The sequence below is a fragment of the Gadus macrocephalus genome, chromosome 6 (genome assembly GCF_031168955.1).
Source record: "Gadus macrocephalus chromosome 6, ASM3116895v1".
Taxonomy (NCBI): domain Eukaryota; kingdom Metazoa; phylum Chordata; class Actinopteri; order Gadiformes; family Gadidae; genus Gadus; species Gadus macrocephalus.
Genome location: NC_082387.1, coordinates 22,220,915 through 22,338,750, shown reverse-complemented (window position 1 = coordinate 22,338,750; position 117,836 = coordinate 22,220,915). Strand labels below are relative to the sequence as shown.

The 117,836-nt window shown below is 45.3% G+C and overlaps 13 protein-coding genes and 1 long non-coding RNA gene across 19 annotated transcripts in view; 9 read left to right on the top strand and 5 right to left on the bottom strand.

Annotated features, from left to right (window-relative positions):
• The window catches only part of LOC132460072 (uncharacterized), a 63,185-nt gene extending 58,323 nt beyond the window's left edge, over positions 1–4,862 (bottom strand). The window contains exon 1 of the long non-coding RNA XR_009526335.1: positions 4,821–4,862. This is a non-coding gene — a long non-coding RNA (uncharacterized LOC132460072). The remainder of the gene's footprint in view (positions 1–4,820) is intronic.
• An 11,352-nt stretch (positions 4,863–16,214) lies between these two features.
• ppp1cc (protein phosphatase 1, catalytic subunit, gamma isozyme) lies at positions 16,215–25,215 on the top strand. Its single transcript, XM_060055080.1, has 7 exons — positions 16,215–16,619; positions 16,885–17,016; positions 17,328–17,558; positions 17,858–17,962; positions 18,123–18,346; positions 18,847–18,981; positions 24,609–25,215. Exons 1-7 carry the CDS (start codon positions 16,565–16,567, stop codon positions 24,696–24,698), a joined length of 972 nt encoding a protein of 323 aa, XP_059911063.1. The 5' UTR covers positions 16,215–16,564; the 3' UTR covers positions 24,699–25,215.
• Positions 25,216–28,927: 3,712 nt separating this feature from the next.
• prkab1b (protein kinase, AMP-activated, beta 1 non-catalytic subunit, b) lies at positions 28,928–31,856 on the top strand. Its single transcript, XM_060055079.1, has 8 exons — positions 28,928–29,272; positions 29,545–29,704; positions 30,029–30,198; positions 30,287–30,380; positions 30,563–30,677; positions 31,167–31,300; positions 31,398–31,466; positions 31,563–31,856. Exons 2-8 carry the CDS (start codon positions 29,573–29,575, stop codon positions 31,638–31,640), a joined length of 792 nt encoding a protein of 263 aa, XP_059911062.1. The 5' UTR covers positions 28,928–29,272; positions 29,545–29,572; the 3' UTR covers positions 31,641–31,856.
• A 705-nt stretch (positions 31,857–32,561) lies between these two features.
• On the bottom strand, positions 32,562–33,529 carry LOC132460065 (phospholipase A2-like). Its single transcript, XM_060055078.1, has 4 exons — positions 33,432–33,529; positions 33,104–33,257; positions 32,883–33,010; positions 32,562–32,769 (listed from the first exon to the last, which is right to left on the bottom strand). Exons 1-4 carry the CDS (start codon positions 33,466–33,468, stop codon positions 32,645–32,647), a joined length of 444 nt encoding a protein of 147 aa, XP_059911061.1. The 5' UTR covers positions 33,469–33,529; the 3' UTR covers positions 32,562–32,644.
• A 3,477-nt stretch (positions 33,530–37,006) lies between these two features.
• LOC132460064 (phospholipase A2-like) lies at positions 37,007–40,301 on the top strand. The gene is made up of 4 exons (XM_060055077.1): positions 37,007–37,128; positions 37,596–37,746; positions 38,065–38,198; positions 38,676–40,301. Exons 1-4 carry the CDS (start codon positions 37,080–37,082, stop codon positions 38,795–38,797), a joined length of 456 nt encoding a protein of 151 aa, XP_059911060.1. The 5' UTR covers positions 37,007–37,079; the 3' UTR covers positions 38,798–40,301.
• A 7,824-nt stretch (positions 40,302–48,125) lies between these two features.
• Positions 48,126–50,204, top strand: LOC132460062 (phospholipase A2-like). The gene is made up of 4 exons (XM_060055075.1): positions 48,126–48,220; positions 48,418–48,568; positions 48,805–48,938; positions 49,387–50,204. The coding sequence occupies exons 1-4, from the start codon at positions 48,172–48,174 to the stop codon at positions 49,506–49,508; spliced, it is 456 nt and encodes a 151-aa protein (XP_059911058.1). The 5' UTR covers positions 48,126–48,171; the 3' UTR covers positions 49,509–50,204.
• Positions 50,205–54,559: 4,355 nt separating this feature from the next.
• Positions 54,560–55,823, top strand: LOC132460063 (phospholipase A2-like). The gene is made up of 4 exons (XM_060055076.1): positions 54,560–54,668; positions 54,859–55,009; positions 55,247–55,380; positions 55,545–55,823. Exons 1-4 carry the CDS (start codon positions 54,620–54,622, stop codon positions 55,664–55,666), a joined length of 456 nt encoding a protein of 151 aa, XP_059911059.1. The 5' UTR covers positions 54,560–54,619; the 3' UTR covers positions 55,667–55,823.
• Positions 55,824–66,297: 10,474 nt separating this feature from the next.
• On the top strand, positions 66,298–67,905 carry LOC132460061 (cytochrome c oxidase subunit 6A, mitochondrial). The gene is made up of 3 exons (XM_060055074.1): positions 66,298–66,525; positions 67,108–67,250; positions 67,598–67,905. The coding sequence occupies exons 1-3, from the start codon at positions 66,420–66,422 to the stop codon at positions 67,685–67,687; spliced, it is 339 nt and encodes a 112-aa protein (XP_059911057.1). The 5' UTR covers positions 66,298–66,419; the 3' UTR covers positions 67,688–67,905.
• Positions 67,906–68,170: 265 nt separating this feature from the next.
• On the top strand, positions 68,171–74,637 carry hps4 (HPS4 biogenesis of lysosomal organelles complex 3 subunit 2). The gene is made up of 12 exons (XM_060055072.1): positions 68,171–68,529; positions 68,711–68,801; positions 68,965–69,108; positions 69,200–69,307; positions 69,483–69,599; positions 69,955–70,049; positions 70,135–70,207; positions 70,537–70,661; positions 71,199–71,829; positions 72,656–72,782; positions 73,215–73,326; positions 73,840–74,637. The coding sequence occupies exons 1-12, from the start codon at positions 68,501–68,503 to the stop codon at positions 74,009–74,011; spliced, it is 1,824 nt and encodes a 607-aa protein (XP_059911055.1). The 5' UTR covers positions 68,171–68,500; the 3' UTR covers positions 74,012–74,637.
• A 161-nt stretch (positions 74,638–74,798) lies between these two features.
• Positions 74,799–76,981, top strand: si:ch211-170d8.2 (uncharacterized protein LOC571755 homolog). The gene is made up of 3 exons (XM_060055073.1): positions 74,799–75,686; positions 75,838–75,982; positions 76,237–76,981. The coding sequence occupies exons 1-3, from the start codon at positions 75,272–75,274 to the stop codon at positions 76,592–76,594; spliced, it is 918 nt and encodes a 305-aa protein (XP_059911056.1). The 5' UTR covers positions 74,799–75,271; the 3' UTR covers positions 76,595–76,981.
• Positions 76,982–78,049: 1,068 nt separating this feature from the next.
• Positions 78,050–84,633, bottom strand: mlec (malectin). Of its 2 annotated transcripts, none has more exons than XM_060055070.1 (6): positions 84,407–84,633; positions 83,745–83,965; positions 82,971–83,149; positions 82,428–82,604; positions 81,520–81,577; positions 78,050–81,393 (listed from the first exon to the last, which is right to left on the bottom strand). In XM_060055070.1, exons 2-6 carry the CDS (start codon positions 83,950–83,952, stop codon positions 81,140–81,142), a joined length of 876 nt encoding a protein of 291 aa, XP_059911053.1. In that variant the 5' UTR covers positions 83,953–83,965; positions 84,407–84,633; the 3' UTR covers positions 78,050–81,139. The 2 variants fall into 2 exon arrangements, with proteins under 2 accessions (XP_059911053.1, XP_059911052.1); XM_060055069.1 differs by having other exon boundaries at positions 84,401–84,632.
• A 572-nt stretch (positions 84,634–85,205) lies between these two features.
• On the bottom strand, positions 85,206–92,680 carry cabp1a (calcium binding protein 1a). 4 transcript variants are annotated; one of them, XM_060055064.1, is made up of 7 exons: positions 91,577–92,680; positions 88,435–88,465; positions 87,950–88,093; positions 87,715–87,824; positions 87,519–87,593; positions 87,232–87,304; positions 85,206–86,945 (listed from the first exon to the last, which is right to left on the bottom strand). In XM_060055064.1, exons 1-7 carry the CDS (start codon positions 92,291–92,293, stop codon positions 86,857–86,859), a joined length of 1,239 nt encoding a protein of 412 aa, XP_059911047.1. In that variant the 5' UTR covers positions 92,294–92,680; the 3' UTR covers positions 85,206–86,856. The 4 variants fall into 4 exon arrangements, with proteins under 4 accessions (XP_059911047.1, XP_059911046.1, XP_059911049.1 ...); XM_060055063.1 differs by having other exon boundaries at positions 87,232–87,307; positions 91,577–92,679; XM_060055066.1 differs by having other exon boundaries at positions 85,206–87,138; positions 91,577–92,678.
• A 289-nt stretch (positions 92,681–92,969) lies between these two features.
• On the bottom strand, positions 92,970–101,046 carry asphd2 (aspartate beta-hydroxylase domain containing 2). Its single transcript, XM_060055068.1, has 4 exons — positions 100,778–101,046; positions 98,238–99,454; positions 97,355–97,468; positions 92,970–94,948 (listed from the first exon to the last, which is right to left on the bottom strand). Exons 2-4 carry the CDS (start codon positions 99,091–99,093, stop codon positions 94,839–94,841), a joined length of 1,080 nt encoding a protein of 359 aa, XP_059911051.1. The 5' UTR covers positions 99,094–99,454; positions 100,778–101,046; the 3' UTR covers positions 92,970–94,838.
• A 6,714-nt stretch (positions 101,047–107,760) lies between these two features.
• On the top strand, positions 107,761–117,426 carry ggt5a (gamma-glutamyltransferase 5a). 2 transcript variants are annotated; one of them, XM_060055061.1, is made up of 13 exons: positions 107,763–107,996; positions 108,764–109,448; positions 109,613–109,740; positions 109,875–109,970; positions 112,143–112,326; positions 112,447–112,607; positions 113,318–113,464; positions 115,363–115,493; positions 115,747–115,931; positions 116,033–116,124; positions 116,689–116,795; positions 116,927–117,037; positions 117,242–117,426. In XM_060055061.1, exons 2-13 carry the CDS (start codon positions 109,282–109,284, stop codon positions 117,386–117,388), a joined length of 1,656 nt encoding a protein of 551 aa, XP_059911044.1. In that variant the 5' UTR covers positions 107,763–107,996; positions 108,764–109,281; the 3' UTR covers positions 117,389–117,426. The 2 variants fall into 2 exon arrangements, with proteins under 2 accessions (XP_059911045.1, XP_059911044.1); XM_060055062.1 differs by lacking the exons at positions 116,927–117,037; positions 117,242–117,426 and having other exon boundaries at positions 107,761–107,996; positions 116,647–116,786.
• The last annotated feature ends 410 nt before the right edge of the window (positions 117,427–117,836 follow it).

Genomic DNA, 117,836 nt, shown 5'->3' with positions numbered 1-117,836 from the left:
GCCTCAATGACGGACACTTCCTCTACAGTTCCCCCTCACCCCCCCTTCGCTTATCATTGTTGCCGATTCGTTACACTGGTCCAAAATGACTCCCCGAATGACAGCCCTTGCATATTAAGCAGACAACTAGACAAGAGGGAAACACCAGTTGAGGAAAGAGAGAGCGAGAGAGCGAGAGAGAGAGAGAGAGAGAGACCCGTGCAACAACACAGTCCAGGGCAACGCGGAGCTCATAATGTGTACAAATGGGAATGCCGGCTGATTGATAGCATATTAAAGCCAACAGCGTGCCGCTGTTCACCCCGCTCCACATTCAGACAAGGTGGATGGAGACAGAGACAGAAAAGTATCTCCGACATAAGACTACATCAGCAGCCTATTCAGCATAACTGCATATAAAGTGTGTGGCATCGCTTTCCTTCGACGGGTGTCGCTGGGAAGCAATGTCGTCAAGTGGGAGGGAGGGATGGAAGGACGGAGACGGAGAGCAGGGAGAGATACCGCATGGCTACGGGCGTGCAATCAGCTGAGGATTCAGACGCCTCACCCAGTTTGTACAGTTCCCTAATCAGAAAGCGCAGGGAAGGAAAAACAACGCCACTGGCACATCAGGCAGAAAAGATTCAAAACATTTTCATTAGCGAGCGGGAAAAGTTCCTCGCTTTAATGGGGAAATATTGCTTCTCTTTGCACAAAAGGTGCTGCTAAACAGGGAGGGAGAGCGATGTCTCCATCGCCTGTTTCAACGTCGCTCCGTATTACGTTATTTATTTTTAATTTTTTTTCTAGGTTGTACTTCTCACCATTTCCTCTATCAGTGGACATGAAGGAAAATAAATCTGCTATACTGTGCAGTTTTACTTTCTTTTTGATACGTTTTTGTTCTGTCCTGTGATAGTCGCTCAGCTATTTGTTGACCTAAAAAATGTACAACTTAAAAGACACAGGGCTAACACAATTTGCAAGAGAACGTAATAGTTCCCATCATTAAAGTATTGTATTTGGTGTATATAAGTCAATATATGGTAAATCAAATATTACTGTCCTATATACTTATGACACTTGAAGTCAAATTGCAAAAATGTAAGTGTTAATAACTCCGGAATGGTGATAAATTGTGTGGATATGCAGTATATGGACAATATCTTATTGATTAAGGGGAATCTGTTAAGGTAGATCAGTCTGTTAAACATTGTGCTTATGCTTATGGGCATTTCACACAAAGTTATGAATCCAATCCACATAACTGACCCCAAATCCCTTTTATTTCAATCAGAGGGTTTTTATGGTGAATGGAAGTTTTCTCAGAGGAATTGTTTATCGCTTGAAATATTAACTACGACAGTCTGAGATTTTTCTCACTATTACGCTTTCCTCACATTTGAACGTTCAATATTAACTGAAATAATAGTTATCCATTCAATGCGTCCCGCTGAATGCTGAAGTGTTCTTGAGAAGCTTCCTAGTTTGTTAATTCACCGTTTATTTGCACTTTTTAAAACCCTGGGAGATTTACATATTCTGGAACATTGCACAAAAGAGCATATGGGTATTAAACACCTTGCTGAGGAAGAATTAGGATCATTTTTGGAAGGAGGATTACAGTCTGCTCTGAGGTGAGTCCCCTGCTCATCATCACATAGGGGCTGTAAACGGGAGGTTTGCGCGGTCTACTCATTTTGATTTAACTCTCCTGTGTACATTATTGTTTTTGGCTAGTACCAAGCATTGCATACTCCGCATTACACTCCAGCCTCTGACGTAAGGTCTGCAGAATACAGTGAACGCCAGAGGTGGATTATCCACCTTTCTGTCAATGTTGACAATAAATCAGGCACAAAGCACAACAGATAGTCACAATTTACTCATTCACAATTTGGCCGGCGCTTTTATTTCAAATGAACAGAATGATGCACGATTTCAATAATAATGAGCAGGTAAGGTCAGGCCTCTTGCTCAGGGATGCCCACATGAAGCAGCTGCTTTGATGTGAGCCTATACAGTCTGATACCCTAACCACGACCAGACCTATCCTTCAGTGGCAGCCATGCATGATGAGGCAGCGGCTGACTGTAGGCGTGCAGTCGGCCATATGCATACATAAAAACACGCACATTCCTGTAAATACAGATGGCTGTTCAGAAACTGTCTTCCTGGCGATGGTGGTATTGACTGTAGTCAGATGCTCCGCTGATTAAAAATTGATCCATTTGAAAAAATCTAATCAACGGAACAGGATTCTATTCATGCGTAGGGGAGGGGCTGGAAGGGTCCGGGACAGGGAGGCGTGTGTGTGGTGTGTGTGCGTGTTTGTTTGTTTGAGTGATGACGGTGATAGTGTGGTACTTGTGTGTTTGTGTGTGTGTTTGAGTGATGATGGTAATAGTGTGTGCATGTATGTATGTGTATGTGTGTGTGTGTGTGTCTGTGTTTCTGTGTCTCTGTGTGTGTGTGTGTGTGTGTGTGTGTGTTTTGCGGGGGCATGACACAGAGAGGTACATACCTGTTATTAACCCCAGCACCTCTATGCAGTTCCCCGCCCTCCCCAAAAACCCCTCCGACCCCCCTCACACACACTTGCACATACTCACACATCCACGCAGTGCCCTGGGACCAGACAGGGACCAGACGGCCCTGAATTATTCAGCAGTCTGCAAGAGGCCCTGGCCACTTGCCCTATTTATGCCTGCCGGTGGAGGCCAATGGCTCTAATGGCCACTCCAGAGGCGGTCCCAGCGGGCCGGAGGGGGGCTCCTAACGCCTGGCTATGGGGGGGGCGTAGCCATCAGTCCTTGGGGTCAGGCAGGGTAATGAGGCTGCACGGTCTAGCCGTCTCCCACCCTGCTCCGACGGGCCGAGGGGGCAGGGGCCTATATATTGGTATCAAAACAAATATATAATTATTTTCTTTAATTGTTTGTCTTTAAAAAAAATGCATAGCACTGTCGTTTTAAACTCCGGTCCAATTTGACCATCACCTGTGACACATGTATAGGATAGGAGACCATATCCAGGCCCCGCCTGCTCACTGAGGTCTGTACAGGCCTGAGTGGGAGGGGTCTTCACAGAGCGAGAGGTGGCAGAGCGTTAGCCCCGACAAGCACGACAGGAAATGTTCAAAAGAAAGTGCACCGAAGCCACCTCTGATTATGAGCACAGCCCCACGCTCATCATCATCATCATCATCATCCTCCTCCTCCTCATCACGCCCAAAAGATCCAAACAGCTTGAGGTAGCCCTCGAGTCAGCGCCACGGCAACCCACCACCACACACGCACTCAGTAATCAGGCCATCTCTCCCGGCGAGGCGGAGGGCCGGCCTAGCCATGGGGGAAGTGGGAGGGATCTCTCTCTCTCTCTCTCTCTCTCTCCTCTCTCTCTCTCTCTCTCTCTCTCTCTCTCTCTCCTCTCTCTCTCTCTCTCTCTCTCTCCTCTCTCTCTCTCTCTCTCTCTCTCTCTCTCTCTCTCTCTCTCTCTCCTCCCTCCCTCTCTCTCTCTCTCTCTCTCTCTCTCTCCCTCTCTCCCTCACTCTCTCTCTCCCCCTTTGTGATGGTTTTCATCCCCCCCGTCTCCCCAATGGATAGGGGAGGTAAAGGGAATGTTTTAGTGAAAGACTCAAAGAGAGAGAGAGAGATACAGCGAGAGCACGAGACAGAGAGAAGGAGAGAGAGGGAGGTAATCACGGAGAGACACCCACTCATCATTCACTAGGGGGGCCAACGCATGCTGGAGTCCAGGCCGACGGGTCGGAGGAGGTACTCCTATTAGGGTTGCGGCGGAGATTTATGCACTTCAAGGTTGATCTCCGTGGAGGGAGGATGTGTGCTCAATAAGTCTGATGAGGCCCGATGAGTTTAGCCTTCAGTGGGCACGATCTGCTCCGGCAGGCCGCCGCGGCCCGCACCCTCTCTCTGTCTCTCTCTCTCCATCTGTCATCTCCCCCCTCCCCTCATCCCTCTCTCTAGCTCCGCCCCCAGGCCTCCTCTCGTAGCCTGGAACCCACGCGTGTTACTGTTCAGGTCATCCTCCCTGCCGGGTTTGGCCCAATGGGAATTGACCAACACAAACGCAACACAAAACTAGAGGTACATTATTTGACTAAAAGGGACTTGAAAGAACTCTCTATGCACTCACTATCTCGGTGTAAACGTTGAGAATACACTAATGGTGTGGACCACATCGCCTCCATCATGAAGCACTCACCGGGCTTCTCTCTGGAAGCGTTTGTGGAGGAGGTCCAGGGAGCCTCACAGAGCCCACAGGACTGTCCACTTCACCCCACCCAGTAGCAGGGCCCCGGGGCCCCGGGGCTGATGGGCTCCACTTACCCTGGCTCGAGCACTGCAGCGCCTCCCGCAGAAGCCTGCACGGTAGCGAGGCCCCGAAGCAATGTTTAGCTAAACCTGCTGGCCTACGTAGGCAAGGGAGGCTCCCCAGAGGGCTGAACAATCAGACAATTTCAAGATCATGAGGCATTAAACCAATCCCGGCAGGGTACACTAATTAAACAGCCGAGCCCGGCCCAGCCAGCCAATCCCCACAGAGCAATTAAATCCATCCCCTCTAAAACACTGTGGAACCTGTCTGGGGAAAAGCAGCGCAGAGAGAGACACACACCAGGAAGGGGAAGAGATGTAGCGAGGGAGGGAGGGAGGGAGGGAGGGAGGGAGGGAGGGAGGGAGGGAGGGAAAGAAGGAGGGAGAAAAATAAAATGTATCTGGAGCGAAAAAGGGAAAGATCTCTTGTTTTTTTCCTTCTAGTTAGTTATTAGGATTAGGATTCACAACACCCCCCCACCACACACCCACACACACACACACACACACACACACACACACACATACACACACACACACACACACACACACACACACACACACACTCACACACACACACACTCCCCACCATGAGCAAGATGCGAGTCAGGGACATACATCGAGATGCACGTGTAACGTAAAAACACATACATAAAGAGCATTATTGTGAAACGCTTGCGTGTTTAATTGAGATCAGAGGGGTTCCTGAGAGCACCCTGAGAGGCGAGGATAGAGAATAAAAGCAAACACAGGTTGAGGCCGCTGAAGGTGCCTCCAAGAGAGAAAAAAACATCACAATCAATACTCCAAACGCCCTCGTCCAGGGAAACAAATGAACAGGTGACAACACAGCGGCGTGAGCAGAGGTGACATCACAGCGAGCATTCAGGGGGGCGCAACGGAAACCAAACCGACAGGCAGAGAGAGAGAGAGAGAGAGAGAGAGAGAGAGAGAGAGAGAGAGAGAGAGAGAGAGAGAGAGAGAGAGAGAGAGAGAGAGAGAGAGAGAGAGAGAGAGAGAGAGCAGAGAGAGAGAGAGAGAGAGAGGTAAGGTGATCTATGTGATGATACGATCCTCACGCCAGCAGTAGCCAATTAGAGTGTGCGTGTAAACATATAGGAAGAAGGGGGAGGAGAAAGGACAAAACAAGGGATAACGGATGAGGCTGAAGCGACTTGTTTTCCTGGACCATCGCAACGAATGAAATGCTGCCCCAAAGGAGTCTAGGGGCGGACAGACACTGACATTGGACATCCAACCCGTCCAAGAAAATAGGGGGATTTCGGACTGATGTTCGCCGAGGTATTGGTGGCCCTGAGGTGTGGACAGACAGACTGCCTCCTTCTGTCTCTCTCTCTCCCCCCCTCCCTCCACCAGGCAGGGCCGAGATGTAATAAATCAAGCAAGCCCCGGCTCCACGTCGGCGCGTTCCTGCTCCTCTCCATTAAAAATGATAAACTGTACCTCTTGAAGCCACTCGCTCGCTTTAGGGTCCCAAGTTTCCTGCAGAAGAAATGTGGCACAACGTGCAGCTCAGATTTATACCACAGCCCCCCCCCCTCCCCTCTTCCTCCTCCTCGTCCTCCTCCTCCATTCCATTGTTGGCCTTGAATAAGGGAGTAATTAACTGTATGGAGAGAGGCAGCTGCGTAGACAAGACCAGCTCCCAGAAACACATTCAAACACACACACACAGGCCGGATCGCTCCACACATCCTTTGGGCCATTCCTGACAAATAAGAGCACACCTTGGTAAAAAGCAAATGTCACATCTCGGTGCACGGATCAGACACCACGGGGCTCCAACTGCATTTATTTATTATATTTCTCATATGCCGGGCCGCTCGTGTCTCTCTCAGTTAAATGAGGACAAATGTCCATTACACATAGCTCGCCCAATCAGCCCCCGCTCCCGCGGCTGAGTAAACACACACATACACACACAGTAGTACTTAATAAGAGTGGCGAGGATCCCCCATGGAGCACCTGCAGAAGGGCAGCCAGAGATTGATCTGGGGAGCATGCACGGTTCCCGCTCGCTATGCACACACACCGCCCCTCCGTGACCACCATTAGACAGCCAGACATTGTTGTGACACAGACACAGCCACAGACACAAGGTGCCCCGGAGCCCTCACACACACACACACACACACACACACACACACACACACACACACACACACACACACACACACACACACACACACACACACACACACACACACACACACACACACACACACACACAAAAACACAAACATGCATGCACACGGACACACGCAGACTTGATCAAACAGAAGACAAGTACCTTCTTTGCTGTTTGATTCCATGAAGGAACAAATTGAAAATAGTGGGATGAGTTAAAGCCGGGAAGCAATGCCAAACCAAACAGAGAACCTGGGAAGAGACAGCCGTGAACACAGAGAGGGGGGGGGGGGGGGAGGGCGAGGAATTCATTGTAATCTCTGTATAATGAACGAGAAAGTCTGATGCTCAATATGTCTGCAGTGCTGTCAGACAGTCAAAACAAATAAAGCCAGGCTGCATCCAATATGTACTTGCTAGGCACACTGCCTTTCAGTGGGGAGAGAGGACATAGCTGTGAACCCCCGCCCTACAATAAACACACACGCATTTAAAAATGCTCAGATTCACATGAACATACGTACACACACAAACACACACAACCTTAAGATTCAGTAACTCCTTCCTCATGCCTGGGTGCAGAGGAAGAGGAGGCCAGCCACTCCCCTGCCGTGCAGCTTTCCTGCAGACCACTAATGCGTCCCTGAAGTTTTGTTAAAGCTGGTTATTTACTCCTGCAAAGCAATTGTTCCAGCCCAGGGGCAGCAGCATCAGACCTAAGCACACACGCACACACACATGCACATGCACACACACACAAGCCTAATGCCTTTCAATGTGAGGCACGGTTGCTGTCAAATACCAAATACCAAAGAAGGAGAGGTGGGGGGGGGGGCATTCCCTCTGAAACCTAAAAGAGGAATGTTTGTTTGTTGTTTTGTACATAATAGGCATGGAGGTTGTGCTTGCGTGTCTCTGTGTGTGTGTTTCTCTACTTCCAACATGATGAGTTTGACCCTCGATGATGATAACTTTAGTACATTGAGGAAATTCTGTGGGATAATAGTTACAGGATAAGGACCACATAATGTCGGAGCTTGGAAGTTTGACTCCAGCCAAAAGGTAGTGGATAGGATCCCCAACATCCTTGAGCAAGATGTCCTAAACCTTCCGCAGCACTTCTGACAAGACATGTTCCTGAATCCATAGTCCTTGCTTCGGTCGCTTTGAATAAAACGACTGAATCTTAAACAAATAATCCTAAATCATGCGTGCAGCGTGTAATGCCAATCATGTGACAGCTTAGCAAAAAGGTAAGAAAAAACAAGAATAAGAGCACAGATAGTGACAAGGTAACAGCGTCGGGTAATCAAACGACAGTGCGTACTCTGCAGACGGGGAGCAGGGACCGAGGCAAAACGACTGTTTGGATAGGTATGGAAATCTACTTGAAGGAAGGTCGAATTGATTAAGCCGACAATAATGACAGGCCCTCATTTCCCTTCTCCTCCTCTTCTCCTCTCTCTCCCTGAAAATGTTCACCATGGTTATCTTTAAACTCATTTGACATTCCACTTCCAACATCGGAGCATCTGCTTTGAAGTCGCTACGAGCAATGCTACACAGAGAGGTTAAACAGCTTAATGCTCGAGTCTTTCTGACTGGTCTCCTTCTCTCTTGAGCAGACCTAACTGCGTTTGCACATGTTGTGGCTCCTTTCGGATCATATTTCCAGCTGGCTTCTACGGGTGTTTTATTCAGTCTTTGTTGCTTGCCGCTGTCAAAAGGAACAGAGTGAGCTTAATTTAAAGTAACTGGGGGGAGGGGGGGGGACGGGACCATAGCAGATATGCCCCAGCCATCAACTCACAGTTGCAATCACAATGACATACAAGCGTGTTAAGAGGTACATTATACGGCGTGGGCACCTCTGGTGATAGTCAGGCGGCAGCTCTGTAGATCTTCAAAGCTCTGCTTTATCTACTGAGGAGCACCTGACCACATAACGAGAAGACAGGAACATGTTAGTCAAGGGGAACGCAGCAAGTGCCTCTGATGGTGAATGTAAGGGCAGGTACAATGCTCTGAAGCTACTGGCACCGTGCGGCCTATCTCTCCCACTGGGTTGCATGAGTGGCATGACACGTCCTCTTGAGCAGTGGCGAGACTGCGTTTGTGCAGGAAAACACTAAAGATCTCCAAATCTGGGTCTCACTCCCTTATCCTCCACTACAATGAGAGGAGAACAGCATCTGTCCGTGTTAACAAGTATTAGCGAAGAGACATACCAAAGCATGAATGAGAGGGAAACACGGCAGATTTTCACAGCCAATTTGTAATTGCAGGGTTTGAGTTATTCAGAGGAAGTGCGAGAGTAGGGGGGAAGAGGGTGGGGGGGGGAATGCTGGCAGCAGCCACACAGAGCATGTTGGCAGAGGAGGCTGCCAGGCTTGCAAGCTGCAAAGCTATTTCACTGTTTGGCAATACTGTTCCCGTATGTGGATTTGCACTGACACCAGATCAGTCACATCAACTGAGTCATGCTAAATGAAGCACAATAACGGGCTTTTGTTCCTGAGCTTAAAAAGAAAAGACGAAAATAAATAAAACCAAAAGAGAACTTGCATGCCTTTTAGGGCGCACAGAGGAGAGCGGGAACGCTGGAACGGGGCCACGAGAAACAAATAAGATGAACTTTATTACGCCGTATGAGCGCAGCGTTGCAACATCACAGAAAACCACAACAGTGAGATTATTGTACCAAGTCGGTACAGATATCATGCTCTGAACTCGTCCGTAACAATTACAGAGAGAGTAAAAGTGTTCAGACAGGCTTTGATGGTGCAGGCTTATAATTCATGAATGATACAGGCTTCAACTGAAATAATTACAACGACAGGGTGTGACAATAATTAAACCTATTAACACCTAGTGGGACATAGAAACATGTCTAGATCAATTAATTATTTAATATTAACCCACGATATGACATATGATGCTGTATTGGAGTTATTATAATATTATAAATTATTAATATTAATATACTACATTATCGACTGTTTTCACTTCCTCATACCTATAGTAATTTCCTTTATTAACCTTCTTTGGCAGAGACTCTACAAATAATAATAAATCAGTAGCAAATATGCAATTATTTAAAATGAAGGGCTTTGATATTGACCATTTTTTTGGTCTAAAGGTGTTGACTAAATTTAAAACACCTCCCTGTGAAGTTCCCTACCTTCATAGGGATGAGGCTGCTCCTGGAGCCACCTTCTACCTGACCAACAACCTTCTACCTGCGCTCCCACCTCCTCCTGGCCCAGGGCCGGCGCTCGGCCGGGGGACCTGGCTGCACAGCCCCTGACCCGTCCTTTTCACCGTCGCCCACGGAAACGCCATCTGGCCAGTGTGAATTATCGCCGTGGCAGCGGCGGTGTGACCTGGAGCCAGCTGGGAACCAAGGTCACCCCACCTTGGAGGTGGTGCTTCTCTGCTCGCTCTATCTCGCTGGTGGTCTCTCCATCAACCGGAGCACAGGTGAAGTGTTCCGCTCCCCCCCCCCCCCCACCAGCTCTACCTCACAGTATTCAGTACCATAAAGAATAACACGCATGCAAATGAAAGAGGACTCCCCAATTTAGTATCTCAGACATCATAAATAATTATCATGCGTGATAATAAGGGAAAGTTGATTTTACTTTGCTCCCTCTGTATTCCTGTTATTCACAAAAGGACCACTTAGCTATCAGGAGTACCAGCATTTATATAGTAAATCTGGGGAATGACGATTTGAACACCTATATATTAGAATACGCACCATTTAAACCACACTCACCTAGTCATAGCTGTGGTTTACCATTAGCCAAGTGTAAAAATCACATAATTTATAATATTGAATAAAAAAATAAATACTGGCACTTTTTGAGTAGTGTTGATAGGTAATGCCAGGACTACTTATTTAGTCGTAGTCCTTACTAATTCTTTTTTTTTTTATTCACTACAGCCTAACCCCCCTTTTTTGTGCAGGATGCTCCAGTCCAATCTATCCTCATCGTTCTGACCAACGTGAAACAACAGTTTGGCCATTCAAAACACACACAACGTGTCCTCACGTTCATGTTTATACAATACAATTGAACTCACTATGCAGACGCATGTGTTGCTTGGACTTCATTTCGAATTATCACCAGTTATCGGCCAATGCTACTGAATACATAGATCCAGGCTCCTGGCTGCAGCTCGCCCTTTGGATCCCACAGACTGAAGGAGCGACTGGGGGGTAGAATAACATTCGGCCAAACAAGACAACCGAGAACAGCTCTGATTTCTTCTCGGCATGCTTTTCCGCGGGACTTGGATTGCACCGCTCCTGTCATTCCTCATGTTACAGAACATCAATCATACAGCAGAGACGGTGCCATGGCTCTGGCCGAGTCTGATTTACAAACATTAGCGGGGAATACAATTACACAGTCACTGGCCGAGCAACCCAATGCGGCTCCAGGAGGGGGGATGGACGGACAGCGGCAAAGAAAAAAAGCCTTTGGTGTTTCCAACCATGTTTAATTTGCACTCAAACGATGCCTTCGCCGACATTTCGAATAGACTGTGAGATTGGCTTTTTTTAGGACTACAACTTCAAATAGATAAGGTTATAAGATGCTATAGGCAGACTGAGTGTTTAATAAGGATACACTACGAGCGTACGCTGAGGCGAACAGTCAACCTGCAGGATATTTACGCAATGAAAACCGCAAACATGGATGGAAACAAATGATCTCGTTTGAGAGCAGAACGCACAACACGAGGGTTGAAAGTCACAGGATGCTATAAACGATCGCTTACTCGTGTTAAGGGCTTAATGTTGAAATGTCAGCTGTGTCTTTCTGCAATGTCCAGTATATTCGGGCTTTTTTTTTCAGTCACAAACCTATTACACCTCGCAAACGCAGAATATGACGACAGCGAAAAGTTCAGAATCATTAGCACTTATTAAAGTTTCCTACACGCGAATACTTTACATTTACACAATCTATACGGTTCAGTCGGATTCGGTGGCGAAAGAGGCTGCAGAAACAGTGTACGCAACACTGGACGACATAAAATTGGGTAAAACATTTAACCGGCATTAAAAAAAAAGTTGTCGTACGTCCAAACATCAAGATTCACCAGCGCATTCAAAGTTCCCACGTTTTGCTTTGGCCCATTCTGCTTAGGAGAAGCCAAATAGTGTGTAAAGGCTGTGCTGTCCGCGGTGCTGATCCCAGCGGTGAGCAGGCTGCAGAGTGCTCCTCCATGGTCGCTCCGCCGCTGATCAATGATTGAACCGAACAAAGGCAGAAGAGGATCAATTTCTAATAACTATCCATGCATCGCCCTCCGCTTTCCCTAATAAACCGTCCAAACGAGGATCAGGCACGTCGGCGCTCGGTGCATCACATTATACTTAAATACACAAAGAGAAAAGGTAAAGGATAACACTAACCTGGAGCCGCCGTAGATCAAATTTCTTCCAATATTGAAACATCGATCCTACATCGGCGGCCATCTTGGGGGATATTGAGGAGATTTTTTTCAGCGGCTGCAATAAATACGTGGGCTGGATTCCCCTCGTTAAACAACGTTTACGATCACGGGGCGCACTTTAAAAAGAAAGTAACTGCACGGAGTTACAACACGAGGGTCCGACGACATGTTTAGGAAGTCTCACGACATGTTTGGTGATGGGGGAGTGACCTTTAAGCGGAGCCCCCTGTTTAGGAAACTAACAAACTAACTATGCGTCCGTCCGCACGTTAACCGGAGGATTGCACTTGATTTTGCTTTAGCAACGTTATCGATACTGACGCAAGGGGGAGATCAATAGCGTCTGGGAGCAGAGAGGGAATGATGTGTGTACATTAGTGGAGATCATAATCCCCCTACTTTGGAGGCATTATGTATACAAACCGTACACAATAAAAAGGGAAACTAAATGTTAAATAGGAATATGCCTATAGGCTGTTAATTGTTAGGCTATATTCCATTTGCCTAGTCTGCCTACCATCATGTAGGTCTAGTCAATATACCTTAGTATGTTTGCCATAGGAGTTAATTCAAACTTTATGAATAGTTTCCATGGAAGGCTGAAGGGAAGTTGGTTGTACTTGAAATATCACAATTCAAACCACAGTTTAGGCTATATTGTATGCTGTTAAAGCGACGTTTGAAATTTAATAAAACGTTATTTGAAATAGGTAATGGTCCATAATAAATATTAGGATATGACTAGCCTTTTCTTAATTATTATTTCGTTCTTAACTTGATTTTTTTAAGTTATTTCTTACATGTGACATTTAAGAACAATATTTCACAATTGTTATTTTATTTTGTAGTGTTTTATTCTACTATAGGCCTATACAATTTTAAGTTTTCCACTGATATAGATAGGTCCATAAGATGACCGCTATTGTTCAAGTACATTTAATAAGTCGATGAGGATAATCGTTTATGTTTCTTTCCATTGAGGCTAGGCTATATGATTGTAGCTTAGCCTACATTATGAAATATAAGTCATGACCTCATATATGAGGTTAATTTTGTTCATTACAAGTGCAACAGTGAACACAAGTATTTAGAGAATGGGGTATAGACATATTTTGTTATTTTTATTTTGTTAGAAGTGAACAGTATAGATTAGGGAAGATTAAACTGAAGAAGAATATTATAGACATCTTCGGAACATAAAAGCGAATCCTTGATCGCAGAAGAGTGTTGTAGCATGCAATCTAAATTAACCAGCCCTCTTTGACATGGTGTCAGGAATGTGCGTCCCTATTTAAAATAACACATTCCACTGCTCCGGTTAGGTCATAGCACACATTGAAAAACCCTACTGTTGTGTGCGCCGGCGCCCTCTGCTGGATATAGAATGGTTCTGCACTTTAGTGCCGTAAGCAACGAATGGTACATTACAGGTATATTGTGTTTCCCAAATGTGTATCCAGGGCTTAATGTTATGTTATATAAAATGTGTTAATGTGATAAAGTAAATCAAACAATAAATAATGATTCATAGCTCTTCCCCAAATTAATTCGTACAAATGTGTTCCCAGGGAAGATGTTGAAGATCAATTTGTGTATTCACACTCAGTTGTCAGTTATACATATGCGCTGTACATTAGGCATATATGTGTATTGACAGAAGCAAACCCATTAAAGTGAGTAGGCCTATTCGACAGTTGGGGAAGAGAGCAGGGAGAGTTGGTGATGAAATCGTCAAAGTAAATGGAACATGAATGAATAAACAACTGTTAACTTCTGTCTCTGGTTAACCTTTCTTCAGTATAGAAAATACTACTTATTTTAAACTTCTTATAAAGGCTTACTGGGACTTTAACAATATGGTAATCCATCTCTGTAAACAACATGAACTCAGTCTATATGTAGACACAATATGAACGTTTTTTTCGATCTGTGGGCCACAAGTGGGCTTCAGAGGGGGCTTCAATGACGCGGGTAGACTTTTACAGAAAGACTGAAAAGGGGATACTGTATTGATGAATGATAAACAATGTTGTGCATCTCCCTTTGTTGACATGAGTAGGCCTATTGGTCTTTACCATGTTAAATATATTGCCTTGCTTATTTTACCTCCCAAAGTGTGTACTGCTGGGAAGAAACATCTAAGGACTAAAATCATTGGTTATCACTCATAACTTATAATTGGTTATCACTCATTCCTAAATTTCTCTGCAGAGATGAATAAAGTATATCGTATCTCATCTTATAAAGAATTACGTTAGGCTCTTTCATGTAAAATGGTCGGAAGGGTCTATGATAGAGATGCAGTCACAAAAATGTCCTGAATCACATCATTTAATTAAGTAGCAAGCAACAGGACATATGCTCTATAAAGAAAAAAAGATGTTTTATAACTATCCAAACATAATTTGAACGCCTTGAACATGGTTTCATGTTGTTGCCATGAACTTGTTGATAACTTGTTAAAGAACATGTTAATTTGTTTATCCAAGATAATGGAGTTTCCATTTTGGACTTGGGGAAAGGGTAAAGACCTCATATGTCCTGTTTGTGTCTACCTTTAGTGACTGTGTTTATGACGGGAGTGGTCTGGTAATGTTCCTGTTGGCCTTTATTCCACTGCAGTTAAAGAACTTTTGAAGTGCAAATTCATTGCATTCAGGACAACTCTATAATCCTTAGCTTTGAATCAATGATATAAAAAATGCTATGACAGTTCTGTGAACAAAGTCAAATGTGTGTTATCTTCACGAGGCTACCTGTGCCCTGGTGTGTGTTAGCAGCAGACCCATAGTGTTGGATATTTGAGGACCTTTCTTTGTTCAGAGAGGACACCTTTAAGAAAAGTTTCTATAGGTTTTCTAATGGGTTTTTGATGGGGGAACATTTAGCATTAGAACAAAGCATTGAATAATTAATATTGTTGTGGATATATCAGAAATTGGGGTTACATTTTAAAGCCTATTTGAAACTACATGGGGTTGTTTCAGATACAACCCTATAGTCAGAATTCAATCTTTATAACAAATAATCAATAAATTAAGGTCAAAATAAATTAAAACAATATTGCACTCTGAAGAAGAAGATTGATCAGTCATGAATGTATCATGAAAGTATCCTCAACCATAAATATTGTAATTTCGTAAATGTATTGATTCTGCATATATATCATATCAGGTTTATGCTAATAGGTTTAGTAGGTGGGTGAAGTAATTGGTTAATCTTTAATAAACAGGATTACCATTTAGAGACGTACCTAGGGGAAACTCCAGTCCTATATAGGCTGTCGACGACCACAATATATCAGAAAAATAAGAATATGTCCTATATTTTTTGATAGATGGAACACCAAGATAGATTTTTCATTCAACGGAATTGACGTGTTTTCACTTCCAATTCTTCCTCCATCAATGTGTTATTGTATTGATTGATGCCAGATTATGAAACAGCTGGCCTAGCATGATAAACCAGTCTACGTCCGTCGAGCAGTGCAAGAGATAATCCATGGTGTGGGTAACGACGGCAACAGTCAGTTTGGGGTGGGTAGAAGGATCTCTGAATCCAAACCGTACCATGTCACCATGCCATATTTCCCAGGCACGTTCTTTCACAGCTTCTTGGCAGAAGTGTAAATAGCTCAGCTTAATCCGTGCCACAGCAGGGTTTCCAGTGCTGTCAGCAGCACCCTGTACGTAATCTCGTCAAACGATGATTTGGTAAAGAGACACACTTTGGCCAGGCTTTTTTCACCTGCTTTGGGAAAAAAAAATATGTGAGATATTTGATAATCTTTACATTCAAACCTACTCCTCACTTTTGAATCTTATCTGCTGCCATGCTGTCTGTGTGTAATTGGGAGTATGATTTTCTGATTATGGGTAGTCGTAGACAGCCAATATCTCACAGTAAACTGCTAGCATAATGAGTAAGGCCCAAACATGCAGCTAGGTGCTAATTATTCCATCAAAACAGTTTCTAATTAAAGTGTCATGTCAAACCCTGCTGTCAACCACACGAACAAAGCATGGAGCAGAGCAAAGTCAGCTCCCAGTATCTGTCTAGTAAGTTACCAGTTGCCTGATTGTGTGTGTGTGTGTGTGTGTGTGTGTGTGTGTGTGTGTGTGTGTGTGTGTGTGTGTGTGTGTGTGTGTGTGTGTGTGTGTGTGTGTGTGTGTGTGTGTGTGTGTGTGTGTGTGTGTGTGTGTGTGTGTCACCGTTTTTGATGCATCAAAGACATTCGATGCCACTCCACAGTGTCGATTCCAGAGCGCTAGGGGGCAGACTCGGTACATTTGTATTCAATCACACTCTTGAAGAAGCCAGCTTTTCTAGGTGCGGCATAAAAAACGAGGGCATCGTTTTTTATGAAAATCCCCGTTTATCTGTCCCGTTTATAACATACAGATGTAGTATTGAACAGTATTGAGATGTCAGGGTAGAATTAGAGACCGGCAAAAGTCTGCTTGATCAAATAAATGTTCAGTTTCTGATCAGCACCCCTCGTTTTATATATAAATTATTCGTAGCTTACGTTGCGTCGCTAATGCTAGTACAGCTAGCTGGCTAGCTGAGGGAAAGGTGTCAACAGAAGATATTGCTTTCACAATTCCACTTATCAGTAAAATACGGTCGCCATGGCAGATGTTGACAAGCTCAACATAGACAGCATCATCCAACGCCTTCTAGAGGGTAAGGACGTCCAGGATCTCGCATCTAAATGTCTTTCCACCTGCAAGCAGGGTTGCGTTCAGTGCGCTACGCATGTTATTATAGACTGGGAGCTAACCGCATTGCCAGCCCGTCCATGTTGAGGTGCTGTTATTGTTGATTTGCAAGTTCAACACCACTTCACATGGTTTATCCGTGGCTGTCACCCTGCATCGTGATAAACACACAACACCGTTTAGTGTCTGGCGCCATGCTTCCCTCTTATGTTCGTGTTTCATGTTTACAGTCAGAGGTGCAAAACCCGGGAAGAATGTGCAGCTGCAGGAGATCGAAATCCGTGGTTTATGCCTGAAGTCAAGAGAGATATTCCTCAGCCAGCCGATCCTCCTGGAGCTCGAAGCCCCTCTGAAGATCTGTGGTAAGGGGTTTGTGTCTGAATGCGACATCATCACGACCCCTTGGTCGCAATTTCATCCTTGGAGCACATTATTTTCTGATCGTATTTACTCATCAATCGGGTAAACTCACAAATATTGAAACCCTACCTACAGTTAAGTTGTCTCTTGTATCGGCATGTGTTTGGTTTCACAAAATTCAATGTTTAGTCACTAATGACCTACTTTCTGACAATAAGTGTGATCGGTATATTTGTCCAAGCTTTCTGGAGTGATTGAACACTTAAATTCTACTATTGTATGTCATCACATCAATATTGCTCTTGTTTTCCAGGCGACATTCACGGGCAATACTATGACCTGCTCAGGCTCTTTGAGTACGGGGGCTTTCCTCCGGAGAGCAACTATCTATTTCTTGGAGACTATGTGGACCGAGGGAAGCAGTCCCTGGAGACCATCTGTCTTCTGCTGGCCTACAAGATCAAATACCCAGAGAACTTCTTCCTGCTCAGGGGCAACCACGAGTGTGCCTCCATCAACAGAATATATGGTTTCTACGACGAGTGTGAGTCTTATTTACCTGAGCTGAGAAATCACCTTGCAACATCTTGCTTATTTTTGTACCTGTATATAATTTTAACCGGCAAAATGTATCAAGTTATTGTGTATTTTTCTAAAAAGAGGTAAATAACAAGAATCTGTGCCATGTTATGTGAAATATCATGGGAAGAAGCTAATTTGAATATAGGATCTCAGTCAATATCATGTGCAAATTGTAAACCAATCTTATTTTAAAAGGGTTCAATTTATGTTTTTTTTGGTGTAAGTTAGCAAAATTAATTGTGGTGACTTTTTATTTTGCAGGTAAAAGAAGGTACAACATCAAGCTTTGGAAAACCTTCACAGATTGTTTCAACTGCCTCCCAATCGCAGCTATAGTGGATGAGAAAATATTTTGCTGCCACGGAGGTAGGTTTCTGTTTCATGAAGCTAAGTAACGTGCACACAGTCCAAATCAGCATGTGTTATTTGTTCTGGAGTGACACAACCAGTGTAGTCTGATCGCACCTGGCTGATCGCCTCGATCAGCCAGGTGTTAATTATTAGATTCCACGTCATCGTCTTTCAGGGCTGTCACCGGACCTGCAGTCCATGGAGCAGATAAGGCGCGTGATGCGTCCCACCGATGTGCCCGACCAGGGCCTGCTCTGCGACCTGCTGTGGTCTGACCCAGACAAGGACGTCATGGGCTGGGGGGAAAACGACAGGGGGGTGTCCTTCACGTTTGGTTCAGAGGTCGTGGCCAAGTTCTTGCACAAGCACGATCTAGACTTGATTTGTCGTGCCCATCAGGTAAAGATATATGGTTGATGTTTTAATTGGGCAAGCGATTACAGTGTGCAGATAGCCATACGATCTTTGAACTCTCTGAACTTTACGATTTACTGGAAAGACAGTCCTTGCACACAAAGCTTGTTAAAACACAGGACATTGGATTTGCAATGATTGATTTTCAAGGCAGAGTTTAATTCAATAAGATACTTTAGTTAAAAGCATCTTCTAAATTACAGAATGATGAAACAGTGCAATTGGGGTTTAGGTTGTTCAAATGGGTCCCATTCTCCAGACCCATTAATTGATAGCATAGCAATTTTGCACATGCCTAATAAGGTCGGGCATCGAATGTAACCGTGAATGTTTAGTTAGAACACAAAAGATATTTGACCTTAGCTACAGCAAACGGAAAAGACGAGAAGGTTGGTGCATGACTCAATTAAAGGTTGTTACACATGGCAACCTTCAGGCATGGTTCAATTGATGTTTCCATTTACTGTCTTTTCTGCTTCCTTTAGGTCGTTGAAGATGGGTATGAGTTTTTCGCCAAGAGACAGCTTGTGACTCTGTTCTCTGCTCCCAACTACTGTGGGGAGTTTGACAACGCAGGTGCTATGATGAGTGTGGATGAGACCCTGATGTGTTCCTTTCAGGTGAGAACTTTGTTTGCATATAGCCTGACTGCCAAACGGCCCTTGCATCCAAAGCGTTAAAGTCTGTCCTTCTTCTCCCTCCCAAACTGCCATAATGGCATTTTGTGAAGTTGCGTGAAGGGTGCTAACGGCAGAATTGAGTGTGTTGAGCTAGTGTTTGCTCTGCATTTTGCTTCTACATAACCGCACCTCGTCCATGATGACAAGTTGAAACTAGCAAGAAAAAGCAGAGTAAAAATGCATAAGAGGAACACAGGGTTGTAGCTGTATGGGGGCTCTATAAACAGAACTAGTTATTTCCTTGGATGTGATATGGGGTGCATCATCATCATGATCGCCACGGTTGGACTTGGGTTCTGCAGACTACAATGCAATTGTATTCAGGAATGCCAAATATTTCTACGACTAGATATATATTCACAAATTTGACAAGAGGGAATTTTGTCCCCTGCAATATTCAACTACAACTACTAATCAATACATTGTCGAATTTATTGAGGTACAAACGTATGTGCTTTCTTTGAAAAGACAGGCTATTCATAGAGGGACGTGTCGATGCCCATGCGTGTAAAAATAGACTGGGAGTCTATTTTAGCATTTTGCTATCCATGTAGCCTGACTGGCTGTGAAGGGGGCTTAGCCAGGCAATACAATCTAAAAGTATTAACAGTGTTACCAGTGTGCTCTATTGGTACACAGAACACAGGCTTATATAGGTAGCCTAACAAGCAGCTAAGCTTGTTATCAAGCATATCTCTATAGCGAAGAAACAATGACGGGACCAGATTTACAGAAACGGTTACCAGAGTTGGTAGCAGTAGCACAAACCTACATAAATAATTTACTAAATTACTTTGTAATTAACACGCATCCTTCCTGAAACAGCAAAAAGTAACACAGCTCCAAAGTAAACAACCCCTGAAAGATTAATGGTTCTAATCAGAGACAGAAACTATTCCTCTTAAAGGGCCAGTAACCTAATGCAGGTAAACTCAATCAAATATATTCTCTGCTTCTCAGCAGAGAATATAGGCGAGATGGAGCATAAGGGATTTCTTGCCGATAATCCATGGCTATCTTTGTGATTGTACCCGATTAACTTTGATCTGTTTTTTTTGTTTTTGTTCCATCCCTGAAACGTCAATAATTGCACAAAGCATTGATTAAGATGAGTCAGCATAGCCATTAATGACACACAGGAATCATATAACTCGAATGTCATACATTTCCATCGACTCAATCAAACTCTTCAAACCATTTCTGTTGGCCCTTTCCGTGCAGTCTTGCCGAATAGCAGTATTAACTGGCACTGCATTTTCATACGTTGTTTTGCTGATCACAATCTGCTGTCAGTCATGTTGACAAAATCCATCCACTTTCTAAGAAATAGCTTTCAATTTGGAGTGGACCTTTGTACTTTTTGCAGTGTGTGTGTGTGTGTGTGTGTGTGTGTGTGTGTGTGTGTGTGTGTGTGTGTGTGTGTGTGTGTGTGTGTGTGTGTGTGTGTGTGTGTGTGTGTGTGTGTGTGTGTGTGTGTGTGTGTGTGTGTGTGTGTGTGTGTGTGTGTGTGTGTGTGTGTGTGTTGTATCGCAACTTTTGTTCTTTATCGTAATAAGTGTGATTGCACACTATTGCTATATTTTCTAGACCCCTTGGTTAAAGTTACCTGTTATTTGATCACTGGGTTTGGTTGTGCTGCTCAAATAAGTCCCCCTACACTTGAGAGAACATTGCAGTGCTAACTTGTATCAGGAACCTGTCTTCTTCATAGTTCCCTCACATGAGTTCAATTATTTTATAGCAGACTTTGAACAGCTCTTACATTTTATAGAATTTTTTTATTCAAACCGAAACTTTTATCTCAGTCAAGTCAACTTTGTTTAGAACATTCCATACACAAGGCAGACTTGTGTATGAAAGACTCAGTGCTCTTTATTAAAACATGTCACACAGTAAAATAAGAGGATTTCAACGAGTGCATAAAAGACAACTTAAAATAATCATAAAAAGACATGTGATAAAAGGATCTAAGTCTAGAACTTCTGGCTTTGTTCTTGGTTCTCGTTTTTAAGGAGAGGTACTCAAGGGACAGGCTAACATCTTTGGCACCAGAAGTTTTGTCCTTATTTTAGTTGTAGGGAATTCTGGCCCATCCAGTCCTTGACCTGCTCAATGCACAGGCACAGCAGATCTATAGGATGGCACTCCGTTTGTGATAGGGCTGCATCGATTTGTGTGTCGTCAGCATAACAACGGTTGGCAATGTTGTTATTTTGTATAATTAGGCCTAGTGGGAGCATGTGGAGGTTAAATAAAGATGGACCTAGGTTTATTTTAGTTAGTTCAGATACATAGTTACCAATAGCAACAAAGTACTTCCTGTCTTGTAGATATGACCTGGACCAGTTGAAGACTGTGCCGGAAAGCCTAACCCAATTTCCCAATCTGTCTATGTAAACAAATGGCAGACATTTTTTTTTTCTTCTATGTTTCTTTTCGCTACAGAATTGTATTATTAAACGATCACAAGAGACGGTGAGATATTTACTTTGATCATCAAGGGACATCCATTCCTCATGTATATTCTGTTGGAAAAGGTTGCGGTTCTTTCATTACACAAACCTATCGGCTCGCCTGTAGATGTTTCTAGACTCCAATGCAACCCACTATTTTTTATTGTTCTGTTTTGTGTCCGGTTGATGCATGTCGAAACCCATTCATATTATTGAGCAATATTCATTGGTGGCAGTTGTACGACTTTTAGGGGTGGGTATTGCCAAAGAAGTCACGATTCGATTCGTATCACGATTCACATGCCACGATGCGATTCTATCACGATGCATCGCGATACTTGAATTATTGCGATGCATTGCGAATTTTCACTGAACACTGTTAAAAAAAAATTAAGCCATTACCAGTGGCTGACTGGCTGTGTATGATCTGGATAGTGTGTTCAATTGATAACTCAAAGCAACTCAATTCATACATAGCTGTATTTATCGAAACGACTATTACTGGATACACTGACAAGAAGTGCTAAGGATCTATAAAACTTAAAATAACAAAATAAGGATAATCAGTGCCGTTTACATGGCCTCAGTGGTCCTTTAAACCAATGAAATGAAAACATTCAAACATTTCCCCTTTTGGAAGTAGCTGCCATTATAACAACAATATAATTTCATAAACATAAGAGGACAAACTGATGCCACAAAAAGTGAATAGGCTTTATAAAACTATATTAAAAAAAATTATTATTATTTTTTTTTTATTCATTTTTTTAAATTAATAATCGATTCTTGGCGTCAACAATCGATGCAGTAGATCGTGAAAATTAGAATCGCGATGCATCGTCATGACGATTATTTGGCACACCCCTATGCACAATACAGTCTCCCATTTAGTAGACTTGACTGGCAGGGCACAGAGCGATGAAGCGGGGGTTAGTTCATGTTGGTTGTGAATCCTTTTTTTGTCCTTATTTAGTTGTAGGTAATTCTTCCCCGTTAAGTCTTTGACCTGCTCAATGCTATGGCACAGCAGATCTATAGGACAGTAGTCTGTTGGTTATAGGGCTGTAACGATTTGTGTGTCGTAAGCACAACAACGGTAAGCAATGTTGTTGTGTTGCATAATGAGGCCTAGTTCCCATGCCGAGAGTTTGACTTTCTAGCTTCCTTGCTAACTAGATCAGTACAACTTCTACTAGATATCGGCTACGATGTTTGCGACAGTCTTTGGTCTTGCATCCTCCCTCGCACAAAATACATTTGTTACAGGTCTTGCACTGTGCTAACACGCCAATTGTATTAGCAAAATGAAGTCGCGCTTGATGACTTGCCATGATGGCTCTAGCAAGACTCGTCTGCTCGCTAGTCATTCATTAAAATACTTCAATAGTTCAAATCAGCTCTCAAAGGACGGAGACGGATAGCCAGGTTCTGGTGCCGAAACAATCGTCCTTGAAATTAGTTTAGGAACCGATAAGCAGAATCTAAACTAAAATGTAGATGTCCTCCCTAAATATCTTTACATTTGCATTTTGCAGAGTCTTTATTATATATTTTTTTAATCCAAGCCAAATTTAAGAATGCTTGCTACGTTAGGCCATGGTTCAGGTGGTACATTTAATTATGCAAAAGTTTGAGACTCTTGCAATTTGAATTGTTGATAATGTGGGATGATTTGAGAGATTTAGTTAATTAAAAGGGTTCCACAGTGTTGGTGGAGACCAGTGAGATATGAGCCAGAGAGTGTTTAACTTTGTAGGTGGTGGGGAGAATTTTGAGATGTGTGCTTTGCTTGATGGAAAGCCAGTGGAGGGTTTGGAGAACTGAGTGGCAGTTTCTTATGCAGAAATGAGTGAACAGACGGTCAGTGGACTTCTTGATGCTCCTTCTGTTGCATATTCCATAGAGGATGGTATTGCAGTAGTCTAGGGTGATGGGAGCTGCAAAGAAGGAGAGAAGACGTTTGCGTGATGCTCTTTTCATCGGGTTCGGAGCAGTCTCGGGTTGGGAGAATTCTCAATTGTTTTGTTGAGGGATTCTTAGCTGACGATCAGTATTTCAGATTGGTCCCCGTTGAATAAAAGGACTTCCCTTGCATCAATTGTTTTATTTGGATGCCTGTTTTTAAGAGACTGTTTGGGTGGGTGGGAGCAGTGATTGATTTGGTGGAAATGTTGAGTTGAGCAGTAAGAACGGACTGAGTGTTAAGTGGGAGATGCAGAGCAATGAACCCCTCTGAGACAACCAAGGAAATAACTAAAGCTGACTGACGTTTGGTCGTCCGTCCAGACGGAGCAGGCAAATCCGGTGCCCGAAACCGCACATTTCTGAAACCACCCTCGGAGGTGGTTTCAGATCTATCCAGACCTACGCGGTTAGGGTTAGGATTCGTGTGGACGCCTGAAACGCAAACGATGACGTCGTTAGCCCCCCCCCACCAGCTGGGGGACGTCAGTGTTGCGTTTTTTTAATTTATATATTTTTCAAATTCTTTTTGTAGCTTTAAATAAAGCCCCTCGATGAATTTAATTACTGACTGTACATAAAAAGTATTTCTGCTCAATTTAAAAGGTTGAATCTCCTCGTGACTGAATGTTTGCATACTGCGCGCAGGCATTGCGCGCAGTGCCTTGAATATTTACTACAGCGTTTCTACAGCTCGATGCGGTTTTGCAATGACTGTCTTTACGGAGATATTCCTGATCCGCATAAAACGAAACCGGATTGATTTTGCCCGTTTTGGCTCCGTGTGGACGGGGCCTGAAGGTCTATTCCTGCAGGTGTGCGGAGGCCATGACTAGGGAGCGTTGAAGAGGCAGGTAACGGCGTAATCAAGGTCCAGCACTGCTGACATGTTGACGTTTGGGTCCACAGCAACATAACGGCAAAACAACTAAGATTAGCCAGGGAGAGCAAGCCCATCATACGATGTGTGCAACAGGGGATAGCCTATGAGCGTTTCATCCGGCAGCAGAGAACGTGATTTACTGCCGGGCCGTTTCTGCCAACGCAGTACAATCACCAGTGGGGAAGACGCTTTCTCCTGTTCATTGCAGCACTCGCTCGGTTTGAAGGTCTCCACTCACACCATCCCCTCTCTGTTCGTCTCACCGGTAGATCCTAAAACCAGCAGAGAAGAAGAAGCCCAACGGCAGCCGGCCCGTCACCCCGCCTCGAAACATGGTCACCAAGCAAGCCAAGAAGTGAGGGGGGCCTTTGACCAGCCTCTGCTCTGCTTTCTCTGTTCTGCGTTGGAAGGGGTTGCTGATACTACTGAAGCAATATCCACCCGATGAAAAAGCTAAATGTTCTGTTGTTTTTTGTCCGCGAGGGGTAAATTGATATGTCACCATTGGAACCTCAGGTGTTTTTGCACTCCATCTGCCACATATCTTTGCCACATATGACTGTTCAATCAGGAAGCAAAATGTAACAATACGGCTAATAATGCACAGGAATGCCTTGTTTACTGCTGGTCACATTTTTTCCCCCGATTTCTGTTATGTTGCATTCATTTCATGCGTCACCTTTTACACATATAAGTTCCATTGAAACACTTGTGGGGAAATAGCATTTATTTTTTCTGTTCGATGTTTTTTAACATAGGTTTTGACTGCACTCTAAATCATCACATTTTTAAGGAAAGCTGTGTGCTAAATTAAACAAATAACTGTTCTTCTAATGTCTAAACTCTTTCTAATAAACTTTAAGCACATTTACTGGGGATATTTGTTTTCATATTTTGTTTTTGCATGATAGATCTTGCTCTTGCCAACCAATATGGAAACACTATTGATAGCAAAGTTTGTCTTTGCATCCACAAGAGGTCGCTAAATACCCACTATAAATTGATGGAGACGTTTTTGTTTTGGAGATATAGAAATATTTATTGATAGATATTGCATTTCTCATAAACACTTTCAAGCCGTGACAACATCGCCGACTGCTGTATTTTCAGTATTTATTTTTGTAAACTCAATTACGTTATATAATGTAACGTCAAAGCAGTCACAGGACTCGTAGTTAAACTGAGGAGCAGGGCCATAAGGCTGTGTTCTAGATGTCCTCACGTTATGTAGCTTGCAAACAAGTTGTCCTGTCATCGCTATGGCCTACCAATATCTGGTATAATGCATTGTAACCGACCACGGCACCAAAGACCGATCCACCTTATTTGGGTTGTATTCTAAATCTTAATTTTAAATCTAAATGCAAAATCGTACATATAAATCTAAGTCCTTATATCTAAATCATAAATCTAAATCTACATTTTATATCTAAATTTAAATGCCAAATCTTATTTGTAAATCCTAAATACGTACAATAGATATGCTTATTATCATATAATTGGTAATGACTCCGGGTCCTCTCCAATCATATTTCGGGCGGGGGAGGGAGGCATCACGTGCATTTGGCAGGAAAGGCGCGCACGGACGGGACTCTCTAAATCGACGCCACTTCGACCTGGGCGGGACTTTACGTGCTACGTCACTCGCTATGGGTTTGCATGTGTGCGCGTAGCCGTTTGTCTCAGGGATCTGTGCACGAACTCCCTTGCACTACAGATTACGAGCGTCAGTGTCGTACGCGATGGAGGGTGGGTGACATTCCTACAGTCTGTGATGATAGGCTATATTTCTACAAATGATTTACCATTACTAGCGATTAACATGACGAAACAACACGAACTAAGCTAACATTAGACTATAGCCATACCAGATAACGCCATACCAGCTAACCCTAACTATTTATATTAAACTCTGAACCATTTTGCAACAGGCAACTGTGTGTTGGTGGTCTTATTGCTTCCCACGTCTGCGTCTGCATCTTTCCCACTCCTGGCTAATAGTTTCAGCTTTAGTACTGTATATCAGAAATGATCACCCAGTACCACACTGCTGACTTGTTGATGTTTTGTGAGGACTCACGCATTTCTCTAGGTATCTTAAGTTTCCTACTGGAGTCATCAAAACTTTGGACTTTGTTATTGTAAGAAATATTGTGTTACAAAAACACTTTGTGTCTTACCCTTAGCGTTACCCTAACCTTAACCCCAGTAACATTTCTTCATCATAAACTACAAGTTACGCAAAATGGCATACAAACATCCAGTCCAATATTAAAGAAAAAAGCTAGCTTCATTAAGGAATCGAACCCCTTATCCCCGCGTTAATGAGTTGTTCTCTGACCACTACCCATCAGGTCTTAGTACATGCGATTCAAGAGTTAACCACTTGACAATCTTTAAACTTCGGTTGCCTAGAAATTGTAAAGACAGTGATGTGTGTACATTGTGCGAGTATCCGGCACTCGCGATGTGTGTGCAGTCCAAAATGAAAGAAAAAACCTTGCATCACTAGGGAATCGAACCCCCAATCATCAGTTGGTCGTTGACTCGTTGGTAACTGTAAACAAAGAGATCGCATTTTGTTTAACTGCTAACTAACAAACGGGTTTATGCGTTCACTGAACAAAGATTATGGAAATAAAAGACCACTTTTCCATCAGAAAAATCATCAGAACCGTTATTACCAACCCATAGACACTAAAGCCAAAACCTTTCTCACATGCACACCCATCGCGAGTGACGGCTATGCGCACACATGCACACCCATAGCGAGTGACGTAGGACGTAAAGTCCCGTTAAAATTGTACCGGGGGCGAAAATTGTACCGGCCTACGTCATAGTTTGTTTACATCCTGACAACCTGCCCGGCAACGGACTACGCGATGCAGAAAACATGTTTCCAAACGACGAAATAACATAATACAGATAGCGGATCGCTATCTGTATTATGATAGATAGCGATAACAATTGTTTTTACTTTATATTTGTATTGTATTTAATTGTTTAATCGAAACAATAAAAAAAATTGCCCGCGAAACTGCCGAACGCGTCAAATGACAAATGTTTTGCCCGCGAAACGGGCGATCGCGTCAAATGACGTAGGAAGGTTCTTGAAACATAATACAGATAACGGATCGCTAGATAACACTTGTTTTTACTTTATATTTGTATTGTATTGAATTGTTTAATCGAATTTAGCTAGTAAATAAAGTAAAAACAAGTGTTATCTAGCGATCCGTTATCTGTATTATGTTTCAAGAACCTTCCATACGTCATTTGACGCGATCGCCCGTTTCGCGGGCAAAACATTTGTCATTTGACGCGTTCGGCCGTTTCGCGGGCAATTTTTTTTATTGTTTCGATTAAACAATTAAATACAATACAAATATAAAGTAAAAACAATTGTTATCGCTATCTATCATAATACAGATAGCGATCCGCTATCTGTATTATGTTATTTCGTCGTTTGGAAACATGTTTTCTGCATCGCGTAGTCTGTTGCCGGGCAGGTTGTCAGGATGTAAACAAACGATGACGTAGGCCGGTACAATTTTCGCCCCCGGTACAATTTTAACGTGACAGGGCCCCTTGTTACGGTAAATATCACAGGATATGTGATGTCTGTGTGAAATATATGTGTGGAACCCTGAATGTATTTAATTAATTATGGACTTAACTTTGAATCCAAAATATAGGCTAGGCCTTTAAGGCTGGCTGATGGTTTTGGGGCAGCTAAAGCAAGTGCTATATCTGTTCGCTTGTGAAGCCCCTGCAAGTCAGGTCATAGGCTATGAATCTGAACAAATTAAGGTATTGCCCGCCATCTCCAGCTTGCCAACCCACAGATGAACCAGAATCCAGGAAATCACCAAATTCTGATTAGGGCTCCCAAAAGGAATTGGCCGGCCCCAGCCTTCTTTGTCTGTTTGTGTACATACAAAGCAGCTCAAACCGGTTAATATTCTGTGTGTGTGGAACACCACAGTGTGTTGGGATGGAACACCACAGGTAGGGTCACACAGGTTTTTTTTTTTGAATAATAAATAAATAAATAATTAAGCCTAAGGACAATAGTTGAGCGCTGCATGCTGCACTCACCTTACAAATACAAGGAAAGGAAACCCATCCAGGGTCTGCTATACAGGCTATAGGCGTATAACATTTTAAATAATCAAAGTACTTCAGAGGGGTTTTAATTTTCTATTTTCTCTCTTTTATTTTCCATGCTTTGAATTTCTATACTTGTAAGATTCATTGTTAAATCCGTGCATTTGAAAATATTAAAGGACAGCCACTTGTTAAGTCAAATCATTTTATCAATGTGAAAAATATTAATTACAGAATTTCATGTATAGCTGGCTACGGCCCTCCCTTTCGTAGCTAACAGTTTCAACTCCTACGGAAGATAAAATGCTTATCCTATAGTTTTAACTCCTACTGAGGATAAAAGGAAATTTGATATCTGTGGGAATCTGAGGGAGAAATCTGAGGACAAAAAAATGACAGATGAACTGCTGAGTTAGGTGCACGTTTCCATGAGAGTCAGAATGGCTACCCATAAGGAACGGTCTTGCTCATTTATTTGGAATAAAGTATTGCGAACACCTAATGTGAGCCATCTGATCGGAGTGACGTTGACGAGTAACTAATTGGGTGGTGTACGAGGCATCTTGAACACACCATAACAGACAGAGGGTGGAGGGAGGTAGCATTATAGAAGCTCGCCCATGTGGCTCCTAAGCCGCTCCCACACTCACACAAACACACACACGCACACACGCACACACACACAAACGCACCCGCGCTCTGCGGGCCAGGAGGCGGAAGAGGTGGCGCTTCATCCAGCCTGAGCTGCACAAGGTTCCCTGTGCGGATGCAACATGGCGTAGGAGAACCTCTGTGTGTACTGCGACTTTTAAAGAAAGTAGAAGAGGTAAGACAATAAGATGGATTTTTAATCTCCAAGTCGTGTTAACAAAGTCTTGTAACATTCTTTGCAACGCTAAGATCCAGAAGTTTGCTTGTGTTTTAGTTTATATCAACGCGGAAAAACATTTCGTGTTGTCAGTTGCAACAGTGGTGGAAGTAACGAGACGCCTTTTCACGGATACGAACGTTGGCTCACATACTTAATGTCTCACATACGACTATTGCATTAAGTCTGTGGCTAAAGAGGAGTTAAACGTGTTTGGTTGGCGGCGGTAGTGATCTGGGACGACCTGTGAGTCCAAAGATGGGGAACAGCAACAGCGACCGCGGCAGTGGGGCGCAGGGTGAAAGGTCGGACCGAGATGGACAGCCAGTTGGGAAGGAGGCACGCTCCAACATCCTGATGGACAGCACGGATGATGCAGATGATTCAAAGGTTTACATTCTTCTATTTTTTTTGTTTGCACATGTAGTTGTATACATTTGCGCTGTACTGTTCATGCCAATATTATTATGCATATTTGCCTATAGGCTGATATTGTTAATATAAATACACATAGTCCTAGTGTATGTCTTTCCCTATCCTTTTAATATTTATGTTTTGTTCATTGTTTGCTACTGTCCCAAGATCACTACCTCGGGGATCATTGAAGTGTATGTCTGTCTGTGTTTCCCTGTCTTATTCGTACACATTAAAATGTATGCAACCCACCTACCTCCTCAAAGACACCTCCTTTCTTCCCCATCTCCTGTTTTCTAGGCTCCACAGGAGATACAAGAATTTCTGGCCTGGCAGCGAGACCTGGAAAGTAACACCAAGAACCCAGCGCAGAGCAGACCCACTGTTTTCACATGGAAAGGAGGCGCCAAAGAGGTCTTTGTTTCAGGCTCCTTCAACAACTGGGCAAACAAAATCCCACTCAACAAAAGGTAATTTTCCTTATCAAATTTTCGAGTTTGTATATGTTTATTTCTTCGTAAAGTATATAACGTCATGTATTATTTCTCCCAATGTCAGCCACAGCAACTTTGTTGCCATCGTGGACTTGCCTGAGGGAGAGCACCAGTATAAGTTTTGTGTGGATGGAAACTGGACCCTCGATCCAACTGGGGTAAGTTCCTTCCCCAGTGTCTGAGGTTAAGCCCCCTGTCCTGGCCCTGCATGAATCATCCCCTGTGATCACCTTTGGATACGAACGTCTGCTACCTCTTGTTCAGAATGCTAGTCGAAAAAACCAGTAGGAGGCCAGATCGCTACGGTTGTAATGACGACCACTGCTGGTTCCCTCCCTAGGCGGTGACCACCACAAAGACCGGCACCATCAACAACACCATAGAGGTGAAGAGGACAGACTTTGAGGTGTTTGACGCCCTCCGCATTGACTCAGAGGAAACAGCGGACATCTCCGGTGAGTCAGAAACTCCTGGCATGCTCTCTTACTTGCGGTAGGTTGGCCAGGAGAGCGAAGAGATAAGGATTGTTTGTCATGGGGTGAGACACAAAGGGGATTCCACTTGTTCAGCCTTCTACTAGTTATGTTTTTTTTCTTTTGTTTGTCCACTGATGTCAGAGATTATGTTAAAACATTTGAAGGCCAAAACAGTAGTTTGGATCATGGGAAATTACATCCTTGGCCTTTCAGTCTAAAAAACATTATAATAGCATGTAATTGAACAGACTACTAGAGATGGCTAGAGATGCCTCCTAACTATTTGATTTAAATGCAACTGCTGGAATGCAATTATTGCCATAACAGAATAATTTACTTTGGTAAAACAATGATTCTGTGTCGTTAATATTTACAGCGGACAAAATGCAATGCATGCCGATAGACATGCTTTTAATTGATATTAGTTTGTAATGCCGTGACCAGCGTGTGTCCTGCTCTGTTTCCCAGACCTGTCCAGCTCTCCGCCGGGGCCCTACCTGCAGGACGCCTACCTGTTCAAGCCAGAGGACAAGATCAAACACCCCCCTATCCTGCCCCCGCACCTGCTGCAGGTCCTGCTCAACAAGGACACCGGCATCTCCGTAAGTCTGGTGGGGGCTTGAAGTGGGACCACCTGTCTCCACCATGGGTCACTTCCACAGCTCAGTAACCTAACACTGTCACTCTGTGTTTTTCCAGTGTGACCCAACCCTGCTTCCAGAGCCGAATCACGTCATGCTCAACCATCTATACGCGCTCTCCATCAAGGTACTATTTAGTATTGTTTAGGTAGATCTGTCCTGTTCCTCCTAAAATCAGGTGGGGAGAGTTCAGAGAAAGACAGTTTGTGTGCCTGTGTTACAGGACGGAGTCATGGTTCTCAGCGCCACTCACCGATACAAGAAGAAGTATGTTACGACGCTGCTTTACAAACCCATTTAGTCCCAAAGACTCTGCCGTAATCGCTCGAATCGAATCGAATGTGTGCAATGCCAAAATCACTGTGCGTTATTTGGGTCCAACAGGAGCGGTTCTCTGCAACAAGTGGTCCATTTTGATTATCTTTGTATATGTATATATGACCAAATATATATAGTTTTAGCTCTGTCTGTTATTTTGTAACATCTTTACACTGATAATAAACAAAAATGTACCAAAGTATCTTAATCTCTTTTTTTGACCAAAGGCATGAAATGACAAGAGATGAGTAAAATAGTTGATACTTAAAGGTACAGTGTTTAGATTTTGGTGTATCTAGCAGAGCGGCAGCGGCAGAAATGAGAATTTAGTGTCATATCTGTAGAGCGGACCATCGTCCCTTAGCCTTAGCATGTTTATACAGTAGCCCAAAACAGACGTGTGGGGGGGGTGGGGGATTCTGTTTGTCTTCAATACCTACCATGGCTGTGAGTTCTGGCACTGGATCATACATGAGGTGAACTATTAGGAGCAAACAGCTGGCAGTGACGATAGCCACCAACCCACAGTCACCGGGAAGATAATGTAGCGATTAGACTAAATGTAACTCTTTCACTGCACCCTGATACACACGTACGAGTGATTGTGTAAAGTATCTTGTTATGTGGGGTTGTTCTTCTGATATGACCCTCACAGCTGAACCGCTCAATATTTGAGGAGTGATCCGGTAGAATGGAACAAAAAAAAACCAGGGGCACAGATAAGCGTTGCTGTGAAATCTGCCGGCAGGTTTGGGTGCCAGTTCGAAGCAAAATATAGCAGTGTTCCTCTAATATTGTCATGGAAATGATATCCTTTTTGGAGAAAAAAAATCGACAAAACCAAACTGCTGCTTTTCCATCGAGTGATTGAGTGAACCGCTCTATTTAAATAAGACGAATACAATTGTTGCATCTTTGCATGTTTTTTTCTTCAGTATTTCCTTTTATTTGATGATGTTAATGCTCTGAAAGTGTATGTTTTCCAGCTCAGTTGGCACAGCGGACCTTCTGGTCCAGATTCTTGTTCTCAGGGTTGTATCTCGCCCTCGCAAAGCAATGGGCTGCGACCCTATCGCACTCGCAGATAGCAGCCTGGCACTTATCGTTGGAAGCTGGAGAGACAGGACGCACATGATCAACAGTAAACATCTCATCATGGCGGTTCTCAGGCACACGAGGTGTGAGGGGAGGCAAGTGGCAGCTCCCCTCGGTCACAACGCATTACCTGAACAGGTGACCTGCTGGTGGTCGCAGGTGTGGTCGTAGACCCGGATGTAGGGCAGGTCAGCGATGGCCGTGCAGCCTGGGGTCAGCCTGCTGGCCTTGTAGCAATGGTCATGGAGCTTACAGCACCTAGGACACAGTCAAACGGCGGAAGATTCAGTTGGACAGATCAGCCCCTGAGCCCCTGAGCAGGAAGTGTGGGAGGAAGACGTGACTCGTTACATGTCCACGTCGTCCACCGGCTCGGCCCCCCCGCCGAGGCCACACCAGCAGCCGTAGTCGTTGTAGAGCAGAGCGTTGGTGCCGGGTTGGGCACAGTCAATCATCACCGCAAACTGCCACAAGGCCTTTGGCCGCATGGCACTGGCCATGCAGGCTGTTGGCAAGGGGTTAGAAAAAATACATTATGCGTTAAACAACTCCTTGGGTCACTGTGGTGCTTCTAAAATAAGGCAGCAGGGGAAGGACATATCAATGAATGTAGACACGTTTCTCACTGGACTACTGTCATCTCGGTGGACAGTTGACCATGGAGGTTTACCAGACCTACCAGTGACAAGCAGCAGCAGGGCTCCTCCGGGGTTCATGTCTGCAGGAGATGAAAGGAAAACACAGAGAGCATGCCTGCTCTTATACCCTGAGAGAGAAGCCTCAGGCAGCAGGAGATAAGAGGACGAGGCGTGGGGTGGGCCCCTCATACTGGGGGGGGGGGGGGGGGGGGGGGAACTGAGAAATGGGGAATCATTTCAATGACACATACCTCACTGAACAAATGCATCACTTTACAACACAGGCATTACTACAATCACACAAACATCAGTTGAGTAATACAACCACTTATTACTGAGGGGTGAGGTCACCAAACCAAATCTTTTTGAATGTAGGAACAACTACTGATGAATGTTAACCTTGTAGAGTCAAGTGATCATTTGAAATACAATTACTGGGATGTTCTGAATGGTCAATGTGCTTTTTTTTATCAATGTGCATTTGATAGCAAACACACAACAATATATGAAACAAGACTTTTGTGGAATATGAAACTGCTGCTGTGTCCTTCTTTGACTAGTACTAGTCCGTTAATCTATTTCATCCATGTTTTTATTTTTACAGAGAACAAATAAGTTGCCTATATTGTTCAAATAAAAGTTTGACTATACTACAAAAGCACCAAATGTAATATGATATATAGAGCACTGCGTCTCCCAGCTGTGTAAATGACCTGTGTTCCCACACACACTCACAATTCACTTGGACTTCAGATGAAACTGAGCTAATCTATTAGTTTCACAACAAACCTCCCCTTTTAGAGGTCATGGAGGTCAAAGCCAGGTCAAAGTAAGCTGAAACATGTTGCACAACATGCAGGAATGTATCAGAAAGCAGGTTGTGGCGCGGCGCCACAGAATCAACATCGAGCGCCACGAATTGATTCTGTCTTTTATTTTTTTTATTTTTTTTTATTGTATTAAAAAAATAATAATAATTTCAATAACGCGATTTGGAAATCTAAAAATCGTTCCGTCCATTCATCTCTGCATAGCACTCGTTCTCCCTGTCATTCACACACACACGCACACGGAGCGACGATGCTAACACCTGAACCCACCGATGTCACCCGTCGCTTAGCAACCGGACACGCTGGGGTTGATAAGTTACCGGACTACTGTAACTACTACGGAGTGATAATATCAAAGACGTGAATCGGGCAATAAATCCAATTTCCTTGACAGCGGTAATGTTCGGTGTGCATTAAAGTACAGACGGAGTGGACCAATTGCGAACTACTGCAGCTGCTCCAAGTTAAACCCCAAACCAATCGGAAGTATTTATAGCGGACTACACCACCTATTCTATTCCACATAGAATTGTATTCCGAACCGATTGAGGCGTATATATATGATACTTTTCTATTCCGATTGAGCTGTTCTTCCACATCTATGCGAATCAGATGTGTCCGCATGTAAACGCGGAGTTACAAGCACACTCACTGACGGCTGACGTGCTGCGCCTGCGCCGCCACCCCCCCCCCCCCCCCCCCCCCGCGCCCCTCCCTCCCGCGCGCACCACACATTGGTCCTTGGTCTGTGGGAAACACTGGGTTCTCCATACTTATTTCTCTAGACCTGATGAAGTAATGAACTGGTTTATCACATTCAATAGCAGAATTAAGTTACCAAAGGCCCTTATTTCTTATTTTTACATCCACCAATTTGCAGTATTTATCTAATCTAAGGTTTCATTTTATGCCCTTGAGGTACTTTTAGAGCAATAAACAATGTTCTTAATGATCTTATCAGCTCATAGTTACCTGTAAGTGTTACTTTGTGAACAACATCAAGCCTTAATATGTCATTTTACAGTTTATTTTATTTAATCTAAGGATTATTAGCTGCTCCCAGTTAATTAAATTCTCATCCTCTGGTTAGAATAGGAACTCTTAAGTCTTATGCTTACATTCCTTATATTGTAGTTATAAGAAACATAGGACACTAAAAGTACTCAAGCCAATAGTAAATGTAGGTATTCTGGCCCAAACCAACAACTGCCTCACAATTTCTCCAATGAATATACTTGACCTGCTCAATGAGCGTAATAATGTGTTTCATTTTGTGAAACACATTAGCATTGGCCTTCTGGGGTTATCGTGCATGATGGCTCTTCAAGTATGGGATTCTGGGTTGGTGATTCAAGGCAGCAGTAGTGTTTGGACCATATGAACCATATGAAGGCCCGATGAACGTCTAGGAAACAAATACCCTGCAGCCAGCAACCCATTTCAGGTTTAAATGTTATGCGATACAAGGCCTGGATAAATAACATGCCGCCAATAAACGTCTAGATAAGAGAAATACTAAACTCAATAATCCAATAATCCAGCGGTAATGAGATATATGAAACAATGTAGTCAGACCGGAGGTCTAGCATAGCATCTACTGTTTAGTGACATGGCTCCTCCCCCTCCACACCCGAGTTCCACTGAACCAGCGACCCTCAATTAGCCATTATTTATCTTTGCACATCAGGCAGGGCAAAAAGCAAATAGAGGTATCTATCTCTATATTTTATAACACAGTCAAAAACAAATACAGCACCTAAATTAACCAACAAACAGGGGGCAGCACCAGGGAGCCTCAATAACGAGTAACTATACACCTTTGATCAACAGAATAAGTGACCTCAAGCAGCTCATGTGGATGGGGCAAGATGGTGACACTATGTCCCCTCCTAAGCTCCAACCCCTTCTAATCATATCCGGTGCATTCTCACTTTGTTTCACATCAGTACTTACCAAACTTACGCAACTTACTTCCCTTACGCCCATTTTGAATGAACTCCAACTTAATGACAGTAAGCTACAGTAGGCTATATTCAATATTATGCCATCTTAGGTTTCTGTTCTAGTCATCTGTCCTTTCCCTCCTGTGATTCCTGCTCTCTCAGCTTTTCTTTTTCATGCAGGTACTAATGATGCAGGTCAGATGCTGATGTGTGCCTCGGGCGTGCAGTCATGTGCTGCTCAGACCTGGAGAACCTGCATCCTCTGAAGGAGCACATTAAGGAAGATAAGCCAACTTTAACACAAGAACAACAAAGATTTACACTGAAATACAGCATATCTGAGAGAAGTCTATTCTTCATTTGTATTCACTATGCATATATGGTTTATTTACTCTTTCTTTTTTATGGACCACAAGTCCTGTGTTAAAGTGCATTGGATAGTAAATAAATGGTCAACATCTTAATGTAATGTAACACAAATATGAATAATAGGCATGAATAAATAATTCAGCGAGTGTAGTGAGATTGTCCACAGTGCTTTGTTTGCTTGGTTCAAATATAACAGCTTGTATAACCTTGTTGTGGTTGGTCAGCACACTTCAAATATCAAATATCAAGATGCAAATATCTTTGTTAAAATAAGATAAATGTGCATTTTATTTTATCAAAGAGCTGTGTCAATGACACGCTGTTTAAATGACAATGGTTCCAATGAACTTGAACGTCTGTGAATGTACTCGTGTGACTCGGGGTGTGTTACAATGCTACCTGTGTGTGTGTGTGCGTGCGTGCGTGCGTGTGTGCGTATGAAGTTTTGGAAAATCACAGAGGGGTGGACCTTTGAGAAGTATTGTAGGCCTATAAATATATAATATGGACCAAGTGGCAGCAGGAATATTGCTGATTAATTTGCAACATGAAGGCGTCTCACGTTGTTCTCGTCTTGGCCGTCTGTCTTCCAGTCTGTAAGTAGACTATACATACGCTCCAACTTTTACCTTTATTTTCTATTCATTGCTATTTTATTTCTTACTTTTTCAAGGTATTGTCATTAATCGGATACAATTTTTTACAGTATAATTTAAATACACATCTAGCTTTTATCATCTATCTTAGAGGCGGTTTATTTGTTTAAATCAGAGCTTTTGAAGTCAAATCGATTTTCTGTTTGATAATTTGCTTTGAAAGATAAGATGCAATAAAAAAGGTACATTTATTTTACTATCAGAAATCAGATAGGATAGAAGATAAAATATATTGGTAAGAGTTTACTAAATGCACATTGGTAACCATTATATATGTATGATTCAGCTGGAAAATGCTCAAGGGATTATGGTCAGCATCAATTCTCTGCTCAATGAGCAAATTGAAACAAAATAGAGAGTTGTTGATTGGTTGCTGTATGTATTGATGGCTCCTTGTCTCTTCCCAGTGCTAGCCTCACGCAGCAAGAGATCCCTATGGGGGCTCAGGTCCCAGATTCTCTGCACCATTCCTGGCAGTTGGCCACTCGTCAGCTATGCTGACTATGGATGCTACTGTGGCAAGGGAGGCTCTGGAATACCTGTTGATGCCCTCGACACGTACGAAGAAACCACATGAAAATTAGTTTTCTCCAAATCGATTATTTTATTATCAAACACAAATCTATATACATACAGTTTGTAAGTAGGCTGTGGAGACTTGTGGAATCAAACCCAGAACCTTCATGAGGGAGTTGAACCCCCCCCCCCCCCCCCCCTAGCCACTAAACCATCCTTCCTCCCTGCTGCAGCAAGTGATCTTTATAGCTGTGAATTTATCACTGCAGCTCATAGTGTGCCTTTAAAGTAAACTATTAGTCAATGGATTATCATGAACAGTAATATTGATGATTGATTCTTGATTGCAACAATTTCCAGATGCTGCCAAACTCATGACCATTGCTACCACGCTGCAAAGGCAGATAAAGCGTGCATACCCTACCTGGATAACCCGTACACCCACGGCTACCACCAAACATGTGACAAGAGCACCAAGACCGTGACCTGTCTCAGTGAGTGCATTATGGACCGCCACTCTGAACCCTGTGATGACATTAACATTACATTACATGCAATACTCTGTGATTTTAGTTTTGAGAATATTCTTCAGAGTTCTGAAGATAATGAGCTTCAATGGCAGTAGATTAGGTTTCAAAATGGTTTCATATATCATCTATTGACTTCAGATTTTAAGTGAAGCTAAGATCCAAAGGATTAAATTAGTTTTAGTTTATGTGTTAAATGCTTTGATTCAGGGTGTGGAAGAATGATACATTAAATCTAAGCCTTGGTTTTGTATTCTATTTAATTCAAGGCATGGCACAGTAATTGAAGGGTTAGTTTTATGATACATTTTTGATGGAATTTGATATCAATACTGATAGAAATTCCTTTCTCATATCCCACTCTGTGTTCTCCTCATCTCTCTCTCTCTCTCTCTCGCTCCATCTCTCCCTTTCTCCATCCCTCTTCTTTCCTTCACCACACAGGTTCCAATGATGCCTGTCAGATGTTTATCTGCGAGTGTGACAAGAAGGCAGCCATGTGTTTCTCCCAGGCAAAATACATCCCAGCTCACGACCACTATAACCAGGATCTCTGTAGTAAATAAAATGAATACGACCATGAGCTCTGTAGTAAATAAGATGATCAGGACCAAGAGCTCTGTTGTAAATAAGATGACTAGGACCAGGAGCTCTGTAGTAAATAATGTGATTAAGACCAGAAGCTCTGCAGGAAACAACCACACCCTCTGATCACCCTCTATGGGCATACCTAATACATTCATTGGACACACACACAGTGGGTTGTTTAGGTATTCATTTATCAAACTATTTGTCAATAAAATAATCAAACAGAACTGTCTGTTCTATTATAATTGTTCCTCATGAAGACACCTTGTTATTGTTGTTGTAGGTTTTGGATAAATAAGGAGATGGTGTTTGTTGTTGCACTTTGCCTTGCGGGGTTAGTGTGCACGGGGGAAGCTCAGAACTGTGATTCTTGGCTAAATGACAGCTGGCCTGTGCAGGACTGCAGCGACTATGGTTGCTCCTGTGGGAAGGCGGGGCTCTGGCTCAGCTTTTGACAAGCAGGTGTGTAAGCGAACCACAGCTGGGGGTTGGGGTTGGAGACAACTTGAACGTAAAATTAGTTGTCTCCAACCCCATTAGCCAGGTAATATGTCACAATGCATTTTTTGAAAGGATGTTAAAAAACAAATGCAAAGTAGTATTGTTGTTTCTATTGCTTTTCTTGATTTGTTAAGAAAATTTTCAAATATACTTTGTTGGGCAATGATTAAAAGAGAACTTCATAATTACCTTAAATTGTAGAATTGTATTTGATCTAAAAGATTGTGACTCAGATGCATGGACATATTATAGAATGGACAACGGATTCCAAAATGGCGGCCATTCATCTGAGTCACAACGGCTGTTTCCCAATGTCAAGGAAGCATGCTCAACGGCCGCCCTTTTGAGGACGCTACGTCATAGAACGCCGACAAGCACTGTTCCAATGTTGAGGACACTCGAAAGCCGCCATTTGCGAGCCAAAACTACCCACAATCCACTGCGTTCACACGCTGCACGGGATATAAAAAATGGCAGAGGGAAAGCAGCACACGTTCAAATGTAAGTGAAGTTATATTAAAGTTTTCAGAAATATTTTGTGCCGTATTGGTTTTTATAGATTCATCATGTTAATGCAAATATTCAAGCTTAAAGACCTGTGCCACTTTTCAAACGTTTTTGCAACTTAATGATACGTTGCTATATTTTGCATGGACGTAGCTGGTGTTAAACACCACTGTCAACAATGTAAATTTACTCGCTCACAAGATTACATTATTTATGTATACCTATTTATGTTTGTGTTTAATCTTTTTTTTTAGGGTCAGCCCAGCAAACGGAGGCTTTTGTGCACCTAAGGATGACCCACAAAAATGTTGTCAAATAAATGCACATTTGCAATGTTTGTAATTTGTAATGAACGTATATAATTGTATTTTATATAATATACTTATGTGTTCAAAGCACTGGTAGATTGTAGGTATATATGAATGAATCAGATCAGTTAAATAATATATCCAAATAAATACATGTTTATCATCACTTTCTTTGTCTTTTTCCCCCTGCAAAATAGTAATCAACCATACTGTAAATGTGATGCATTAATTAAGTTCTCAGACAATTTCACTTAGTTTTATAAAAATTTAATGTTTTTTTTTTTTAATAAAGACGATTAGATCAACCGCAACAAAGCTTTTGTGACTTCCTCAAAGAGGCTCCATGTGAAGGAGACATGACCGCATTCATAACAGACAAGTCAAATAAATATCGATAAACTTGATTGCTGCCATGTTTTATTCATAAGCGCACATGTGTTTACAAGCGTAAACGCAGTATTAAAAAGCGGAAGCGGAAGTGCTTCCACACTAGCAAGTCTTTCCAAAGTCTGAACGTTACAAACGCTAGGAAGCACTCAAGCTAGCACTCTAGTCTCATCTCCATAGGACGCGACTAGCAAGGACGCGTCCTAGCAAGGCTGCAGCCTTCACATTGGGAAACAGCCCCTATCTCACATCAAGGTGAGATATGCTTCCGCATCCTTGGAGCCTAGCCACGCCCTAGTTCATGACGTACCGGATGGAGAAATATTCTTGTTTTTTAGCATTGTTAGCATTGTAGCATCATAAGCGAGAGTTCTGATCGATCGCAGTCGGATTGTTTTCCGACCATGGAAGTCTCATCTCATCTCATCGTCATCCGCTTATCCGGGGTCGGGTTGCGGGGGGAGCAGCTCAAGCAGGGGGCCCCAGACTTCCCTTTCCCGGGCCACATTGACCAGCTCTGACGGGGGGATCCCGAGGCGTTCCCAGGCCAGTGTTGAGATATAATCTCTCCACCTAGTCCTGGGTCTTCCCCGAGGTCTGCTCCCCACTGGACGTGCCTGAAACACCTCCCAAGGGTGGCGCCCAGTGGGCATCCTTGCCAGATGCCCGAACCACCTCAGCTGACTCCTTTCTAAGTAAAGGAGCAGCGGCTCTTATCCGAGTTCCTCACGGATGGCTGAGCTTCTCACCCTATCCCTAAGGGAGACGCCAGCCACCCTTCTGAGAAAACTCATCTCGGCCGCTTGTACCCGCGATCTCGTCCTTTCGGTCATCACCCAACCCTCATGACCATGGGTGAGGATAGGAACGAAGATCGACCGGTAGATCGAGAGCTTTGCCTTGCGGCTCGGGTCTCTTTTCGTAACAACGAAAGTATACCATGGAAGTATAAGTTAATATTGCTCCATATAACATATAATACCAACAACATAGTAAATGTATGTTGGCCTAGAAAACAATACAGTTCAATGTTATTGCTTAAGAAACAGATTCCATCCAACTATTTACGAAAAATGCTATCAATAATTTATATACAAATAAATGGTTAGTCCTACATATCGATCAGCAACGAGTAGCCTACCCACATAAAAATTTGTAATAGGCCTACACCAACATTGTAAACTGTCATACATAGCTAAACAAGGAAATGAAAAACTAAATACTAACACAACTGAAATGTTTATAAGGGTATTAAGAATATTCTGAAAATGATACTGTAATGCACCCGTTCTTTTTCGTTGGATCTTTTGAATAAATGGATCAATTAATGGTGAATCGCAAGCAGAGGAACGTGAGAGTCATTGAGCAGCAGCTGAACCAGTCTAAAAATCCCTTTATCACAAAGACACTTTTGGTGATAAAAAGTCACCACAGCGCCTAAAAACAATCAACTTCATTCATGTTAAGTGAAAAGAAAAACCTTGGACACGAGAAGTTAACGGAGCCGTGCACTAGGCCCTCTCGAATGCCTGGCCGAACAACATTTGTTTCACTACGACTCCTTTCAGCTGCCCACCCCTCCTTCTCCAGCAAAAAATAATAACATCAAACGGCTAATAAAACGCTTGAGGGGGCGTTTTGAAAAGAGAAAACTTAATTTTTTTTGGTTCATGGCATAAAGATAATTATGAGCCTTGGATTGATATCCAGTCATTATTTGCGGAGACACATCCCTGTTCCCCACTTGTATTGGAGTGAACGGAGATATCTACTTCTGGCTCCCTTGAATCGAGGGACGGATTTTATATTTTTATATACGAAGAGGGCGATGTCAAGAAGCTATTTAGCAAAGAAAATCCACGAGATTGAAGTTTTCAGCATCTCGGCGAAGATCTTCCTGCGGAGGTGAGTGTTCGACCCGACGGTGCCAGTGCTCCCCGCCGCCATGCAAGACGGGTGTCAGCCGAAGTTGAGCACGCTGACCGCTGACGAGTGACCAGCGCAGAGAGACTGCCACACTGACCTACACCACCGAGGAGAGGGCGTCGCTGACCGCCGCCGTCAGGAGGACGCCGCTGACCGGAGCTGAGAGCTTACCGCTGCTCACCGCCACCGTGGAGAGTACTTCGCGGGCCGATGCGGAGAGCTCGCTGTTGATCATCGGCGCCGAGAGGACGTCGCCGACCGCCGCTGGGAGGACGCCGCCGACCGCCTCGCCGCCGGCCGCTGCTGCCAGCATGCCCATCGCTAGCCCAGCACCACGGGACTCCTTCAAGCTCCCACGATACGCCGGCATCACAGCCCTGGAGCCGTACCTAGCGCAAGTTGGACTGGCTGCAGCAGTTTTGCAGTTTGACCGTTTATTGTGCAATTGTTCAGTTAAAGGCTGTAGAGAAAACACAATGAGAAAGACTACACGTCTCGTATGTGACGTCACGCTCCCTGCGACTGGCGTGCACAAGAACGACAATCCGGGAGATGGCTGAGGCGGGGGTGATAGAGCCATCCAACAACCCCTGGGCTGCCCCTGCCCTCCTGGTCAAAAAGAAGGACGACGCCTGGAGGTTCTGTGTGGACTAACGTCACTTGAACGATGTAACCAGAAAGGACTATTATCCCTTGCCCCGCATAGATGACGCCTTGGACAAAGTCGCAGGGTCTCAGTGGTTCAGCTCACTAGACCTGTGGAGCGGCTACTGGCTTATGGAGAGGGTTTTGGATCACGTCCACGGAAAACAGTGCGTGGTCTACCTTGATGACCTTCTGGTCCACGCCAGGGACTTCGAGCTGGCCCTGCAGAACCTCCGTCAGGTCTTCCAAGCCATTCGGGGTGCAGGCCTGCGCCGACACCCCAAAAAGTGCAACCTACCGCAGCGCGAGACCAGGTTCCTGGGCCATGTGGTGGGGCCAGAAGGCGTGGCTAAGGACCCTGCCAAGGTGGAGGTGGTGAGGAATTGGCCCATCCCCCAAAATGTCGGTGAGGTGCGCAGCTTCCTGGGGCTCGCCTCATACTATCGACGGTTCGTCCGTGACTTTGCATCAATTGCCGCCCCCCTGCACCGTCTCACGGACAAGGGGAGGGAGTTCAGCTGGGAGGACAACTGTGCAGCCGCCTTCGCCCAGCTCTGTGCTGCTCTGACAACCGCACCCATCTTGGCCCTTACTGACCCTGGCCGCAGCTTCATAGTGGACACGGATGCCAGTGACGTGGGACTGGGGGCAGTCCTGTCACAAGGGGGAGCAGGGGGCGAGAGGGTGGTGGCTTACTACAGTCGCTCCTTGTCTCGCCCAGAGCACAACTACTGCGTCACCCGACGTGAGCTCCCGGCGTTGGTTGAGGCGTTCAAACACTTTCGCCCCTACCTCTATGGCCAGCGGCTCCTTCTCCGGACGGACCATGCGTCCCTGACCTGGTTGCTCAGCTTCATGGAGCCTGAGGGTCAGGTGGCCCGGTGGATCGAGGCCCTACAGGACTACGATTTTGAAGTCCAACACCGAGCTGGGCGTCTGCACAGCAATGCAGATGCCCTGTCCCGACGCCCCTGTGAGGACTGCAGACACTGTGAACGCCAGGAGGAACGAGATGGTGCTACTCTCTAGGTAGCTGCCACGGGACAGGTCGGGCCAGGTGAAGGTTGGCTGACTGCAATGGAAGACCAGGAGTGGCAGGCAACACAGGACAGTGGCCCCACACTGGCCAGGGTGGGACAGTGGGTTGACAACCAGGCACGCCCCCCCCAGCAGGCTGTCTCTGCCTTGTCCGTGGAAACCAAGACCTACTACTCAGAGTGGACCACCCTTGCACGGCGTGATGGACTGCTTTACAGGGTCTGGCGTGCACCAGGTTGGGGGAGAGATGTGTGGCAGTTACTGGTGCCAAAGGACTGGGACCAACGGGTGCTACATGCGTCCACGGTTAGGTGGGGGCAGGACACTACGGGGTGGCCAAGTCCCTCAACAAGCTGCGCCAGCGTTTCTACTGGCCTGGTTGCAGGAAGGACACACAGCTTTTCGTTCACTGCTGTGACTCCTGCACTGCTAGGAAGGGGCCGACTGGACGTTCCCATGCCCCTTTGCAGCAATATCAGGTGGGGGCCCCCATGGAGCGGGTTGGGGGGGACATCCTGGGCCCATTCCCCATCACAGACAGTGGGAACCGCTACGTCCTCGTGGCCATGGACTATTTCACTCAGTGGCCGGAGGCGTATGCGGTCCCCGACCAGAGTGCGGTGACCACAGCCGAGCGTCTGGTGTGTGAGATGTTCTGTCGGTTTGGGGCACCTCAAGAACTGCACAGCGATCAGGGGCGGAACTTTGAGCCTCAGGTCTTTGCTGAGGTGTGCAAACGTATGGGGGTAAGCAAGACCAGGACGACGCCCCTCCAGCGCCAGAGCGACGGGCTAGTGGAGCGGTTCAACCGGACGCTTGCCACGCAACTGGCCATCGTCACCTCACGACACCAGCGAGACTGGGACCGCCACCTACCCCTTGTCCTGTGGGCTTATGGCTCAGCGGTGCAAGAGAGCACGGGGTGCACGCCAGCCACACTTATGTTCGACAGAGAGCTGCGGACACCTGTGGACCTAGCCTTCGGCGCCCCCCCCGACACTGATCTCCCCAAGATACCGGGCTTCGAGTACCTGCAGGACATCCAGCAGCGTCTGGCAGAGGCTCACTTGTTTGCCAGGCAGCGTCAGGAACAGGCGGGGTCACGACAAAAGCGGGGGGTATGACCTCCGTTACCAGGGTCGCTCCTTCATGCCTGGGAAGAGGGTGTGAGTCTCAACCCAACCCGGAAAAAGGGGTCCCCCCCAAACTGACCAGCCAGTGGGTGAGGCCCGGTGAGGTGCTGGAACAACTTTCCGATGTTGTGTAGCGGGTGAAGATGTGTGCCCGTGGGCGGGTGGTGGTGCTACACAGAGACCGCTTGGCAGCCTACCGCCCCCTGGCGGCCGAACTACCCGACACACCCAGCTCACCCAGCAGGGCTCCACTCACACCGACGAGTCCTCCGACTCGAACAGACAGTTGGGGGGGTTGGGGCATGCGACCCCACAGGCTCACAGGCGGCGGCGGCGGCGGCGGCCTCCCCGTCGCTATCAGGACTTTGTTGTCGGCTGAGGACAGGCGACATTCTGGTGGGGGGGGCAATGTAGCGCCGGGGTTATGTTTGTTGTGTTGTTGTTGTTGTTGACGTTGAGCTTTGTTGTGGTTACGGGGTGCTCGTTGAGCTTCGTTGTGGTTACGGGGTGCTCGTTGAGCTTCGTCGTGGTTACGGTGAACCCGGGATTTTTCAATAAAGTCACTGAAAGAATATAGTACGCCTCTGCTTTTCATATTCGCCACAGTATGCATGCCTGATGCCTGATGGAATTGGTGGGTGATCTGGGGTTCTGGTACACTTGGATATGAACTAAAGATTTATTTATTTTTTTACATGAAAGAGGGCCTAAAGGACTTACTAGATTATACATTTGGTAGTTCTAGCCCAACCGAAAGTGATCCGTCCCTCCCTGAGAGGTCATACCAAGATGATAAAAAAAAACATTAATGGGAGCCTCGAAAGACTTGTGAATAAGATATAGATGTCTAGTCTCTTTTATATGAATCAGCGCATTAGGCGCTGCTAAAACTGTTATAAATTGGAGGGTCTCTAGCCCTACAGGAATGCCTGACACAGTACGTCCCTCCCTATCCTCCGTCACCTTCAAGTCATATCCGGTAAATCCCCTCTTTATTTCTCAACACTCCCCAACCATACACAACTTACTCCCATGTCAATTGACTCCAACTTCAATGCAAAGCTATATATAGTATAATGCTATCTTTAATTTCCATTCTAGCAATCCGTCCTTTGGCTACTACTCTCTGCTTTTCTTTTGCATGCAGGTACCAATGATGCAGGTCAGATGTTGATGTGTGTGACCGGTAGGCAGCCATGTGCCATCTCAGCCCTGGGGAACATGCACCGTCTGAAGGAGCACTGCAAGGACGAGAAGCCGACTTCAACGTCAGGGCTGTGTAGGTGGGGCTGCAGCAGTTGAGGTCTAGCTGGGCTGCGGCGGTAGCTCCTCGGAGGGCCGGAAACCTAACCCTAACCCTCTCCCAGGGCGACAGGGCCTTCCCCTCCCTCCCCCTCATGGAGCACAGGGCCTTCCCCTCCCTCCCCCTCATGGAGCACAGGGCCTTCCCCTCCCTCCCCCTCATGGAGCACAGGGCCTTCCCCTCCCTCCCCCTCATGGAGCACAGGGCCTTCCCCTCCCTCCCCCTCATGGAGCACAGGGCCTTCCCCTCCCTCCCCCTCATGGAGCACAGGGCCTTTTGCTCCTGTGCTGGCTGGCCGAGGGCTTGCTGGGCCTGGGCCGCTGCGGGCCGAGTGCAGGGGCGGCTGGCTGCAGGCAGTTGCCTCCCCCTGTCCTTCGCTGGGCTCCCACTCTGCTGCTTTGGAAAGGGCTGGAGCTGGGTGGTGGCTGTCCATCTCCGTTACTGGTGACCCAGTGGGTCCCTGGACAGCCCTTCTGGCTCCCCAGCAGTCTGGAGGGGCCCAACATCGGGCTCCAGTGTAGCAAATGCCACACACCATCTAGGTGATTGCTACACTCCAACTAGGGGACTGCCACATCACCTAGGGGACTTACTTTGGGCTCCTCCACCTAAAGGCCACAGTATTTATTATATTCTATTCTATTATATTACCATGGCAAGGGTGCTCCACTGCCATTCAGGAGATCTCCCCAGTGTGTGGGTGGAGATGGCTGGTTAAACCTGCTCAATGTGCATTACTCAATGTGCAACAGGTGTGCAGCCTAACCCAGCCCCTGAGTCCAATCAGACTCTGCCAAAGGAGGATACTTCTACCAGCCATCGTCCACATACTCCCACACACGTATATATATATATATATATATATATATATATATATATATATATATATATATATGTTGTTTTTCTCAATTCTCTTTTATGAACCACAAGTCCAGTATTAAAGTGCATTGGATAGTAAATAAATGGTCAACATCTTAATGGAATCTGACTCAAATATAAATAATAGGCATGAATAAATTATTCAGCAGGCATATTTAGACTGTCCACAGTGCTTTGTTTGCTTAGTTCAAATATAACAGCTTGTATAACCTTGTGGTGGTTGGTCAACACACTCGAGCAAACTTTAAAACATGTTAAAAGAAGATTATATGCATTTTCATTTTTATCACAGAGCTGTGTCAATGACACGCTGTTTAAATGACAACCTAATGCTAAAATCCCACATGGCCAAGTTCCAATGAACTTGAACGTCTGTGAATGTACTCATGCTGTGTGTGTGTGTGTGTGTGTGTGTGTGTGTGTGTGTGTGTGTGTGTGTGTGTGTGTGTGTGTGTGTGTGTGTGTGTGTGTGTGTGTGTGTGTGTGTGTGTGTGTGTGTGTGTGTGTGTGTGTGTGCGTGCGTGCGTGCGTGTGTGTGTGTGTGTATGCAAACCAATGTATCTTGGGGTGAGATAGTGTATATTGTTGTAGATAAAAATGCATTCTCAGAGATTTGATAAAGTGGTGGAAAATCGCAGAGGGGTGGAACTTTGAGAAGTATTGTCGGCTATAAAGATAGAATATGGACCAAGTTGCAGCAGGAATATTGCTTATTAATTCGCAACATGAAGGCGTCTCACGTTGTTCTCGTCTTGGCCGTCTGTCTTCCAGTCTGTAAGTATAACATACGCTCCAACTTTGACTTTTATTTTCTATTCCTGCTATTTTATTTCTTCTTTGTATTTTCTATTTTTCAAGGTATTATCATTAATTGGGTAACATTTATTATAATAGCAAAATCAAAAACAAAAGGAAGGAGAGAGTTGTTGATTGGTTGCTGTATGTATTGATGGCTCCTTGTCTCTTCCCAGTGCTAGCCTCACGCAGCAAGAGATCCCTATGGGGGCTCAGGTCCCAGATTGAGTGCACCATGCCTCACATCTGGCCCCTCATTCACTTTGGTGACTATGGATGCTACTGTGGCAAGGGAGGCTCTGGAATACCTGTTGATGCCCTCGACACGTACGTAGAAAGCATTTGGAAGTTACTTTTCATCCAGTCGATTTATTATTTATTAGTTTTAGTAATAAACACATAATAAACACACTCCCTGCTCAACCTTCAGCAGGGAGTTAACCCCCCCCATATCCACTAAACCATCCTGCGTCCCGGCTGCAGCAATTGATCTTGCTAGATGTGCATATGTCACTGCAGCCCATTTTGTGCCTTTATGATGAACTGTTAACGATGATTGACAGATGCTGCCAAACTCACGACTATTGCTACGATGCTGCCATGGTTGATAAGGCGTGCACGGCCTACCTGGATAACCCGTACACGCATGGCTACCAGCAAACATGTGACAAGAGCACCAAGACCGTGACCTGTCTCAGTGAGTGCATTATGGACCGCTACTGGAACCCTCTGCGACGAGTAACATTACATTACATGCAATGTACTCTGTGTGTGTGATTTTAGTTTTGAGAATATTCTTCAGACTACTGATGATAATGAGTTTCAATGGCAATCGATTCGTTTTCAAAATTGTTATCATGTATTGAGTTCAGATTTTAAGTGAAGCTAATATCCAAAGGATTAAATTAGTTTTTGTTTACGTGTTAAAAGTTTGATTCAAGGTGTGGATGAATGATACATTGAATCTAAGCCCTGGTTTGGTAATTTATTTAATTCAAAGCGTGGCTCATTTAAGGGCTAGTTTTATGATGCATTTGATGGAATTTGATTTGAAAGAAATTCCATTCTCTTATACTACTCTTTGTGTTCTCCTTATCCCTCCATCTCTCCCTCTCTCCATCCCTCTTCTTTCCTTCACCACACAGGTTCCAATGACAAATGTCAGATGTTCATCTGTGAGTGTGACAAGAAGGCAGCCATGTGTTTCTCCCAGGCAAAATACATCCCAGCTCACGACCACTACAACCAGGAGCTCTGCAGTAAATAAAATGAATACGACCAGGAGCTCTGTAGTAAATAAGATGATCAGGCCCAGGAGCTCTGTAGTAAATAAGATGACTAGGACCAGGAGCTCTGTAGTAAATAACATTATTAGGACCGGAAGCTCTGAAGGAAACAACCACAACCTCTGATCACCCTTTGAGGACACACCTAATACATCCATCGAACACACACACAGTGGGCGAGAAGATGTTTAGGTGTTCATTTATGAAATTATTTGTCAATAAAATAATTAAACAGAACTGTCTGTTCGATTCTTATTGTTCCTCATGAAGACACCTTGTTATTGTTGTTGTAGGTTATGTGATAAATAAGGAGATGGTGTTTGTTGTTGCACTTCTAGTGTTGGCCTTGCGGGGTTAGCGTGCACGGGGGCAGCTCAGATCTGTGATTCTTGGCTAAATGACAGCTGGCCTGTGCTGAACTGCAGCACTGTGGCTGCTCCTGTGGGAAGGCGGGGCTCTGGCTCACCTGTTGACGAGCAGGTGTTTAAGCGAACCACAGCCGGGGTTTGGGGACAACTTGAGGCAACTTGAACGTAAAAAAATGATTTGCCGGGTGATATGTCACAATGCATTTTGTAAAAGGATGTTAAAAAACAAATGCAAAATAGTATTGTTGATGTTTCTACAGCTTTTCTTGATTTGGAAAGAAAATGTTCAAATACACCCTGTTGGACAATGATTAAAAAATAACTTTCAGAATTACCTTAAATTGTAGAATTGTATTTGTTTCTAAAGGATTGAGTCTCAGATGTGCCATGGCCTTGTTCCGCATAATAACGTATGCCTGCCCATCTCGGACAACCCTCACACCCAGAACCACCATGTATGAGACCCAAATACCTCCATCTATGATGAGAACATCTCCTTGTGTGGCCAGAAGGCCCCCACGTCTTTCCATGTTCAATGTAGTCAGATCCCAGTTAAATAATGTAAACCCATGAGGAGGGTAAGGGGGGTGTACAGATGGTACAGTATGCCCTCTAGTTATGGATACGTCAAAAACAATGAATGCAACAAAGGGTAAATGCCTTGAGCACCCAGATTTGTCAAATTTTTGCAGCTGACTTCCTTAAAAACTGAAACCAACCATGTCCCTTAAACCCAGTCTCACACTGACCGTAGTTTTACAATAACGGCTCTAAAAATGTTACATGCCTGTTTTTTTTATCGCTGTTTAGTTAGTCAACTGCTCGTGGCGTTTTTCATGATTATTTTGGGATTTTGATTTGATTTTGACTTTAATATAAGTGGGTCCACTGAGCTGCCGTCAATGGTTTTGTTTTTGTTGTAAACTAGGTTCAGCTGTCTATGAAAAAGACGCATATTCTAAGGTGCGGCAGACAGAACAGCGTCTCCCAAGTGCCGCTGAGGCATGACCCCCTCCTGTGTGAGGGGTTATTATTCATCATTATGAGCCGGCTGTACTCACTTTTATAGGAAAGAGGGCACTAAACTCTACTAAAATGATGTGTTTGGAGGCTCTAGCCCGACCGGACCTGATGAGTTGTTGGGTGATCTTGGGGTCTAGTACACTTAGGACCTAGCTAAAGACATGCTTTTGATGAAAGAGGACATGAAGGACGTAGAAAATTGTAAATGTGGTTGTTCTAGCCCCACCGGAAGTGATGTTATCCCTCCCTGAGAGGTCATACGAAGATGAAAGAAGCGCACCATTAATTGGAGCCTCGAAGGACTTGTGAATATGATAAAGATGTCTGGTCTCTTTTATATGAAACAGGGCATAAGGCTCTGCTAAAATTTATATAAATTAGAAAGCCTCAGACGGTACGTGTCTCTCCCTATCCTGGGTCACCTTCAAATCATTTCCGGTAAATCCCCTCTATATCCCTCACCATTTCCCAACCATGCACAACTTACCCCCATGTCCATGAACTCCAACTTGATGACATAGCTAAAAACAGGATTACACCATCTTTAATTTCCGTTCTAGCCATCCATTCTTTGCCTCCTGCCCTCTGCGGTTCTTTTTCCACGCAGCTACCAATGATGCAGGTCAGATGTTGATGTGTGTGTCGGGCGGGCAGCCATGTGCTTCTCAGACCGAGAAAACATGAATCCTCTTCAGGAGCACTGCAAGGGCGATAAGCCGACTTCAACGTCAGGGCTGAGTGGACCGGTCTGCTGGAGTTGAGGTCTAGCTGGGCTGCGGCGCTAGCTCCTCGAGGGCCTGAAACAGGGCCTTCCCCTCCCTCCCCCTCATGGAGCACAGGGCCTTCCCCTCCCTCCCCCTCATGGAGCACAGGGCCTTCCCCTCCCTCCCCCTCATGGAGCACAGGGCCTTCCCCTCCCTCCCCCTCATGGAGCACAGGGCCTTCCCCTCCCTCCCCCTCATGGAGCACAGGGCCTTCCCCTCCCTCCCCCTCATGGAGCACAGGGCCTTCCCCTCCCTCCCCCTCATGGAGCACAGGGCCTTCCCCTCCCTCCCCCTCATGGAGCACAGGGCCTTCCCCTCCCTCCCCCTCATGGAGCACAGGGCCTTCCCCTCCCTCCCCCTCATGGAGCACAGGGCCTTCCCCTCCCTCCCCCTCATGGAGCACAGGGCCTTCCCCTCCCTCCCCCTCATGGAGCACAGGGCCTTCCCCTCCCTCCCCCTCATGGAGCACAGGGCCTTCCCCTCCCTCCCCCTCATGGAGCACAGGGCCTTCCCCTCCCTCCCCCTCATGGAGCACAGGGCCTTCCCCTCCCTCCCCCTCATGGAGCACAGGGCCTTCCCCTCCCTCCCCCTCATGGAGCACAGGGCCTTCCCCTCCCTCCCCCTCATGGAGCACAGGGCCTTCCCCTCCCTCCCCCTCATGGAGCACAGGGCCTCTTGCTCCTGTGCTGGCTGGCCGAGGGCCGGCTGGGCCTGGGCCGCTGCGGGCCGAGTGCAGGGGCGGCTGGCTGCAGATGGTTCCCCCCCCCCCCCTGTCCTCCTCCCTAGGTGCCTGCCACACACCATAATGGGAAATGGACTGCATAAGATTGCGCTTTTTATCCAAAGCCCTGTACAATATTCCCTCACATTCACCCATTCATACACACATTCACACACCGACGCGGTGTCAGCCATGCAAGGCGACAGCCAGCTCGTCCGGAGCAGTTAGGGTGAGGTGCCTTGCTCATGGACACCTCGACATTCAGCTAGGAGTAGCCGGGGATCGAACTAGGAACTTTGCTGTTACCAGTCGCTTTGCCTCCTGGGCTCCTGCCGCACTGCCTCCACCTAGGTGACTTCTTTTGGGCTCCTCCAGACAAAGTGGTACCCAGTCAGACCAATCTGTACCCAGTCAGACCAATCTGTACCCAGTCAGACCAATCTGTACCCAGTCAGACCAATCTGTACCCAGTCAGACCAATCTGACAAAATTAAACAAGCCATCGTCCACGCACTCCCACACACACATATATATATATATATATATACTAATGGTTCTTGGCAATAACTCTCATGACGTTGGAGAGCCTAAAGCCTCCCCTTTAAAATGGAACCACATGTGTAAGGAACATGCATTTGTGGGATGAGCAGCAGAGCTGAGTATGCAGGTTTGGCCCAAGAAATATTTGCCAAATCTTCTCTGCCAATGCCAAACTGCTTATTCTTGCATGACTTCCCTTAACCCCAAAGCCTTTTGTGCTGATGTCGGTAACACGTGAACTGGAACCTGAACATGTGGAGGAACGTTATGTTTAGTGATGAGTCGAGATTATGCCTACGGCATTTGGATCGTAGGGTCAATTTGTGGAGAAAACCTCGAGAACGCTATGCTGACTGCTGCACCAATAGAGTAACATCTTTTTGTGAAGGTAGTGTTATGGTGTGAGGCGGCATCTCCCTCACCGGAAAACGAGGCTCGTCATCATTGGAGGCAATCTCAATGCAGAGAGATAGTGAGATGACATTCTGCAACCAGTGGCAATCCCATATCTCTGAGTCTGGGACCGAACTCTATCCTCGAAGATGACAACGCTCGCCCCCACAGAGCGGGTTGTATCAGAGACTACCTCCAGAATGTGGGAGTGGAGAGGATGGAACGGCCTGCTAGCAGTCCTGACCCCATCGCCATTGAACAGTTGTGGGATCAGCTTGGGCGTGCTGTTCGTGCAAGAGTGACCAACACAACCAGGTTGGCTGGCATGCGACAAATGCTGGTTGAAGAATGGGATGCCATCCCACAGCAGCGTGTGACCAGGCTGGTGACCAGCATGAGGAGGGGTGCCAGGCGGTTCCGGCTGTATATGGTTTTCCAACACGCTAATCAGGCTCCTGTTTCATAAATTAATACATTTGTAAGTCTTGTTTCTTCAAACTTCAATCAACCAATCCACCAAACACCAAACAAGAGTAAATGGCAGAGTAGGCTGTTTGGCATTGGCAGAGATGATTTGGCACATTTTCCTTGGCCCCAAACTACAAACGCACTGAATAGTAAATAAATTGTCAACATCTTAATGGAATGTGACTCATATATAAATAATAGGCATGAATAAATAATTCAGCAGTTAGACTGTCCACAGTGCTTTGTTTGCTTCGGTCAAATGTAACAGCTTGTATAACCTTGTTGTGGTTGGTCAGCACACTTGAAAACATGTTTTTAAAAGAAGATAAATGTGCATTTTCATTTTATCACAAAGCTGTGTCAATGACACGCTGTTTAAATGACAACTTAGTGCTAAAATCCTACATAGCCAAGGTTCCAATGAACTTGGACGTCTGTGAATGTACTCATGTGACTGGGATGTGTGTGTGTGTGTGTGTGTGTGTTTGTGGGTGTGTGTGTGTGTGTGTGTGTGTGTGTGTGTGTGTGTGTGTGTGTGTGTGTGTGTGTGTCGGTGTGTGTGTGTTTGTGTGTGTGTGTGTGTGTGTGTGTGTGTGTGTGTGTGTGTGTGTGTGTGTGTGTGTGTGTGTGCGTTTGCAAACCAATGTATCTTGCTGTGAGAAAATGTATGTTGTTGTAGATAAAAATGTATTCTCAAAGAGATTTGATAAAGTGGTGGAAAATCGCAGAGGGGTGGAACTTTGAGAAGTATTGTCGGCTATAAATATAGAATATGGACCAAGTTGCAGCAGGAATATTGCTTATTAATTTGCAACATGAAGGTGTCTCACGTTGTTCTCGTCTTGGCCGTCTGTCTTCCATTCTGTAAGTATACTAAACAAACGCTCCAACCTTTACGTTAATTTTCTATTCATTGCTTTTCTATTTATTTCTTCTTCAATGTATTATCATTCATTGAATAACACGTAATATAGCAGCAAAATCAAAAACAAAAGGAAGGAGAGAGTTGTTGATTGGTTGCTGTATGTATTGATGGCTCCTTGTCTCTTCCCAGTGCTAGCCTCACGCAGCAAGAGATCCCTATGGGGGCTCAGGTCCCAGATTGAGTGCACCATGCCTCACAGCTGGCCACTCATTGACTATGCTGACTATGGGTGCTATTGTGGTAAGGGAGGCTCTGGAATACCTGTTGATGACCTCGACACGTAAGTGGAAAACCTTTGGAAGTTACTATTCATCAAGTCGATTTATTATTTATTAGTTTTAGTAATAAACACATAATAAACACACTCCCTGCTCAACCTTCAGCAGGGAGTTAACCCCCCCCCATATCCACTAAACCATCCTGCGTCCCTGCTGCAGCAAGTGATCTTTCTAGCTGTGTATATATCACTGCAGCCCATTCTGTGCCTTTATGATAAACTGTTAATGATGATTGACAGATGCTGCCAAACTCACGACCATTGCTACACAGCTGCCATGGCTGATAAGGCGTGCACAGCCTACCTGGATAACCCGTACACATATGGCTACCACCAAACATGTGACAAGAGCACCAAGACCGTCACCTGTCTCAGTGAGTGCATTATGGACCGCTACTGTGAATCCTATGATGACATTAACATTGTCATGATTTGAGTTTTGAGAATATTATTCAGAGAACTGATAGAAATCCCTTTTGCTTATCATACTGTGTTCTCCACTTCTCTCCCTCCCTCCATCGCCTCTTCTTTCACACAGGTTCCAATGATGCCTGTCAGATGTTCATCTGTGAGTGTGATAAGCATATAGCCATGTGTATGGCCACGGCAAAATACATCCCAGCTCACGACCACTACAACCAGGAGCTCTGCAGTAAATAAGATGACTAGGACTGAAGCTCTGTAGGAAGCAACTGCACTTCCTGAGGAAATAACTAATACATAATTTGGACACACACAGAGGGCGAGAAGATGTTTAGGTGTTCATTTATCAAATTATTTGTCAATAAAATAATCAAAAATAACTGTCTGTTTTATTCAAATTGTTCCTCATGAAGACATCTTGTTATTGTTGTGAAGATTGTGTGATAAATAAGGCGTTAAAAAATCGTCAAAAATCTATTAGCCAGGTGATGTCACAATGCATATTTTATTAGGATGAAACAATGACTGAAAGAAAACTTTCATAATTACATAAAATTGTAGAATTGTATTTGATTCTAAAATATTGTGACTCAGATGTCGTCAGATGCATGACAAGTGTCACAGCCTTTTTCTGCATAATAAAGTGCCTGCCCCTCTCGGAAAACCCTCATTCCCAGAACCACCATGTATGAGACCCAAATACCTCCATCTATGATGAGAACATCTCCTTGTTTGACCAGAAGGCCCCCACGTCTTTCAATGTTCAATGTAGTCGGATCCAAGTTAAACAATGTAAACCCATGAGGAGGGTAAGGGGGGTCTGCAGATGGGACAGTGCGCCCTCTAGTTATGGATACGTCAAAAACAATGAATGCAACAAAGGGTCAAAAACTGAAACCAACCACGTCCCCTAAACCCAGTCTCAAACTTACACTAGTTTTACAATAACGTCTCTAAAAATGTGACACGCCTGTTTTTTTTATCGTTGTAAAGAAAAAAAAAATAATTGAGAATTTTGAGGGACCATAATATAAGTGGGCAGCTTAGCTGCCATCAATTGTTTTGTTTTTGTTGTGAACCAGGTTCCAATGGCTAGGAAATAGCCACATTTCTAAGGTGCGCCAGACAGAACAGCGCCGCACGTTTGAGGGGTTATTATTATTCATTGTTATGGTCACAAAATAAAGGGTGAGGCTGGCTGAACTCATATTGACCACTTTTATAGGAAAGAGGGCATTAAACTCTACTAAAATGATGTGTTTGGAGGCTCTAGCTCGACCGAACCTGATGAATTGGTGGGTGATCTAGGGGTCTAGTACACTTAGGAATGAAGACATGTTTTTTTCATGCATATGAAAGAGGACATAAAGGATGAAAGAAACACACCATTAATAGGAGCCTCGAAGGACTTGTGAATAAGATAAATACTTCTGGTCTCTTTTATATGAACCAGGGCCTAAGGCTCTGCTAAAATTGCTATAAATTGGAAAGACTCAGACAGTAGATCACTCTCTATCCTCGGTCACCTTCAAATCACATCCGGTAAATCCCTCTATAATAATAATAATAATAATAATTATGGATTGAATATTTTTTATTATTTCCCTCACCAACCATACACAACTAACCCCCATGTCAATGAACTTGCCTCCTGCCCTCTGCGGTTCTTTTTCACGCAGCTACCAATGATGCAGGTCAGATGTTGATGTGTGTGTCGGGCGGGCAGCCATGTGCTTCTCAGACCGAGAAAACATGAATCCTCTTCAGGAGCACTGCAAGGGCGATAAGCCGACTTCAACGTCAGGGCTGAGTGGACCGGTCTGCTGGAGTTGAGGTCTAGCTGGGCTGCGGCGCTAGCTCCTCGAGGGCCTGAAACAGGGCCTTCCCCTCCCTCCCCCTCATGGAGCACAGGGCCTTCCCCTCCCTCCCCCTCATGGAGCACAGGGCCTTCCCCTCCCTCCCCCTCATGGAGCACAGGGCCTTCCCCTCCCTCCCCCTCATGGAGCACAGGGCCTTCCCCTCCCTCCCCCTCATGGAGCACAGGGCCTTCCCCTCCCTCCCCCTCATGGAGCACAGGGCCTTCCCCTCCCTCCCCCTCATGGAGCACAGGGCCTTCCCCTCCCTCCCCCTCATGGAGCACAGGGCCTTCCCCTCCCTCCCCCTCATGGAGCACAGGGCCTTTTGCTCCTGTGCTGGCTGGCCGAGGGCCGGCTGGGCCTGGGCCGCTGCGGGCCGAGTGCAGGGGCGGCTGGCCGCAGATGGTTCCCCCCCCCCCCCCTGTCCTCCTCCCTAGGTGCCTGCCACACACCATAATGGGAAATGGACTGCATTTATATAGCAAGCGCTGTACAATATTGACCAACATTCACCTATTCATACACGCATACATACAGCCAGCTCATCGGGAGCAGTGTTAGGGTTATGGTGTCTTGCTCAGGGACACCTCGACATTCCTTGCGGTAACCAGCCAACCCGCTCTACCTCCTGGGCTCCTGCCGCACTGCCTCCCCCTAGGTGACTTATTTTGGGCTCCTCCAGACAAAGGACCCAAAATAAGTCACCGAGGGGGAGGCAGTGCGGCAGGAGCTCAGGGGGTAGAGTGGGTGGGTAAAATCTGGTTTATTGCAACGGCTTAATAATTAAAATTGCAAGGGTGCTCCGCTGCCATCCAGGAGATCTCCCCAGCTGTTGTGTGGAGATGATTTAACCTGCTCAATGTGCAGCAGGTTTGCAGCCTCACCAATCAGACGGAATTAAACCGGCCATCGTCCACACACTCCCACACATATATAAACTGAGCACAAAAAGTAAGGACATTTGTGTTTGGTAGATTATTTATCTGTGGTAACAATGCTTTTTGGCAATAAATTGAATATCATTGGAAAGCCTGTTTAGCTCCCTTTCAAATGGTGCCCCATTTGTAAGGAACATGCATTTGTGGGATGAGCAGCAGCGCTGAGTATGGGGGTTGCGTCCATGAAAGAATTGCCAAATCTTTTCTGCCATTGCCAAACAGGTTATTTTGCTGTTGCTATTGACACTTGTTTTGAGCTTCTGGTACCCCCAGGTGTCTGTGAGCATGGGCCCTACTACTGTAAGTACAGCTACAGTCAGTAAGTGTCTGCTCCAAGAATCGGCATGCCGCGTTTGACTGACCTGGATAGGGCCCTTGCGATAGGGAAACTTCAAGCTGGTGTTCCGCAAAACCAAGTTACGGCATTATTTGGAGTGAGCCCTAGTACCCCTCCAAACTGATGGCCAAGTACCATATAACGGGGGATGTCAAAGACAGGCCACGAAGTGGGCGTCCCAAGAAGACAACACCCCAAGAAGACCATTTCATCACTCTGTCAGCACTTAGGTGCCGTAGGCTGCCTTCTACAGATTTGCAGTCCAGGTTTGCAGGACGATATGGCCGACGGCTCTCTGCCTAGACAATCCGGAACAGACTACACGCAGCCAATCTCCGGTCTCATAGGGCTGCCCTTCACCGTCAGGCCCGTTTGCGCTGGGGTCGGCAACACGTGCACTGGAACCTGAACATGTGGAGGAACGTTATGTTCAGTGCTGAGTCCAGACCAGCATGAGGAGGAGGTGCCAGGCTGTTGTGGCTGTGTATGGTTCTTCCACAAGCTACTGAGGCTCCTGTTTGTGAAATGAATAAATTGTTAAATTGCCAATCTGTCTTGTTTCTTCAAACTTCAATCATCCAATCCACCAAACACCAAACGAGTCAATAGCAGAATAAGCTGTTTGGCATTGGCAGAGATTTGGCAAATTTTTCATGGGCACAACCCACATACTCAGCTCTGCTGCTCATCCCACAAGTGCATGTTCCTTACAATTTGGGCATAATTTGAAAGAGAACAATACAGGCTTTCCAACGGTATAAGATTTATTGCCAAAAAGCATTGTTCCCCCCGAGAAATAATCAACCATACACAAATTTCCATACTTTTTGTGCTAATATTCTATTTATATATTTATTTATTTTCTCTTTCTCTTTAATAAACTACAAGTCCAGTATTAAAGTGCATTGGATAGTAAATAAATGGTCAACATCTTGATGGAATGTGACTCAAATATAAATAATAGGCATGAATAAATAATTCAGCACATGCAGTGAGACTCTCCGCAGTCGTTGGTTTGCTTTGTTCAAATATAACAGCTTGTATAACCTTGTTGTGGTTGGTCTGCACACTTGAAAACATGTATTTAAAAGTAGATAAATATGCATTTTCATTTTATCACAGAGCTGTGTCAATGATACGCTGTTTAAATGACAAGTTAATGCTAAAATCTTACATAGCCAAGGTTTCAATGAACTTGAACGTGTGTGTGTGTGTGTGTGTGTGCGTGTGTGTGTGTGTGTGCGTGTGTGTGTGTGTGTGCGTGTGTGTGTGTGCGTGTGTGTGTGTGTGTGTGTGTGTGTGTGTGTGTGTGCGTGTGTGTGTGTGTGTGTGTGTGTGTGCGTGTGTGTGTGTTCGTTTATTAATTTATTTAAAAGGGACAGTGTACATTAATCAACATGTCCATTGCATAGGACATGTAAATGTAGATTTAGTTGTACAAACTATTTTTCATCTGTAGTCCCTGGCAGGTTGATGTTAGATGTAACATAAAAAAGCATAAAAGCAAGCACAACATATAGTTAGACAGATGGGATCGTACCCAACCTCCCGGTACCCCTATTGATCGGGAGAGACTGCCCCATCTTCCACCGGCTCTGGAACGCGGAGCCAGGACCCCGACCGCCCCGACCGCAGCCGAGGCGACACCGACAACCGGTTCGACACGCCTACGGAGCCCGGGCACCACACTCCTCCCTCCCCAGCAGAGACATCTGGAGAGGGAGACGTCACCGGGAGAGACGGCCCCAACACCACCAGGCACACCAGCCCGCCCGACCGGCGAGACTCATCGCCTGGACCCGCCGGGGACCCCCGACACCCTGACAGCGTCGGAGCGACCTGCCGGGTTAGGAGAGACGGAGAGTTCCCCCCTCACGGAGCTCTCGGACTTTCCCCCCAACCGGGAGGGGGTCGGACCGTCCCGGACAGTTCGCCACCGCCCAACTGCAGGACGACACCCTGAAACACGCCTGGAGCCACGTTTTCGCCTGTAAAGTTCCTGGCCAAGTGGCAGGGGACCGTATGAGGTGGGCGACCGCGTGGGGGAGGTGAACTACCGGGTGCGGCAGCCGGGGAGGCGCAAGCCCACCCAGCTGTATCATGTGAACCTCTTGAAGCAGTGGAAGGCCGGGACAACCCCACCGGTGCCGGTCCCCGTGGTCCTCGTCGCCCGGCAAGGCGTACCGGAGGTCCCGATGGGAGAGGACCTCAGCCTCAGCCAGAAACAAGACCTCACTGACGTGGTGTTGCAGCACCAGGACGTGTTCTCCGAGGTACCCGGGAGAACAACGGTCGCTCAACACGACATCCGAACAGAGGCAGGTGTCACGGTACGCGTACCCCCGTACCGGGTTCCAGAGGCCTGTCGGGTCGCCATACGGGAGGAGGTCAAGAAAATGCTCCAGCTCCGGGTGATCGAGGAATCACACAGCGCCTGGTCCAGCCCAATCGTCCTTGTCCCGAAGGCAGGTGGATCATTTCGATTCTGCAACGACTTTAGGAGGCTGAACGAGGTCTCGGAGTTCGACGCGTACCCAATGCCCCGGGTCGACGAACTCATCGAGCGGCTCGGGGCCGCTCGATACCTCACCACCCTCGACCTTACCAAGGGATATTGGCAGGTCCCCCTCAGCAAGACCGCCCGGGAGAAAACGGCGTTCGCAACCCCCGGGGGACTATACCAGTACACGGTGCTCCCCTTCGGGGTACATGGAGCTCCGGCCACCTTCCAGCGCATGATGGACCGTCTCCTGCGATCACACCAGGCCTACGCCGCCGCGTACATTGATGACATCATCATCCATAGCGCCAGCTGGGATATCCACCTGAGAGACCTAAGAGCGGTCCTGGGGGAGCTGAGGAGGGCGAGTCTCACCGCCAACCCTGCCAAGTGCCGTCTGGGCTTAGAGGAGGCCTCATACCTGGGCTACAGAGTCGGACGCGGGAACATCCGACCCCAGGAGGCCAAGGTGAAGACCATCCTGGACTGGCCCCGCCCCACCTCCAAGAAGCAGGTCAAGTCCTTCCTCGGTCTGGTAGGCTACTATCAAAGGTTGATTCCCAGTTTCGCCACCCTGGAAGGCCCCTACCTGACCTGACCCGGAAGGCCCTGCCGGACCGCGTTACCTGGTCGGAGGCAGCAGAAGGAGCATTCAGTCTCCTCAAACGGGCCCTCTACTCCGAGCCAATCCTACTAGCGCCTGATTTTACTCTGCCCCTTATAGTCCACTCTGACGCCTCAGAGGTGGGCCTCGGAGCGGTCCTCTCGCAGGTCCAGGACGCGGAGGAGCACCCAGTGACATACATTAGCAGGAAACTCCTCCCGAACGAAAGGAACTACTCCACCGTGGAGAAGGAGGCCCTGGCCATCAAGTGGGGCGTAGACAAGCTGCGGTACTACCTCCTTGGCCCGGGACTTCACCCTGGTGACGCACCATGCCCCGCTCAAGTGAATGGCCACCGCCAAGGATACCAACGGCAGGGTGACAAGGTGGTTCCTGGCCCTACAGGACTACCGTTTCAAAGTGGACCACCGACCAGGGCGGGAGCACGCCAATGCCGATGCCCTGTCCCGTCGGGACACATGCCTCTGGGCAGTCAGAGGCGCCCCGGGGCTACATCTAAGGGGGAAGGAGTGTGGCAACCCGGCCCCGACAGGGCGGCCCTGGAAGCCCAGAGGGCAGGTAATACGAGCTGTCTACCACCCTTTTCCCCCCAGAGGGCGCCAAGGGTCGCATTGGCACGGCCCCACTCAACGCCAACAGGAGACACCTGTGTACCAGGCCAATCAGACCCAGGTGAGGGCTATATAAGAGAAGCTGAGACGTAGTCTAAAGGCAGGAGGTATGTGACCCATGTAGGAGCCGAGAGCGGACTGAGATTCCCTACCTGGACGGATCTTGGCCCCAGGACCCGGTCTAGAGAAGACCACAGGACTACACGGAAGGACCTCCTCACCTGGATACCGGGACAGCGCGTGAGATACGACCACAGCGTCCCCAGTGGCTCACGGAGCCCAGACTCCTTTTAGTTATAGTTTGCATTGACGGGTGATTCCCCTTTTTTCTGTTTTTTGGACTTAATAAACGTGACTTGTTGGCAGTTTGAGCATCAGAGACTCTTGTTCATTGATCAGAGGCGGGCTGATAGAACCGGGTTACCACAATATGTAAGTGTTAGTTTACAGAAGTGTAAGGCACGACTATAGGCCTGGTTGGGACCCGGCGATACAGATATGCGCAGGGTAAACAGTAAACAATACAATTACACCTTGAAATCAGGAACTAACATGATTGTCATGAACAATATACTTCCATGGAAGTGTAATGGGGTAACACTTACAAAAGCTGTGGTTTAATGTGAGTCATGCTAGGAAAGGGAAGTTACATCTTCTCGAACGTTGAACATAACTAATATTCTTGCTTTCAGCATTCATCTCTTTTAGCTCTGTGGAAATCAAACATTTTCAATGATGCAATGATTAATAATTAACTATTAAGACCAAAATCCCAGAGATTCCCAGAATAGCAGGGAGCAAAGATGCAACACCTGTATTGAATCACAAGAAAAGCTTTGTGGACAGCTCCATTGGGTCTATTCTTAGACAAGCAACCTCAGCATATCTAGTTTGCATTTCGATATCGGACATTGATACAAATGGAAAGTTCCTGTTCCACAAACTCCAACTATCACATTTTGTTCCCTTCCCCATAACCTCAATCCAGTTATGGGTTTTGTTTATTAATATTCATCAGCTGACTTTAATTGTCCAATGTTTGCAGCGCATAGTGCCAGATTGATGTTTTCTTTGTTGGGATGAACAACATTCCCAGTTCAGTTTCTTAGTTCCATGTCCCTTAAATAAACCAGACAAACAATATAAAAACATTATTTATAAGATACACATTTAACTGAATGGTTACCATTTGGATCTGTTGGACAGGTCATAGTGCGTGGGCAGGGTTATCGGGTCACAGTATTGCTCCAGGAAAGAGTTAAGAGGTAGCTTCGCTAGTCAACTAATAAGCACCGCCTCTTGCCGATATTTGTGAATATAAACGATGTTACAGTCGTTTATATTCAGTCGTGAGTCCCACTCACATCAATCTGACCTGAACCGTCGAAGAGCAAGCTTGAACATTGATCTGCAAAATGAGTCCCTCATTCTTCCTGCTGGCCTTGTGTCTCCCAGGCTGTAAGTCATTATCAATTGATAAAATACAAAGTACATTTGTGATAATCCAGTACATTTCTGATTGACTCTCCATTGGTTTTTACGGCTGTGCATAGTTCTGGCCGTGCCCAGTTACAAAGCCCTGTGGCAGTTCAGGAACATGATTGTCTGCCTCCAGCCCGACAGCTGGCCTGTGCTGGACTACGCTGACTACGGCTGCTGGTGTGGGAAGGGGGGCTCCGGCACACCTGTTGACGAGCTGGACAGGTAGCCTACTGAAGGGAACCAAGGCCGGTGGTGGTGGTGGAATGTTAAAAAAATAGGTCAAGTCAATAATCGTGAGTCCAGTATACTGGTTTAGATTTTTCATGGTACATTTGCTCCAAAAGGGAATAGGGTTTGCAACTAAGGGAAGCTAATTATTAAACAAAACTACCAGGTGTCTGTCAACTGGAAAGTAATTGTGCCGGTGGTTGGACAAGACCCTGATGACCCTTTTCTATAGGTCCTTTGTTGAGTCAGTTGTCACCTTCTCCTTAATCTGCTGGTATGGGTCTATCACCGTAAAACAAGAAAACTCCCTTTCCAAGTTAATTAAGGTGAGCAGCCGTATCACAGGTTCTAATCAGAAAGGCCTGGAGGAACTGTATCAGAAGCAGATGCTGAAAAGGGTTGAATCTATCCTGTCAAATAGTTCTCATCCCCTACAGGCTGAATTTCAGATGTTGCCATCCGGATCACGCTTTAAACTCCCACGACTCAAAAAAAACTATTTTGTTCCCGCAGCCACCCTACTTTTAAATTCCATAAAGAACCATAGATAACCCCCCCCCCCCCCAACTCACACTTTTTGATATGCTGAGCCTCTGCCTTTCTATATATATATATAATATATATTTATATATACATATTATGTGTATTATTATTTTTTTACATATTTATTGACTTCTATTTATTGATTGTATAGTGTTTTTTATTGTGTGTGATTGTGTGTGACTTGGATTTGTATACTATCTACTGCACAACAAATTGCCCCATTGGGGGACATTAATGTATTTTGAACTTGAACTTGGTCTGCAGGAAGGAGCTAATTTGAAGTGTTTCCACTAGATGCTGTCAGGTTCATGACCTGTGCTACGACGATGCAATGCAGAACGATGCCTGCTGGCCCATCCTGGACAACCCCTACACAGAGATGTACAGCTACGACTGTGACTCCCACAACAAGAACGTCACCTGCCGCCGTGAGTCTCTCCCGTTATGACCATTCAACATGTGATCAACAACATGATGTTGATCACAGTAACTTAATGTTATAATTACTAAATATAGGGTCTTTTTTACTGAGATATCCTTTGCAATATTTTTCTTTTTATTCGCACAGGTAAAAATGATCCGTGTGAGATGTTCATCTGTGAGTGTGACCGATTGGCAGCCATGTGCTTCGCTCGATCAAAGTACAACCCAGAAAACGCTGAACTCCCAAGTGACCGCTGCCAGTGAGCTAGCCCACACTGGATCAATACGTCTCCTCAATTAAATGAATAAAGAAAACCTCCACATCATTTATTTGGTTATTGTTTTCTCTCCTTTAATATAATAAATATACGTCTAGCATTGTGTATATTCATTTGATTTGAGTCCATACTCTGGACCCTGAGGGTTCCAGACAGTGCAGTGCAGGCACGGCACCAGGATTCCAGTTGTGGATGGGCCAAACCAATTGTGGTGGTCCTTAAAGTGTAATTCCGGCGAAACTTGAACCCGGGGTCTTTGTTTTGGCATGAAAACCCATCAAATAAGCCCTCCAGATACCTTTTTCTTTGAAAATCGAGGATTAAAGTTTGCCCGGTGCAATGTTTGGCATGTCCTTTGAAGGGGGTCACCGGCCCTCCGCTGCGCGTCGGGGCCGGACAACGCCCCTTAACAGTGGTATAATGAGCACATACCACAGCCTGGCGTGATCTATTGCTTAAATGTAATATGGCATATGTGATAGTAAGCTTTGGCAATCTGTATATTTATAAACTATTAAACTGACAAGCCAAGGAAGTTTAATCCACGGATATTCAATTAATAATTGTATCTTTCCTTCATCGGCATTAAAATATCTTTGGGTCACTTTCTGTTCCCTGAACAAAGCAGCACTAAAAGTCGAACCATTTCAATGCAAATATTGAGTATACCTTTATGGTCGTCAGGTATTATTGAATCACAAAAAATAAAAACCAATATAACCCAGTAAAAATCACAGCATTTGTGTGATATCTGATGTGTAACCAATAGGACCACATTGATGTTTTAATAAGCCTTTTTTTTATATACAAATGTTAATGTGACTTAATTCGTTTGTATCCGAGGCTATAGTGGGACGATGTGAGATTCCAAATTATTCAAGCACAAGAAACACCAAATATAAATCTTTAATAATTGTAACATCTTAAAATAAAGTGTTCTTGATAGGGGCCTATTTTTTTTTTAATGTACGAGCAGGTTAGTCCCATTTATTAATATTTTTTACAGAAAAACTATAAATAGTTGACGCCAGAGCCGTTTCTCTCTTGTATAAATAGCTCTGGCTGACGCTAGAGGGCGGGGTCTGTAATAGCGAGAGTTTAACGATCTCTCACGTGACCCAGAGGTTCTAGCATCACCTTCCGCTTCACACATCGGTCAAGAAACGAAGATGGCTGCTTTGGGAAAGCTCTCTCAAGCTCTGCTAAGGTCCTCTTTTGGCCAAACGAGGCGTCAGCTCTCGGCTGCAGCTTCCGCTGGACATGCCGAAAACGCATGTGAGTTTGGAGTTTTGTTCAGAATACAAGTTGCGTTGGTTTAAATATCCTTAGAATTACACCAATTCCTTTGAATAATGACCTTGCTGAGGTTGCTAGCACTAGCAGGCTAATATCCTTGGGAGAGTGCAGCTCAGTCAGAGGAGTTTCACTCTGCTATAGAAGTAGAAGGAAGCTTTAACTGATATTGACCCTGGTCCACATTCTATGCTATATTCAAAGCAACTTTAGTCAATAGGAATAAAATATTAATAATTGACAGTTAAAATTATACTTGCATTTGCCCTAAACATTTATGATTGCATCTTGTTAAAGTATCGAGTATGTATTGGATCTGGTTTTCAATGTTTTTTTTAACACTGCTGCCTATGACCAACATTCAGCACAATAGTCACACCACAGGCCCTAAACCCTGTAACTCCATTGGTTACTTTCTACTAATAGTTGTGACATAAACCCATGTATAAAGCTCAATCGTCTAGTTGTGTCCTTATCCGGTATTCCCTGAATTCAACTCCAATTCTTTTGTTTTTGCCTGATTTATTAAGTCCAAAATTAGTAATGGTCGGTTTCCCCCACTAGCCCGGACATGGAAGATCCTGAGCTTCGTGGTGGCCCTGCCAGGTGTTGCCGTGTGCATGTTGAACATGTATCTGAAGATGCAGGAGCATCACCACGAGCAGCCTGAGTTCATCCCTTACAGCCACCTGCGCATCCGCACAAAGGTCTTCACCGCATACACTTCATACCGTTTACACACCTTGTAGTCCGTCTACAATACATACACTTATATCGTTTACACACCTTGTAGTCCAACAAGGTGTCTAACCCTTGACAAATTTAGAATATGACAATATCACTGACTTGGGTGCTACTGAGCAGACTAATAAGTAGGGGAGGTGGACGAGTCTAAATTAACTTATTCGGAACTCGGAGCATCATAATGTTGGCCACGCAAGAACCTGTGTGCTCGGTGCATCAATGTACAAACCAATATCTAGATTCGGAAGTATTTGCCTTCAGTGTAACTATTGAATTCTATTGTAAAGTGTTTCCGTTCCATTGCTCCTAGCGTTTTCCCTGGGGAGATGGCAACCACTCCCTCTTCCACAACGACCACTTGAACGCCCTCCCTGGTGGCTATGAGGGACACGACGAGTGACCACCTCCTCCCACACCCCCTCCATCCTACTGGGACCAGCTTCCCTCATTGTCTCCAATGGACCGTCCTCCCAATGCAGTCGACTTGATCATTCACATCTTGTTTACTTCTGTGCTTCTACTCCTGTAAGGCACTCCAAACTGTTCCAATGTCCTGTACCAGAAATCAAATTGTCTGCTCAAATGTATCTTAACGAAAATAAACTATTAAATTCTCTGTTTTCTTCCTATTATTTCATGTAATTTGCCAAAAATTTTGTGTTAAATATATTGTGGACACAATTTTGAATGTATGGAAGGTTATGTGTTATGTATTTACATTATAATCACACATTTTGGTGAAAAGGTTGGTACTTTTAGTAAATATTGCCAAAGACCATGACTATAAAGTATTAACAAAGTAAGAAATGCCATTTTCCCCGGGGTGATGCTCGCTTTATTGCTACAGAGGTTGCTCGATCATAGCGCGTAGAACGGTAATTTAATTTTTGTCCCATTTGCTTGCCGTACTTTCACATGACCACTGCTTGTGACTACTTGCATTCTTGTAGCTTTCGCCCTGAAAACTTGCTCCAGTCTCACGTTGGATTACCAAAGAAGAATAGGATAACAAATGCATTTATTACATATATAACTTAGCCGTACTGAGTTGATTGGCATGTATTCGTGGATATAAGTGTTACTTTGCCCATGTTTCATGGTTGTAGGGGTAATCGTGATGCGTTAATAGTCATTTGACTCATCGTTTCAATGGTAAACTGAGTGGCAGTAAAGTTAGGGGAAAACATTGTTCCTAAAAGCTTTTTCCTCCGTGATGGCTGAACTGATGGCCAACTCAGGAAGGTGCGCTATTTATTTGACTCGTCTTTGCTAAACGTAGACAAAAGTTTTGTATTTGGCTTCCGTCTTACTTTTTCCTAAATCCACAATGTGCCTGTTTCCTATTCTATTCTATGATTTGAAATGTGTAGGCTATTGAGTGCTTTTAATTAATTCATAATTTGGTCCCTATTACTTTTTACAGGTGCACTTATTTTTTCCTCTACGATGGAACCAAGGTCCAAGGAGAGGGAGACCCTACGAGAGAAGGCATCTGCTACTTCTACCCAGAGCAGGTCTGACAAAAGCATGGAAATACCACCAGGACTATTCCTTTATAGTGTTAATCAGAAACTCAGTTAAATGCATTGTAGTCTTTTAGTGTGCAGACCTGCTTCCTGTTGGATCAGTGTTCTGAATACGGTTTTAACGATACCGGTGCGTCTCTTTCTCTTATAGACTCCCGTGGACCAGCAAGAGCTGCTGTGCGGCCAGCTGGCCGGGGTGGGCCGCTGTGTGTCCGAGCTCTCCTTCTCGCCCGTCCGGGTGCTCCGGCTGCGCCACAGCAAGTTTGCCATTAAAATGGAAGATGACTTTTTTTGGGTGAGCGTAATGGCCTCTAATGTGAATTGTTGCATCCCCCTCTGGATAGTGGACATTATCCCTTTTGTTTTAATTCCTTTTCGTCATGTAGGCTTTCGGTTGCCCAATGGACTTCCCCACAGTGAGTATGTGTGACCGTCTGGACCAGCTGATCAAACTGTTTTGTTTCTACAACGGCCCCGTCCGCCAAAGCTACCAGGTAACAACCTCAACTGTATACAATCAATTAAAAAGTACAATATCAACTAGCGCAAAGTGCTTGTTGATATTCAACTTCTTAATTGCAAAAAAACACTACAGAATTGTCCTTGTTCCCTGTGGGGTAGCCTACCTTTTGAAGTCCTACCCAAGACAGTGCGACTCTCTTCCTGCAGACGAACAGCAGGGAGACGCTGGCTCTGTGCTGGTCCCGGTACCTCTTCTACCTACAAGCCGGAGCCACGGAGCTGCATCACATCTTCAGCTGCTTGCGGACCATCGACTCAACCCACGTACGTGGCTCTCATAAGCAATGGGATTAGGCTACTAGTAAATCTCTGTTCAAGATCATTATATTTCATCAGGTATTTTCACTGTTAAGTTTACTACTCACTTTCAGATAAAACGAAATGTCAACTAATACGCTATACTTAATTCCTTTATCAGATTTCACCTATAATTGAATCCTAAGTAAACCAACCAAAAATGTTTCTGCTATTAACGTGGGATCTAGTTGTTAGGGTTTGACACCCAGCAAAATGGTCCTGGGTTCGATCCCCATGTCCACAGGCCCGAAGGCCTAACCTTTCCGGCCCCTTGAATAATGTATCCACCAAGTCACCAGTTAATAATGCTGCTTGTTCTCAGATTGACCCTCTTCTGCTACTGAAAGCTGCCCTCATACTGCAAGCTTGCCAACGCTGCCCTCTAGTGTTAGCAGGCTGTATTTTATTCCGTGGAAGGTGAGCAGGAATTTTTCCCGTTCAACATAACCTGTATTTCCGAGAGCTTGGTTGGAAAGAGTAACTAACGTTCCCGTATCCGCAGGGTGGTGAGCACTCAGATGCCTCCATGTCTTACAGTGAGGGTGATGGCCCACGAGACTCAAACCTACAATAAGGTGTGTGTAAGATTACTTACTTGGGAGACACTGGTGTCTTTCGTCCTAAGTGGACAACACAACAGTATTGGACACAATATTATCGATTTGCTCAATATTATTTGATCAAAATCTCATTATTTTATTAACTTTTTATTTTTATTTATGTAGTACATCTTTTACATCTGAAATTGAACATTTCATTTCTGAATTATTTTGCGCTGCTCATTTGCTCATTGTTGTATAACGCTTTAATTTCTTTGCAAAATAATCCAGTCCCCTGATTTGGCCTCAAATCGCATCCTATGTTTTTTTTAATTAACAAAAAAAACTTTTTCTTATGGTACCAGGATGAGAGACTAAACGGGGTGAGTTCCAGTTTTCCTCTCTCCAGGGCTGTGACTTCCACTACCGTGCATCTAACCCTGTCGGAACTTCAAGACCTGCGCTCCACTACTGTGGACAGAGAATCCAGGTAGACCGCCTATTTCCCTTTCTGATGCTCTTTTGTTAAAATGAAGAGGGAAGCTGAATAACTAAAAAATCATTACAACAGAGAGAGGGCTTTTGTGGTTTAGTTTAATATAAAAGTACGCCCATATCCAAACTAGAAGAGGGCCATTCAATTCTTTCCTAGAATGGGATGCATGATGTTGTTTAAAGTCCGGACATGAATGGTTACCATTACAGCCTACTGGGATATTGAGTTGAGTTTATTTGATTGTGTTACCCTGTTGGGCCTTGCTACTCAGTTCATGAAGTGGAACACACAATGAAGATGATCACACAATGGGCTTAGAAATAGCCTGGAAGGCTTCTTTAAATTAAAACTATTAGTATTATTTAACAGTTAAAGCAACCTTTTAAAGTAAGACTTTCTTGAAATTGTGGTAAATTGTCTAGTTCAAAGATGCCCACAGGTCGAAAGTGAACATTGGGGTTCGAACCCAGACCCTTTCTGGTTCCACTGGCCCCCTGACCCTCCTGTGTTTCACCCTCCCCTCCTCTTTAGACCTCACTCCACTCCCAGCCAGGGCAGCCGGCCACGGAGGACCCGTCTGTCCAGAACGTTATCAGACACGCCGTCGACGGAGTCAAACCCCGACCTGGAGCCGGAGCTCCCCGGCAAGCCCATGAGGCTGGACGCCCCCCTCTCCCCGGGGCTGAGCCGGGGGGCCGAGCAGAGGGACGCTGCGCCGAGCCACGACCCCCCGCTGTCCCCAGCCTCGCCCCGGTTCCCGGAGATCTCTCCTCTCACAAACCAAAAGGGGCCTCGGAGAGGGGGCCAGGAAGAGGCGGATGAGGAAGACGGCCCGCTGGAAAAGTCGCGCTACTACAGCTTTCACAGCCCGGACGGAAACCCCAGCCAGACGGAATTCTTCCAGGGAGAGGCCCCGCCGCCCACCGACGCCTCCCCTCTCGGGAACCCCCCGCCGGCAGGCCGCCGGGCCCCGGAGCGGGAGGGGTCTCCAGAAGGCAGGGCAGCATCCGGAGGCAGCGGGGGCGACATTCTTCCCGGAGCAGGGGTCAAGGACAGAGCGGTGGTCCCCATGACGCTGTACCAGCACAGGGTGAAGGGCCTTTTACTGGCCCTACTGGTGGAGCCCCACCTCCAGAGAGACACGGAGGCCATGGAGGAAGTGGTGAGTAGTGGATGGGACTTTGGTGAATGGGACTTAAAGGCACCCAGTGCAACTTTCGAGGCTTAAAAATAAACATTCAATTTCTAGTCTTTTTTACACGTAGTAAGTTTCAATAACTCCATACCATTACATACCGACATTTAAGCAGCAAAGATGAGACGTCGTTGTGTGGTGAGAACTGATACAAAATCGATAACAACAACAATGCCGCCATTTTCTTTATTTTTTGTAACCTACAATAAATAAAGCAGGCTTCCAGTCAATGGAAAAATGGCTTCTCCCCACCGGCGATTGTTGTTGTTTACGATTTTCTATCAGTTCTCACCACACAACGACGTCTCATCTTTGCTCCTTGAATGTCGATATGTAATGGTATGGAGTTATTGAAACTTACTACGTGTAAAAAAGACTAGAAATTGAATGTTTATTTTTCATTGAATGTTTACATAAAGTTGCACTGGGTGCCTTTAAGTAGCGTCGGTTTTGCGGAACAGTGTTTGCGGCAGCATTTACACAGTGCCACACTAGGTTATCGCCAGCATATTGATTAGATGAAAAGGATCTGCTGTTAACTATAAGAAACAAGTGTTATCTCTCATGTTGTTGCTTTTAAAGTGCAGATTATGGCCCATTTGTAGCTTAGCTTAATTAATAGATTTACAAACTTAGTTAACGAGTTAACCCAAACCCCAAACAGTGAGTTAAGGACTCCTCATCTCAGAGATAGAGTATAAAGTAGCAGTTGTTCAGCATTATCATGCTAATGTTGCTATTTATCAGCTAGTAAGCCCCGCCCCTTTTCTTTCTGTGTTTTTTCTGCATCCAGTATCACAGCAGCCTGGCGTCCCTAAACGGACTGGAGGCCCACCTGAGGACGGTGGCCCCAGGGCCCCCCGGACTTCAGGGGCCCTACACCTTTGCTCATTATGACTGCGTTCAGAACACCCTGACAAGTGAGTGCTTGTTTTTTAAAAGTCATGATCGTTTGTGTACAACCCTCAATTTGTGAGACCCAATAACCTTCTTTGACTTTCAGTTTCCCCAGTACTGTACTGGTATTATTATTTATTACATTTGAACCAGGAATGGGGTTTTCACTCCTTTCCTAGTTAAAGGGAGTTTCTCCCCTTCCTAGTTAAGTGTTTTTCACTCCTTAACTAGTTAAGGGGTTTTCACTCCTTTCCTTGTTGAATGGGTTTTCAATCCCTTCCTTGTTAAAGGGGTTTTGAGATGAAACGTAAAACCCTGTAGTTCATTTGTAGATTTCCAATTTGTGCTTCATATTGTCCAACCCTTTCTGTGTTAACGCATTGTAAAGCATGCATGTATGTGCACAGCCGCAGCCTTTCCAGTAGAGACCCCCTTGTTGTTGTGTCTCCCTGCAGCCAACGTGTCTGGTCGAGCAGGGGGAGACCAGGACCACTCCTTTGTCCGCGCCACATCGCTGCTACACACGCATTTCTGTAACAGTGACGCTCTGCAGGAGGCTATTATCAGGTCAGCAAGGCACAGCTGTGTGTGTGTGTGTGTGTGTGTGTGTGTGTGTGTGTGTGTGTGTGTGTGTGTGTGTGTGTGTGTGTGTGTGTGTGTGTGTGTGTGTGTGTGTGTGTGTGTGTGTGTGTGTGTGTGTGTGTGTTGGGAGTGGGGGGGGTTGTGAAATATTGAACACTTTGTTGTGTCCCTTGTCAAGATGTCACAGGGCAGCCATGGGATTCAACCACGGCTTTACCCTTAATGCTCGCAGAAGTCAAACCTAATTTATTGTATATATTTATCCACCATGGCAGCATTTACCTACCATGGGGGCCATTCTGCTCACCTTAAAACCCTGAAAAAAACATATCACAAGCGTCTCATGCACATTATGCATGAGAATGTTTTCTTAACGTGTGTGTGTGTGTGTGTGTGTGTGTGTGTGTGTGTGTGTGTGTGTGTGTGTGTGTGTGTGTGTGTGTGTGTGTGTGTGTGTGTGTGTGTGTGTGTGTGTGTGTGTGTGTGTGTGTTTGTCAGGAGCGCCCGGACGGCGGTGTACGCCACCCGCAGCGTGGCCCAGGAGACCTACTTCCTGCAGCACGGCGGGGCGCTGCGCAACTCGGGGGTCCCCAACCACCAGGACACGGCCTTCACCCTGCCCAGCAAGGCCCGCCACAGGCTGCTCAAACACGGGGTCAGCCTCCTCTGACCCGGGGCGGGGGAGGGGGGCCGACCCCCACCCACCCACCCACCCCGACGCTCTGATCACAGTGTTAAGCGGGAGGTGAAAGCTGGTGCTTGAACCTCTGCAGGAGTCCCAAGGGTCTTTTGTAGCTTCCGCTAATCTCTGCTGGGAAGGATTTGACTACCTAATTCTGGATGAAAGCCTGCTTTGACATTTTGAGGACAGAGTGTGTAAAAGTTAACATTTGTCAACCAAAAGAAATCACCTTTCAGTTCAGGCTGTGTGTTGAATGTAAATCTTATACTTTTCTTTTTGTGTTTTATTGAAGCATAATAGACTAATTATGTTCCAATCTGCCTAATTAATTGAGTCTTCTATAAAATCCCAACAGTATTGCATAAATACAACGCAGTGTTTTCAATGCATTTTGCTAATTAACATGCATTTTTTTAATGACAATAACCCAGAAGAGAGTTTAAATAGTATTTATTAATGTAAATGAAGTGTTAAGCTTAAACAACCATAGGACAATGTCATTGTGTGTCGTTCATAAATAGTTTAAAGGCTTTGCGAATAGAACAGGTTTACTTTTTCGATTCACGCCTTTATTCGAAACCGAACGTCGATAAATAAATTAAATACATAAATAATCCGCTTTGTGGAGTTGCACTAGAGCTATTTTTGTAACCGCTTGTTTTTGATCCACAGGGGCCCCGTCGCCTCATTAGGCCCCGGTAGTTTGCATGTGACCGGGCCGCCGCGGCCCTCATTGTTTACCCACGTCACCTGAATGGCGGGTTGGGAGGCGAAATGTTGAAGAGTAGTTAGGGATCTGTGTGTTTTGACTTTGCACAAATTAAACAATTTAGGACAAAATGCACATATAAAATCCTAATCATGAGTTGAGGTTATTAGAATCTCCGCAACCTCACATGCGTCCAGTACAAGAGGCTTGTAGCGTAATGGCTGTCATTAGCCGAGCGGCTGAATGTGAATGGAGGAGGCGGGCCATCCCAGGCGCCTCATTATGCACGCGCATTAAGAAGACGCGGCGGGGGGTCATTATGCACGCGCATTAGGAGAGAGCAGCGGGGGATCAATGGGTGGTGAAGAACCCGAACAAAAAGAGGGGAGGGACAATGACGAGGGCCAGGATTCAAATTCTAAGTAGCAAGTGTCCCCCATTGTGGTTGGAGATATATAGGGTAGCCACAGGGGCAACCCCCAAGTCATCGCACAACCCCAACAAGTTTCCCCCTAGGAAGAGGCCCCTGAGAAGTCGCCATGGCGTGCCCCCGGACCCTACTGTGTTTCTTCACGGTGGTGACAAGCGCCAGTGGACTTATGGATCGGTTAGGTGAAACGAGGGAATATATGTCACCGTTACCACAAACCGGAGAGGAATCCTACAGGTCGAACCCGCGTTTACACATGGTGAAGAGATGGAAGAGGGAGGTGATGGATGCGCACCGGCAACCCTGCGCTGAGCTGAACGCTCCCTGGAGGGAGAGCACCGCGCAGCCCGCGGAAGGGGCCACGTTACTACGCCTCCGCGTTAGGTCGTTCGCTCAGGGAGGACCTCGGAGCGCTGTTTTCCCAGGGAAGTCGCTTTTTAATTTCGTCCGACGGGCGTATCGCTGCTGTCAGGAAGGGTTCCTGTGCAGAAACGTAAAAGGCATCCAAGGACACTTGCGCGAAGGTAAGCTAAAGTAGACCAAACCTTACGCACCATTCAACTAGAAAGTAAATGACCTATTACGTATTGTGCTTATATGTGCCAAAAACCTTGTTAAGCCCTACAGGATACATTTGAAGAATGAACACTCATTTTTTGTTTTGTCCCCCCCCAGGTGCACACGCAGAGTTCCTCCTAAGCCCAGATGTGCTATCAATGCCCATAGTGAGAGCTGAACTTCATCTGCAGATTTTCCACCAACAACACCTTTCCATTCACCCTGCGCTGCTGTTCCTGGCGAAGCGCAATCTCCCCACAAGGTAAAGGCAGAGCGTGTTTACTGTCAACACAATGGTTTCACTCATGGACTCATATCTACGTATTGACACACACACACACACACACACACACACACACACACACACACACACACACACACACACACACACACACACACACACACACACACACACACACACACACACACACACACACACACACACACCTTGAAAACTCAACACAAAGGCTATGAAAGAACACTTTCTAAACCCCCTTCTCCCTCCCAACCCCCCAGATACGAGGTGTGGCCACGGGGGGACATGGTGGAGCTCAAGGTGGACCTACTGCCTCTCTTCCAGGGGCTGGCGGACACCGCAGCAGCTGGTGGAGGAAGGGGGGGGGCCTCCAGCCTGATGAACATGCTGCGGTGGGGGGTGCGATCCAGGGGGGGTCCCCCACAAGCACCAGGCAAGCAGTCACTGCAGGACACTGACGAGGATGATGTGTGGGGGGAAGGCTTGAGCCGCAGGCCGCCACCCCCTCCTCTAGAGCTGGGCCTGGCCCTCAGCTGCAGCCATGAGGGACAGGCCGTCCCCTGTGAGCATGCAGGCCTGCGTCTCTCGCACATGCCTTTCATCGCTCTATCGTACTGAAAAGGAGCGTATGGAACACGTACAGAGCATGTGTTAAAGACTCTAGTTGGGTTTCATGGAGTGAAGTCACAGTCGAACTCTCTCTCTCTACTGGGAATACAAGTCACCGACATCCATACAATGTCGGGCAAAGTAATGCACTTCACCGATGGCAGATATATTATTTATGAATGTGTTTATGGTACTTTTATTCATGTGTAATTGGTATGTAAATAGTGTATATTTCATATAGACTAACTTTTTGATGGTCATACATAAATTTCTTGGATTTATTATGCCATTATAAAACCAGATGTCCCAGATTTAAATGTATATTTTCGTCAATTTTATGAAAGGATCAGATTGTATTACGTTACATTTGCAATAATAAATATATGTGAAAAGCTATGGAGCAGCCGTTTTTGGTTTGTTTACGAGGTTAGCTGGTGGTGGTTGCAGGGATCAACATCTGGACAAACACAAGGCAGTACTGTTGAATGCTAGAATCCTCACATCAGACCGTTCACCATTAATGATAAAAACAAGGCAGTGGAGCTCACATTTCTTACGATTGACTAAGGTTATTTGAATACAAATGTTAATCTGGTCATCTAGATTAATCCATACACAAGAAAATAACCACCGATATAAATAACAGCAGAAACAAGTTAGATAAAATAGCACATTTATTAAAAAGAGACAGCATTTATCCACATTTTCCCCACTTTGCAACATCAGTGAGTGAGAGCAGGGGTCTCGGAGGCAATGTTGAACTACTCCTGCATCTCAATGGGACTCTTGTTTTGACTCTCTTTAATACAATGAGATATACATGATGGTAGACCAGTTGAGACCGGTGTGGGACAGGTTTCATGATGGTCTTAAGGTTTTATTTCAAAACCGTCTCCAACCACTACAATATTAGGATACAATAATGTAGTTTGGACTGCTGAACATAAGATTTGATCAAAAACCGCATAAAAAAAAGTAATGGGTTCTTTATAGAATAAAAATAAGCAACACATACCAAAATCTTCCAAGTTTATTCCCCAGCAAGAATATACATGGATATTTTTGTTGGAATATGACTTATGTGACCTAGAAGGAAGTTTGTTCTTTGGTAAGGAACATCTGGAGCTAGAAGAGAGAAAACATTGTCTTCACTCTGCTCTTATTTTGAAAGAATTGAAGACACCTACATTATCCTCTGGCAGTGGCGGGTTTAAATCTGCTGCTAAAACTGCTTTCATTTAACTGTTACTCACTCCTTAAAAAATAAGTTTTATCCTTTGCAGCACTGAAGTATTTTGATTTCATTGAATAGTTATTAAAACAGGTTTACTGTGTACTGATCTTCCCTCACACTATGCACAGGGGCAGAGTGTGATAAACATCTAGGTGGAATAGAAAAAATCAACAGAAAAAAGGCTAAACTCATGTAATGTTAGGGCAACAAAGGAGGGACACAAAGCGACATGGTGGCAAAGCACAATGTATTCAATAATCAAGGCAACAAAGGAAAAAAAAACATACACAGAATGACACGTGATCTGAACATAAACGAGGCAGTGCAAAACAACACCAATAAAAAGTTAAACAAATAAAAACAAATTAAAGATCCTGAGGAAACAATTCAAAACATATAAATCTGAGCATGAATCAACATCTCTCCAGACTAGCCCCGCTTTTGATAAAATTTACATTTAAAACATACTAAATCGGAAAATTCAAATATTTTACTTTTCTTTTGAGTTTCGACCATCTGGTCATTTTTTGCACGATTTATTTCGTACCAACAATACTTCTACTTCAGCAAAAAGGCCTCATGTATGTTTTAACATGACAGAAAAACAAATAATGGAAAAGAGTAACATCATTTTTTTATTAAACAGAAAAAAAGGGTGACTACTGTTACGCTATAAAAATAATAATTTTGTACCTTATATACACAAGCAACCGTGTAGAAAGATTTGATTTATTAAACAAAGTGGTGACTTTGGTGCTGAATTAAATTAACTTCTTGCGACCTTTAAGGGAAAGAAAAAAGGTGCTCGCATTAGGTATATCTTAAAAACAAGAAAACAAAACGCCAATAACGAACCGACATGGAAAACTACTATTTTTGTGGCAGCAATAAACAGGGAGGGGGGGATTTGAGGGGAATACTTAGGACCTGGACCGTTTGTCAACGAAGAGCCAAACCAATAGGAGAACAGTCTTGGGGGTTTTGAAGACCGGAAAGGTATTACAGGCTAAGTTACAACATTCATCCTCCTTGGTGAAGAGCTTAGCACTTAATGGAAGTAATGTGATACATAAAAACCACTGTTCGCCAACGGAGCGGGAGAAAAACCTGCCTTCAGTTACGGAAGAAGAACCAAAGGGGGCCGTCGCCGTCCAGGGGCCGAGTGTGTGCAGACATGACCCACGGTGAGGGTGAGGAGGTGGCCTGCTACCAAATCTACCAGAAAGAGGCCGACACGGTAAAGGCTTTCGTCTGTTTCCAGGGTCCATTCAAGTGGACTGAGATTCTGACAGCACCCAGAAGCAACGGCGACCCGGCTCGTGCTCAGAACCCACAGAGGATCCCGAGTCACTCCACAGCTGAGCCGTCTCCCAAAGCGCACACGATACACATGCTTTCAGTGCACACCTCACAGGCAACAAAAAAAAAAGCTTAAAGCAAGAGTAATGAAAAATTAAAAATAAGTCAACCTAACGAATGCTAACGTTTTGGTTTTGAATAATTCAGTTTTTTACCCCTATACCTCACCGTTAAAACAAAACATACCCCGCAACTTATTTCAATGGGATACATTTTGATGTATAAAAAGGAAGCATGGCCCAACAGTGGATGATGTTCACCATACCTTGTTAGACGCTGTTGGGTCTATCAAAGCACATACTTATTCATTTCAGATAGCCCTGTTTCAGCTGTGGTGAAAGATGGGGCCCTGATGGCTGCTCGGGGGCCTGCGGCCTGCCAAGGGCCCTGGACTGGACACGGTAACCAGGAGCACTCAGAGCAACCCAAAATTAACGCAGGCAGAACAGCCTGCAGTCAGATTCGAACCCCGGACGTCCTGCCAGCGAGGCAACAATGCTAATCGCTGCGCCACCAGTCCCTAAATAAATAATTGTGTTCAGTTCATAGCCGTGATCAGCACCGTCATGTCCACAACTCAGATCCACTGTCCATTTCCACAACGCCAAACGAAAAGAAAGACAAAACAATTTTAAGACTACAATTACAAAAGCTTGGCAACATTGTTTTAAGACTGGCGAGCAGCTCATTTTCATTTAGATCGATTCTTCTATAAATAATAAAACAGCATACATCTAAGCATGCTCATCCTGGGATTCCACTCGCACACCTTGATCTGGTTTGGGGGGACTGAATGCTAAACAATTCCTCCATTAAATAACAGAAATGTTTCTTTGGTGAAACAAATGGAAGGCGTGTGCTTATCAGCAAAACAAGGCAGTGTCCATGTAGCACTCAGAGTTAATGCAATGTGAAGGTAAGGACAGTAATGGCAACGTAATCCATTCAAACATCAATGAAAATATGGCCAATCATCCACTGCGATTAAGGGACCTGAATAACGATTGCCCTAAAAAGAAAAGTGAATGCAACTTCTTTTTATAACTTCATAGTTTATAGCTCCATCTAAAATAATAAAAAAAATTTAGAACTGGACTCAAATTTTGTTTGTCAAGGACTGAACTGATTTTTGATGCCCAACTGTTTTATGTTTGTAAAAGCATAAATCTTGTAAAAAAGATGACAGGGACTATAGACTCCATGAATAACAACTAAGAGATGTGGGGAAGGATACTGGCCAATGTGATTGTACACAGTTATAATCAGTAGCACACTACAGAGAGCCAAAATCATTCACAAATGAAATATGAACAGCATCAAATGGCCACTGTATTCTCATGCTTACTGTTAAAACACCCAATTAGTTCTCCTTTAGAAGTTTGAGTTCAGTGAGTGTGGGTTGAAACTTATGCAGAGCAAGTGTCCAATGTTTGAGTTACTAAACCCTGCACTAGAACATAGGTCCACAACCGTAACCCATGTTTTGTACAACTCAAGAAAACATGTGGTGTTCAACTTAAGACAGATTAACTCGAGATCTTGCCACGTCTTGTGTTGGTGAAAAGGATGCAAGTAAGTTTGTTCAGGGCCAGCGCCAATGGATGTTGAACACAATCACACGATCGCCCCAGCACCTACACATTCAACAGTAAAATCCCATGGTAACCGCCTCCCCTTACAGTTCTCTTGCAAAACCAAAAAAGAAACACACCCTGGTAACTGGTTTGCACCTTCACCATATTTAAAAAACAAAACAATTGAGAACAAACACCGTCCTCCTGCCTCCATCTCCTGTATGTATGCTTTTGTAGCAGTAATGTCATCTTCAACTCATCCCATGACGTCTCTCTCTGTCCCCCTCACTCACTCCGTCCGTCTCTCTCGCTATTCCATTTATTGTCCGTTTAGACCCCTGCCCTAGCACCCTCTCCGCCACCTCTCCTCCTCTGGTTGCCAGACGCTCAGAGCCGACAGAGGCAGAACAGTGTGGGGATGAACACGCCAAACGCCACGAGGATGGGGAACATGAGGCTGCTGTTGTCGGCGGCATAGGGGTTGGGTGTCCGGGGCCCTGATTGGACGCGGTTCTTGGGCGCCGCGGAGGTGCTCTTCTTGCCGCTCTCCTCCCCTACCTCAGGGTCTTCCTCCTCTTCCTCCTCCTCCACCAACACCTCGCGTTTCTCCAAGCCCGGGTGGGGCTGGAGCTTCGGTACATCTGTGGCACGAGAAAAGATGGTGGCTTACAACCATTTTCAATGTAGGAAGAGCATTTTTTTTTTCAACAATGTGTTCGGATTATATAGCAAGGATGAGCTCCGCTGAACGCGTTATGGGGGCTCACCTTCTAGTGTTCCCTTCATGACGTAGAGAGCGCAGACTTTGGGGTTGTCGTAATAACCCTGAAAAACACGAGATAGAGACGGCGTTAGAAAAAAACATCCCTTGTAGATTCAGATTGGGCAAAACATTTCTATATCAAAAGATAAAAACATCCTCCCTTTGGACACAAGACATCCTTATCATCCCGCTTATCCTACCCTGTGTAAACTCATTTGAAAAGAAGAATACTACTCTCTAAATACCATAGTCTGTTTTGTAGGTTACCTATCAAGTGCATGATTACATTCAATGTACAACTCCATCAGATCCTCTGACTTTTCCATCCCAAAGTACATGAGTGTTTACCCAACCCATGTTCCAGTTAGCCAACCTATATCAATATCAATGATTATCTAGTTGATCATCCCTGTAATACTTAGCATAGCGCTGCAAACAGTACAAATGACCGTTTTAATGCATCATATTATCACCATGATCACAGCCGTCACCTTTCCCTGAGCGTGTGAATATTGACTGCTGGGATTACATTTGTGGACGACAAAAAAAGAAAAGTCCCTCAGAGCTTCTCGGGGGTGGGAATAACAAGAGCTGACCCTGCACATCTTCAGACACGGCAAATATTGGATATGTTCATGTTTATATCAATTTGTGATCAGCGTTATTTCAGTCATTTGAATATGGCTTTCCTCACCTGCACACATGCACTTGTAGCGAACCAAAACAGCCCACAGAAACAGGAAGTCCCAAATGAAAGTAACACTTACAACTTACTCATATCCCTCAGGGATAGGCTATTCATTAGCCGCATCAACATCTGGATGTTCACTGGACTGTGCCCACATCAAAGCCTTACAAAATACAGTGTTACGCCTATGTGCATATGCAAAGACACACAAAACAAACGCTCACCTTAACAAACTCCACGTTGAGCTTGCCATTGAAGGTGGAAACCTCTCCCTGCACGCTCAGCTTGCCCCGGCGGATGGAGAAGGGGACTATTTCGTCGTGGGCTGTACTGTGACCCACACGCTCAAAGATATCCAGATCTTTTACCACCACGTGGCCGTTGAGACGCACGTCAAACACCTGTGAATATAGATTAAAAAAGAATGAGCTCCAACACAACTCGAAAAGCAAGAGTTTGCGGCCGCGTGTACAACCAACAGCTGCTTTGAACATTCCCTGTGTGGTTGGACTTGATAGACTTGCTGCCATGCCATTAAAAGTCATACATTTGGGCTGGATGGTAAGACTACCACATAAACAACCCACACCCACCACACACACCCAAAGACTAAGAGGAGTGCCCTCTATCTTTCAGTATCCATAGGTCAGATCAACACAATTTACACAACAATCTTGTAAAAAAAAATGCACAGACAATCTACAGAGATCAAGAGGTGCTACAGGGGTTGAATAAGACGCTTTTTTTTTTTTTTATAAATAGCATACCTTTTGCTGAGACTGAGCAAAGTAGACCTCTGCATACTTCATGACTAATATGTAGTCCCCTTCTTCTCGGATGGGCACCTCGTAGCCGAAAGTGTCCTCGTTGTAGCGCTCCGTCTGATATAGAACCTGGTCCTCTGGACTCGAGCGCAGGATAGGCAGGCGCACGCCGTAATCAGAGGCTAGAGGGTGGAAAGTAAGAAGATGCACCAAAGTGGTTACAGGATTGATAGATGTTGCATTTAAACTAGGCTTTTTAAGAGTGGTTCTCTAAAAATGGCAGTTTTTTTTTCATAGATCTTGGTTGTAAAATGCATCTTTATGATGAGAAGGCAATGCTTGCTTATAAACATTAATTTAATGCACTCTAGTATTCTGACTTAAAATAATGTGTTGGCCTTTTGTCGGTTGCTCTAGCACAATCGGTAAAAATACTGTCCTGAAATGTAAATAATCCCTGTCGTTCTGTTAGTTTATATTGATGGTCATTTCTAGCCTTGCTAAGCACACAAGTCCTGAGGCAAATGGGGAAACCTGTCGTGTCTACTTCCTCACCAGCCACGCGAGAGGCGGAGCCAAAGCAGGCTATGATGACTTGTCATTGGCCTTTGATTAAATGCGGAAACCACCATGGCACAAGCTGCTTCTCGAAAAACGGCAATACATTCCTACGAGGAAGCCAGCCACTGTGCATGCATTCAACATTACGTTTTAAAATCACCCATTTGAATAAAGCACTTGTTAATACGAGCACATCGCCGGTTGTCATGCACTCACCTTTTCCGAGTTTCCCTTCCAGGGGATCCTTTTTGAAATGGATGCCGTGCATGTCTGTGTGCGCTTCCCCTCCAGCGTTCACTGCCCATATAACTCGCTCGGCGAGGCTGGGCCCCCCACCGTCAGCCCAACACCGGTACAATAGCAGCGACAGCACCGCGGTCCCCAGCCAGGCAGCCCAGGGCGCCGTGGCTCGCTGCGTGGCCATGCGGAGCTTGGTCCTAGGACGCCGGGAGAAACACAGCCTGTGTCGGTGCCCACTGGAGCTGGATGACTAGCTAGCTGGTGGTCTTTTTTTTTTTTTTTTGCAGTATGCACAGCTTCCCGGAATGAATTCCGAGTCCCAATGGAGACAGATGTCAAGCGTTTGTTGCTAGCCCCCCTGTCAGGATGACTTTACGCTGGATGTAACATGATATTGATAGCAGACATGCTAATGGAAACACTACGAGTCGCCGGCAGAAATCGTCGGCCTAAAAACAAGAAATAGTCTATAAAATAATTACTTCCACCATCAAAACATAGGTGTTAGCCCACAGTTAACCGGGTTAAAACGGACACGTAATAAGTTTGTCGTGTTGGTTCCTCCGACGGCTAACGTCACCTGTCTCACCCACTGGGCTGTGAAAGCTACACCGAAACGTCCAATGTCTTACCTTTACCTTCGTTTTCAAAACTGGAGTCAGCCTATATTTTGCAATTTGTAATCGTATCTCTTATAAAAACAGACTCGCTAGCTACCTACGGCGTATAGCCTACGATGACTCAATTTGCAGATCTTATTTGGTCGCTGGTCGTCTCACTGTAATAAACTGACGTTGACTTTCATTCAATGTGCATTCAACCATTAGCTAGCTTCTAGCTACAGCGGGGAAGGGGCAGTGCTACCTAACATGCTAGCTACTATTCCTAATAAGTGACAGCCTTTCTATCCAATCAGATATCTATATGAATTACCCATCATTGCGCGTGCAATTACCATACATAGGAAACGGGCATACTATGGTTTACCTTTTACAATTATATGAAATTTAAATATTTTACGATTTGAAATACATATTCTGGAAAACAATGTTGTATCAACGTTGAGAGACGGATCATTTAATCTTTATAAAAACCTATATTTTGATTTTGTCTCTAATATGAACTGAAAAGTGAAAGCTCCCATTCATTCTCTTTATCGTTTTTTCTGGTATCATAAGACGCAGGAGGCGGAAGAGGACAAGGCCTGCCCCCTTGGTCAGGGGCAGTGTAGTTTGGTTGAGAGCTCAAGAAATATTCATCTAGCTGGCAACAGGCGGAAGAAATGTATATTTCATATTAATAGATTTGGGGTTTTGGCGGCGTCTTTTCCCCAGCTTCGACAATTCTTCATGCATACATGAACAAAAAACGTAGGCCTACTTAAATAAACGATTATGTTTGTATAATAATAATAATAATAATTCATGAATGAATAAATAGCAGGCAATTTGTTTATTGGATCAGCGGGAGACAAAACCCGACAAAAGGAATAGTCCTACATCTCGAAATTACAGTATAAAATAACAGCAATTGTTGACATGCGTTCGTTATTAAAGGTCTAGTGGATGTTTGATCCTCACGAACTTTGGAATGTTCAGAATCGTACCCAATCAGACGAGTCCAACACAGCGTGCACGCGGTGCACTCTGGGTTTGGTTAGCCGAAAGATATGCATGGGTATTGTTGCCGTAGTAACAGAAATTTGAGTCGCTTATGGGCATAGTCAGTGTATCCTTATTTGTATGACCAAAATAACCTCTCGCACCTTGATTAGCGTAGAGCTCCAAATGTTATGAACACACGTACGCAAACACACCCACACAATAGTATACTAACACGGTTATTTGTTGATCAACATGTGTTCATCAAAGGATAATCACAGAATCACGTTTGCGTGTTTATGTGTGTTCCCATTGCTATAAACAACACTCAATTGTGTTTCAGTGTAAACATCAGTTGATACCCTCGGGTTATCTTGGCAAGATTCGTTTTTGCTTCTTCTTTATGAGACAAATGCAAATGTGCATATTACAATTCCTAAACCTCTCTTTGGCATGCATGACAATTACCACTCAAGACATCAACATTTATAATTCGATATACCAAACAGCTACGACAGTAAATCCATTCTACTTCAGGAATAAATCAGAACGCAATGTGTTAGTGTCTTGTGGTTCCCCCAGACCAGGAGGAAGAGGCAGTGTGAGGCAGAACGGTTGTCTCAGATAGTCCTGTGCTCCGATTCGGGAAATAGCATCTCATGACTGTTGCTGTTGAGTTCATTTTAATGTGATATCCTGTGCACAGCCGATATGTATGATTTGGTAAACAACCAAAGAACATATGGTATTCACATTTGTTTTGCTAAGACACTCGTGCAGAGCTACCATCACGTGGGGAACTCCTGCCCCCTTTGTACAATCCACTTGACTTTAAGAGAGGGCAACCTGCTGACTTCACTATATCCCAGCATGCATTTCTTCTTGCTTGGACCACACCCCCATTAGAAGATCAACAGGTTAACCCAGCTGACACAGAAGATAGGGGCTCGATGGATCTGAATGAAACCCCTGTCAGATGAACACATTGGATAGTATTATGAGATGCACTGGATATACCCTGCACAGGTTTGGATGTTACATCTGAAATTACATACACAACTGGTATCAGACAGTTTTCAATGTGAAACACCACAGCTGCTGGTTTCATGAGCTAACGTACAAACAAAACAGTAAGCTTCCATCAAACTACAGAGTTTCAACACGTGGCACATTACAGAGATACACAGCAGTGATGCACTCTACGTAAGAAGCAGACTTCTTGGTTGCAGGACAATCAGCCATGTCACATTCAGGTGGAGAAGACGATGGCTTGTTTGACATAGACCCAAACCGTGGCCATCAACCCTTCCTTTACATATATATTTTACATATTCCACGGGACACATTGTATTGCCATGTCGAGGTCGAACAGAAACGAAAAGCATTGACAATCCTATTATTTAGCTTGTGAGAACTGAGGTGCAAAAGGATCGCCCCTCGTCCTTGACAATCTCATCTGCCATGGCTACAAAAAGGTTTGGCCTCAGTTAAACTGAGAGCATCTCAAGGAAGAACACCCTTCGAGGTGAACCTTTTGAGGAGACGGGGGGGAACTCCTCCTCTGCTTCCTCCTCCTCTAGAAAGTTCAAGCAGTTTTAGTTTAATCCAGTGACTTTGTATTTGAATGGCTCAGAGCTCTTAGCATCGCTGCTCGCTTCGCTACCCGGGGTGATGGATGGATGGATGAGGGGGGCGGAAAATGGGGCAAAGGGGACTGGACAGAATGTGATAAATCAGTCTGTCCTATCGAGACATCATCCGGACGAACTCTGTAACAGAAGGGTAGGAGGATGGAGATCATGAAGAACTACAAACATGGAGGACTTTTACTGACCACTGGGAGGAAGGATAAGAGAGTTTACCTTCGAAGTCAACCAGCCCATCTCCATTCAGGTCCACATCTCTGAGTATGTCTTCCAAGTCTTTAGGACACACCTGCTGAAAATAAATGGCGTGGTAAATGAATGTTTAGAAATTTGTTGGACACATTTCCTTTCTCAAATTCTCACCCGCAAGATTTCTAAATGTATCTTGTCTAAAGCCCTAACTGGCCGTCTTAGCCAATAATGCACCTTGGGGTATAACAGCAATAATTAGGGTGTAGCCATAGAAAAGTTATCTAGCATCTGAGAAGCAACGGAACCCTCACCTGTTGACCTAGCAGCTTCTTCATTGCCTCTCTCAGTTCAGAGAGGCTTATTGCCCCGTCCCCGTTGGTGTCAAACTGTGTGTTCAGAAGAGATAAAGACCCACCGAACAATAGAAAGGAGAGATATGTCAATAGAAGCTCAGAGCTGACCGCAGCCATCATTTGACTTGCAAAGTGTCTGTCGGGAATGGCCCACCTCTCTGAAGGCCTCCTTCAACTCCTTTATACCGATCATATCAGCGGTCTCAGCCAGAAGTTTGGGTCCCATTAACTCCACAAAATCTTCAAAATCCACATGTCCGCCCACTTCAGAAACAAAGAACATTATTAAGTTGGATGTAATCAGAAAACAGTAACGACCAATGAGCACAATGTTATTAGCATGTTGTTCAATGGTTTGGTATGGAAACCATAGAATGTATAGCTCTAACGATTCATGTTGATTTGCTGGCTCAGTTCGATGAGCTCCATCTCGGTGGGCATGTATCCCATGGTCCTCATGCAGTTCCCGAGGTCTTTACAGCTGATGAAGCCATCTTTGTCCTTATCGAACTCTTTGAAAGCATCCCGCAACTCTGTGGAGCAATCACACAGAGTGGTTGAGAGAGATAATTACTTTTATTTTTGTCAACACTGAATAAATATGGTGAATCTTAAACAAATATTCAATGAATCTATTTGAGTTCTCCATTTTCTCATATAATAATCTAAAATATTGAACATCCCAAACTCTCAAATCTGAGAGCTGTTTCTAAAAAAATCGAATTTGAGTTGTTTAAATGCTGTGAGTTTGTTCTTGTTCTTCTAAACACCATTATGTACAACTTAAATTTAAGGAAGCTAAATATTTGCGAATACATTTTTATTGAGACCTTGAAATTGTAGATGAAAACTTGAATTACTAAACATAGCATACCGTCCAGTTCCTCAGGCCTCAGCTCTCGGTCCTGCAATGACATATGAAGAAGGTTTAGAAAAAGAATTGAGCTGATAATCACACACACACACACACACACACACACACACACACACACACACACACACACACACACACACACACACACACACACACAAAACCTTTCATTGGCCTCCCATTATGGACAGTCAACATACTACCCCATAGCTTCGCGACAACCCTAAAGACCAACGGGTAAACCCTTCCATAACAAACAATCTATCTCCAGGCCTGCTTGTGAATCATAGCAGAACACCGTATTGCAAACAAATATCCTAATCGGAATGGACTCTCGCTGGATCTGGGAGCGACGTTTCAGGTACTTCACTGAATGATATTTCCAGGAACCCTATCAAAACAATAACCGAGAAATGCTTCTGTGTGACACCAGTTTGTCTGGGGAGCTTACTATGAAGCCCGCCATTAAAGGACACAAAGAGAAGGAGAGAGACACCAGATCCTTCAGAGGGTCAAAGCAGGAGCAAGGCAGAATGTAAACAAAACACAGACTCTGTGAAACACAACGCTCAGACCCAACTGGAACCACAGACAATGAGAACTCAAAAGGACGAGGGAGCTCGTTATATATCCTAGTCGCGGAGGCACTACTTTCGGAATGTAATAACACGATATTATGTGTTCTTAAAAAGTATAGTGTTCAAAAACACATGCTCATCTACACCCTGCTCTCCTCCTGGCTCAAAAAAACAGATGGTATTTAGTGGACGGGAAACATCAGAGAAGAGAGAGAACAGGGCTTTGTGTTTTTTTTTGTGAGAGTGTGAAAGAATTAAAAAAATCAAGAGGACAAGGTGGAAAGTATGACGTGAGCTGGTCAATAATGAAACAGCTGGCCAAGTTTCCACTCAACCATACCAGTATACCCGTGACGTGGGGGGGGACTGCTACCCCATGCTGTCACAAAGACCGTAGCACACACACACACACACACACACACACACACACACACACACACACACACACACACACACACACACACACACACACACACACACACACACACACACACACACACACACACACACACCACACGGTATAACAACGTGACGTTCAGCCTTTTGTGCACTGAAGACGCAGTAGAAATGAATTATGACTTACGCCAACTGAGCAGAGTTTGCTCTGGTTAAAATATTAAAATCTGCCGTCGTCCAAGGTCATGATTTGAAACAAGTTTGACAACATATTACTCACGCAAAAGTCACTGTGAACTGACAATGAACGGAGGATTTGATTTGTAGACTTGCAACACTGGAAAAACAAAAGCATGGGGTGGTTGAAAATAACAACTCCATATGCTAAACCCAAACGTTTCTTTTTCAGGAACTTGAGCTACATTAGATAAAAACATGACCATCTAGAGTGGTAATTTACCGTTGAAACAATGGATGGTTGCTCAGCTAGAGGCTGCAGAGCTTAAAACGTTCCTCGAATTAACATTTACTCCACATCTACATTTTCTCCAGATTAAATCACAAAAGATTCAACAGTGACCAGGGAGGAGAAAGATAATGGCTTACCTTCATGAGGAGAGATTCTAGCCCGTTTCCCATAATAATACAAAAATAATAATTATAAAAATAAATCAAATGCTATATTTGCTTTGAGGGATCAGTTGAGAGAATAGCAAACTGCAATTTACTCCAATCACTGTGAACTCTAACTCGAGCATGTCCAACACTCGAGAGGGACAGAGAGACGGGGAGGGGGAGAGGGGGACAGTGCAAGTGGGGGAAAGAGAGGGGGAGAGAGAGAGAGAGAGAGAGAGAGAGAGAGAGAGAGAGAGAGAGAGAGAGAGAGAGAGAGAGAGAGAGAGAGAGAGAGAGCGAGCGAGAGAGAGAGAGAGAGCGAGAGCGAGAGCGAGAGCGAGAGCGAGAGCGAGAGCGAGAGCGAGAGCGAGAGCGAGAGAGAGAGAGAGAGAGAGAGAGAGAGCAAGAGCGAGAGCGAGAGAGAGAGAGAGAGAGAGATAATAAAGGGGGAAGGAAAAAGCAACAATGATCGGTGTTGAGAAAGGCTTATAAAATTGCATGCATGAAATAGAAGTAAATCATATCTGGTTGAATATCAAATTAATAAATGGGCTTGGACTTTTCCAAAGCTAATATTTTCCATGATTGCTGTGGCACTTTTCAACCATCTTTGCTTTTGATGTATTGTATGATTCAAAGATACACACAATCTCACATAAGATCATTCAAACTAAATTGTATGTGGCTCTTTCTTTAAACACCACCTTCCACAATAGCAATAACACCTTCTGAAACACACACAGACACATTCAAGCACACACACACACACACACACACACACACACACACACACACACACACACACACACACACACACACACACACACACACACACACACACACACACACACACACACACACAGATGCCTAACAATCTATTAACCAGTGCCCTCTGGCTGCAGAACCTGACAAGGTCATAGTGACCTCGCTGACGGGGGAGCTGCTGGGGGGGGGGGGGGGAGAGTGAGAGGGTGATAGTACTCACTCAAGGTCAATGCATTCATCCTGTAATTACATTCTGGAGCCCTGTCTGAAAGGCGGTTGATGGAGGTGTGTGTATGTGTTATTTCAAAAGAAAGGGAAAGCATTTCTGTCCCCTTGGTTCACAAACCAAAACAACAACAAGGTATCATCCTCTTACTAGGTTCTCGTCTCCTAAATCATCTCAGTCACTTATATAGGCCTATAACCCCACCATGGTGTTGTTTGTTTTGTATTAGTACTTGTATTAAATGAGGTCGGTATGTATGATTAGGTCACCTTATGCCCCAATAGTAGGGCTACTGACTGAAACTGAGGGGGACCGCCGTGCAGTATGGCTTCACATTTGCAACAACTTTTACCCAGAGTAGGCCTACTGTCATTTAATGTTTTGTGTTATGTGAGCACTCTCAAGTTCATGGGCTACAGACGCAACGATACCGGTTTTGCTCGGAGAGACACACATTATGCACATATCAGAGGAAATGCATGAAGTTCTAGGGCAGCATGAATGAATGATGGATGCATAAGCCTGACTTAAACTTACGCCAACGGCCCCCGAACCAGTGCCTTACCTGCCCGAAGAGAGAGTTCAGGACCGTGCGCAGATTTAACCCAATGGTCGAGGATGTGGTGCTGGACCTGCGCGAGCGGCGGCAGGATTGGCTGGAGGACGGCGGCGAGAGGGAAGAGGGGGACGGCGCGCGCCCTTCATCGGGACCACCGCCGCCCGACTCCGCGGGCTCCTGGCGGTCCGTCCGCTTGAAGAACGGCGCCGTGTCGTCGGTCTCGGACAGAGACGGGATCCTGGGGACGGTCCGGACGCTGTGCGTGTAGGACCGCTGCGGTGCGTGAGGCGGCTCATCCCGGTCAGGCCTTCTGCGGTGGTGTCGGTGGGTGCTTCTGGATGCCTTGCAACTCTCTCTTACAAGTCGCTCCTTTTCGCGGGAATCCTGCGGATGGTCCTCCTCCTCCTCCTCCTGGGAAGGAGCGCTGGACACCCGGTGGTGATGCTTTGGGGAGTGGTACCGGTTCCCGTCCCGGGGGGGCGCGGGGTCCCGGTTGCCCGGGGCAGAGTGGTGATACGGGGGTCTCACGTCGCACTGTGCCGACCAGAAGGATTCATCCGCCGCCGGGTGGCCGCTCGCTAGAGCCGCGGGACGGTGGTGGTGGTGGTGATGATGGTGACTCCTGTGGCTCTCGGGCGCGCGATCGAGGTGTGACGAGGGTCCTCTGGTCGATGATTTCAGTAAGGATGTCCTGGATTCAGACTTGGGGAAAGAGGAGCTCATCTCCTACAGTCTTTTGGTTCCTGTGTAGCCTAGTGGTTGGTCTGCATTTACCTGCCGCCAGCTCATCACTGAGCGGTTTCGTGCATCACTGCAGAAGATGCACGGGTGCGCTGCTTGCTTCCCGCGTCCTTCCTCCGCCTGACTGCGCGGCGCGGGTGCGCGCAGCCAGAGCGCCTCGAAGGGCGTGACGCCGCGTACACCTTTCCCTTCATCAGGTCAACAGAGTTGTTGCTTTTCCATACGAGCCACACTGTATCGAGCCAATCGTTAGCCTATCCATACATCTGATCAGAGCGGCTTCTGTTTGGACCCACGGATCAAATCAGAGATGATATATTGGCCAGCCACTACATTAAAGAAATATGCTGTAATTATAGATTTCCAATATAATACAGAATACCCCACACGTACATCAGTTACCATATCAATTAAAAGAAAAGTAAATCCTTTTCCTCCATCATAAAACGTTCAGATTATGTCAATCATTTGCCAAATGGATTCATAATTTAAAAGGCTTATTGGAGCGTATTTGATTCAGTCACACAAACGCTTATTATAGGACTAGTTACCATGGTCTATGCAATGTATGAAAGAAAATCAGACTAACATGAGTTACAATCACACTCCTGATTCCTATAATTCATAATCCAGCTGTAAACAAAGGATTGATGCCCTCTTAGGAGGCTCAAGAATCACAGCTTTTATTACAAAGTGAATTGACAGTGTTTTTCTTGTAAGGCCTGATAATGGACATCGTCAAAAATTCAACGCGTTTTAATATTGTAAACAGTTTCCATACATTAAGAATACTTGTAAACAGTTTCTATGAATTGATTGGATCTTTTGAGTGATGGGTGGGGAAAATTCAATACACGCATGATTTGATCAATAAGAATTAGGGATCGCCATAACAACTGATTACATCACCGTACAATGCTGCAAAATACCAGATTGAGTTAACGGAAAACACCACTGAACAAGAAAGATATCAACTCACGTTTAAATAATCTACCAATCAACGATCAAAAGCAATGCAATACTGTTTCCGAAAATATTGAGTGAATGAAATGTCATTACTTTTAATAAACAACACTATAGCTACAATAGTTAATATTTCAAAAACATATCAACCGACATTTTTTCGTTTGCCTACTGCAAGTAGGCTACAAACCTGATATCAAATACAACCAAAGTACAAGGGTTTAGTCAAATCTACTAAAAACACTCCTCCTTCTCTCCCACCTCCACCGCCACAAGAGAACAAGGCTGACTCACACAATTTTATCATAAAAATGTGCTTATCTAACCATGCATTGTGAAAGCAGTATCGATTTCTTTTTTCAGAGAGGACATCCGCCATCACCTTCCCGACAGACGGTTCAGATAACGGTGGCGACAGGGGCTATTTTCTGTATGTTACTGAACCGACGGATCACGTTGGAAACATGGGCGGTTTTCTGTACATTTCTGAACAGAGGTAGAGATTTGCGCTATTTTCTGTATGTGAATTGATTCAATCATTACGCAAACACCTCACCCAATGGCCAACAGGATGCCATCAGAATACTGAACCTCAACGTGGGCTCAAAATTCCCAGACCGATTATGGTGTCATTTATGTACTATTATTAGTGGAGTTTTATCATGAAAAGTATAACACATTTTGAAATCCTACAGGCAAGCAGTGATCAAATCTTTTTGATCCCTGTTGGGTTTTCAGGTTGAACCAGTGCCACAATCCACTTGACTATAAACTGTTTATCCTAATATTTATCTGTGCAAAACAACTATTGTGTTAGTTTGTGAAGCACAATGTTGTTGTATTGTGCCAACCAATAGCAAAGGAGCCCGTAGCAAGTGGGACATGTTGAAAGTTGTGTTATAGGAGATTGCATCATCGCAATGTTTTGATTCATTGACAATAAAAAGGTGTATACATAATCGCCTACTCAGCGGACATCGGTCGAATATCTCGTAGCCCTTTCTAAGCGCTAAAGTGTTAGAAAACAGTGACCGTCTTCAAGTGTTCAGCCTAGTTTCCTATAGAATCATAGTGTTAGTGATGATGGTTATTCCTTCTCCGAGGGCAACACTGAAGTGAACCGATAACATTTAAATCGTGTCGAACGAACACCCCCCCCCGAAAGACCAATCTGCAGTGTAAAACTGTCGTGCTCGCAATCAACACCGACAAATCTCGTCCATTGCAGCCGTTGAGCTATATACACACACACACGCACCAAAAGGCCATTAACACGTCAACTAATATCAATGGGATAATGTTCACAGTTACAGCTGAAAGTGGCTAAAAGGAATATGGTGGTATCACATCTTCAAGAGGCCCTTTGGTACAAATTAAATAATCAAGCAACATACACATCGATAGAGGAGGCCCGATACTTCGCTGGGACGCCTTTGAAGAAGATTGGCGGGCAGGAGCACATCGTACACAGTGGGTCTGAGCGTGCGGGGGTGGGAGGGGGGGGTGAAGCCCCCGCACGCCCGTTTTCTCGTCGTCAGCAGCAGTCTCTTCCCTGGACCCCGTCTCAGCGACCCGGGGTGAAAATGTAGTCCAGTGCTTGCCGCTCGGCCGCGGCCACGTTGGGATGCCAGAGGTCCACCATGAAGACCACCCGGGGGCCGTCCTCGGCAATGCCTGGCCAGAAGCAACACAAAACACTGAGTTCAACTCCCACCCAATGGTTTGTTGCTGCAGCAACATAAGATATAAACTGCAATCACCGGGCTCCACTTTCCTTGTTTATCTTCCCTGATTGGAGATATTTCAAGGGGGACCCATTTTGTAGTCTGTACACTCGCCAACAACAACAGCTGAAGTGGTTCCCCCACTAATAAAATATGAACCTTCTGATTCCTCTGGCTACACAGAACTCTGTGTGTACAATTTTTATCGCATGCTTTTTTTATAGTGTGATGGAACTGTATGTGATGTTATAGTGTGATGTAACTGTATGTGATGTTATAGTGTGATGTAACTGTATGTGATGTTATAGTGTGATGCAGTGGAGGCTTCTCCAGTGAAGAGAGGGAGGAAGATCCTCCTTAATATTGTTGAGAATAAAAAATGTAGATCACCCAGAATACTGTAATGAATTAATGCCCTTAAATATGAATACTTGAATGACTTTGTATATGTATGTTTGTTTCGCCGGGTAAAGGGACAGTAGCACCACCTATCGCCTATTGACAATTACTTCAGGGAGGACGTTCCTCCCTCAGCCTCCATTGACTCCCATTCATTTCCCCGAAAGTGTTGGCGGCCGGTGAATAACATGGGGTTCAATGGGAGAGGAGAAGGAAAGTCCTCCTCTGAGTGGGTGTGACTAGCTAAGGGATGTAGATCGCGTCAACGTCCATTCACGAATAGGCTGGAGCAGAGTATGCTTTGAACCAAGAAGCATAACCCTGGCTTTGGAGCAGCCCGGAGGGAGGGGTTATCCCCTCAAGTTTAGGCTACGAGAACCGACGAACCCGGCGCTCAGTCGTATGCCTCGTTTCCACCGAGCGGTGCGTTTACTGTTCGTTGCGGTAGTTTGTGTCCCTGTTCCGTTTCCGTCGAGTGGTGCCTGGTGCGGTTCGGTTCGCTTATATCGGCGTTTCCACCGGCAAAAGTTGGGCACGGTTCCGAAATAAACGCGCTGAGCCTGCATATTTTTCGACACTCCTCCGTTGGATTACCAAGCCGTCTGAAAGGATGGCGAAAATGTGGAGCTACACACGCCGTCATTCTGAAATCAATTAAAAAATATCCCGTTTGGTATGACCCTGATATCTTTGTCACACAAACAGCGAGGAGGATTGTCTTGATCTATAAATTAATGAATCTTAATTGGTTTAACACCATGACCAACATTGAAACATCCATTAACATCCACACTTGCCTCAAACAATGTTAGGTTTACAGCCTATGTAAATAGTTGTGAAATAATGTTCTTGTTGTTCTTTTAGTTACTCAGACCGTTCTATTTGATATTGTGGAAGGACGTTAGTGAATGATTCAGAGCATTATGCATTTTAAATGTTATAGTGTGATGTGACTGTGATTTTATAGTGCGATGTAACTGCATGTGATGTAACTGGGATCTTATAGTGTGATGTAACTGTACGTGATGTTAGTGTGATGTAGCTTTATGTGATGTCACTGATGTTATAGTGTGATGTTACTGTACGTGATGTTAGTGTGATGTAGCTTTATGTGATGTCACTGATGTTATAGTGTGATGTTACTGTACGTGATGTTAGTGTGATGTGGCTTTATGTGATGTCACTGATGTTATAGTGTGATGTTACTGTACGTGATGTTAGTGTGATGTGGCTTTATGTGATGTCACTGATGTTATAGTGTGATGTTACTGTACGTGATGTTAGTGTGATGTAGCTTTATGTGATGTCACTGATGTTATAGTGTGATGTTACTGTACGTGATGTTAGTGTGATGTAGCTTTATGTGATGTCACTGATGTTATAGTGTGATGTTACTGTACGTGATGTTAGTGTGATGTGGCTTTATGTGATGTCACTGATGTTATAGTGTGATGTTACTGTACGTGATGTTAGTGTGATGTGGCTTTATGTGATGTCACTGATGTTATAGTGTGATGTTACTGTACGTGATGTTAGTGTGATGTAGCTTTATGTGATGTCACTGATGTTATAGTGTGATGTTACTGTACGTGATGTTAGTGTGATGTAGCTTTATGTGATGTCACTGATGTTATAGTGTGATGTTACTGTACGTGATGTTAGTGTGATGTAGCTTTATGTGATGTTATAGTGTGATGTAACTGCATGTGATGTTAAAATGTGATGTAACTGGGATGATAGAGTGATGTAACTGTATATGATGTTATAGTGATGTAACTCTATGAGATGTTATAGTGATGTAACTCTATGAGATGTTATAGTGATGTAACTCTATGAGATGTTATAGTGATGTAACTGTATATGATGTTATAGTGATGTAACTCTATGAGATGTTATAGTGCGAGGTAAATGTATGTGATGTTACAGAGTGATGTAACTGTGATGTAAATGGCAGTACCCTCGTGGAAGGCTCGGTGGAGGAAGGAGTCGTCAAAGAGCAGGCAGCTCCCCTCGGACCAGCACTGCGGCTCCCCTCCGACCACCAGCTCGCAGGCAGACGGCACGCGGAGACCTAGCAGCACGTCACACACACACACATCACACACACACACACACACACACACACACACACACACACACACACACACATCACACGTTAGAGGGCACTCTGAGACCTAGCAGCATGTAACAAACACAGACACATCACACGTTAGGTCACGCCGAGACCTGGCAGCACGTAACACACACACACACACACACACACACACACACACACACACACACACACACACACACACACACACACACACACACACACACACACACACACACACACACACACACACACACGTTAGAGGTCACGCTGAGACCTGGCAGCACGTAACACACACACACATCCCACATTAGAGGTCACTCTGAGACCTAGTAGCACATAGTCCACACACATCACACCTCAGGGGTCACTCTGAGACCTAGTAGCACATAGTCCACACACATCACACCTTAGGGGTCACTCGTCACGTTCAAACAACGCTGGATGTGGACGTTTTGCACAATGGAAAATTGATAGGATTGAGTGACGGAAGACAATCTTTTTCATGAGAATGGGAGAAACATGTCTTTAAAATAATAATAATAATAATAATTACATATAATAATAATATAATACTCGTTTTATCATTACAATACTTTTCGAATGAAAACAAAACAGCATTGCACTCAAGCTATTCTGAAACGATTCAAAGCGTCACTGTTAATAGATATTGATTGAATCGAACAAACAGATGCCCTTTGTTCATTGCATCACCAGAGTCCCCAGGGTGCAGCTGGTTTGAGCTTACCCAGGTGGCAGCGCAGCCGCACGTTGGTGGGCCCGTAGTGCTCCGAGATCAGGGCGCCGGGCGACAGCACCGAGAAGCAGGCGTTCCCGAACACATTGTTAGCGATGAAGGTGCGCAGCTGCCCCAGCACCCTCCAGGCGCGGGGGCACCTCCGGGCGTTGAGCGCCAGCGGCGTGCCCTGGTTCACCAGGTAGTAGGTCCACCACTGGCCGTGGGGGGTGCTGTTGGCCTTCCAGCCGGGGGGCAGGGGGGAGCCGCTGCGGGCGGGGGGCTGGTTGTACACGTTCCCGAACTCGGCCAGCAGGGCGGGGAAGCTGCGCTCCAGCAGCTCCACGTCGTGCTTCTGGGCGTCGCGGGAGAAGAAGGGGGCGGACGGCAGGTCGGGCAGGAAGAACACCTCGGGCCGCTGGATGGTGGGCCGGCTGGAGAGGTACCGGCCCTGGTCGCGCACCCCCTTGTGCACACGGCCCATGCCCGACCAGGTGTAGCGCTTGGCGTACTCCTGGAGGCTGTGGTACAGCCGCTGGTTCAGGCCCTCGCCGGGGGCGGTGCAGCGGAAGCACTCGGCCGACTGGCAGTAGGCCAGGCCGTTCTGCTCGTCCAGCGAGCCCGGCGGCGCCTTGGCCCCGCCCGCCGCCTCCGCGCCGCCCAGGACGCCGGCCCGCAGGTGGCCGGACTCGGCGCCGTAGCGGCCGCGCAGGGGGCTGGAGCCGTGCTCCCGGCCCACCCGGTAGCAGTACCACAGGAAGAGCAGCAGCAGGCAGGCCGCCGTGCCCACAGCGCTCGACTCGCAGTCCCGTATGGACTGCATCCCGTCGGCCACCAGCTCCCGCACCCTTCCCAGTGACCACTCCATCTGGGCTCCTCCAGAGAGCACTCCTCTTGCTGCAGGTGGGTGGGGGGGACGGGGGGGACGGAGAAGCGGACCAGTCTCTCCTCTACTCCCCCTGCACCTTACAAAGCCCCGTAGTAGGACCTCTGCAAGCACAGTCTAAAGCACTTGGTATCGGACGCTTTCCTCCTGCACAGCCTGGGGTAATGGGAGCTGGCTCTCTGGCTGCTGCTGCGGGCTCCTAACATTTCAGCACGCTGGAACTGGGGGAAGGTCCGTGTTTTTTCCCCCTCTTCCCTGTGCGGCGTCTGGCTGCTTGTGCTGCTCCCTCTCGCGTCCTTCTAGACAAATGCAGACAGACGCTGCATCTTAGGGCATCTGGAGTCTGAGAAGAGAAAGGGAGTGGAGAGCACAGCAGGCTGAAGTGATGCTACACGCTGAAACTGACCAGGGTAGTGTCTGCATAAAGTGAGCCTCAGTATACACACACCCACCCACACACATCCAACCACACACATCTCATGATCAGTTGTGTCCAATGGGTCTGATTAGGAACCATGTTCCACCTACAATTCAAGAGAACACACACACACACACACACACACACACACACACACACACACACACACACACACACACACACACACACACACACACACACACACACACACACACACACACACACACACACACACACACACACACACCAAATCTTAAATGCCGGAAGCGCTCCCACACACTTTATAGTTAGAAATAACTGCACACTGGATTCGAACACACACACACACACACACACACACACACACACACACACACACACACACACACACACACACACACACACACACACACACACACACACACACACACACACACACACACACACGGAACTGTGTAAAACCATGAGTCATGCGAGCACAGCATCTGACTTAAAAATAAAAGTAGAATACATAGCTACAGTTTAGGCATTCGATAGAGAATGGAACAAGCATAGGTTTAAACCCCCAGTGGTAATCCAAACATAAACAACGGGCAAATATGCATTTATTTGCTACAGACATTCATTGGTGGCACGTCAGTAGGGGGCTCCGTATTCGGGGGCTGGGAATGGGTGGACCCTGCTGAACTGCAGGACATTAAATCGGGTTGCTGCCTACCTTTGTTGAACGAATTACATATATTATCACGGATAAGGCTGTGTCATTACGTCACGCATAAAGCATTTAAGCACGGTGTCGTTTCCAATGCGTCAACAACGTGCAATCACAACTCCACCACGCTACGTTATCGATCCTGACCAAAAAAGGGTCGGCGATGCTGAACCACGAACGGATCCTACTGGACAGCAGCACGATGCCCACCAACAAAACCACAACCCGTCCACCCAGGACATCGCTCCAGGACACACCGTCACGTTACACAACACGTCAGCCCAAGACGAATAATGTAAAACGACCACTGTTTGATCATCGCCGACCTTCACCATCACATATGCGAACTATTCACAAGGCGATCAAACAAGTAACACCGTCTACAGAGCTGCAGTGCTTCGCTGTGGGGTGTTTGTCGGGCACAGACGCACAACCTCCCCCGTCGTTAAGAGACAAGGGAAGACACAAAGTGTGCTACAGAGACGAGCAACAACATGAGGGTCTCTTCCGTTGAAGGAATCTAAACATTGCGATACGTTATAGCTGACGAGACATACCTCCTCAGCAGTCGTGAACTCAGCCCTGTCGATTTTCTGATGCATAGACGAGTCGTAACGAAACAAATATTCGTAGTGATGGACAAGATCGAAGCTTTCCGAAACACTGTCGAAATGTAGGGGACGGTTCGGCGCTATGAACCGTTTGACAACTCATCTCACTGATGACATCTGCTGGACGTCCAATCACTACACCGTCTGCCTGTTCCGAAACGGGCGAACGACGCGAAACGAACCTGCAACAGAGTGGCGTAAGGTAAGGGGGCGTGACTTGTAGCGGGGGGCGTGACTGGTAGCAGGGGGCGTGACTTGAAGCGGTCCAAATCACACAGAACCACGCGAGATGTGGTTGGCAAGGGAACTTGGTTAATCTGCAGTGTGTTCATCCCCCAAAGGATGTTCTGAAGGTATGTTTGGAGCATAGGAAGAGTCATTTTAAAGGAACGAAGATGGTTATGTGTAAAAGCAGAGTCCATGGGCTTCCACAATTTATTATAGTCATAGTTAGGAGAAGGTGGACAACATTTGTTATAGAATAACAAATCATTGAGCAAAAATTAAGCTAGGGCCTACCTCAAACAATTTATATAAAGTATCTGGCAAAAGTATTGGGTCCTTAGTGAAACAGGCTACTAGAAAGCAAAATCATGAAACTTCACATCAGAAGGAATTGGCAGGGATCATAGAGAAGAAGGTGGCATAACCGGTTAGGACAAACAGGGCTAAATCAAACGCTACATATAGTTGGAAAACACACAACATGAGTATGCAAATTAAGGAGACTGCAGAGCACGTGTTCCTGCGATGCAGAAGGTTCTCCACAGAGCAAGATACGATGTTGGAAATATAGCAATTTGTCACCGCAGATTATTTTAGGAAAGCAATTTGAACACATAATGACTTCTATGAAAGAGACCGGTTTAACTGATAGGCCCTACATAGACCCTAAACTTGGGGCATTCCATAAAAACATATTCCAAATGGAAAATAAATCAGCACGAAAAAAAAAAAGCCTAAAGGGGGAGAAAACAATCCACCTGAAAGGCAGAAATTCAGATGAAAACAAAAAAGGTACTATTCACTGACGGTTAAAGGCACCCAGTGCAACTTTATGTAAACATTCAATGAAAAATAAACATTCAATTTCTAGTCTTTTTTACACGCAGTAAGTTTCAATAACTCCATACCATTACATATCGACATTCAAGGAGCAAAGATGAGACGTCGTTGTGTGGTGAGAACTGATAGAAAATCGTAAACAACAACTTACTACGTGTAAAAAAGACTAGAAATTGAATGTTTATTTTTAAGCCTCGAAAGTTGCACTGGGTGCCTTTAACAGGTGTGATGCAGCGGTATGTTCCCGTTGCGACATGCGTCTCCGCCCCCGGGGGGCGCACGTGTCACTCGGTTCTCCAAACATGCGGGGGAAAAGATCTCATGTGTCATTCCTTATGAAGGGAAGACTAAGAGAAGAGTTGTGTTTTAAAGAGCGTGAATTAAAGATATTCTTCTTTTTCTCATATTCTCAATCCTAAACCCTTTAAACACCTAGGCATTATATGTTCGCATTAAAATATCTAAAACCGACTAGACCTATGTTACGAGACGGCTCGCCACAGCGATGATGCTCACGATTACGCGTGTTCCCGACAGCAACCGTTCATGTGCACTGCGTTGGGAATCTAAAAGTTCAGGGGTTTTTTATCCGGTAAAAAAGTCAGAACTAAACAGAACTTAATAGGATCAGTTTCAAGTTTAAACGCCCTTATTTCATTGTAGCCAATCACCTAGCCTACTCTCCTTTTACTTTTATTTATGAGAAGCAACTTGTATTGCCAACGTATGGTAGGCTACACTTCCCCTTATCTAGAGCTGGTTTACCAGTAGGCCTACTCAACGTTTAAAACTGAGAAAAGTCGTTGCCAACAGACGGTTACAACGTAAATCAATAGCAAAATATGTGATATGATGGTTGATTATTTTATATTAAGTAAAACGTTAACGTTCCGCCATGTTCATGCGCGTCACTAGTAGACCATACGTCACTAACGGAGCATCTCTGTTATCAAAATCCAGCCCCAGTTGCCGAATAGGATGTAGAATCTAAGAGCGTCATGAGGTGTGTCGTTCACGATAACTTTCCGACGTCGTGAAAATGTATTCCCCATAATTTCCAGCGATGTGAATTCAATGCACCATTAATCCCTATCTTCCGGGAAATACGGGAAACACGTGAGGAAGGAATTCTTAATTTGAAATATTCAAACGCATGAAGCACCATTCAAACACCAATGAAGCACCGCTTGTTGATGTGTATGGAATCAAATAAGGGCCAACACTATTGTGTGTGTAACACCTGTGTATGTGTGAAAACATTTTTTGTGAATGCATTCAAATGTGTGAATTTGTTAACTATATTTCAACAAATCTATTTAATTTGCAGTTGCACGTCAAAGGTTTGAACCTACACATTTTTATTTAGTTACACATAAGCGTTTTTTAGCTGCACATCAGGTTTTCCCACATTTCAAAGGGGTGCGCAGATAAACATATCCTTTGTCTATCCAAGAAGGCAAATCATTTCACTATCCAATCATGGAGCCAGGGGTGCAAGTCTTTCTAGCAGCCTTTTCTTGCAACATGCCAAGGTGTAGATCATCTGGGGCCAGTCACTCAAATGTGATCATAATGAATACAATCAGATTAACTCATGATAAATAGCCTGCTAATAAAAACTGGAATATCTCTTGAGACACATACTTAGATACATGAGTCTTCAGGAGGTTGATCGTCGAGGTCAGCTTCTGAATCTAACGTTATTTGGTGAGCAGCGGCCATGGTACACACGCTGTTAAGGGAACATTTGCTACTGTGATGGATTCAAGAAAGGGCCTAGATTGGTGATGTGTGCTTCATGTTGCCATACAATGAACGTGGCATTGAATTGATAAAGTTAGCTATTTAGTTGGTGTTTTTCAGCGACTAGAGATATAGGCCCGCCTGATCCGCACACATCCTGTAAAAACGTTAGCGAGAAGTAATACATTAGCATTTCACTGAACAAAATACTCACTTTTAATTCTAAAGAATATTCAGACATTAAAAGGAGAATGTACATTTATATATTAGGGCCACATCGAAAGTTGTTAATACATTAGCTATTTACTGAACAAAATACCCTGCTCTGTTTAAACATTCATTCCTTTTCATAATGTGATGGCATGGTAGCCTATTGGGATGATTTATTGTCACATGAAGCAATGACAGCAGTACCACACAGCGTGGGCAATTGGGACATCATAAATCCACAGAGATCCATGTAGATTAATCTTTCCTGAAATGTTTGATTGATTGACTATCACATCTGGTTATGGGGTTTATAGGATATAGGGGGTTAACCCCAGGCCCCAGGGCTGTCATCGCTCTGTCAGAGAGCGGTGCCTATGTTGTTGGCCAGATCTTCACAGTCTAAAATGTCAGGGGTCATCACTATAGCCTCCCAGTCAATATCTGGGTCTGGACAAAATAGGGTTTGCTTAAATTACAAAATCTTGTGAAAATGCGGATGTAGTGAAATTTACGCAATCAAACATTGCCAGGCAACAGACAAATTATCTCTAAATGGATCGATGTGGATTTATGATGTCCCATTTGCCCAAGCTGTGTGGTATTGCTGTCCTTGCGATTCGTCATGTGACAATAAATCATCCCAATAGGGTACCGAGCCATCACATTAGACATGAATGTTTAAACAGGCCAGGGCATTTCGTTCAGTGAATGGCTAATGTATTACCAACCTTCTATGTGGCCCTAATATATGAATGTACATTCCCCTTTCAATGTCTGAACATACTTAAGAATGAATAGTGAATTGCTCTTTGAAAGGATGTTACTTATGTACTTATAATGTCATCATTATATCATATCAGTGGCATATCATATGGTCCAACAATTAAAATAATATTGTTTATTGCAATTATTTCCAGGGCAATATATCATTTATCAATATATAAAAGTGGATGATGGTATTCATTGTAAAATGAAGGTCACTGTCTATCCTACATTGTCGTGTGACTAAAGTGCAATTTGCCTACTTAGACAAGTCTGGTTGGGTTTAAATACTTATGGCCGATAGCAGAATGAATGGATAGGAAATAACCACCCTCTTCCATAGATTACTGATGGAGGAACCGATGACACTTGTTGCCGTGACATAAACAAACTCAGTGGGCTGAACGGAGATTTTGTGTGGGTGGTGACAGGCCTTGAATAAAATCATGTGACTAATAAACTACTTTTGTGGTTGGAAGAAGACCTCTCAAGATATTATTTTCATATTAACATGCCTTAGTAGTATTGTAACGTTTGCCGCCAACATCTTTCTCAGCTCAGCTGCCTGTTCCATGACTAGAGACTGAACTCTGCTGGTGCATGATGTGCACTACAATACATCATCTCAATACAGCATCTCCATTTAAGTTTAACGTCATGGGAGAAATTGACTGTAGGTTTAAAGAAAGTAAAAGCATTATCTTGCCTACATGAATTAAATAAATGTGGAAAAACAAAGGTCTACATTCCGAGTGTTAATTATTTATATCTTCTGCTGCCCCTAAGATGAACCCCGGTTACTCCGCTGACTCCCAGTTGACCCCTGAAAGCTGTAAACCCCTCTATACCTGGCTCACCGACAGGAAGAGACGGGGGGAGCTTCATGACAACCACAAAAAATAAAGGAGCCCCCTTCATTCTTCCTCTCACTTTACTTATTCTGACACATACGTTAAGGTTAGCTAGTTAATGCTAGAGTCAAAGCCAAACACTACCTGCTTTATGAATGTATTGCACCATCACATAGTGTTATTGTTTTCAACTGTTTGATTGTATGCTTATTGTCTAAGTAGAAGTCTTTGCTATAGTGCTTATCCATGTCACATCTTAATGCAAACTCATTTATGTGGTAGAGGCATGCCTTCTTTTATTAGTCAAGATTGTGTTTGTCCCACACGTAAACTACCTCAAGCCAGTGATGGTAGACTGACAATTTAATCTCACAAGTGTGATGTGTGTTTGGGTGATGAGTGGATTTCAATCTCAGAGTACCTCATTGCTCTGATATAACTGTAATGTTTAAGATGGTTAGAGAGGAGAGAATGTAGTCCTGTGCCATCCTCCAGCTGTGCTGGGCTGACCGCAGCAGGACCTCCCCTCTCCTCCGACACCTCCGCCAGCAGAAGGACCAGGCAGCGATGGGGGACCAGGCCGCAGGAGCAGAGGGAGCTGCCGCCCACCACCTGGGACCAACCTGCCTCGTTTTTTTTTAATAAATATATAAATTATGGAAAGATATAAAGTATGTTTGATCATACGGCAGTACATCTTTACGCAGCTTTTGCCATGTGTAGAATTGCCAGGCTTCTCCCTCACCCTCCCTTCAGCCTGGTGGCTGTAGGGCGGTGTTCAGACGGCGTATTATAGCCCGGGTTCGTCCGCCTCCGTGTGACGTTCCTGTGTGCTTAATGAGCGGCCTGGGACTGAAGCATGTGGCCTTGTGTACCATCTCCTAGACCCATACTTTCCCCCACTTTCTTCCTCTACAGTCGGTTGGCTGTAAGGAGAAGGTGGAGCTGCCCGTTACGCTCGTGGCACGGTCTTCTATTGCTCTGACAGCTTTTTCTTAGCGGTCTGCTCACCCTCTCTACGAGCGCTATGCGTGTTTACGAGATCGACGCGTTTACCAAAGCAGTCTGATAACACACTGAAGTCGGGACATCCCATTTAGTTCAAGCACCATCCCCCACCCTGTATGGGGCGGCGGTTGGAGACAGGACCCAGTTGCGAGCATGGCTTCAGCAGCGGAGCTGGCTTGTCTCTTCTCAACAAGCCCATTCTGGATCCTTGCGTTTTCAACAAATCAGTTGTTGCTTGTAAAGTCAAATGCTATTTACTTATCCGCTTCCGCTTCTTTACGTGCCGCTTCTGAGAGGCAGAGGCTATCAACACTAACTACAGTAGGCCTACGCCCACTTCAACCCTACCTCTATCGCTCTACTCCCTCTACTACAGTGGGTGTAACATCCACGTTGTCCTATCAATCTGTGAGGTAGGAAGCGTTCTTAGTTTCCTAGAATGCTAGAAGCCATTTTGGCTTGATGATCCTGCCGGGAAAAGCTCTACCGGCAGCGGTTATCAACACTTAAGAGTGCCTGCGTGCGCCCACTACATCCCTCTACTCTGCAAAGTGGGGCGTTTTCTCTAGCGGGTGTGAGGGAGTTTTTTTAGCCTACACTGGGATGGGTTTAGCGCCACCAATGGATGTTAGAGCTCCCTCAACACGGGTTGTGGCCGCTTCTACGGCTTTGCTCATGGGCGTATCGGTCGTAGACATCTGCACGGCTGCATGATGGGTCTTCCCCCGACCCCTTTGTCCACTTTTACATGTTGGACACGTCCAGGGGCTCACTCTGCCTCACTCGGCCTGCCCCTTGTTATTATTCGTAAATTTTCTCTATACTTAAGCCTATCTCTGCTGTCAGCTGGTGGTGTCCCAGCGTTACACTGGGATGAAGAGTGATTCTGTTGCTGCTGTCTCGTGCATGGCACCCTGGCCTTTGCCGGCCAGATCGGATGCACTTTCACCAGGGGACAGGAGAGTGCAGCAGTCGCCTTATGTGTCGGGCGGCTGTTGGTTGGTTTCTGAGAGGCAGCGGTTATGAACACTATCCAGATTGCCGGGCGCGCCCACTTCATCCATCTACTCTGCAAACTGGGGTGTTTTCTCTAAGTGGTGTAACAGTCATCACATCGTCCCATCTCTCTATGCTCACTGAAGAAAGGTTTGGCCTTTTCCATCCTCAAAGTCTACGCGGAAGCCATTTCGGCTGGCAACGTATACGGCTGTGAGGGTGAACTGTCTTTTAGTCACCCACTGGTCAAGAGATACTTGCGTTGGGCTAGCCATGTTGACATCAGAGTGACCATTTTTTCTTGCTTCTTAATCAGGTATTTCTCAATAACAGCTGTTTAAATCAGGTATGAAATCAGGTATACAATTTTAATACCTGCTGAAATAAATAGATAAATAGGCTTCAATGCCGAAAGATACAGGCGGAGTAATTCGATTTTAAACAACAACGCTCCTATAATATGACCATGGGGCAGAATACTTTACGACCATATGGGCGTCTTATAGCGCGGATTGCAATTCGTATTGCAGGTGTCACGTTAAAATTGTACCGGGGGCGAAAATTGTACCGGCCTACGTCATCGTTTGTTTACATCCTGACAACTTGCCCGGCAACAGACGACGCGATGCAGAAAACATGTTTCCAAACGACGAAATAACATAATACAGATAGCGGATCGCTATCTGTATTATGATAGATAGCGATAACACTTGTTTTTACTTTATATTTGTATTGTATTTAATTGTTTAATCGAAACAATAAAAAAAATTGCCCGCAAAACGGGCGATCGCGTCAAATGACGCGTCAAATCACGTAGGAAGGTTCTTGAACATTCTAGACTATGAAACCTGCTTAAAACACTCAGTTTACTAGCTAAATTCGATTAAACAATTCAATACAATACAAATATAAAGTAAAAACAAGTGTTATCTAGCGATCCGTTATCTGTATTATGTTTCAAGAACATAATACAGAACTCCTACGTCATTTGACGCGATCGCCCGTTTCGCGGGCAAAACATTTGTCATTTGACGCGATCGCCCGTTTCGCGGGCAATTTTTTTTTATTGTTTCGATTAAACAATTAAATACAATACAAATATAAAGTAACAACAAGTGTTATCGCTATCTATCATAATACAGATAGCGATCCGCTATCTGTATTATGTTATTTCGTCGTTTGGAAACATGTTTTCTGCATCGCGTCGTCTGTTGCCGGGCAGGTTGTCAGGATGTAAACAAACGATGACGTAGGCCGGTACAATTTTCGCCCCCGGTACAATTTTAACGTGACACAGCCTGCAGGGTTATGCGAGAAACATACGGAGGGACGCAGTCGTTGAGCTCCCCTGCCCCACATTGCATGACACGTTAAACTCAACCATCAATTTGATATCAACAGACCAAAAATAGTCGGAAAGCCTACAGAAACTATAGATAGTTAATGCGACAATCACATTATTAAAAATAAACTTGGAGCAATGATTTACTGAGGAACTATTTATTTTGGGAGCATGCTTTTGCAGGGAGTTCGCCGTCCCACCTGCCCATATGGACGGCACGCGCCTGCACGACCCCCCTCACGGTAGGACGGTGCGTCAGGATCCGTCCCCCTATATAAAGCAGACGCCGCCCAGGAGCATGCTCAAGCTGGCTGGCGAATCTGAACTTCCGAACTGCGAGCTCATTGTCTACCTGCAAAACATTGGCTAAAGAGAGGGAGAATACTTTCTTGTTCCAGTCAGTCAGTCAGGCACAAGTTACAGAGTCGACAGTATTTAAACCTCAGTGCATCAGTCTAACTACATGATCTGCAATGGCGCGTTCAAAAGCACGGATATGGACTTGTAGCTTACTTCTGGTTTGTTTTTTGGTCGTTTTGATAGTGTGTGTTGTAATGCTTGCGAAGAGCCCGTGTCCGGAGGGGGGCTTCACGAAGGGAGCTGTAGCCGCAGACTCCGAGACCTGCTCCAAGGTTGGACGGTGAGTGGCTGCATTTTTGAACATCAGTTAAACGCTTCTGTTTACACTGGGCTTTCCTACCTTAGATTATTACACATTTCTCAGTGGGCAACTTTTCTCCGTGACGTAGGACTACGTATCTCACATTAAAAGTGATTCCAACTTTGTTTCTGCGTGACTCTCAGAGATATTCTTCGAAGCGGTGGTTCAGCGGTAGATGGCGCGATCGCTGCGTTGCTCTGCACGTCTGTCATCAACCCGCAGAGCATGGGTCTGGGCGGAGGGACCATCTTCACCGTGATGGATGGCAGTGGTAGGGCTGTCACGCACCAGGAACACATCCCTCACTCACACAATTAATCATTTCACAATTTACTTCCATTACACTAATTGACGTCCGGATATGATATTTAGTGTTACTATTTCTTTTATTTTTCTTTCTTTAAGGGAAGGTGAAAATCATCAATGCACGGGAGACCGTCCCCAAGATGTTCAATAGTAACTTAATGGAGGACTGCTCTAAAACACCGAGCTGGACTCCAGGTATTGAGCGTCTGTCTGTCTGTCTGTCTGTCTGTCTGTCTGTCTGTCTGTCTGTCTGTCTGTCTGTCTGTCTGTCTGTCTGTCTGTCTGTCTGTCTGTCTGTCTGTCTGTCTGTCTGTCTGTCTGTCTGTCTGTCTGTCTGTCTGTCTGTCTGTCTGTCTGTCTGTCTGTCTGTCTGTCTGTCTGTCTGTCTGTCTGTCTGTCTGTCTGTCTGTCTGTCTGTCTGTCTGTCTGTCTGTCTGTCTGTCTGTCTGTCTGTCTGTCTGTCTGTCTGTCTGTCTGTCTGTCTGTCTGTCTGTCTGTCTGTCTGTCTGTCTGTCTGTCTGTCTGTCTGTCTGTCTGTCTGTCTGTCTGTCTGTCTGTCTGTCTGTCTGTCTGTCTGTCTGTCTGTCTGTCTGTCTGTCTGTCTGTCTGTCTGTCTGTCTGTCTGTCTGTCTGTCTGTCTGTCTGTCTGTCTGTCTGTCTGTCTGTCTGTCTGTCTGTCTGTCTGTCTGTCTGTCTGTCTGTCTGTCTGTCTGTCTGTCTGTCTGTCTGTCTGTCTGTCTGTCTGTCTGTCTGTCTGTCTGTCTGTCTGTCTGTCTGTCTGTCTGTCTGTCTGTCTGTCTGTCTGTCTGTCTGTCTGTCTGTCTGTCTGTCTGTCTGTCTGTCTGTCTGTCTGTCTGTCTGTCTGTCTGTCTGTCTGTCTGTCTGTCTGTCTGTCTGTCTGTCTGTCTGTCTGTCTGTCTGTCTGTCTGTCTGTCTGTCTGTCTGTCTGTCTGTCTGTCTGTCTGTCTGTCTGTCTGTCTGTCTGTCTGTCTGTCTGTCTGTCTGTCTGTCTGTCTGTCTGTCTGTCTGTCTGTCTGTCTGTCTGTCTGTCTGTCTGTCTGTCTGTCTGTCTGTCTGTCTGTCTGTCTGTCTGTCTGTCTGTCTGTCTGTCTGTCTGTCTGTCTGTCTGTCTGTCTGTCTGTCTGTCTGTCTGTCTGTCTGTCTGTCTGTCTGTCTGTCTGTCTGTCTGTCTGTCTGTCTGTCTGTCTGTCTGTCTGTCTGTCTGTCTGTCTGTCTGTCTGTCTGTCTGTCTGTCTGTCTGTCTGTCTGTCTGTCTGTCTGTCTGTCTGTCTGTCTGTCTGTCTGTCTGTCTGTCTGTCTGTCTGTCTGTCTGTCTGTCTGTCTGTCTGTCTGTCTGTCTGTCTGTCTGTCTGTCTGTCTGTCTGTCTGTCTGTCTGTCTGTCTGTCTGTCTGTCTGTCTGTCTGTCTGTCTGTCTGTCTGTCTGTCTGTCTGTCTGTCTGTCTGTCTGTCTGTCTGTCTGTCTGTCTGTCTGTCTGTCTGTCTGTCTGTCTGTCTGTCTGTCTGTCTGTCTGTCTGTCTGTCTGTCTGTCTGTCTGTCTGTCTGTCTGTCTGTCTGTCTGTCTGTCTGTCTGTCTGTCTGTCTGTCTGTCTGTCTGTCTGTCTGTCTGTCTGTCTGTCTGTCTGTCTGTCTGTCTGTCTGTCTGTCTGTCTGTCTGTCTGTCTGTCTGTCTGTCTGTCTGTCTGTCTGTCTGTCTGTCTGTCTGTCTGTCTGTCTGTCTGTCTGTCTGTCTGTCTGTCTGTCTGTCTGTCTGTCTGTCTGTCTGTCTGTCTGTCTGTCTGTCTGTCTGTCTGTCTGTGTGTGTGTGTGTGTGTGTGTGTGTGTGTGTGTGTGTGTGTGTGTGTGTGTGATCCGTTTGTTTTTAAGGGTGTGACCTTGTAATCTCTTCAAAAATTGCACAAGACTTCAGACATTGTGCACGCAACAACCTCAGGAGATTGGAATGCTGCCAAATATAATTTATAATTGTGTTTATTTATCAAGATAATCATCTGTGTACACTACCCTTCCTCTGATGGGCCCAGGTCAGACCTGGTTTAAGAGGGTGGGGGGGTTGCCAAGACCACACGTAGAGGAACAGCAGCTCAAACCATTCATCTTGCTGGAATGCATACACATCTCACTAAACACCTAGTTTAACAAGAGCTGGGTGCAATGTTTCGTCACTAATGTCAACAACCGAATGCTCTGGCTATATTAGTCTCTGGTGTCTGCCTGCCTTCCTGTCTGCCTGCTTTAGACAATGTGTAAATCTGCCTGCTTCTGCCTGTCTGTTTCTTCGTCTGTGTACCCGTCTGCCCACCTGCGTATTAGATACAGATGTATCATGTGAGTGTTTGCCTTGCAGTGGGTCAGTGGATTGGGGTTCCAGGGGAACTGCGAGGTTATGAACTTGCACACCGACTGTATGGAAAGCTTCCTTGGGCCAGGCTCTTCCAGCCCACTATCAAACTTGCTCGGAGCGGGTTCCCCATTCCCGCTGTCCAGGCTCGCTTCATCCCCTTCTTAGAAAACACCAACGGTTCTTTACGGTGAGAACCCCCCCCCCCTTCCACTAACACCAGAATATGAAAGTACATACAGATTTTAGGTCACAGATAATACCATATAGTGAAGAAGTAATGATATATTGTATCATTTTTGACCAACAGCAAGTTGTACTCTGACAAGGATGGCAACCTCCTGAAAGCTGGTGACATCATGAAGTTTGAGAAACTGGCCGACACACTGGAGATTTTAGCTAAACAGGGAGCAGATGCATTCTACACTGGACAGATCGCAGAGAATTTTATCCGCGATGTACAAAATGAAGGTATTGTTGATTCAGTCTCCCATCTGTGTAGACCCCAGAGACAATATAATTATGTAAGAATCTGCAAAAGAATCAAGACTCATTTGTTCAGAGTTCACCCTAGACTCTGCATAGCAGAGACTTCAGCCTAGACTTCAGCCTAGACTTCAGCCTAGACTTTAGCCTAGACTTTAGCCTAGACTTCACCCTCGACTTCACCCTCGACTTCACCCTCGACTTCACCCTCGACTTCAGCCTCGACTTCAGCCTAGACTTCAGCCTAGACTTCACCTAGACTGAAGACTAGGTGCCCCCCACACCCCTCTTAAGCCTTTTTGTATGTTGTACGCCCTGGCACTTAATGTACGCACTTATTGTATGTTATACGTCCTTGCACTTAAAAATAGTACTTAGCATTGTGTAGCATCTTATCCTAGCTATCTTTGTTGTATACAGGGAATGGGTTAACCTAGCAATGGTAAGTGCTTGGTAGTTGGTTCTATGTCCACTCTTTCTTCTGACAAATGTACTTATTGTGTGTCGCTTTGGATACAAGCGTCTGCTTAATGCCCTTAATGTAAATGTAAATGTAAATCAATTGTAGTCGGCAAAGCCAGGTACAAAAAGTCAGATGCTCACTGGTTCCATCTCAATTACAAATGATTCAGATCCACAACGCATTCGGTTTGCCCCTGCAGATCATTGTTTCTCCATTCTGCTTCTCCAACCAGGAGTCAAACTCACCCTTGAGGACCTGGCGTCTTACGAGGCCAGAGTAAGCGATGCCTGGAACGTTTCCCTGGGGGAGTATCAGATTTACTTGGCTCCGCCTCCTTCAGGGGGCGCCTTAATTGGCCTTATCCTCAACATCATGAAAGGTTTCAATACACATTCCCACTTACACATGGACAGGGTGGTTCCACTCCTAGCTGGGCTGTTAGGCCAAATTCAGCAGTTTGCTCAATTAAAATAAGAGCCTCATATTTGACACAGATGTACATTTTCAATGTTATGAAAAGCTATAGCATAGGGTGCGGCAAATCTGGCCCTTAGGGGCCATGGAAGATATTTTTTCAAAATGGCCAAATACCAGAAGTATGGTTACTTGTGTGTCTAAACTCGCCTCATTGCATTAAAGATAGGAGAACAATAAATACACATTAAAGTTAACCAAGGTACCACCAGGCACATGATCTCATCCAGAAAGGTGTTTTTTACAGTCTGAGATAATATTGTGGATGGTGTTGAAATTAATTCCCATATCATCCAGTACTTTGGGCATATTTCCTGATAGATCTGTTTAGGGCTAGAATAAAATACTGAGACTGGATAAGGTGCTTGGTTATGGGATGTTGCAATCCAGGCCAAGGAATGTATCACGTTTGTCTCAACTTGTGCCACCTACCAGAATTAAACCAGCCCAAGGTTTCTGTCCATAGCTTGGCTCTTCCTCAGAGCTTTATACTCATCTGGGAAACAATATGGGCCTGCTGGAGGAGCTTGGCTTCGGCTATGAGGGAAAAGGACGACTTCAGTTTAGTCTGATTTGCGTGACCAGCTCTTGCCATGCCTGAGGTAGAGTTGGTTCAGAGAGGGGTAACACAGAGGGGGACTAATGGGCATATTCCTATGAAAGCTCCTGAAATCCACTTCTGAGGGGATTAAGATCCTTCAGGTTTTACCCCCTGGAGTAAATGCCTCGGACAGGGTTGTTTTGGCTGTCCGCATGCACATTTTAGTGAGGTCTTGATCCCCCATGCTGCGGGTCCTGACCAGAATCCGGAACCTAAGAGTTCTGCTTGATTAGTCCCACAAATTTCAGACGAGCTCAAACCGAGGGGAAGGTGGTGCTACACTGCTTTCATATCATATTTGCTTTGAGCAATCATGAGGCTGGAGGCAGGGATCTGTTAGTGCGTAATTGGCAAACACAAACTTGACCAGCAGATGTTAACTGTAACAAAGTGTCTCTTAAGTTTTCCCTTCTGAAAGCTTCATCGACATAGTTTTCTCCGATAGAATATCTTCGTAAGCTAAACAAGAAACAACGCATAACTCAGACTCTTGCGGTATCTGATTTCCGACCCATGCTCTCTGCTGTCTCCCCCTAGAAGTTTGAATCATCCCCTGTTTTCGGTCATCAGGTTGACGATCTCACCATGTTGGCTGGTTAAAACGGGGGCCTTTGGTTATGTGGCCCTGCTGTGATGGGCCGCATGCTGGCCAGGGCTTAAAGTGCCCAGGCAAATTCAACATGAACAGCAACATTGGCTTGTCCACAAATCGCCAATGTGCCCCACCAAATAAGCATGGTCTGAGCCAATCAGCATTAAAGGAAGGGCCTTATTGATGAACTTACACTTAAGATGAGCGTAAAGCCTATCCAGGCAATCTACAGGGCAGGTGGGCTCATGTTCATGCATTAGTGATGGTTCACTTCCGCTCTGGGTTGAGAGGAGAGATGTCACACAGAGATTCCCTAAATTGCATCCTGAGTCCACCAAAAATGTTAGACTTTCCGGGGCTCATCCCTGTGGCGGTCCACTGCTACAAGCTCCTAATAAGGGCTTAATACAGAGGAATAATTTTTTGTGTGTGTTGGTGTGTGTTTGGGGACCATCATGCACTAAAGAATTTCACCATTGTGTGTGTCTCTGCACTATAATATATAATTATAATATAATGTGCACTTCTCAAATCCTGCACTGTGCAATCTCTTCAACACTGGACTGATCCTACTTACACACTTTCTGATCCCCCTCCTTTCCCCACACAGGGTATGCTCCAAATCCAGAGTCTATGATGGGGGAGGAAAGGGCTCAAACCTATCATCGCTTTGTGGAGGCTTGCAAGTTTGCCAATGGTTTGAAGAAACACCTCCGTGACCCACAGTTCAACTCGGGAGCAGTATGTATAACTTTTGGAGCCAATTACATCATGTTAAAGTCCTCAATTGTATTGAGAAAGTGTTTGTCAAAGACCGATACAGGTCATTAAGGAGCAGGTAGGGGTTGGGGCATCTTGCTGAAGGATGCTTTAGCTGTAGACTGGAGGTCGGGGGAGCAACAGTCTTTGGTCCAGGAGTCCCCACCACACTATCCCAGACGCTGTACTCGTGATGTGCCTGTGTCCACGTAGACCTTGTTTTTGATGTCACTAGGTGGCGGAGAAGATCACAGAGGAGAGCTTTGCCGACCACCTTCGGAGTCTGATCAGTGGGGGGAGGAGCCACAGTGCTCAGTACTACAACGTGACGCCCTATCTGGACAGCATGGGGACCACACACGTGTCCGTCCTGGCTGAGGACGGCACCGCCGTGGCAGCGACCAGCAGCATCAACCTAATGTTTGTTACACTATCACGACTAAAGCACGGGCAGATTGAAGGCCTCGTGTCGAGCAGGATTTAGGATTTAGAGTTCAGTACATTTTTGTTTCATCACTCAGATTTGGATCCAAGGTGTATTCCCCCAGCACTGGGGTCATCCTCAACAATCAGCTGACAGACTTCTGTGGTAAAGCAGAGCACATTGTTGCAGGTATTGGCTTTAGCTTTAATCATTATGCTAAAATTGAGTGCAAAGCCATGTGAGATATATATAGGGCAGGGGATAGAGGATTGAGTGTTTTTGAGGATTTTGAGGATTGAGGATTTTTGATTATTGATTATTGATAGATTGTTGATAGTATTATGAGCACATAAAATAAACTTATTTTGATTCATATGGTCTGTCTTGGCCCTTAAAGAATAATATTAAACTGGCTGTTGGTGATATTACAAACATTGCATTACCAATGGCCCTAAACATTAAATTGCTAGTGTCTAGTGCCACTATGCAACAAGATGATACACTGTTATGTTTGAGCAAGACATTTCTGATCTGGTGAACATTAGAAAACAAATCGTACAAAATATAATTTGGTATAATTGTTTTCCATTAATCAATGTTAAGGATATGATATATATATATATATATATATATATAGATAAAATGATTTCACGTAAACATTGATGTATGGCTTATTCCCTCTGTGTAAGATCTGTGTATGCTGTACCATAGCTTTATATTGTACGATGATGTCATCCTCTGGGTGGTGAACAGGAGAGCAGCCCCCCTCCTCCATGTCTCCATCGATCCTGCGATCCAAGACCAGGACGCTGGTGATCGGGGCGTCTGGGGGCAGCATGATCATCCCTGGCACCGCCTTGGTAATCACACGGCCGGCTATCTGTCACAGGAAGTCCCAGAGGACGGCGCGTACAGAACAGTGCTCCCTGATGATTCAGCCTCAATACCCGCCTGTTCCGATAGGGGCTCATGTGTGTCTGGTTTCTTGCAGACTATCATGAACCACTTATGGTTTGGAAAAAGCCTCAAAGAGGCGACAGACAGCCCTGTGGTCTTTGTTGATTCCAAGAATGAATTGAAATTCGAACCCAGCTTTGACAAGGTAATGCACCACTCTGACACAAGGTCATTTAACAGACTTGGAGCTGAGGCTGAGAACAACCAAAGCAATCAATCTAAATTTAGTAGCCAAAAAACAAAAAAGGATGCATATGCTACTTTTACATCTCACAAATTATAACCTGTGTTCAATATGAATCCAATGACTCTCTTTTGTGTGTGTTTTTCTATCTTGTATATTTCCTAGTCTTTGATAGAGGCGCTCACCTCAATGGGACACACCCAGACCAACGCATCGTACTTCTACAATGTGGTGAATTCTGTGGAACAGGACAACGGCTGCATCGCTGCAGTGTCTGACCTCCGGAAACAGGGGAAAGCAGCTGGCTACTGACGAGAAGTCGTATTGGTTGTTAATAAGGAGAATCTGGGACCAATGGGAAGAACCCGGAGATGATATTAACATATCTTGAGATCTACAATTGTTGCATTAAAGTCGGGGAGAATTTGCGGCCAGTAGATTAAAAGATTGTGGTCCGAGGTCAAAGGAAAAACTGAAATGGCATTAGAAAAAACTTCTATGGCATTAGAAAAACTGAAATGGCATTAGAAAAAACACACCTGCTCCAATTTGTTTTGGAGCAGGTGTGAGGGGGCGTGGTTCAACAATCAATTGACGGAATGCACGTCACACTTAACTTGTGTGCTCGTGTTTTCTTCACCTTTAAAAGATAGGACTGTTTCTGTGATTGTTTGCCTCCCTTAATATAGAGAAAGAGAAAATCCTCTTTTTACTTTTCTACCTCAGCCTCTCTTTTGGATTTTGTACTACTTTTCTTTGT

Excerpts from the sequence above, each read along its gene's own strand:
- ppp1cc (XM_060055080.1), top strand. The coding sequence starts at position 16,565 with ATGGCAGATGTTGACAAGCTCAACATAGACAGCATCATCCAACGCCTT. Across the intron at positions 16,620-16,884 it reads CATCCAACGCCTTCTAGAGG|TCAGAGGTGCAAAACCCGGG; the intron begins GTAAGGACGTCC and ends TCATGTTTACAG. Across the intron at positions 18,347-18,846 it reads TGATTTGTCGTGCCCATCAG|GTCGTTGAAGATGGGTATGA; the intron begins GTAAAGATATAT and ends TGCTTCCTTTAG.
- prkab1b (XM_060055079.1), top strand. The coding sequence starts at position 29,573 with ATGGGGAACAGCAACAGCGACCGCGGCAGTGGGGCGCAGGGTGAAAGG. Across the intron at positions 30,199-30,286 it reads AAAATCCCACTCAACAAAAG|CCACAGCAACTTTGTTGCCA; the intron begins GTAATTTTCCTT and ends TCCCAATGTCAG. Across the intron at positions 31,301-31,397 it reads ACAAGGACACCGGCATCTCC|TGTGACCCAACCCTGCTTCC; the intron begins GTAAGTCTGGTG and ends GTGTTTTTCCAG.
- LOC132460065 (XM_060055078.1), bottom strand. The coding sequence starts at position 33,468 with ATGAACCCCGGAGGAGCCCTGCTGCTGCTTGTCACTG. Across the intron at positions 33,011-33,103 it reads CCGGTGGACGACGTGGACAT|GTGCTGTAAGCTCCATGACC; the intron begins GTAACGAGTCAC and ends ACTGTGTCCTAG. Across the intron at positions 32,770-32,882 it reads CCAGCAGGTCACCTGTTCAG|CTTCCAACGATAAGTGCCAG; the intron begins GTAATGCGTTGT and ends CTGTCTCTCCAG.
- LOC132460064 (XM_060055077.1), top strand. The coding sequence starts at position 37,080 with ATGAAGGCGTCTCACGTTGTTCTCGTCTTGGCCGTCTGTCTTCCAGTC. Across the intron at positions 37,747-38,064 it reads CCTGTTGATGCCCTCGACAC|ATGCTGCCAAACTCATGACC; the intron begins GTACGAAGAAAC and ends AACAATTTCCAG. Across the intron at positions 38,199-38,675 it reads CAAGACCGTGACCTGTCTCA|GTTCCAATGATGCCTGTCAG; the intron begins GTGAGTGCATTA and ends TTCACCACACAG.
- LOC132460062 (XM_060055075.1), top strand. The coding sequence starts at position 48,172 with ATGAAGGCGTCTCACGTTGTTCTCGTCTTGGCCGTCTGTCTTCCAGTC. Across the intron at positions 48,221-48,417 it reads GGCCGTCTGTCTTCCAGTCT|TGCTAGCCTCACGCAGCAAG; the intron begins GTAAGTATAACA and ends GTCTCTTCCCAG. Across the intron at positions 48,569-48,804 it reads CCTGTTGATGCCCTCGACAC|ATGCTGCCAAACTCACGACT; the intron begins GTACGTAGAAAG and ends GATGATTGACAG.
- LOC132460063 (XM_060055076.1), top strand. The coding sequence starts at position 54,620 with ATGAAGGTGTCTCACGTTGTTCTCGTCTTGGCCGTCTGTCTTCCATTC. Across the intron at positions 55,010-55,246 it reads CCTGTTGATGACCTCGACAC|ATGCTGCCAAACTCACGACC; the intron begins GTAAGTGGAAAA and ends GATGATTGACAG. Across the intron at positions 55,381-55,544 it reads CAAGACCGTCACCTGTCTCA|GTTCCAATGATGCCTGTCAG; the intron begins GTGAGTGCATTA and ends TCTTTCACACAG.
- LOC132460061 (XM_060055074.1), top strand. The coding sequence starts at position 66,420 with ATGGCTGCTTTGGGAAAGCTCTCTCAAGCTCTGCTAAGGTCCTCTTTT. Across the intron at positions 66,526-67,107 it reads TGGACATGCCGAAAACGCAT|CCCGGACATGGAAGATCCTG; the intron begins GTGAGTTTGGAG and ends TTCCCCCACTAG. Across the intron at positions 67,251-67,597 it reads ACCTGCGCATCCGCACAAAG|CGTTTTCCCTGGGGAGATGG; the intron begins GTCTTCACCGCA and ends CATTGCTCCTAG.
- hps4 (XM_060055072.1), top strand. The coding sequence starts at position 68,501 with ATGGCTGAACTGATGGCCAACTCAGGAAG. Across the intron at positions 70,662-71,198 it reads ACTGTGGACAGAGAATCCAG|ACCTCACTCCACTCCCAGCC; the intron begins GTAGACCGCCTA and ends CCTCCTCTTTAG. Across the intron at positions 71,830-72,655 it reads CGGAGGCCATGGAGGAAGTG|TATCACAGCAGCCTGGCGTC; the intron begins GTGAGTAGTGGA and ends TTCTGCATCCAG.
- si:ch211-170d8.2 (XM_060055073.1), top strand. The coding sequence starts at position 75,272 with ATGGCGTGCCCCCGGACCCTACTGTGTTTCTTCACGGTGGTGACAAGC. Across the intron at positions 75,687-75,837 it reads CCAAGGACACTTGCGCGAAG|GTGCACACGCAGAGTTCCTC; the intron begins GTAAGCTAAAGT and ends GTCCCCCCCCAG. Across the intron at positions 75,983-76,236 it reads AAGCGCAATCTCCCCACAAG|ATACGAGGTGTGGCCACGGG; the intron begins GTAAAGGCAGAG and ends CCAACCCCCCAG.
- mlec (XM_060055070.1), bottom strand. The coding sequence starts at position 83,952 with ATGGCCACGCAGCGAGCCACGGCGCCCTGGGCTGCCTGGCTGGGGACC. Across the intron at positions 82,605-82,970 it reads TTGCTCAGTCTCAGCAAAAG|GTGTTTGACGTGCGTCTCAA; the intron begins GTATGCTATTTA and ends CTATATTCACAG. Across the intron at positions 81,578-82,427 it reads TCAACGTGGAGTTTGTTAAG|GGTTATTACGACAACCCCAA; the intron begins GTGAGCGTTTGT and ends CGTGTTTTTCAG.
- cabp1a (XM_060055063.1), bottom strand. The coding sequence starts at position 92,293 with ATGAGCTCCTCTTTCCCCAAGTCTGAATCCAGGACATCCTTACTGAAA. Across the intron at positions 88,466-91,576 it reads TGAACTCTCTCTTCGGGCAG|GACCGAGAGCTGAGGCCTGA; the intron begins GTAAGGCACTGG and ends ATGTCATTGCAG. Across the intron at positions 88,094-88,434 it reads GAGGCCTGAGGAACTGGACG|AGTTGCGGGATGCTTTCAAA; the intron begins GTATGCTATGTT and ends ATTGCTCCACAG.
- asphd2 (XM_060055068.1), bottom strand. The coding sequence starts at position 99,093 with ATGGAGTGGTCACTGGGAAGGGTGCGGGAGCTGGTGGCCGACGGGATG. Across the intron at positions 97,469-98,237 it reads GCGGCTGCGCTGCCACCTGG|GTCTCCGCGTGCCGTCTGCC; the intron begins GTAAGCTCAAAC and ends ACGTGCTGCTAG. Across the intron at positions 94,949-97,354 it reads CCACCGAGCCTTCCACGAGG|GCATTGCCGAGGACGGCCCC; the intron begins GTACTGCCATTT and ends GCTTCTGGCCAG.
- ggt5a (XM_060055061.1), top strand. The coding sequence starts at position 109,282 with ATGGCGCGTTCAAAAGCACGGATATGGACTTGTAGCTTACTTCTGGTT. Across the intron at positions 109,971-112,142 it reads AACACCGAGCTGGACTCCAG|TGGGTCAGTGGATTGGGGTT; the intron begins GTATTGAGCGTC and ends TTTGCCTTGCAG. Across the intron at positions 116,796-116,926 it reads TCATCCCTGGCACCGCCTTG|ACTATCATGAACCACTTATG; the intron begins GTAATCACACGG and ends GGTTTCTTGCAG.